The sequence below is a fragment of the Scomber japonicus genome, chromosome 19 (genome assembly GCF_027409825.1).
Source record: "Scomber japonicus isolate fScoJap1 chromosome 19, fScoJap1.pri, whole genome shotgun sequence".
Classification (NCBI taxonomy): domain Eukaryota; kingdom Metazoa; phylum Chordata; class Actinopteri; order Scombriformes; family Scombridae; genus Scomber; species Scomber japonicus.
Window position 1 is genome coordinate 11,659,455 of NC_070596.1, and position 114,638 is coordinate 11,774,092.

The window sequence follows — 114,638 nt, forward strand, 5'->3', positions numbered from 1 at the left end:
ACCTGTTATAAATATGCCTTTGGCCCAGCAGATCATTGCTTACGAAGTAGCATTGTGATGGTCGGGAACACTGCATCAGAACTAAATGAAAGTGTCATAGGTTAATAGGCCATAGGCTTTCTGTCATAGGCTTTCTCAACTTCAAATCATGGCTAGACTAAAGGTTTCAAAGGCCGCAGTGCATGGAACTCTAAAATGCTTTGCACAAACGGGATCAGTATCCAAAGCACGATCAGGCAGACCAAAAGTGACCACACCATCAGAACATCAATACATCAAGCTTGGTTCTCTAAAAGATAGAAAAGCAACTTTATCACAGATACAGAATTTTCTAAATAAAGACCACAAGTCTTCAATCAGCAAAAGTACTGTCATAAGAAGGCTCTTTTGTAGTGGTCTGAGAGGATGAGTAGCAGTTTCTAAAACACTTCTCAGGAGGAGAAACAAGGACAAATGCTTGGATTGGGCTAAGAAATACGAGCATATCATTGTGGATGAGTGGAAAAAAGTCCTATTTACTGATGAATTCAAGTTTGAGATTTATGGCAGTAACAAAACGGTAAGAAGACAAACAGGAGAGAGAATGATACTGCAGTGTATCAAAACCTCACTGAAACATGGTGGTGGTAATTTTCAAGTCTGGGGGTGTTTTGCCTGCTCTGGAGTTGGACATCTGCACCAAATGGACTGCATCCTTATTAAGGAGAAGTACCATGCCATTCTTCAGTGACATGCTAGACCCTCTGGTTTGATAATGACCCCAAACACACCTCAAAGCTTTGCAAAAACTATTCGAAGACCAAGGAGTCCTGACAGTCATGGATTTTCCTCCAGTCACCTGACCTCAACTCCACTCAGCATGTATGGGGGTACTTGAAGACTGAGTAAGATGAGCATCCTGTGACATCTGTCACATCATCTCATTGAAACTCTGTCAAATCTTGCTGGGATAACATGGGTCATCAAACTTACATCCGTGCCAGATCAAGTGCATGCTGTCATTAAAGCACAAGGGGTACATACCAAATACTAAGATGTTCTTTAGCTATATAGTGAAGTAGAGTATTCTAGCATCTTTCAGTTCATTGTTTTGCTTTACTGTAGTGTTTTGGTTCACTGTCATTGCTTGAATTAACAATGTTTCCAGCAGAAGCAGGCTGCTGTTCTAGCAAAAAAGTTCTAATAAAGCAACCGTACATATCTAGAACAAAAAAAACCAAACAGACAATGTTAGCAACTATAGCTGATGAACACACAGTTGCATTTTAAAATAGTTGATGTAGAGCAAAACAGAGCTAAAAAGAAAAATCAATGCATTTCAGATGGCCAGAAACAAAACTCCAAACAAATGCTTACGCTGCTATATATGTGCTGAATATGTAAAGGAACAAAAAAGCCTCTATTTGCTGAGAAATTAATCAAAACATTGTCAAATTCTGTTTATTTGTAACCTCCTTCAGACATAACACACATTAAATACAGGGGAATATCAAACGTTGTCACAAAGTAACACATTATTTTAGCTCTTTATCTGTGAAACTGTATTGAAAATAACATAAAATAAATGGAAAAAATGATTGTTTTTGAGAAATTAAAATGCAGGTATCTGTGAAAAAGGAAAGTAGGTGGCCAAGGTGGTTAAACACCCGTGTGTTGATGTTGAATAATGTTGTGACAGACAAAGAAGGAGCATCAAACACTGAAGGGGCGTTAAAGTGTTGGGTTGTAGAGGCGCTTTTTGGTTTTGCCTTTGGAGCAAAAACTCTGACTGGTGAAGAAAATGGAGCAGCTAGCCAAACAAAACACTAAATATCTTTCTTAAGAAGTAGGTAGAAACCAAATAAGAGCTGAACTGACAGTGAGCAATGGGATCTGACCAGAAGCACAATTCCCATGCAATGGCAGGAGTTGTTTCTGTAAATTAGTTTTGAAGTCTTTCTGCCCTCTAGCGGTCAGAATCATTTAATGCAGCTTTAAAACACATTGCATTCCTCAATCAACTTAAACACCCAGACAAGGTTGTAAGGTTTTAGAAATAGCTTCAGCTGTTCAAAGCATTTAAAATGTAGCAGAAATAAGATTTTGGATTTGAGGAAAACAACTGATATCAAGTTATTCATTTCATTAATTGGTGGTTTATATTTTCATTTTCTAACTTTATTAATTCAAATGTGAATAAAAGCTGAGAAATTGTACTTTTTAAAATGTATTACCATATACCTTTGGTAAAATTGTAATTGTAAATTGACATTTAAATATCTATGAGGCTGAAAGAAATCTGCAAAGATGTGATGAGTTTATCGGGATTTAAACAAAACTCTTTATGGAAACAAAAAATCTTTATGGAAACAGTTGCCCATTTAAGAACAAATAACAGAATGCATAAATTGTAAATGTTGCTGAACTTTGACGTTTATAATCATGTTACAGGGTGATAAAATGAAAAATAAATAGCTTTATTATGCTCATAGCAGATGAGACTCGTGAAAGTAATTGGCTCATCCTTCAGTGGATCCTTTATCACAGGTTCTACAACAGAACATATCGGTTTCAACAAGTTTAATCTGGGGATTCAAGCCAAAGGTTTGGGTAAAATGAGTCTGTGACAGGATCATTTTCATTTCATTCAGCTGTGTCATGGTGATTTCCAGCTGATCCATCCAGCTGCAGGTTCAGTTTCCACAGTGTGAGACCGAGAAGAACAAGAAACATTTGACATTTGATGAGAGGCCACATGTAGCTGTTAGTTGGTGGAATCCAAACTACTTCTGAGGTTTTCATGTGGTCATGTTGCGGCTGTGTGCAAAAATGTTTGTTTATTCACTATGTGTAATACTACAGTACTTCCTGTTTCAAGCTGTGTCCTTCATATAGCATAATCCTCTCCTGGTGGGAACATTTTTGTCAGTACCAATTCATGCCACAAACATTAAACACACCAAATAGCCAGACTTTTTCCCCTCCTAATTCCTAAAACATTTGCTTTTTGAAGCAACATTTATGGCAGTGTGTCTGTTCGAAATGCTGTATATTTAGTGTTTGTACAATCAATTTTTAAACACATCACTGCCGCTTCTTGCAGGATGATGGTGATGATTATGATGATGATGTCCATAAAGGGTTATTTTAACTGCACTGATGCAAAAGTGCACTACAAAACTCACATGACATCATAATCAGATGCCACCGATCTGAACACTGATTCTGTATTTCATCACAAATCGTGTAAGAGTAAAGTCATTGCATCCAGCAGTTTCAAAGTACTGCCCTTGAGTCATATTAAAGGGGATCATTTATGCTTTTCCTTATTTTCAGTCATATAATATTCCAATGTCAGATGTTCATATTAAAAGTGACCCAAGTGTGAAATAATGAAGTAAACATATGTAGATGTAATCCCTGTGAGCACAAAGCACTGGCTTCAGACTGTGCTGAACACCCAGGAGAAACAGGAGCTAAGACTGCTTGTTAAGAGACAGAGGCTGAACTGAGGGACTGCTTTAAGGGCCAGTATGCTAAGTTACTCTGTTGGAGTCCCGTCATAAACATACAGAGCTGAAAATGAACATAATAGGTTCCCTTAAAGACTCTTCATCAAACAGCTCTACATCAAAGTGAACTTTAATCTAATAGGGCCTTTGGATTTTAGAATGAGAGTGCGCCTGGAAACATGTTAGAAGTGAGTCTGTCCATGGACATACCTTCCCTATATGCTCATTTAGAGTTATATTTGCTCATTTAGAGTCAGATTTGACTTTGCCCAGCAATAGTCCGGTTACCCTCTGGATTTCCTTGCAGCATCTCAATATATAAAAAGTAATGATGAAGCTGAATCATGGAGTGAATATCCAGTTAAGACAACATCCTCATAACTGCACCAGTCAAGTCTGATCATAGCAGGCCGTCCACAGAGAAGTCTCAAAGACCCCCCACATCTGCAGATGTTACAGCTCTGCCATCAGTAAGGTGGCATTATCCTGCCTCTGTCTTTGCCAAGATGACATCATCACAGGCCTCGACTGCAAAGTCATCCTCATAGTGTTCCAAGAGAGTCCTGGGACTCCTGCTCATTGGCCAGTATCGTGCGTCCATTGTCGCTGTAACTCCGGTTTGGCAGGAAGGACAATCTGAAAGGGACAGAGAAAGAGTTCTTCAAGGAAGCACAGTCTTAAAGCAGGCAATTCCCGAACAAAAGTCTGCCTAAAACAATCAAAGTAAAAAGCAATTAAATGGCATTGAGTGTAAGAGAAAGTTTGGAGGGAAGGTTTAGGTCAAGACAGTCAAAGTTCTGACCAAGTTCTTCTGGCAGAAACAAGTAGAGAAGAGAGTTTCTGTTGCAGAGTCAGTGGGAACAGAAGTGTAAGAGGCATGGGAAATAAGATGAGAGCGACTGGGAACCATTGTCGACATTCTTCTCAAAGTAGGTGCCAAAGTCCTCTGCAAAGGGGGAGCAAGAGGAGGGAGACATAAGAAAAATATGATAGGATACAAGCTGCTTCATAATAGTTTAAAATGGTAAAAGGAGGGTATGGAATTTGATTAAAGTTTATTTAATATATCAATATAAAAATACATAAGGCATAGAATTAATGATTTAGTGTGTGTACTGTATATTTTCACTGGTCTGTTTACAACCAGCTGGATTGAGCGTAAGAAAACAACAACAAAATGTATTTATTTATAATGTGAATACATGTTTATCCATGATGATCTGGAAGAAGACACACAAACACAGACATTGTGACAAAAATGCAGTTATAAATATCATCTTTGAAATACAACAAGATGATACTGGCATGTTAGTTTTGTATTCCAATCAGAGCGGTCAAATTGGATTTTCTTTCATCAGTGGTCACACTGATTTCCAGTTCAACCCAGTTATCTCAAATCATTGATGTAACCATGAAAACAAAGTTTGAAAAACATGAAAATCCTGAAAGCTGTTCCTTATAGCCAGTTAGTTTAGCATACACACTCTGATGTTACTGTAAATACCCTCTAGTCTCTATAGGTCTACTTAAAGAGAAATGTCACACTAGTTGAAAATCTGGTCTTTGCTGACCTTCAGTTCACCTTGCTCTCTTTAAAAATCATGCCATTGAAATAATTTTAAATATGCTATAATCATATACTAATTATATTTACTGAATTTAAAATGAGAGAAAACTGTGATTTTTGTGTAAATCTTCATTGACCATGAATCACTGTATACTATTCTGCCCTTTGCAGGTAAAATGATGTTTCAATGTTGACCATCCTATTTGCTTTCTACAATTCACTGCATGATAGACTCTAGAAAAAAGAGTCAGTTGAGTATTTTGTGACATTTCAAATTTAATAAAATACATTGATTCAAATTCCTAATATTAGCAGAAATGACCATTTTGCTTGTGCTTTAAAACATGCTTAACATTTGAGTGTGCCACTGAAAGAATGGAGAGTAAGTACGCCTTTGGTTAAATTATGCATTAATCTTTACACTCAGTGTCAGAGTCAAAAACCCTGATCTAGCCTGAAGGAGCTCTGAAGGACACTTTTCTCTCTGTATGAAAACTAGACACCACTAGCAAGTAACATCCGGAAAACGTACTGGTAGAATCCTTCTGGTAAGTCCCAGAGATAAGGGAGCTGTTATCAGATCATTTACCACACACATACACATACACACAGAGGTCCATGTGGAGGCATCTCCAGGGTGGGTGAGGAGTCGACAAGGAAAAGATAAACACAAATGTTCTGTAACTTCTGCTCCTCTGTTTTGTGTGTTTTCTGTACTGGGAGTCTGTTTACTGTCCAAACAGTACTCTCTCTTTCTCTGTCTCTCTTTTCTGTCTGTATGTCTGTCACACAATCATGGACGAGTTTCCCAACAACTACCGGTGGAGGGATTAGTATTCATCCTGAAATATTGAGCTGGAAATTCAGTGAAACAGGCAACCGGATTACAAATAAACATGGAATGAAAGTCTGAGGTCTGAAATCTCCCCTTTAAAAACCCTAACCCTAACACTGTCTCTTACCAATTACATTTATATATCACTAATATGTAGTGGCAAATATTTTTTGGAGGAAATATAATTGCATCCTGGATGAGATTCACTGGCAACATTTTGTTCCAATGCCGGAAGTGTCATGAGAAGGAGCTTGGGGTGGGTGGTTGGGTGTAAAAATTAGAAACTGGTGTTAGTGGAAAAGGTCTCTGTCTAATGCTTCGAGTTAGAGTCAATTTAAGTTGCCCTCAATACTGGACCAGGACCATAATCTTTCCCTAGCAGTAACTAAGTGCTTTAAGTTCCCATAAACATAACCAAACAAACATTTATCAAGCTTGCCAGCATTTATCTTTTACTAAAACTGCATGTCACGTCACCAAACATTTTTCTACAGAAGTTAAGCTCAGTAACTTATGTTTAAGACAGTCTGGACTTCATTCTGCTTTTGATTTAACACCACTTACAGGTGGAGAGTAAATCGTATCTGAATCTAAAATGGACATCTCAGTTTTCAGATAAACAAATCTGGTACTCTGGTCGGGTTATTTATTATTTATTTATGGGGTTATTTAACAGGGGAAGAGCACATCAATAAACATTGCTGTAATTGTACCACAATCAGCCAAAAGACTGTATTTGATATGTGGTCCCTGGACAGATATTACATAGTCATGCTGAAATAGACTTTGAAATTAAAGCAGTGGCCGAAATATGAGAATATTAGTAGAACACAAGTATTTATAGTATATTCTCTGCAGAAGCATTTTTCTACTTGAGTAACATAGTAGAGAAATTTGATCAATAGCCAACAGCTTCCCTTTGGAGCCACAAGTCCCAAGTCAACAACAAACCTCTGCCAACAACAGCTGTCCCCACTGCCTCCAGGAGGAGTTTATTGAGTTTATTTTAATTGAATTGTCATGCAGAAATCCTTAAATAGCCCCTCTTTCAACAGGATTTTTTTCATCTATTGCTCTTTATGAGTTAAAACAAAACCCTGCTTATCCGTGAGATCTGACCCGAGATTGGTATTATGTGAAAAAACGACACGCAACGTCTTTGTGGGGATGAAGATCAACACTACATCCTTAAATTGTAGCAGCATTCAATTTATATTGCTTTGGATTCAGCTTCACTCTGCAGCTTAAGAATGATTTAAATTCAACATGTACAGTTTGACCAAAAGCACTAAAATATCGCTGATATAATAGAACAAATATGTTGTTTATGCTTTGTATCACTACAGATTAATTCTCTTCACTGATTCAGCTGAGATACAGCTCACTTTTCTGTACTTACATATATGGTATTGTACATACTGTAGGCAAAACAAGACCATATTATCCTTAAATCTTAACTGTGAGGTCAGAGCTGAGCAGAGATGTTTTGACGATATATCAGATGATGTATGACACTTAAACACATAAACATTAAATATATTAGTCCACTACACTGCATACATCTTCCCTCAGACATTCAGTGTGGCAGCTTTTAACCGCAGGCAGTGTGACTTCAATTTGGTGAGTCCCATCTGTAGCATTAAAAAAAAAAAAAAAAACTTGAAACAGCTATTTTTCCCCTCATAATTGAACATTCCCAGAGTTTAAAAAATGGGGAAAGGGAGTGTTGGAACTTTCCCACAAGTTAAATCAAATTTTATAACATCAGTTTCATAAAAAAAACGCCGGGCTAACACTGTTTAGTGGTTAACTCCCTCCAGAGATTTCCACTAATCTGTCTCGCCTTCTGCTTTTTCACTGTCCAGCTTGAGAAAAAAAAAAAAAAAAAAGCAAGAGGGAAATAAATAAGATTTTGATGATTTTGCATCAATCTGGGTGGTTTTGGGGCAGTGAAACCTTTTATGAAGCTGTATCCGCTGTCAAATAGCCCATGGTACTAATAAAAGCTTTTAGGAAATACCAAAGCATCCTGCATGATCAGAAGGAATTCACTAATTTGTATCATAGGAATCTTCAAATATGTAAATGTGTCTTTCTACTCTAATACTGTAGTATAAGCAGCAACTGAACCTGAAGTGAACTGCAGGGGTGAGGACAGCAGGGCTAATGCACACTGAAACAAACCCTGTTTGTTGCTGTATACATTACAAATGTTGGAGGGTTCTTCTTTGCTTGTGTATCTGCCTTTTAAGTTGTGTTATGCTGGCAGGACAGGTCTAAGAATGGTCATGTCTGTCTGTCTACCACTCTGGTCTAGACTGAAATATCTCAACTATTGGAGGAATAGCCATAAAACCCCCTGATTTACCATTAGGTCCCACCGGCAGTTCAACATTAACAACACCTTCTAGATGTATTTGCACACATTTTTTTATAGATATTAATGGTTCCCAAACAATGAATCTGTCTGACTTTGGTGATCTCCTCATTTTTCCTCAGCACGTAAAAAATGTGTCCAATACTTTGTCCAATACTTTGGTTTCTTCTAAACTTCTAAACCTTCTAAACTAATGGCATTCCTATCAGCCTCACCTGTTTTTGTTAATTGGCAAATGTCAGAATTTAAACAAAGACGATGAACAAGGTAAACCTGTTTAATATCAGCATTAGCATGGTCACTATGCCCATATAAGCACACTGATATGATTTAAAGGAGCAGTGTTTGTAGAATTTCGTAGCATCTATGGGGGAGGTTGCAGATTTCAACTAACTGGATACACCTACCTCCTTTCCAAGTGTGTAGGAGGACATATTGTGGTCGTGAAATGTGCAAAAGTCATTGTTTGGTTTGTCTTTATACAGTATAAAGAGCTCATTCTAAGGTAACAAAAACACAACAAAACTTATTTTCAGGTGATTATCATAACATAGCTACTTCAGTGTCAGTACTTCAGCTAATTCATTAGTGCTAAAAATAATTTAATCATTTCAAGCTTTATTTCATGGACTTAAATACCCTTAAAGAATCCTAATTTTACAAAGGAATCAAATCAAATTACTCTGAAGTCACAAATCCTTCAATTTGGCAACTTTGAAAGCTTGGGTTAGGGTTTCTAAGCTGATTTTTATTTGAATCCTATGAGGAAAATAACTGTCACTGTATTGACAGTAATGTTTTTTCCTCAGGATGTAAATAACTGGTCAGAAATGAAAGGGCTACGCCTTTAAAAATGAGCTGTAATTTGAATGTCATACAATAACTTTTAAATACATTTAAGTCGATTTTTTTTTTAATCCTCAAACTCAAGATCTTTAAACTCTGAGGGAACTTGTTGCTAAGTAGCAGCTCTCAAAACGCATGTTATAAACAGCTCAGCGCAGGTCATGTATTCAACTTAGAGTACTGCTCGTAACTGCATCTGGCGTCTGCAGGCTGCCAGCTTCTGTCAGCTAGTTTGATCTGTGGCTGAATTCCAGTCTGACAAATTAAAGCTGTAGATCAAAACACGCTTTAAAAGCCTACATGCTTAGGAAAATATCCTGAGAAAGCAGGAAATTTGACTTCCTTGATATGACTTTTAAAGGAATTTATTTCATTTGTGGCGGTGGTGACATGGGGACGTGGCGGTATGTGGTGGGGGGTGGGGAGTTATTGGCAGCAGGCATCGCACAAGCGACTTTTTAAAACTATATTTTTGGGGGTTTTGTTGTTGTTTTCATTGTTTTTTGTGTATACTGGCTGTTGGGTCTACACCTAGCTGTGTGGTGTCAACATTTTTTACTGCTTCAGGCTGTTGACTGTGTTCTAATGGTCTCATTTTCTGCCTGTAAACTTCCTAGGGTGGCCTGCTCACTGGTCTTCCTGTGACACATATAGACTCATAAAATAAAGAAAAAGAAAATAAAGAAAAAACAAGCAAAACAAAATATTGGCAACTAATTTACTGAGGCAAATTCACTTTATAAATATCTAAGAAACCTACCAAGTCCCATGAAGTCCTGACCCTGATGTGTCACTATATGACCATTTCCAGGTAGACAGTGTTATCACGATGATGATAAATGCACGTTTTAATTTGAATAGATTTTTCTTCAAAAAAGAAAAGTCACATTCAGTACCCATTGTCTGATTAAGACACAGTTCAAATGTATTTAAACACTGCAGAACAAGCACGTCAATGCAAAGACATATCACACGTGTACATATTGTACAGCTTTATCAGTCTTGGCCTTTTGTGCTTCCATGTCATTTGTGAGAGTAAAAATCTCAGGTACAACCCTCTTGTTGCTTTTAAAAGCTATAAAAAGTCTGCTTTTCTGCTACGTCTTCCTGTCTGCAAGAAATCAAAAAACCCCTCGTAACAGTTTTACAACTGGAAGCACATGTGAAACGGGATACATTTCCATTTTGAACGCCACTCCAACTGCAAAAATTCCCTGTCTCCTTCTCAGTCACAACACAAAACCACAGTCCCGTACAACAGACACCAAGTCACTTGCATGAAAACATCATCTGATCTGTGACGTGACCTCAAGCAAGATTGGCACGAGATAGACGAGAGGTTTGTTGTTCCTTTGATTTTGTGCTAATATCTTTTCGGGGACATTAAATAATCAAATTTCACTCTTATCTCCTCACTTTCAGAGCCTAAGTAGTGAGGTTGGAGTGCTGATGAGGAAGGAAGATAAGGCGTGTTTTTCCATAGGGCGGTGGCGTTAGCCTGAACACCACAAGTGAGCCTGTGACTGGCAGGTTGTAGTTTTAAATCCTGTGACAGATCCAAATCCAGTTGGACAGACGATATTGGAGGAGGTTTTACTCCTTTTTAAATCTGAGGTTTATGACTTAAGACTACTTTACTACTGTATGACCATTTACTAAAGCATAGAGCCCTACTGTGTTTAAGGAATTTCAGCCTGCACATACTGTATGGAGTCAGAGACAAATTATTTTGTTATTGATAATAGAATTATTATTATTTCTGATTTGTTCCTTAGTATGACATGTCAAAATAACCATATGTTGTTTTAACAAGAACTGCATACATCTCAGGGCAGGATATGTAAAAACTACGTTTTTTCTTTTCAGTTGAACTGCCAACTTTAACACAGGATGATAAATAGCTTTGGAGGAAGAAATCTCCATGGACGAAAACAAAAATGCAATTGGCGATCTCAGGTTAAAAAGGCCTCAGGTAATGATGGATTTCAGTAGATTTTTATAAGAAATTCATAAATGATCTTGCCTCAAGACTAATGATTGTCTACCAAGATGCTCTATAAACGGTCCAGCTATCTGAAAACATGAGGTGCTAATTACAACCGATATCTCTGATTAATGTAGATAAAAAAATTATTGCCAAAATCAGATTGGAAGAGATGGTCCTGCTCCTTATCCGTCAGGATCAGGTGGCATTTATGCGAGACAGGAGCTCTGCAGACAAACTTCACAGACTACTGTATTTTATGTGGAAGACAAGAAATTATGACATACCAAAAGTTCATCTAATACTTCTCATTAGATCCTGAGAAGGCATTTGATAGACTGGAATTCGCTTTTTGAAAAAGTTGGATTTAGACCAATATTTAGGAAGCGAGTGGAATTAATGTATGCTGATCCGACAGAAACAGTATCAACCAATGGGATGATGTAATTTTTCAATGAGGTTAAATTGTGATGTATGTCAAGGATTGACATATTTTTTCCATATTTCTTGAACCGTTGGCTTTAAGGAATAATACAAATGTACGTGGGTAACAGGTATTTCAGAAAGAGCACAAGTTTTGTCTTTATGCAGATGATGTTGTACTGATGGCTAGTGACCCTGAATCTGCAGTAACTGAAATGTGTTCAGTTATAAACTTGCTCTCTGAGATATCTGGATGTACAGATCATTATACAAACAGACCAGTTGGATCCTTTTTAAGACCTGGCAGTGGTGTTTGCCAGAGGATCTTGGAGAAATACACATAAATGCACATAAATAACAAAATCTGGTTTATATTTATCAAGCAGATCCTCCACATGGTACAAGAAGAGTTTTTTCTGTGGGGGACCAAAACTCTGACAAAATTGGAAAATAATGTAATTTGAATTTTGGGGATTTCTACAAATTAGACATTGCATTCTCTCAAATAAAGAACAAATTCTGCAACTGGAATTTAGCAATTTTCATGAGAGCATAAAAATAGAGAAGTCTATGAATATATTAGAAGTACACAAACAGACCCTGAATAAAGACATATTATGTCATTCATGTGATTGTAATAATGTAACTGTCATCTCAATGTTAACGTCTAGCTAAAACATTAATTAAAGAAATGTCAAAATAGTTGAAATTTTAAATAATGAATCTTGAGACTTTTACTTTGTCTTTTTCTCTGTCTTGCCACATGGGAGCAGAAATAGAACGACGAGTACAGACTGAAGCACAACTTGGACAGCTCCAACACTCAGGAGGATTTTGCTGGCTAATTGTCAGTGTGAATTCATTCTGATACCCTGGAATCTGGGCCAGTGTGGCTTTAGTGCTTCCAGTACAGCAAATATGTTGGACAGTTCATCGGGTGAGTGAGGGGTGCAACTTGGGACCCAAAATCCAAGCAGGACCTCAGCTGCTCACTTCAGATTACTCGGTCAGTGACTGTTTGCGCATGGCACCTGAACTGACATGCATGAATATAATGGTTTTATAATGAAAGGAGTGACCCTGAAAACATATGACATGAGAGCCTAAAAACTAAACAAAGGCTAAACCACAGAAACAGGAGGCAAAGTGTAACCTCTGTGCCTTGATATAAGAACTCTTCCTATGGTAAACAAAAAGACATTTTAACAAAATATCACCCTGCCGTGTATTAGTTTGATTTGTTTTTGTTTTGACATGTACGATTATGGATGTAATACAAGGAATTCAACCACATTAATAACACATTACATGCTTTTAGAGACAAAAACTCCCTCCTCTTTCAAATTAGTCTTGACCTGGTGGTAAATGAATAAGATATACAAATAGATAGATCTGCTGATTTTATCCAGCTCCATCTAATGTCTGAGGCATCTATTTCTTTCAAAAACAATTTACAATTTCATTTATCAGATGCTTTTATCCAGAGCAACGTATCTGAGAGTTGATATAATACGTACAAATAGAGAGCACCGAAGAAGGTTTTGTAAATTGAAAAGTTTTGTCTCTCTTATCGTGAGACCAAACAAATGAAAACACCACGGAGTGAAACATTGAGGGGCACAACAGACCATCACCTTTTAAACAGAGCATGATAATTAAAACAGATATATGACTAATAGACTGAGCATTCACACAGCACCCAAACACATATTCAAGCACAACCCAAAATAAACATACAGTAATGAAAAATCAGCCATGTAAACTTTGCCAGAGGCTAATTAAATAGAAATGAGAGAGAGAGAGAGAGAGAGAGAAAGTGACAGATGATTGATGAATATCCCGGGTTAGATTTCATTCCTCCAAATGTTCTAACACCAAAACACTTCCTGGGAGAACTGCGGCTTTCTCAAAAACTCTGATCAGACACATACTCACTGCAATTGGATTTAAAGTGGAAATAAAGGCTGTTCAAAAATTTAAGTGTGGTGCAAACAATGAGGACTGCACCACAAACTGCACACTTTCAACAGATCCTACAGGGAATGGGAATTGTGTCTGTACTGTAGCTAATCTACTGTAACATCACAATGTAGTGACAGATTGATATTCCCAAATCACAAGAAAATGCTGACCAAAAAAACAACAACATTACTACTACTAGTCATTTTATTTTAATCATACTTTATATGGCTATACAGTTCAGTGGGATGAGATCAGTGTGACTATTTTATGTGGCTCTGTTATGTGTCTATTGAATTTCTTACAGATCAGATATGATCATTCATTTCATTTCATTTTGTATTTGTTCTGCTCATGGACACAGCTCCAGACAAGGAAAAAAAACACTCACAATCTAACACAACTCAATTTATTCTTACTCAAAACATTAATAAACAAAAGAAATATATGGTTCTTTCCATTACAGGTACTGAACAACCAATACTTAGAGTAAAATGAGAAAAAACAAGCATCAAAAGCCTTACATTCACCATCAGAGAGAACTCCACAGTTTGACGCCAATAACTGAAATACATATGTCTACTTTCAAGTAATCCATTCATATTGATATATAAAATTGAATTTCCTTCTTTGGCCCTTGTATTAACTGTACAAACTCCTGTCATATACCAAACACTGGCTATAAGAAAAACAATCCCCTCCTTTCTAAAAACAGAGCTTGTTTTGTTAGAGAAGAATGAGAATGATTTCATCTGACCGTGTTTTGGACCTGATCTCCTTGTCCAATTGAAATTAAACCAGCTCACTTCCTGCTCAAAGATGACCTACCTGATAGTGAGATATTGTCTCTATTTTCAACCCTGTACTGTATGTGTGTGCATTTGCATATGTGAGGGCAGTAAAATGGAAAATGGTCTAATTTGTCACTCATTTGCATTTTCATCCATATATTCAGGTGTACCAGGTAAAATCTTGTCCAGTCATTAACTTCTAACTTTATCTGCTGGACAAAAGGCATGTCCCCAATTGGGAAAAAGCAGATTTGTTTTATGTCAGTTGTCAAGGTAATGGTAAAGGTTAAAGTAAGGCAAGTGGTGGTGATGGTTAGGGTAAGGGTAATTATCCAGGAAATGAATGTAATGTCATGTTTATATAATGTCCCCAAAAGTGACCATGGTCTGATATGCATGCTTATAACACATCAGCATTTCCTAATCTTTTCTTGAACTGACTTTAGTTGGCACTGCTTTTGGATACTTATTTTGACATGTGATGTATGCACCGTATGTTTAGGTAAAAGTGTAGACTTATCACATTTTACTCCACTGTGATGACCTATTTTCAAAGGTTTACCATCAATAGACTGGTTTTCTAATATAAAATCACCTTAAAAAGAAGATTTGCCGAGACTTAAAATATGCTTGATTTAGGCAGACCATCACAATAACAATTATTTGGGCTTATTTGGGCTTTGGATATGAAGCATTGTATTGCTCCTGGCATCTTGCATCAGTGTATGAATAAGTGTGTGTGTGTATGAATGGGTGAATGTTTGCATGTATTGGAAAGCACTATGATTAGTTGATAAGACTAGAAAGGCACTACTGTATGTTAATGCAGCACATTTGTTTGTGTATTTGGATACCTAGTTTTTATCAATTCTTGCATATGCTTCACAATTATGTGAAAGCAGAAGTAGACATTGACTGTAAAACTGGAAGTGTTGACAATATGACCAATAAATGAATTTATTTCGTTTTTCTAAAAGTATGTTTCCTGCACAAATGCAATAAAGGAGAAGGACTCATCTTACTAACAACAAACGTTTAGCAGCTGGAGCAATAACCACCATGGAGGAGCTGTGTATAATTACTTTACAGCAGTTTGATTTGAGAGGAAAAACATTAAAAAAAAGATTGAGCCAAGTAATGCACATTTGATCTTGATAGATGAAAATCAGCAGAAGCATGTATTAAGCTTCTCTCTCAGCTGTTCTGTAGACAAACAGGAGCAACTGCAGAATTGGCTCTGATCACAGCTAACTTACAGCAGCTCAGCACTGTTTGCAAGCAATCCTACAGTAGCCTACTGTAAACCATGTGCCTCATGTTAACTTACATAAGAATTATCCCAATGAGCTCCGTGCAGTAAGGAGATTTGATTTGATCAATGACCTGTGGGAAAATTTGGACCAATATGTTAAAACCTGTTTACTTTACCACATGGAAATAACAAAATGTTTCTCTAAATGTTCACTGCAAATGTTCATGTTTTGTACAATGTTTTGTGTTCATTTAATGGTGATATGAACAGAAAGCAATTGTTAGTTCAGAGAAAGGAAATCGATCTAAAACCCAATGGAAATGGTCAGCAATTAATGGACAAAACATGCAAAAACACTTGAACAGTGTTGTTTTGGATGTTTAATCCATGAAGCGTCTCCAGCTGTGATTCAATGAGCTTTTCCTATTGATTCTGAAAGCCAGTCACTATATCTATCTATACCCAAGAGTGACGATTGTTTTTATTTAATAAAACTTAATTAAAGGAAAATTAAGTGATCGACTTGTAGCCTAGCACAGAGTTTTATCTGGCTGTACCAGAAATATTGGACCAAGCTCCAAGGACTGTAGAACTCCTGGCTGATAACTGCTGTACACCTCAGACAAAAAACATGTATGTCTAAATATGTTTCTGTCAGTCAAACACACCCAGACTTGTCAGTCACCATAACTTAGGTATGAAAGATCCAGATTTAATCTTTTGGCAAACACTGTAACAGTCAGAAACTGTCTGCAGCCAAAATCCTTTAGCAACTTAAAAGCAGCAGAAGAAGAACATCAGCACTGATGGGTTATGTCAGATCTGACAGCGGAGGAAACGCCTAGTTTCGAGATGCCCGTCATCTTCCATTGTCCCAAATTATTATGCATCTACTACATGATGCCACTAATTTCATGGCTTCAAAATATATTCAAGTTTCTCGCAGTCAATGTTTCAGAAAGCCCCAAGGTTTCTGCTTCTTGAAAAGGTTCACAACTCTGTGGCCACATTAAGTACAAATCGCTCAAAATGAAATACTAATGGAGAGCACTGTCACTGTGGGGAATAAACAAAATCTTTGTTCTGTCAGATTTTCCGGCCATGCACCACAGCTTTTCCAGATGGGCTGCACTCTTCCTGATTTCAATTTTCTGCAATTTTCTCACCTCATAATTTCCCCGGATTTCTATCTGTGGGAGAAGAACCCAGAAAAATATCATGTGGAAAGTTTTGCAAGATGCCAGATAATTCAATATGCTCTCTATTACCTGAGAGGGAAAACTAAATGAAAACAAAATAAAGATATTGTTTATCAGACTTCAACATCGAGACATTCAAAGTTCCAAACCTGCAAAATGTTAGTTTAGAGAGGAGTGAGTTGTGTTTAAAACTATGAAAACTTTAAGCTGGTAGCCATAAAGTTCATGAAGCTCTGCATGAAGTTCAGCATCATCTTAAAGCACCATCATCTAGTCTTGGTTCTTTACATTTCAGATGTTGTAATAGTCTGTTTTTGTTTTTGCTTTACACTCATGGAAACTTTTTACCCCCCCACAAAAAAATCGCTTTTGGAATTCAAACCCATCAGATGAAATTTTGAGTGAAATCAGTCTGTGACCCATTTTAAGAAAAACCGTTTATCATTTTCTCCAACCTGCTTTTTGTTGCCAAGGAAGCAAAAAACAGTACTAAAATACTCAGGGGAAAAGTAAAAAAAAAACATTTTAAACCTCTGTTTGATTGGAGGGCTTACAGCACACACTAAATCATAGTAACATAGGAGACTGAAATCTGATGCATTTCAAAAAAGTATGTGACCACAGTGTGGAACAGCTCAGAGGCCAACAGCAGAGGGCTAAACTGAGCTGTCTGACTAAAAAAATATACCATCAACATTTACAGTGAATTAATTCTGATCCATTTCACAACCTGCTTCTCCGCTAGGAGATCCCTGCACATACTGTGAATTCTCCACCAAATAAAGGAAATAAAGGAAAAGGCCTGCAGGAACCCAGTATTATCATATATTGTCATGTCTTTGCTCGTGTGAAAATATACTGTCTGCTACTGAAACAAAGACTCATTCTCAGAAACCTCATCAACACCACAGTGCTGCTGTCATACTTTAAAACTAAAGTTTGATAGTGAAAAAACATGTTTACATTAATATAATTGGATCCACTTTTCTTCATCTTTTCATGCTACAATGACAGCCTGCTGTTTCTCTGTGTGGCAAAATATTCTTTTAGAATAAGTGTGAACAAAGCAGAGAGCAAAATCTATACAAAAAAAGAAAAAAAAGAAAAGTTACACATGTGGTTCAACAAATGACTTAAACAAACATTTGTAAGGCCTCAAATCACAGTGTAGAGCAGCACTCAACAGGTGAAGTCTGCAATAGCCATTCCTTCCTTGCCCTAATGGTGTCAGGTGAGCACTGTGTTGATTGTCATGCTGTACATTCATTAACTACCTGCCATAAATGAAAACTTTATTTATGGCAGGAAATCCTGGGAAAAGTGTCATATACAGTTTAACAGGAAATTCTCCACACAAAAAATGGGAACTGGGCATGTACACAGCAGTCACTTACAGCTGTTATCTTTGTTTGACAAATATCATTCTCATATTCTTTTGTTCATTATTTATAAGGTTTTTGTTGTATTGCTGTGCACCCATTAAACTGATTTTCTATCACTCATTTTCTAAATAGGTTCTCCCCCAAAATTAACCTAATGTACATTTTACAACCCATAAAACACTTGCTCCAACCAGCTACCAGGTGTTTCCTCATACACACATACACACACACACACACACACACACACACACACACACACACACACACACACACACACACAGAAACAGTTTATATCTCATCAAGCAATGAGAGGCAGTAAAGTCATATATAATGTTTGGCATGCAGGGAGAGGCTACTGAAGCTCTGACTGAGAACACAACGTCCAAACAATTTAACTCAACTGAACTAAACTGAGTCTGACAGAATTTAACTGAATTATGTCTTCATTGCCCCTTTGAGGCATATTTGTTCTACAGATGGACTTTAAAGTAAAAACACATGATCAGAACAATGGCAAAAAAAAGGAACGAACAAATCCTGAAAATGCATGAACCTCATCCTCAAATTTAATATGAACTCCGCACAATGCATATGCTTACTTAATTCTAAACTGAGCCTCGATACCTTTTTATATCAGACATGAAGCCATTCATTTTCTCCCTTTTCAGTAGACAGAGAAATGTAAAGTATGTGTTTCACCTGAAGCCAAAACAAGGTCAGCAGTTAAATATTGACCAGAGACTCCTGGCAACCATAACATCACTGAAGTTCAATTGTACTGTTGTAAAGCTGAACTTACTGTTTTGTGACAGTCCAGACACTCATCTCAAACACACCAGAGCTGCAAAGATCAATCCATTAATCAATAAGTTGCCGTCTATTATATTAATTGCAGACCCTCTGATAATCAATAGTTGTTTTGAGTCATTTTTGGAGAAAAAATGTCAAAATTCTCTTTTTCCACCTTCTTAAGTGTGAATATTTTCTGGTTTCATCGGTTTTCTGTGACAGTAAACTTTGGTTTATTTTTTACCGTATTCTGCACTAAGCAACTTATTTGTTAATCGACAGAACAATGAAAAGATTAATAATGAAAATAATTGTTAGTTGCAGCAAAAAGTAAAAGAAGCAACAGCAACAGGAATCACTCACATCCTTTGCAGAAAAAACCCCAAAAGCATAAGGGATTATGGATAGCAGCAGACCAGCATGTGATAGTGAACAGGCGAATCATCAGACTCATTTGTGTCAAACTTGGTAGGTCGACAGGTTCACACGCTGACCGGTAAATAAATCTATTTTTTTGTTTGTTTGTTTGTTGTTTTACAAATTACAAACTCAGCAAAGTGACTTTTTGCAGGTAAAATCACATCTTTACTCAACCTGACATATTTTTCCTGTTTGTGTTGTTGGTGACATCAGCTGGAAAGGATGTGCCAACTTTACTAATTAAAAGTGCGCTCACAGAATGATGGGAAACCATGATAGTGTAAGTCCTCAGAAGCCCCATCAAAAGTCCCATCAAAAGCCTGGCAAGAGATCTGATGCAAAGTTCATCGTAACTCTTCAACATGCTTAAACTAAGTTACTGTAGGATTTATTTTCCTGTCCAGTGTTGTTTTCACCAGTATATCTCTGTCAGGCTGACAGTCAGCTGAGATGAAGTCCTGTGGGAGATTTGGCCGTGGATCAGAGTCTTTTGACTTAATTATAAGTAGTGTGCTCATGACAGGGTGTTTTCACATCTTTTCTTATCAACTTACTGTTACTTATCTTGTTACTTATCACTTTTCTAACGTGTTTTGGGCAAGCTTACAACTGACATTCTGCCAATTAAAAATTTGACATTCATTGTAAACAAAAGAACATTTTATCTTGACATGTCATTAAGTTATCTTGCTCCAAAACAAAACATTAGCATGGGTGAGTAGCAGAGCAATGGACCAACAAACTGCCAGACTGATTTCTCCACCCCTTTTTTGTACTTACGAATATTTACAATTTCCTCTGTAATTCTATCATGCAATAAATTGAATGAGACTTCAAGAGTCACAATGGATTTATACCACTATAGTAAAACATAAATACAATGTCATTTGTTGATTTGACCTGAGGAGCTTTAAATATAAATCATCACCTCCAACCACCTCCCATAAAACTGGGAACATGTGGAAGTGTCATCTTGATTTCCACAGTAAAACAGAACAAGGGTGATGTGAAAAACCTTACCTGCAGAAAAAAAATACACTATGATTACAGGCAGCTTGAATATGAGAATATTGGAGTTAGGTTTAAGGTTAGGGTTAGTTTAGGGTTTATTAGAGCTGCCTTTTTGTACTTCAAAGCAGCTATAATAAATATTTTATAACTGATCAACTGAGCATTTTAGTGTTTTTCAGCTCATGGTTTTGGTTTTCAAGGAACGTTACTGTTTTGGTTCACTCTCACTGCCTCATCGGCCTTGTCTCCACGTGTAGCAGGCAGTTATTTTCAGTGAAAAAGCTTTGTTGAACTGACTACATCCTACCTGCTCAGTAGCTAACAGCAGTCAAGCATTTAGTGGCTAAAGAGTCAGATATTTCCCTCCAAAGTTGGTAGAGTGAATATTGGACTTACATTTATCAGGTCGACAGAAATGACACAAACAAATGAATGATTATATTGCTCCATAACAGCTGGATGTGTATATAAGCATGGAAGTTTGGCATATCAATTTATAAGGTTTCTAAATGAACAAAATATTTTCCACAGCGGCGTAATTTCCACTCAGGTCACTGATTTATTCACTAAAATCTCTTAAAAAACAGAGTCCTGTCACTATTCAGCCAACAACATCCACATTAGAGCGGCTATGAGTTGATTCAGTGTTACTATGCTTAACTGAGCTCTACCATGATTTAAAGCAGTAGCCAGTGATTTACAGACTTTTCTTGCCATGGGTTTCGCCTGATAGGCAACATACACACTGCATTATTTTCTTGGTAGACAATAACGGACTTATTACTTAAAGGTAATGCAGTAAAAGATTGCATTCTTTGTGGTGAAGATTGAAATTAAACATTATTATTTTGCTGTCTAAAGGATCACTGTTGATGTTTGAGATTTTATCTGAATGACATAATATGATTTATCATAAAGTATCAAGGCTTCATCTTGGATTTTTGGGTAATCGCATTATAATACGTTACTTAATATGGCTTTTTTGTTTATTATTATTATCATTATGCATAGCACGATAATCAATTCAATCATAATTTGATAATAATCTTAAACCAAACCTACTGTACTGTATGTCTTCACTTTACTGTATCTGCTAGCATGAACTGTGAATCTTATTTTAAATTGATAGCTGGCAAACATATAAATACAGTATAGCACAGGACGTGATATTGTCAATTATGTTTTAAACCTAATTATGTCTTGTTTACAGGCAGACTAAATGTGGAGCTGAGTCTGAGTTTCAAGTCAGTGAAATAACATTCAGACAAAAGTCGTCGGAGCCCAAAAATCATATTCAAAAACAAAAACAACAGTCTCAAAAAAGAGACTGTCTGGCACAGTTAGAGACAAATGAAAAGACTGAGGAAGAGATAAGTTTCAATTTACAATCGCAGATGATTTCAGAGCATTAGAACTATCCAAGATTGGGGAAGAAGAGACTCAACAGCAGCTGCTGTCCTTGACACAAAGTGGAGCAGGAAGGGCAGCATTCAAGACAGTCTGGGTTTTGGTATTTTGGTTATCCTGCTTATATTTTTTTATCATTCAGACGTCATTTTTTTAATGTTTTACTTTCCCATGTCTTTCTCTTCTTAGCCTTTTATTAAATAAAAATTTTAAAAAATAACATATTATTTCTCTTCCATTTATTTTCTCACTCTTTACTCTCCATTTCAGGCAAAATGTGAAAATCTTAAACTGACTGAAAGAGAGACAGAGAGAGAGAGAGAGAGAGAGAGAGAGAGAGAGAGAGAGAGAGAGAGAGAGAGAGAGAGAGAGAGAGAGAGGAGAGAGAGAGAGAGAGAGAGAGAGAGAGAGGCGAGAGAGAGAGAGAGAGAGAAGAGAGAGGGAGAGAGAGACAGAGAGACAGAGAGAGAGAGAGAGAGAGAGAGAGAGAGAGAGAGAGAGAGAGAGAGAGAGAGAGAGAGAGGGGGGGGGGGGGAGAGAGAGGAAGATGCAAGTAGCAGTTTAGAAATGGTCAGAGAATGAGGTGTTACTAATTATAGCAAGACAAACATTTTCAACTAAAAAAAAAAGGAAAGAAATGGTCAAATCTTAAAGACAAAAAGAGAGAGAGACAGCACGTGATGCAGAGAGGAACAGCTGGAGAAATTTTTGGTTTCAATCAAACAATAATAAGTCATGCAGGTTGCATAATAAATCACAGACTGGAGTGTTTACACTTCTCTGGTGTGTCTGTCTAAACCAAGGCTGTAGTTGACGAAACATGCCCCTTTCCACCAGTGACCTGCTTCTCATTCATACACTTACACACCTTCATACCTGCAGTGGGTGTTGAAGACTGTACAGCCACAAAAAAGCTAAAGTCTAGAGTTATGTTAAAATAACACAATAAATAAAGAATAAGACAGCAATACTTTGAAACATTTATACTTGACCTGCAGTTTGCTTATGAAGACTTGTGGCAACTCACATCACATGAGCTACAGTACAGTTGTAGCCAGTATATTAAAGGGGTAATCCACTGATTTTTGTATATTGTATTGTTGAGCTACCTGCAAGAGACTGATAACATCTTCTACTTAGACTCTGTTGTCCCTGGTGAACACACACACATCCTCCAAACTCCACATCCTCAGTTTGTACAGGAACCTCAGCGTTGTAGTCTTGAGATAACTGCCAATGACGTCATTATGGCATCATCACTAAGAATATTTTATTAAAGCTCTTCCAGAGCAGCAGACAATATTACGCAGCTGTTTTATAACACTGCCTTCCACTAGTAAATCAATCTTAATGTGTAATATCCAGTAAACTATTAAATCATTTGATGACGATGATTGATAATTTGTTGATTTATTAGCTTTCTGGTTTTTCCTATTTTATTATGTCAACAGTTTATTTTTTTTACTATCTAACATCGCATTTTTGTTCTCGTAGCTCATTCGTCCTCTTCCCAGCTGAATTCCTCTGCGTAGACCTAATCTCCCTACATGGAGAATGTTTCATCCTATCTTAATAATCAAAACACAGACACATTCAGGAAGGAAAAACAGAAAAGATTCATACACTGATTGAGCGAAGCCGCACAGCACTGAGCCAAGAGCCATCTTACTCGTCACCCTGATGACCTTCATTCCACAGAGATTTGAAATTCTACTGTTTTCAAATCACTAAACAGCTGTGCTTTGCTTTGGCATCGGCTGACAGAAAGTTTAATCATATAATAATCATATAAAAGTGATTGGACAGAGCTGATAGCAGTAGCCACTGCTTGGCTGTATTTGTGGAAGTCAACAGGACTTTTGTCTGTGTGGAGTTTAAGATGAACTCAGGATGGATCTGAACCTGACTAACTGTTACAGGACGACTTTGAGCCAAACCCAAACCCAAAACCAGACACCTGACACTTAAGAGGAAAAAACTTTCATAATAGCGCTTTGGCTTTCCTAAAATCTTTAACGATTCAGTATTTACATTTTTTTTTATCAGTAATTTGTGACCTTTGAGTTCTGAATAGTGCACATTAAGCCTGTATCATAAATTATATACATATTAAACCTTTCATTCTTTTTTCACTCACTCCCATACTTGACTTCAAGCTTCGCACATTCAGCCCACACTATTTTAGGTATTAATGCCAGCTGCTCTGAAGGAGGTATGATGGCAGAGCTGAGAGAAGCATAGAGAAACTAAACAGTGCCGGAGGAGAGGTGAGATTAAACGGATTGGGTTACTTCTGTCAAAAAAAGCAAACATGCTGCATTTACAGCCGAGACATTTAACCAACAGAATCAATCATTTGGAAGGTTTATTTTTGTTTTGAGTCACTATCAGCTTGAAGCACAGCTGCATTATATATCATAAACTTTAAATAGCAACATTTTGACAAAGTCGAAAGGTGTTTCATCTTAAAAGCATTAAAAGCACATAAAGAACATCTACTTTCTTATCTACTTTAAAATGAATGGTAATAAAACAAAAACCAAGTATTTAAATGTATTAGGGATTACTTTCAAATTGTAATCTTTGCACTGCTCTACTAAAAAAAGATTACTATAGCAAATGACTAAGTAATGTGTTGCATCTAGGTGCAATTAGGTGATCTGGCTTTTATACAATAATGAGTATCACATCTTTACAGTCAGGTGCGGTTCATCTAAACCGCGGCCATCCATTTAAATCAACTACAACTGAACATTAATACTTTAATAATGCTTCACTTAACTAGTATTTACTGTTATTTGCACATCCTCCATCCTCCTGCACATCCGTGGTTTATAAAAGGAAAACTGTCTGACCTTCCAGTGCCGTATCAGTAATATGAATGAACAAACAATGCTTGTGCAAATGTGACCAAAATAAAACTTGAGGACAATGTAAATATACTCTGCTATACAAACAATAGTAAAAAACAGGCTTATATACTGTAAAAGTTGGGTATTTTCTGACTGGAGTGACACAAGAGCCAGCAAAACTATATTTACTCAACAGCTTTAACCTGTTTCAGATGGTCTAGATGTCCCACTCACGACTAGTGGGCACAACACAAAGTCTTTGTTATGACTCTAATCACAAACAAGTGTCTACTATCAGCTGCTGGACCTCTGTGTGTATAGAGTGTGTGTGTGTGTGTGTGTCTGTGTGTGTGTGTGTGTTTGTGTGTTTGTTATAGGACCACTCAGGAAAAACAGCCTCAGGATCTTCATCTTGGAAAAAGATCACTAGTAACACTATGGAGCGATAATTTTGTGAGTGAATCCCCATTTAGTTTGTTCTCATGTTGCTACACAAAGCTGCACATTCATACACATGATTTCACACTATTTCATAACTTTGCAGTTGCTTTTTATAACATAATATCAATATTTCAATTCAATTTTTCACACAGTGAAAATCCTCCTCTGTCACGATAATGATTAAAAATGAACAACAAACTAGTATGAACTTGTAGCATGGCTTCTGTGTACTGAGATTAGAAAAGAAATTGCTAGCCACAGAATAAAGTAAAACAACTGTGTTATAAACTGAAGGCTGTTAACAGAGTTTGGAAGACAAAAAAAATATTCATGCTTCCATCCACCACCGAGGACAGCGAAGAAAAACAATCAAAGGCAGACTGGAAGTGGGGAAATCATTATTATAGACATATACCTTCAAAGATTTTCACAAAGTATGTGAAATTTAGTTAATGGCCTTAAACGTCCAAAAAACATAATTATGATCTCTTTTTGCTTAAAGTCTTTTTGGTATGAGCGCACACAAACACACACACAGTACACACAGAGACAAAGAAAAGACACTTTTTTGTCATCTAAAAACACCACACGACAGAGAAACCCACACACATCTTAGCTGTCCACCCACAGACTGTTCGTTAATGGCCAGACCTCACTGACAAAATAATTCAACAGGATTTCTCCTCCGGTCATTTCAGCAGCAAGTTTCCAGTATCCTGTCGGCTGTAATCTGATTGTCTGAGTCTGTTTTCTGTCCAAGACACATTTTAGGAGAGGACATCAGATTGGAGTTAACACTGTTTGCCTTACTGTTTCCTACACACACAGACAGAAAGCACAAAACCCAAATACACACTATACACACATTATACACATTACATCTAAAACTACTACGACTGGAGCAGTATCAGGTCAGCATGCTTCTTTTCTTCAAACCACTTGAATAGAAACACACACACAGGGGAGAGGCACACTGAAACACACACACACGCACACATGCAGAATGACGCACATTTAGCATAAAAGTGTGTATTTATATGCACTGTGCATCTGCATGTAATCACAAGATTTTTAGACAATATCAGAGGGTTCACTCACATGTCTGTGCTGTTACATGTTTTGTATGAATTAATATATCAGCTGTGTGCTGTATCTGTCTGTGTGTGCACGTGTGTATGTCTGTGGCGGTGAAGTGCTTGTGTTAAAGTTAAACAGTGCAGACGCACGCAGGTCGCCTCCTCCGTCATCCACTCCACTCAATGGAGCTGAGAGTACCGACGCAACTAAATCACCACCACTAATGTCAACATAAATAAGCACTGTCATTGTGGTTTTATACATTATCATTCAATTATAGATTGTAAAGAAAGAAAAAAACACATTTGAAAAAATCGAAGTTGATCATTATTTCAACACCTCAAATGCATCTAGGCTCACAAAAACATACTAGTCCATGTACAAATGACTTCAGATGACTCATATCTTTAATGGCAACATGAGGTTTACTTTCAAGCCAACATATGTTTAGTGAGAGCACGTTCTCAGGTTTTTACTGAGGGCTTTAAAAAGGCAATAAATACAAAGGCAATAAAGTTTAAAGTCAGGGACAAAAACACCTGAGAGCCGTCTAGTGTCAAAATGTATATCTACTTATGGTCAACTTAAGTCTCGTTAACAGAGACCCTTTAATCTCACTTTATGTGAAACAGTATCTGTGTCATATTACACTTTAGAATGAACAATCATTACTTGTCATTTCAAGTGTCCCATATACAGATGCAAACTAATACACTTTTGTCATTTTCACATGCAATCCGCCTGTTTTCCCGGACTACATGCAAATCCATGGATGAAAATGATAGGAAAGCATTATGAGGACACACAATGCTCCAAAACCAAATAACTGTCTACTAAATTAATGTAGTAAGCCTCGCAGACAATTTTCTGTTCCTGGGTAAATGTTCCATCTGCAGGACATTACAGCTGCTTTGACCATTCTGATTCATTTCTAAAGAAAGGCACACAATGTTAATCACTTCCACATTAGTGTAAATGATAAGTGTGGCCAGAACAGTGCCACATCTTTTGGGTGACTAATGCTTGAAATGTCTGCAAAAAAGGGTGCAAATAAAATGTTGTTAAAGTCTGGTATCCAACAGATGAACAACAGGACAAACAGGAATACAAATCTAGCATCATCCTCTTATTTGTTCAGCACAACAAAGATGGAAAAATGCGGAAAAAAATACTTTCCCATAGTCCAAGTACACAGTCCGTCCGTCTCTCTTTGCAGCAAGAGAAAAACAAACCTAGTTTCCTGCCTGAAGCCTTCATTTCTTCTTTAATGGACTTTTACCATTAAGGACAGGATGACAATAAACACATACACACGCTCTCAGATCCATCACCCTCTAACTCACACTTACTCATTCACTGACTATCAAAACAAAATTGCCATGCACTCTGCAAAATAAATGGTGTGATGTGAAAATGTGATGTGAAAGGTTGTGTCCATCAATGGTAATACATGTCTTATAGTTGTAATATTGCACTGTTTCTACTGGCCAACCATGAAAATTCACTTGTTGTCAAGTGTAATTGTCAAAGTTATCCCTTAGAGCTGGGACAAGAAAAGAGATGTTGAATTTGTCAGTCTCATTGACCTCAATGTACTGAATGAAATAGAGTGAAAATGTTTCGCAAAAACTATTATGAATGTGACTGTGCCTTTACTTTTTATTTACCTCAGGGCCATAGATGTCCCATTGCCCGATGCAGCTGAACACACTCTGGGGGTGTATCCATAGGAGCTTCCCTGCCGTACGTAACGCTCATCCCCACAGCAGAGTATCACCAGAAATGCCCTCCGAAACGCCCGGTTCAGGAAGGCATACAGGAAGGGGTTCAGCCCTGAGTTAATATACCCGAGCCACAGCCAGGCTGTCCACAGCTGCCATGGCACTGAGTAGTGGATGAAGGGGTCCACGATATTGGTGATGAAGAACGGTGCCCAACATAGGCAAAAACACCCCATTATAATCGCCAGTGTCTTTGCCGCCTTAGTCTCAACACGCATGCGGCTAGACCCTATGGGAGTGTGCTCCGAAGAGGAAGAGCCCATTGTTGTCCTAAGGCGGTAGTGCTCCGTTGGATCTGGGCAAGTGGAGGACCTCACAGTGATGATATGAGCTGCCCCACTGATGGGAGCTGAACCTGCACGTTGTAGTGTCTCTATTTGACGTACGTGGGTCATGGCAGTGACGTAGATTCGTTGGTAGGCCAGAACCATGAGGGCCAACGGGACATAGAAAGCCACCGCAGAGCAGATCAAGGCGTAGGGCCGGTTGACCAGAAACACACAGCTTGTGTCATTGGAGCCTCCAGTCATGGCTCGTCTCTCCTCTATCTGGAAAAGATCCAGACACAAAAGTAAGATGTGATGAACAAGCAGTAAATAATCAGTGACTTTAACTGGCCACTGCTGGTGACCAGTACAGTAGGAATTGCAGTAATTTCAGTGAGTTTTAAACAAAGATCCGAATTAGCAACTTTATTCAACTTAATTTTATCACGCTCTGAAGTGAGTTCTGTGCTGAAGGGAGCAGTTCAACACTTTGGGAAATACTCTTCTATGCTTGAATTCCAGGAGTTAGAGTCATGTACCTACATTAAATTTGAAACTGGAGTCAGATGGCGATTCACTTTGCTTAGCAAGACTGTAAGCTAGGTGAGACAGCTGGCCTGGCTCTTTCAAACTTTAAAAGTTGTTTTTGCATAGCTGTTATAATATAATATATAATATATCAAATATACTATAGAGGTGTTAATATGTTTATTTTTGAAACTGTGACAGAGCCAAGCTAGCTGTTTCCAGTATTTATGCTAAAGTAATTGCCTCCTGACTTCAGTTTCACTTTTTAAACATAATAAAAGTTCTTTATTTCCTTTTTTACCCAAAATACATTTAACCTACATTGCCAATTGGCCATATCTCTGTCCTCAATTGAAAATAACCAAAAAGTTAATTGTGATACCCATACATTTTAGCCCTTGGTGAGGTAGGTGGACTTTGGTACTAACAAAGTACACTCTGAGTTATCCATAGCAACAGGTAATTCTGTGTAATGTCTATAGAATCCTAACCTACAGTACAAGCATGATCAAGTACCTTTCATACTGTACATTGCATGCTTTAAGTACATTTCAAGGGTATGAGTGCACAGAGTTCAAATCACCATACAACCAGGAGTGGAAAGTCTTTCTCTTTCTTTTGTAAAAATGGAGCAGACAGCAGTTTAAACCAAACAGACATACTGTACCATATCATTCAACTCATGTCACAATTATTAAATGAGTTTTTGTGAGTTTGAGACAGCTGGAGTGTGAAGAAGTTTCAAACAGTTCCTTTTGGGGCATAATAGGAGTGCAATGGACATATTTGGAATATTTCCCCAATTTGAGAGAGACAAATGACCAAAGAAAATTAAAACATATACAAAACATGCAAAATGGCAAACTAAAACAGTGTGTTTAATTATGAAAATGTATTAATCTGACCTAAATGTGCAGACATCACTGCACACATCCAGACAATTTTGACCACAGGACATTAAGCCAGCTTTTAAAAACAAAAGAATGCTGTTTGGGTGATGTCTGACTGAAAGAAAGAGAAAAGAGCTGTGTATTTTATTAAGTCTGGCTGAATAAATTCATCTATCCCTGTCTGCCTCTGGGAGTCCTGCAGCTCATTTCAAGGCAGCTCTGAAATAACCTCACGCCACAACATATCTAAACCAGCAGAAAATGCTTGTTGAAGTGCTGCCGTTGCTGGCAGCAAAAGAGCCTCCACAGGGACTGAAATTGTTTTGTGATCACTGCATTACCGTGTCATTGTTCAAGAGATTGAAAATGTTATTAGAAAGAGAGAATATTAGCTTGGAAAGGTTTATGCTGCATTTGCCCTCACAGAAAGAACAGCTCTCTCTTTAGGCCTTTGAGGGAGGTATATGAACTCTTCAGTGTGATACTTTGTTAAAATATACTGTAGGCTATATTTGAGTTGATGCAGGATTGAAATACATTTTTTAATAAGAATTTGTCTCTGAGTTCATTATTGTGTCCTTGGTTTCTGATCTTTGTTGCTGAGGACTCACTATGTCCTCGATGCCGATGGCGTTCCAGCTTTGCATGATGGGTAGGAAGGAGATGAATGTGGGGATGACCCAGCAGCCACTGAGCATCGCTGCCACTCGGATCGGGGTCATCTTGTGCCTGTAGACCAGTGGCTGGCAGCAGATAGCATAATACCTGAAATAATACACACGTGCACACACACACTAAATATTTTTTGGAGTAATAACCATTTTTCTAAATACTGTAAATAAAGGAATCCAACACTGTCCTGCCCAAGCTGTTAATTCAGGATGATAAAAAAACAAAACTGAACAAAATTTCACTTTTATTGAAAGTATCCATTGTAATTGTATTGTATACCAGTGTGGACATTCCAATGTCTCTCACAACAACAAATTAAGAAAAATTGTGAAGACCTATGGGAAACTCATGGGGGAGCAGTAGGCTGACCTGTACCACTTGTACCTGACCAGGCTGACTTAGAAAGCAGAAAAGATTTACATGGATACATCCCATCCACTTAGACATAGATACCCCAAGATCAGAACTAAATGAGCACTTAGTCCAATGGAAATAACTAAATTAAACAAGATGCAGTAACCATGGAAAGTCTGGGGAAATACATAGACTAGGAGATGTAAAATACATAGATGCATAGGTTTCAGGTCGCAGATTTAGATTTAGCACATCTCTCACATCCTCATACATACACCTTACTAAACAAACCTGTCCAGCGCAATGCAGCAGAGGTGCAGTATAGATGCTGTAGTCAACAGGACATCCAGAGATGTACGAACCAAGCAGAAGATCTCTCCGTATCGCCACTGACCAGTTGTCAGCTCAATTGCAGCGAAAGGCATAACCACCAGCGCAACTAACAAGTCAGCAAAAGCCAGTGATACAATGAAGTAGTTGGTCTTCTTCTTCCTGGGAGAGGAGAGGAAACAACATTTGTCTAGTTGTCTAGTTTTGAATTTATAAAACTGACAAAAGATTGAAAATACCTTGAAAACTGTATACCTCAGAAAGAAAAGATCCAGAGTGCTTGGAAGTGGAACATGTGTGATCAAGGTGCTTTTAGATAGGGCACACAAAATGTCAAAAAAGAAGAAAGGCCCAGGGCACTCTTCTAACAAAAAGATCAAAAACCTTTATTTAGGTGGCTATTTCATAATGAAATTCTTAAAAATGCATGATAAATAGGGCTGGGTTACGCATAGTAGCACAACTAATGTAGCCCTCAGCACATAGTTTCCCTTTTTTGTAGATACAAGATCTTTGCAAATGGCTGAACCAGAAAGCCAATGAACTCACAGGTGACAAACGCAAAGTATAACCACTAGATGGCTCTACAAAATGTATAATACAAAGAAAAAATAATTGGTAAAAATAATGACAAGATAAGAAAAATAATAGATTGTACAGACGTTGTACAGACGACAAGACAAAAACAATATATATCCATCTACATCAGATTAGGCATCAGATGATGTGCATCGGAACAACTACAAAACTCTACAAAAAATAACTGAAATCCAGAGAGACCAGAAAAAGTTAGACTGTATCACAGACTCCTACTGAAAGTTTGGCACTACCAAATCGCCAATAACCAAAATCACCAAATGTCTTTCCATGCCCAAGTTCTCTTTTAAGTCTCATTTTATGCCACCAGCATCAAATGTCATTCTGAGTGCCTATAACAAAAAAGCTGGACTTTGACATTGAGAATTTGTTCTCAACACCTGATAAGACTGTTAGAGAGAATTTCACTAAATCCCCAAAAAGGTCTTTGATTGTCTAGGCAAGAATGAGTCATCTACCATAAAACCAGCTGACACAGGAGGAGCAGTGTTCGTAATGAATAAGGACAAATATGTTGAAGAAGTCTTACTGCAATTGGATAACCCAGAATGTTATCATAAACTGTCCTCAAACCCATTTTGCAGAGAAAGAGAGAGAGTGAGAGAATATGAGTGGATTACTAAACAGGAGCATAACTTCTTGTGGTGTGCACATTCTAGGGATACCCACTTTTTAAGGTCCATAACAATCTTGAATCTCTTCCAAAGAGGTCTACTATTGAATCCAATAGCCTGCCTCTCAGTTTGTGGACTTTCATATCACGCCTTTGGCTTAACAACTGCCTTCATACAATCAGGACACTACTCCTGTTGTAAAGGTCCTACATGAAATTCCTGCTAATTTTCTCTTAGTAACTTTGGATGTGGAGTCCTTATACATTAATATTGTCCATATTAATGGCATAAAAGCTCAGAAACACAAGACATTTTGCCTCCTTCTGAGTTCATTCCTCAGCTTACTTTTAAAAATAACATATTTATTTTTTGAGATACTGTTTACTCAGGATTGGGTTACAGCTATGGGGGCTTGTTTGTTCCAAATTATTTTAACCTTTTTTTAGGTTTAAGGGGAAAAGGATTAAATTCATCATAACAATTATAGTGACAAGAGAAAATGTTGGGGGTGGTACTGCACATGGATGACACATTATTGTTCTGGACTGGTTCTGAGGAGGAACTTCTAATGTTTTGTGACTGTTTTTAACACTAAAAACAGAAACATATAATTGTGTATTGGATATTATAAAAGCAAAACTTATTAGAGAATGGCCAGCATCACATAACAAGGAAGGAAGGCAAAAGACAAAAATACTGTGGTGAAAGTGGGTGATTTCCATTCTAATTGGCTTAAAGACAACATATCTTTGGGCCATTTCCAACATCTTCAATGTTCTTGTGACACAGATCAAGAGTTTGAAAAGAAAGCTATAATCTTGTCAGTCCGTTGTCAAACCGAGAGGGTATAAAACAAAAACTGTCCAGGATGTTTACAGAATACTTCAACCTAAATTTAGGCCTCTTTAAGAAAAAGCAAATGAAATCCTCAGGACAAGAGCAGCTTTACTCTGTCACAGGATACAGTTCTCTAGCAAATCCCATAAAAAGGATAATACACTTACACAGAATCTCATTAAAATGACCTTATTCTGTGGTAAGTTTTTCCTGATCCCTCCTTACATTATGGGACAGGTTAGTGTCAGCCATTTCCCTCAATATTGGAAAACATCGTTTCAAAAGCTACATTTGACAGTGCCTTCAATGGTTGATGAAGCTAGTACAGTATAAAGGACTGTATGCAAAAATAAGACTTATAAGGTATATAACATCAAAACATTTATCAGTTGTAACATTACATTTGTTGTGTATGGTTTACCTTGTACCTGTCTTAGGTTTACCTAGTGTTCATACACGTCACCTGTGAATTCATTGGCTTTCCGTTCAGGTATTTACAAACATCTTGTATCTACAGAAGGTGAAACTGTGTGCTGAGGGTTACATCCTACAGAAGGCCATTTGTGCCACTATGCATGGGTTGTAACATGTATTGTTGATAGTTTCACCACGAAACAGCCATCTGAATAAATGCTTTAAAACTTCTTACCAGAAGAATGCCCTGGACCTTTCTTCTTTTTTAAATGTATACCTTTAACTTTCTATCTGATGTTTGCTTGTTTGCAGGATTTGACAACAAAGTTGAGAGATATTCAATTCCTTTTTAAAACCTTTCAGGTATAGATAACCTGTTTTTGAATGGGGTCTCTGTAATATGAATATGTTGATATTTGCTTGGTGTATTCCAAAGTCATATGTGTTGTGTTCTGTTAATAGTTTTTCCTATACCGACTTCACATCATCTCCAGCAATACAGAAACATAGAACATAGAACAAAAACATCAACTGCAATGCAATTTCAAATGCTGGTTTAATTTAGACATAGCAGTACAGTCAAGTGAAATATTAAGTAAAACCCGATTTGCCAGATTTACTATATGTGACAGTCTGAGATAGTTTTACCTATTTTACATTTCTGCCTGACGCATTTTCTGTATGTTGTTTCCCAGACTGCCTGACATAAACATGTTGTTTTCCTGTAAATAACAGGGAGCAAATGATATAACTCTAGCCTTGGTCCTTTGTGTGGTATGCCTGTCACATCTGACTTTAACATCAACCATTTCCTTTACCTTTTAACATCAATTTCTTATATGGCAATTAATAGTTTCCATTTATTTTAGTACAATATCATAATCAGTTTGACAGACTTGAAGTTTGATTGAGATAGGTAATCCATGGCAGTTAACATGTAGTTGCCTTGATTTAAGTTTATGGTGGGTGTGTTTTGTACAAATTCTGACTTATTTCATGTTTAAGCCAGACCGGACTACTGTCACCAGTGTTGAAAAAGACAACAGGCTCACCGTAGATGTCGGTCCTTGCACAGTGCCACCATAACCAGCAGATTTCCAAACACTGTCATGATGATGATGATGGAGAGGAAGATGGTGAGAACAATTGTCTCTAGCAAGCTCAGTAATTCCTGCTGGTGCTGTTGCTCCTGTTTTTGATTGCCTGTGTTTATTACGTCATCCAACAAACTGCAAAAGAATAAAAAAAGAGACCCACAACTTTGTCACTTAGCATTCTGAAACTTTTATATGAGCATTTTCTGATCTTCCTCTTTATGCACGTATTGTTAGGTTCGGTGAGGCGTAGTTTCTCTCTATTGAGAGATGATGTCAGATGTGATGCCAGACTTTGTGGCAGTACTTACATGGGTTCAATTTTTTTAATGAGCTTTTCTATTTACTCATTTATTTTTGCATTTTAGCTTTTAATTGACAGGAAATAAGCAGAGAGAGCAAGTGAGATGCAAGGTCCCCAACTGAAATCAAACTACAAATGATTACGTGGTATTTATCTTAAACATAAGGCTACCTGTGCCCTGTATTCAAATAAATGTCAATTTAACCATATTTCTTCTGACCAGTCACAGCTTTTCCAATGAGATTACAGCTGACCAAGAAGCTCATAAACTCGTGTCTCTGGGTTTCTGAAGATTTGATCACAGTCTTAAAATTAGGTGTGCTTTACTTCAGCAAGAATTTAATTGTACTTTCTCATAAATCATATAAAGACATATCAGTGTTGAGCTAAGCTGTTGGCACAGAGTCTGCACAATGCTGTGTGGTGAGCTAAACCAAGGCTGCTTGTCACATGTGGTTGGCTTAAGACTTTTCTACTTAATCTGATTGTAGATTTGAATTTGTTTGCAAAACTACCCTCAAACTTTAATAGGCAATTAGTAGTAAATATTAATTTAAGTGAAACAAGACCAGTTACAAAGTTCATTGTTAATTCAAGGTCAGGATTACCGTGAATACATATTTGCTTTTTAAAGAGCAATAATGCTGAAATGAAGCCGGTTTTATAGAGCAGGGATTGGATTTTAGGATGAGCTTTATTGAAACAGAGGTCGTATTTATGACTTACAGTCGTGGTGATGCTGTGGCCATCACTGGTCATCTGCATTGAGGTCAGCAGAGGAGAGCCCTCATCACCCCATGTTCTTGCCCTGTTGAGACACAGACACACACACACACACACACACACACACACACACACACACACACACACACACACACACACACATACACACACACTGTGTTATTGCCATGTTTCTTGCAGTAAGTATTTCTGGAAATAGTAGCCAGCTTATGTGAGCAAACAGCTGGATTTCTACTTGTTTGTCCATCTTACAACTGCATTAAGGCACCAAAAACGTGATATTTGCTCCTAAAATAAGTTACTGGATCACAACTTGAAAGTGTATGATATTTATAAGGCAAATAGGCTGCAACAGGCAGCAGCTGTCTCTGCCAAATTCCATCAGGATGTTAGTTTGTCTTTGTAATGCAATACTAATACCATGCTTTAGTGAATACCACAAGGGAAATTCTCCTTTCTTATTCCCTTGTCCAGGGAGGTCAAAGGTCAAATATCACCGCCTGAACAGCACGTCTGGAGCTAGTCGAGATTCAGCATATCCTGGTTTTCCCTGTGAAAGGGCAGTCTGTCTGACCCCCGCAGCCCTTATTTAACCTCGTAAATAAGGGTAGCATATAGAGTTTGCCAACAACAGCCTGAGGTAACAAGAAAACAATTAGTTTACCAACAGATGAGGGGGGTTAAAGCACTGTCCAGACTATATGTTATTTTCTTCTATCAAATCAAAAAATTGTGATTCTGATCACTATAGAGCCTCTTATGTTTTGTGAAACTATTCCATGAATGACAAAATAGAGAAAACAAACACATTGTGTCCACAAGAATTTATATTATCAACATCTTCCATTGAATGTCTTGGTGGCAGGTTTGACATTGTATATTCTATTAAGAAAATGTTGGAGGTGTAATTTTTCAATGGTTCAACCTCATCCCTTCTTTTCTTTACTTGACCCCATCACTTCTGTCATTGTGGGTCTGAATAACAAGAAGTTAATTCCAGTCTTCAAAATGTCAATAATTTGAATGTCTAGTGTTACATTGATGTGTGTTTAAAAAAAAAAGAATTTCCTTTGTTATCCTGTTACCACTAAAATTCATATATAATATTGTGTGGTTGACAGGTCAAAATCAGTTTTAAAGGAAATGACAAAAAAGGTTTGAGGTCAGAGTCTTTTTATAGTTAGTATCTGTTCTTGAGGTACATGAGAGGGTCTTTTATCGGTACAGTTGGAGATGCCTTATCAGCTTTAAGCACCTATTAAAACATCTACAGCGTCTCTGCTTTTTTTATGACCGCTGTCTTGTCTTATCGCACTGCAAGGTCAATATCATCCCTGGCAAACTGTGACAACCGGCGATCCTGTCAACATCACTTACTTCCTGTAGACAGAACATCATTTACAGTATGTAATCCGATATTTCTCAATTCTCTGATCTGGTGTCATCAGTGCAGCCTTGACGCTTTTTTATTCTGTCCATGTTTCCTATTAAGCATAGTTTACTAGACTGAATCTTGTCATGAAGACAGTGAAGTTCAGACTGCCTCTATTCAGAATAAAGACAGTCAATGCATTGGTCTGTGAAACTGGCCTTGATGGGTTTACTGGTCCCCTAACCCTAACCCTCCCCCCTTGAGTCTGCACCAAAAATACTGAAAAATCAAACTAAAATCAAAACACAAGTGACAAGAGTGTGTTTGCTTTTCTATAAACGGCTCCGCTTCCTTGAAGGGAGAAGAGAAGAGAGATAACACAACCCAGAGAGATTACACCAAAGCCTCATTGTACTTGGCGGGCTGAAATGCTTACATGCCATCTGTACTTACAAGGGCCAGTAAGACACTATGTTCTTTTTCCGAACACATGAAGACCATGGGCAAGTTACAAAACGATGTGGCCCCTGGGCATAGATGCATTAAAGCTCCCTTGCCACCACCGTCGTTGGTGGTCAAGTTTCCCTAAAGTTATTTTATGATTTCTTAATCCAATGATTCCTAAATAGTGGTACGTGTACTCCAGGAAGTAATTCTGTAAAAAAAAATACCCACATTAAACATCGTCATGTTTAAGAGCAGCAGCTTAAGTCCTCAATCTGTTTGCCTACACAGGATGCATTCAGGAACAGTGTTGAGTGCAGGTCAACAATGTTTCAGCAGCGTTCAGAACCCAATACACAGTCACTGTAGTTACTGTTGTTAAAATAGACATCAAAACTAAAACAAACACTTTGGGTTGTGAAACATGAGCTAATGGTAAATGGTTATTCAAACCTGCTTCAGCTATCTGCTTCGGTCACACCAAGAGGTGCAAGTGCAAACTTCTGACAGCACTGCAGAAGTTTGCCAGACAAAAAAGGGTTTTAAACAAATTTGGTCTATACTAAGTATCATCCAACCTAGTCTAAAGTCAGAGGACAAGAGTTTATACTTGATCTAAATGGCCATATGATACACAATGAAAGGTACAAATGGGAATAATGGTGCACCATTTTGAGGGCATTCATGGTGTCACGCACATAATTGTGCACATGAAAAGTGACAGAATCAGTTTTTGCCAAACCCTGCCTACTTTCCAATAAAATGTGTACTGTGGCCATGATTGTCAGTTTCATATGCTATTAAGACAATCCAACAAGAGGGTGCCCTGACCCATTGCACCCCTGGGCCCGTACCTGCCAGGCCTGCTCTGTAAACCATCCATGACCAGGACACAAGAACACTAATTATACACACATAGTAAATAAAAATCAAATGTCAAGTTGCTGACACAATAATTCAGCTCAACAATGGTGCACAGATTGGATGGTGTTCATATTTCCATTCTCATTACAACATCCAATTTTCAATAACACACCAAAAAATTACTGATTGCTGTTTGCATCTTAAATGACCCGCAGAGGAAACTGTAATCAGCATGATCCTCTTGCTCTCTCTCTCTCTCACACACATACGCACACACACACACACACACACACAAAAGCAGAAATCATCATTGGACAACAAAACTAACACTACCCACTCCCCTACTCGCCACTCACTCGGTTACTAACACATCGGACTGAGAACGGAATGAGGAATGACAAAATATTTGCTCAATCTGAATTTGAACGATCAGAAAAAAAGAAAAGGGAAGGAAAGAAGGGGTGAGAACGGAGAGGAGCCATATTTCTGACAAGTTACTGCGGGATCTCCTGTGTGATGTGCGTCCAGGGAGGCGTGTTTTCACAGCTCACTGTGTCTATTTCACATGAGACTGACACGGAGCTGAACTGAACTGAGAGAACTCTGGAGAGCAGGGGAAAGGAGAGAATAGGCTGCTTTTTTGGCAGTTATTTATATTTCCTGCACAGCCTAAAGTACATTTGTTATCAGTACTTGTTAATACTGATCAAACTGTGTCTTCTGATTTGATTTAGTTTTTATCATAACCCATAGTCATTGTTATTGATTATGTTTAATGCCCTAAATTGAATAGATTACCCTAAATGAAAAAAAGTCAAAGAGAGAATCGGACACACAGGTTGAGTTTCTCTCATGCTGCTCTGAAAGAAGATATAATCTCATTGGATTTGTAAACCAAAAATCACTTTTGTTTCATGCTGCCTTTGTGGCACATGGAAGTGCAAAAACTGTGCTGCAGTCAACTTGCTGACCATGTCATTATAAACATTATATTTTATTAAGTCTTTCATAGCTGTCTCAATTTTTTGCCACATTTATAGCACCATAGCTCTATAGATACCAACATCATCTGTTAGTTGGTCAACCACTTTGGTCCAGAAACATCTCAACAACTATCAAATGGATTTTGTAGAGACATTCATGGCCTTCAGAGGGTGAATCCTACTGAGATTTTCTAGTCCTTCCAGAAGGTTGACATTTTAATTTTTTAGTGACATGTCTCATCAATTATTGGATGGGTTGGTACACATATTCATGGTGTCATGAGGAAATATCCTGGTGACTTTTCCTCTTATATCATGAGGCTGACATTTGTGGTCTTAAGTGAGATGTCTCAACCACTGTCTGCTGGATTGCTGTAAAATGTTTTACAAATATTGATGCCACTTTTCAGGATGAGTTCTTATCACTTTTGAGATCCCTTATCATTTCATCTTGTGCTATCATCAGGGCATAACTCAAATGTGCCCAATAGTTTGTTTTAAGACAAATACCTGCAAAGCTACTTGTAGTTTGTAGTAAAACATGCTAACACAGTAAACTGTGTTAAACATGCTAACCATTATGTCCAGTACCTACTAGCAATTTCACTGTAAGCACGCTGTAAGTCATGCAAAGGCTAACAGAAGAGATCAGTTCAAGTCACATACAATGTCGACAACTTCTTGTAGAATAAACCTAAACAGTATATTATATTACATAGATAGATAGACATGGACTGACTGATAACAGCTAAAACATAGACAGATGTAGGAGGACTGACTCATCTGATGTGAGCTGTAATTAGAAGAAGCTCACTCACCATCTGGGAAACTTCTTGATTTACTGGGCTGCACAACCTGCGTACCTGAGGGACACCTGAAAAACTGACTGATTCAAGACATCCTTGGGGAGTTTTAGTTTTTTCTTGATGCTGTCCCATCCAATCTAACAGTGGAAGATGCAGCTGCTGGGATCAGATTTGCCTTCCTTTCAAGAGCAATAATGCCACTCACTCTCTGTTGATAGTCATTGACAATAGGTGTTGTTAAAAGGTGGGGAAATTTTCTGTAATAACGTTTGTAATAACTGTCTTGAACTGCCTTCAGTACTCAATGTGAAGCTTTACCAACACAATTACTGTTACACTTCATGCCACACACACACACACACTAACCTGCACACTTGCAAGCAAAATGTAAAATTCTTGAAAAATTACAACAGATCTATTCAATATCCTATTTTTTTCCTTGATCATGTCTCCACACAAACACAGACTTACACGCATACACAGATATTCCACACTATATAAACAAAGATTTTACACCATGTGTTGTACTGAAATCCAAACATGTGCAATTTGCAATGTGCTGACTCTTCTTCACAGTGTGCTCAGGAGTGATGCTGAGATCATTTGTACTGTAACAAAGGTCTAAAAGTTGACAATCATATTAATTTCTTAAACAGTAGTGTGTTGTGATGAATGTATTGCAGTGAACGCAACAAATGCAGCAAACAAAATGCTCTTTAACTCTCTGCTCACTTGTTTTGTTGTCAGGTGGGAAGTAAATACTTCTCACATAATCTAACACCTCAGATTGTGAGAGGGCTGAACCGTGTGTGTGTGTTGGTGTGTGCGTGTACTTGCGCATATTTGTTGATTTGTATATGGAGGAGGAGACTCTGGTCCCGTTGCCAGGAGACTGAGAGGTATCATCCTCTCCAGACTAGCCTGTAAATTTTAAATGTTTGAATAAGGAAGGTTGACTCCTAAACAAACTACTGCCAGGACAGATGCTCTCACCTGAAGCTGTGAAGTAGCTGCTGATCAGTGTTGCTATGCGTTAAAAGGTCGTAGGGCTGAATATTTTGAAGAAATTAGCCATTTTTTACTGTTATTGTGTTGTGCAGTTGCTTTTTGTATTTTCCATGTACTTTCCATTACTACATAATATTCAAGTTTAGGTTTGACATCACAAATGCTGCTACATGAAATGATAACAGCCACAGTAGTTAGCCAATTATGGTAAAAACTGTTGAAAAACATTGGTATTTCTGATATCTGACTGACAATGCTGAATACTAGTGTGGTTAGCTGTCCACTGTAGCTGTTCACAGACAGGACAGGCCGACTCACAGCTCTGAATTCTGTAAGTCTCAATTCAGGTCTGTTCAATGTTGATGTGTTTAAAAGTTTGAATCGGAAAAGCTGACATACGTTCTAGCTGCCCGTCTGAAACAGACATCTAGATCATCTGTGTAGAATCGGCATTCTTTTTTGGTTTTTGAAATGAAAAAAAAAACACAGAAACCCCTTATTTCTTCAAACATCAAACTTATACAGAGTTATGTTCCTCAGTGAAACCATCTTTGGCTGAGCGTAAATAGCAAGTGCATTAACCAGACAAGATCTAATATTTTCTTTTTTGTTGTTTTGCAACTCAGAGTTAGCATTAATTAGCTACGGCTGAATAAAATGACCAGAGACAGTTGTCATAGCAGGTGAACAATTGGAAGCCTAAAATGTAACTTGCTACAAGAAGACACTGTTAATTAATTAAAATCAATACTGTTGTAAAAATTGGACTCTTTCAATTCTCAATCTTCAATATTGCTAATTATTCATTCAGTAAAAGAAAGCAGGTGATTTTCTATATTCTTTTCATTACCAACAAATTCCATAAAAGACCAAAAGACAACAATTAATCAAGCCTAGTACTGACAAGTATCGGCTCTGTAGTTAAAGCCTGATATATTCCACTGTGCTTCTGCTGTTGTCCAAAAACTATTAAAACACATCAATGAGCTACACTGTTGTATATTGGTTTACACAAGCAATGTAGTCAAATCCACATAAGCCATACTTAAACACTCACTAGCTCACTAAATCTGCAGCTGAATATAATCCCTAATAAATCCACTGTTTACTCACGTTTGTGTAATGTTGGCTAAAAACCAGTCTCAATCTGTTATAGGAGATGATTTCGCTTTTTGAGGAACTACAGTTATGACTTATTTTTAATATTTTGTCTTCCATAGGAAACAATGGTCTGTGGGATGAGAACTGAAGACAAGGTAGATAGTAAGTATTGATTTGGGTCTTTTTATGTAATTTGTTAACCATAAAGATAATACAGAATATCATCATTCGTATCACCAAGGAGACAATGTTAACTATCATTTAACTGTCCAACTTCACTTTCCTGAACCTGTACCCTTCTCCAACATTTTATGATTCTGATGTAGGTAAAGGCAAGGCAAGGCAGCTTTATTTATACAGCACATTTCATGCACAGGGGTAATCTAATGTGCTTAACATAACAACCCTAACTTTAAAAACACAATTAAAAAAACTCAATTACAGTAAAAATTGGAAACATACAATTTAAAAAAAGAACACAAGCATAATAAAAAAAATAAGTACAGAAATAAGAAAGAAGAAGAGGAAAGAAGAAACAAGAAAAAAAGAAGAGAAAGAAATTAAAAAGCTAGACTAAAATAGAGCATAAAATATGAGAGTGCAGCATAAAATATGTAATGATTTGCATTAAAATTATTAAAAGAACATACAGTACAAATGAAAGATTAGAATTTAAAGTGGTTTAAAAGAGCTCAATCATGAGCACATGAAGAGAGAAATGTGTTTAACCTGGATTTAAGGGTTAGGGTTAGGGTTAGGGTTAGGGTTTGGGGGCTGATTTCAGTTCTGTTGGTAGCTTGTTCCAGTTGTGTGCAGTTGTGTGCAGCATAACTGTAGCATAACTGTAGCCACTTTGCATATCTATTTTTCTGCCATTTTGTGCATACAAACTTGTCTCTCTGTTTCCTCTGCAATGACTCTTGCTGTACGATTGTTAAGCATCAGTGCATGGTGGCACTAAGTATTTTTCTTTTAAACCTTTCCCATCATAGAAAGTTAAAACCTGTGACTGTGCCCACATTTTTGGAGAGTATCTTTAAACAGTTGACAAATGTTAATGGCTGTATCGTGATGATGAGGACTCACTGGTTGTGGAGGTGGTGGAGGTGTTATTTACTCATATGTTAACACCTGCAATCAACATTTGCTTAATTTCTTTTTTTGAAATGAATGCTCTTTGAGGCTCATACAGAAGCCCTAATGTGTTTATGGACACTACAGTGGGGCAGAGTTATGCTTCGATTACATGGAAAGATAAAAAAAGTGTTTATAGCTATAGCTATAAAAGGCAGGGTGAAAATCTGGCTATCGCTGAGAAGCTAAAACTGTAATGATTGTTTAAAGATGGGGACAGCGATAGACATCTTTAGACAGTCTCTCTATCAAGAAATTCAACACACGCGAAGTGACAGCAATAGTTATTCCAAGAATGAAAAAAGAGAGCTTTTACTTCAAACCCGGCTCATTTTTCTCACTTCCTCACACCTTGTTAGTTAAGTCACATGCTTTTAGAAATGAAGACCATAACATCACACACAGTTTCACCAGTTCAGAGCCTCTTCTTGCTCAATTAACATGGAGCCACTGGGACACATGCTGCAGAACTCAAAGAGTACAAAACAGAAAGCAGAACCTCTGTTAGTTTAACTCAGCAATAATCTGCCAACAGAAAAAAAAACATCATTGAGATTTGGACACATACATATACACAAACACACACAACTGACAGCAGCAGCAGGAAACAGAGGAATTGAAGAAATGACAATTTTTGTTTTTGTCAAGAACAAATTGGTTTGGGACGCCAATCAAAACCATGAAATATATCACCACCGGCAGCAGCAGCAGCAGCAGGCATCACACCAACACACAACACACGCACATACTTTCTATGGGTTGGAAAGGTCTCTACAGTAGATGGATGTAACACTAAACTCTCGACTGCAACCAGCACACATTAAATTCTTAAATCTGTGGTGGAAAGAACATTAAGAGCGTACTGTATGCCACAAAATCCCCCTCTGGAAAAACATATTTAAGTGGTGATCTCTCAGATTCTTGTTTTGTCTCCATCTTTTCTGCCCAACACTTGTTTTCTTTAATGTAATGCCCAGGGATCACCTGTCAATCAAATAATAGTCATCGACCTTTTTATTCCGATTAAGTTTGAGTTTATAACACTGTCAGCAACCCTGGTCCAGTGTTTGGTACGTAAGTAGAAAAATGTATCAACTTGCTCTCTTACAAAATCACTTACAATACTTTATGAATTGCTCTACAGCAAGAGTAGTTAGGTACATCAGGGTCCATGTTACATTACATTTGCTACAAAAAAGTAACATCCAGTCTGTCAGAGGTGTCAAACTCCAATCCTCTAGGTGAAAAATAAAACAAGACACTGACTGTGGTTTAACAAGTAGCCATCCTAAGTTCTGGAGGTATTTATTGGACATCAACAGCTAGTTTAGTCCCATCTTCACAGTGTTGCTGCAATGTTTATACACCCTTAAACACACTCAGGAGATTCCTGAGCTTACCGGTGGCCAAAGTTAGCAAGCCAGTTAAAAAGACACACCACACTTTTGGTAGAGGTTCACTAATTGCCCACACCTCCATATTACTCTGAATGGAAAGAGAGACCAAAACTGATATCAATCCTTCATCAAGTAAGGCAGTGACCAAGTCGACACATACAGTACTTTTATTACAGTAAGTAACTGAGCACTACTGCAATTCAAATTGTAATCCCTCTCACTTCACGTCACAGAAAAGAATTGTGTTTACTATAATGTGTTATTATAGTCTGGCTAGACCTGACCACAAGTGAGGTAGGGTCTAGCGAGGAGCCGTTCATTTTCTCGTATTTGAGGCGGCATCAACAAATGTCGATCAAATGCTTCTGTTCAGATCCTTTTTATGAAGTAAAATCATGCAGCACAAGTTTTTGTTCTATTTTCAAAGTGAACTAGCCTTCCAATTTAATTAGCATACAATCTACTGCTGCTTTGAACGGTTGCTGCACCTCCATGGCCGCCATGCTGGATGTAAACAGAGTCGCTCTTGAGCCCGCCTACCTGTTCTGTGATTGGTTCCCTATCTCAGGCGAAAATTTTGTCTTGGTGGCCATGGTAACTTTCTGAGCGAAGTGGAATGTCGCTGGAAAGAGAGCATGGGTTTACCCAGGCTAGTGTTATTATAAAGGAGCAACCAGGGCACAGGTGGAAAAACTCTTCTAAACTGAAGAATTACTGTTATATACAGGTATACAGGTTGTGAAACTGCACATTTATCAGATGAGAAAAAGATGGAATACCTGGTTCTGTGGTGACAAAACTTCAAATTCACAACCTTACTGTATGTGGACAACTGGGCCATCAGCCTAGAATAGGTATATGAGATCCTGTTGGACAAAGTCTACTGGGAATTAAGTCATTATCTCAAACCAGGGTCTAAAGTTAGGTAGAAAATAGATTAAAGATCAAATACACACCCACTAGCTGGCATTGTATCTTTCTGAGTTTGCACATAATCTCTGTAGATGTGGCATGTGATGTGCAAACAGGACGGTTAATCTGGTGGGGGGTTTTTTTATAAACTACCAGCCTGTGTAATAAGCAGCTGAACAACCAGGCAGCATCTGGAGACACTTTAGCCAAGTTTAGAGACCATATTTGGCAGCTAAAATAAAGAAAGAGATTGATGAAATTTTGGACCTCACAGTGTGGCTGAAGACCAGATTCAGTTTTCCCAAGTTACAGTATTGAAACTCAATTTCCTTTTGAGTTTTCACAATGGTGATGTGTTTTAGAAATATTTCAAGCTAAATCCTGACTGTCAGAAAAGTATTATAAAATCCTCCTCCCTTGTTTGTTTTAAATTACTGAATTTGAATAAGGTCACTGTCTTACTTAATTACTGTCTTAATCAAATAAGTGAAATTTGAAGGCTGATAACGCTGGTATGATTGAACACACTATATATTCAATCATAGTCTGAAGATGTGAAGGTGAAAGATGCTTTAGTTGTTCTTTATTTTCTGTCTCTATTGTTGTACATGATATGTACAGTACATGCTGTACTCTGGTCCTGGCTTGTTTGAATTTTAATGGTGTCTTGTAAGCTCATATGTATGCATGACACAGTAATAAAAAATGTACTCATACATACTATAATTAATCATTAATAGCTTTAGACATTGGAAGGAAACTCCTGAATTTTGACATTTAGAAAGAGGTGTCAATGACACCAGGAAGAGTCGTTGCAACAATTCCAAATAAAGAATACACAATATTTTCAAAAAACTGTGAGTTTAAATTTCATATCTAAAAATAATCTGCATACGCACTATGTAGCAATATGAATCTGCTTCTCAACAAGGTTAGACAAAACCTTAAAAATATCTTCAAATCAACCCTGTCACTGACAATTACTATCAAAAGCCTCTCATTTTCTCCCTCAGTGTGGGGGCGCTGACTTTTCCATGTGCTCACAGGGACGCACTAAATCACACACTAGCCTGCTAGCGTGACTGGAGCAAGATGCAACTCTCAGCGGATGGAGCGTGTCTTCTGAATAAAGCTGTGTGGGTGAGGGTAATGGGTTGTGAGTGGGTAATTGAGCGTGCTGGGCCCATCACAATGAGGGTGCCAGCTCACTGGATGGAGGGGGGTAAAAGGAGAATGACTGTAGAATGTAGTGTATAACACAAACATGAGCACATGCACACGAAGCCATAGATGTACAAGCGGAGGCAGATTGTGGAAATAAAGCCTCTACTGAGCCATTGGACATCGTGTGACCCCATCGGTTTAGTTAGGACTGATCAGTTTTCCACTTTCTCATAGCACCACTGTCGACATCAATATCTCCTTATCCACATGGTCTGCTGGGAAATTGGGCGCAACCAATAAAGAAGGAAAAATTAACAACAAATAGTTTCCTCCCATAAAGATTTTTTAAAAACCCAATTGTTAAAAAAGGTTTCGTAAAGGTCATTTAACAGATAGACAATGTTTAACTTGATGCTTTGCATGACCACCTTTTCAACATACTGAGTAAAGTAAGTCTCTTTATTTAAATAAAATTTGTATCTACAGTGTAGGGCCACATGACATTCTTATTTTACTGTGATAATATTTAACTGAAAATTCTAATCTGAAAGTTTTTCCCCCCACCAGTGACGAGATTGAAGTGCAACATGCTGTGTCTGTAACTTCACCTTAACTCACAGAAGAAACTGTCACATTTAAGTCATGCACTTGACTGGAATAGATTGGTCAGAATTGCTTTTTTTATCTTCCTGTTAACCCATAAGCCTGTAATATAGATAAACATACAGAGTGAACAGCTAATTCATTGTGGTGAGAGTAAGGGTTTCACTTCTACACAAAGAGACAGCTGATTATTATCTTTTTCAGAACGGAACTGAGCTTTGTGTTTGTTCATTTGTAAGCAATGCTCACTGCTTCAATACATTTAGGCATTAAAGACGACTGAGCCCACAGATCCCAATTTAAGGGAAACCCTGCATGTGCTCAAACACAAGGATGTCAGAAAATGTCAAACAAGCATCAATTAATTGGAGACTGATGGCTAAACATCAACAGACAAGGAAGTAACGCAGTCATTTCAGTGAGCAGATGGGTTAAGTAAATGCTACCACTATTTCAGCTTCAGAAGGTGAGCAATTTGAGCATACTCGAGCCTCATTGGCTGTCTGCAAAGTAATTCATAAAAATGTCTACTCCTTAATGATGCAAGTGCACTGCTTATTATCAGTTTGCTTGGAAACCTGTGCTGATTAAGTTTTCCTCGCTCTCCAGCTGCAACTAATGGTTATTCACAGCATTGATTAATCCCTGCTGCAGTTTTCATATTCATCTAACTGTTTATTTGCTATAACAGATTAATAATCAGGAAACATGTGCATCACAGTTTCCTAGACCATAAGGCCATGTCTTGGAATAGCTTGTTTTGTTCCACTAAATGTCTAAGAAAATACCTTGGAGAGTATAAAACAGAGAGAAGTGGCACATCTTTGTGAAGCTTTATGCATGACTTTGATATTAATTGATAAAATTGCAGAAGTATTTCCATCACTGTCCTTTGATACCAACAGAAATCCCAGGGTCCTCCTTTCTACGTCTAGACCTGTGGAAGTTTGCTGAGTTCTCTGAGATGCTTGTTCAGATGTAAGCGTTGTTACATTTATCTGATAGAGTGGAATCAGAACCAGTCCCATGTTAGGTTAATATGGCGCTGATCTCCCTCTGTATATAAAAACAGCTGTAAATGGCTTTTTATATGAAATATGAATGACAACTAGGCGGACTGTGTGCGGACAAATCATCAGGAGGAACAACAAGTACACTGAGCGAAAGGACCAAATAAAAGTGTTCATATCCTTGTGGATGGCACTGAGTAGAAGTTGCACTATTGCCTATTTGTTAACTTATCTTTGTTGAGAACCAAGAGTCAAAAAGTATAGACAAATGTAGTGCCATGGGTGAGGAAGGGTGACATTGATAATGAATAAAGCCTGGTTAGCCCTGGGAATCAGGCTAATGAGTTGATGTTGGTACAGACTGCCTAAAATTAGCCTCAAGACAGTGGCTCTCTCCAGTGGCTGTCTACAGGGAGAGGCTAATAAGGACAGCACAGTAGGATACCGAGGACAAGAACATAACTGTTTCTAGAAAAGGCAGAGAACAGAAAGGATCCACAAAATCACTTTTCTCTGTAACTAATAAACTGTATTACCTTCATTTGCCAGGGGCAGGTTACTTGAGTACACTCGCTGTGTCTAAACACCAGTTTGTGTCACCTGCCTGATTCATTTACAGATGCCTGTATGTGGAAACTGTCCAGGGCTATCAGTCTGCTTATGGCTGGAGGCCAGTGTTGGAATTATACTTTGCTCAGAGTTTCAATTTTTAGATGAGGCAGGAGTGTTTATTTCTCATACGGGTAGCTCCTGGTTTGAAAAGTGAAGCCAATGCGGAAGTACCTTAAACCTGCATTGTTTTAAATGGCCAGCAGGGGGCAACTCCAACGGTTGCAAAAAGACTTTCAATTGTATGAAAGTCTATAAGAAAATTATACTACTTCTCACTTGATTCTTAACCTCAGTAAACACACAAATATTTAATATTTAATATAATGTACTTCTGGCTCTAAACATCTCAGAAGGCAACAGTCATAAGTAAACTCAAAACTTTAAAATGGCAGTTCATAAACACTTGATGACATCACAGTGACTATGTCCATATTTTTTTTTGCAGTCTATGTTATTTCTTCAAGAATTATAGGAATCAATTCAATCATTTGATTCTGATTCAAATTCTATTACAGTTAACTGTCTAATAATGGTAACTCAACATGACTGCTTGCTTTCATAAATTGCCTTTGATTTATTTTGTCTTCTTTCTAGATGCTGCCAAAGGTTACACAACTGGGACTATTCATTCCTGGGAAACAATTTAAGGGAAGATGAATGATGAGACTGATTGTTGCTTGTTCTATTGGGGCAAACCTTGTGTGTTTAAGGGATTACACAGTGTGGATTCCATGTAATATGTTTTGTATATGTGGATGTGCCAAAAGATGTTGGCAGGCTAAATGCTGGTTTGGACAAGATTTCCTGAGAATAGGAGCCACGTCAAGGGAAAGCAATCAAAGTGATTCATTACCAGAGAGGGTATTTAAACAATGGCCTTTTAAATGACACCCTGCATCCATTCTTTTAAAATTCTGCATCTCACATGATAGCCCAGAGATGCACCAGTCCAACTAAAGTCATCTCTTTAACTTAATACTTCAGCAAAGACTCTAGGCAAACAATCAGAACAGAAGGAGTGGGCTTTCATGGTTGTCTTGTTAAGCTGCCATTTCATTTTTTTATTATATTTGATTACATCACAGAAATGGAAAACGTTTCCAGTGAGATCCTGAATAAGACCTAAAATCCGCCATCCACATCTGCCAATTCTAAAGCTAAATACCTATTTTATCCAAACTTGCCCCGGACTTCATGAAAACAATATGCTGGTCCCATGAAATCTCACAATATTACTACTAATACGCAATTTATATGGTCCACTGACAAGCAGAAATACATTTCCCGCTATGAGAAGGTACGTAAGCAACATTGTTCTATCAATAGCACTTTAGAAAGCAGAATGGAAAAAATAAACAGAGAAAACAGAGGAAATCAATGTAAAAAGTATCTTCAGATTAAGAGGTGAGAATATTATGTCTAATCTATGCTTCAATTTTGTAAAAATGCACAGGTCATGCTGTCTTCCCAAAAAAAAATGGTAGTTGTTTCACTGAAACGTTTACATTCAAGTGTAAGATCAGAAGATACTTATGATGTTCTGGAAGGCAATTACAAAACACATATTTGGTTATTTAATTAGAGGGGATTTGGTTTTTTTGCATTGTGAATCTGCACTGGTGCATCAGCCTGTCTGCGTGTCTCTGCTCACTGCTGCAGGATCATGTGACATGTGTATGTGTGAATTGGAACCAATGTCATCTAGAAAGATTAGGATAACTTTAAGCAGCTGCACTCTTTTGTCACACAAGTTGGTGTCAGGCAGGCTTAGAGAAAGTCACCAAAGGTTTAGATTAGAAATTTCAAATAAAATTTAAACACACATAATTTCCTTACTTTCCAGAAAACTATTTGAATGTCAACCTCCTATATCTGGTTGTGATTCCACTGAGCCCTTTTCTTATGAGCTCTGTCTCTATATAAAACCAGTCCTTCTTAAACATCTTTTTTCACAACCCTTTCACGAAATTAGGACTTTATTTTCATTACATTTACTTTTCCACAACACATATCTGTCCTTCTCTTCTTTTCATCTTTCTCTTCATCTCTTTCTCTTTCTCTTACTTGCACAAACACATGAACACATAGTGTAAACAGCTCTGATACACAGTACAATCAACTGTGTATCAGTCTGTGTATCGTTATGCATAGTTATCCATTGTTTGCAATCAATTAAATGATTAATCATCTGAACAGCAGCCAAAATACTGCAGCAGTGTCTGCCAGCAGCAGGTGCTGCCTTCCCTGCTGAAGTGTATCGGCTACATCAATAAATAGTGTTTGCTTCTGTTTGCATACAATAATAAGTGTGTGTGTGTGTGTGTGTGTGTGTGGTGGTGGAGGGAGGGGGGGTTCTAATAGACAAACTATACATATGCAATAAAGCAACAAGGAAGGAGAAATTGCAGCACATCTGCAATGAAATGTCTGTGTTCAGGGTAATTGAACAACAGCAAACCTTTCCATATGTCTTGACAGCCTTATAACAAATATTGACATAGGAATGCTTTTCTGTGAACTTCTCAGCAAACCAAAAACCAGGACTAACGGAGAAGATGCTCTTATCCTCTATTCCAACTCACAAAGCAGCTTTTTCCCATATGTCCCATCCATGCTCTCAGACAGACACACCTCAAATGATAGAAGTCAAGCCATAAAACAAGTGATAAGACTTTGCTGAGCCAAAGGAGGTTCAACTAAAGTTTGAGCGCTTAGTCTGGGGCCAAGTTTCTCTGAATGTGTACTGAACAAAAAAGCCCATTAAGTTATTCTCCAGCATCAACCAACTTTTTCCCTCTAAAAGCTAACCTTAATGTGTATAAAACTTACTAACTAGAATATACCTGCACTCTATATTCCTAACCATAAAAAGTCTCTGTAGCTGTACACTGACATATTTTATGATTGAAAAAACAAAACAAAACAAATAGTAGCACTACAGCTGGTTAAACCATGAACAAGGGACAGCAGATAATGTGTTATCATAAATCTTCATAAATAAATCATATCATAAATCAAAAACAAAAGTAAAAACACAGTGTATAGAGTAGGCTAATAACTGATGTGCAGTAATACAAAACATATACAGCCTACATAGTACCTTAAACAGTTGTAGTTAAGACATATGAATGATTCAAGTAGTGAAGGATCACATTAAGATTATGAACAACTAAAATCAAGCGTGTTACATCAGCAGCCTGATTAAGAAATTAAGCGCTTGATGGAGATCACATGGACAGAAGTGTTGTTCTAAGATTCACTCAATCAATTAAACATGAATCTAAAAAGACTAAAGGCTCTATACTGTAACAGCCCACGAGTCGGAAAATCCTCATTCAAACGTGTTTCTCCTTACTTCCACCTCTGTCAAACTTTTATAAAACATAACTCGCTCACCTGCGCCGGGCTCTTCGCCTCCGGTGCTCGGACCCACACGCTACAGTGGGGACTAGAGGCTCTCATATTCCGGTTTAAATGGAGTGGGGGGGATAAAGACCTACAGCGTGCCTAAAGAGTCCGATGTGCATGAGCTGCAGATGACTGACACTGAGCGACAGTCTGCCTCGTGCCATCCAGAGGGGGGAGTGAGTGAGAGAGAGAGAGAGAAAAGAAGAGAGAGAGAGAGAGAGCGAGAGAGAGAGAGAGAGAGAGAGAGAGAGGTAAATAACCTACTATATTAACACACACGAAGATATATACATACATACACATACATTTACACATTGTGTAACATTGTTAATATTGTGTTATTCAGTTGTGTATAATCAAACATTTGCTCAGTTCATACTATGAAGCTTTGGAAAAATTGTTCTTGTAACTTTCGTGCCAATAAAGCATTTGAATTGAATTGAATTGAATTGAACTATAGGCGGGGGTGGTGGACGTAAGGTCTGGGTTACAGAAAGCGGTGTAACTAATAGCAACAACACAAAAATTAAAAGAAGAATGCAATCTAATAGAGTGAGAGAGAGAGAGAGAGAGAGAGAGAGAGAGAGAGAGAGCGGTGCATAGTGGAGCAGCTGGATATTTTTTGGTTTCAATCAAACAATAATAAAACATACATGTCTTATAATAAATCACAGACTGGAGTGTTTACGCTTCTCTGAGAGAGACAGATGGAGTTAGAGAGAGACGGGGGGGCGGGGGGGTCAAACATACAGAGAGAGGGGTAATCAATGCTGCCATCGTGTGGCCTTTTATAATGAGATAGAGCTGATAATTCAAAGCAAGGGCAAGGGCCTAGTAAACGTAAGTAAGTCAATTTCTACAACAAAACAATACTGACACTGACATTAAATTGATAGTAATACATTTTTGGGATTTAAAATTGTTTTTTTAATAATATTTATTATTAAATAATGGTTGTTAGTAATGTATTAGCGACCTTCCATGATATGATTGTACTGCTTTCATGGGAGCTCAGACATCTCTTTATGGAAGTTCTGCTCCCACATATAACTGTAACCCTACATATGTTCATCTCAAGTTTTGAAACTTTGACCATGTGTAAAAATTACAGAAAATCACAAAAAGCAAGACATGTTTCTTTTAAAACATATAAGACATTTATAAATGTGTGTTAAGATATACTTGAAACAGAGGTCACATATCATCAACTTCATCCCTTTTAGTAATATGTCAAATGTTTCACAAGCTGCAAATGTTTCTTTAGTGTAAACATTCCAATCAGGTGGCAGGTTGTCCTGTGATACATTATGGCGTAACCTTTTTATGTTTACTTTTGAATATGTCATTAAAACTGCAGCCATAATGTTTTCACTTTACAATGCTGCAAAATATTATATTTGTTAACTTTCAATAATAGTAGTCGAAATTCGAAACTGTGATGATCGCTGTCCAGGGTGCTGATTCTGGACCAGTGCCAAAACTTTGCCATCATTTGCCTCATCTGTTAAACTCACTATATACTGTATATCTTCTCGTTTCACATCCTGGTTGGTGAGACTTAGAGACGCCAAACACCAACCAACCTCAGTTCCGCTCATGGCTGCCCTCTCTGGCAGTATCTTTTCTGGCTTTGTGTTCTCTTAGAACATCTAGCCAATTTTCAGATACAGTACACAAATTCTCCACACCAGACTCTACAACTAAAAAAACAAAAACAAATATATACCTAATTAAAATAATAATTCCGCAAAAAATTACAAATTAACTTTGTAATTATATAAAAGAGCTTACTAATAGCCTACCGAAGGAGTCTACACTATCTGGAAGCGTATTTCACGTATTTACTGCATAAAGTGTGAAGACATTTAGAAGCAGTGGGTACTAATTTAGAGTACCTTCACAATAATTTAAATGTTTATATTAGATTAATGCCCATCACAAGCAAAAAAGTTTAGCCTTAGAAGCATTATTCCATGATACCAATTTTGCTTTTAAGTCACATACAACAAAAATCACAATTACTGTTCTCGCACCAGAATAAAATAAAGCTGTAAATACACAGGGGTGATACTTTATTGGAAGGATGTTGATTTTACAAAAAGGGAAATAGAAATCTGAAGTCCAGTTCACTACATGTGAACAATAATTAGTCCATTTATCAGAGTCCAGGCGGTGATGCCGGTCAGAGAGGAAAGAGTCCGAGTGATGCAGATGAACTCAGAACGTCACCACTTTAGTCTGCTTGGGTTTGGCTTTCTTCACTGGAACATGCACCTCCTCATGGTCTGCACTCATATTGTTGGACAACCAGCCCACAGTCAAAGAGTTTGCTGGAAGGACAAATGTGAGGGAAATGGTAAAGATAAGACACAACAGCAGCCGCACTGAAAATAATTGCTAGTTGCAGCCTTACAAAGACAGTAGTTTGAGGACCAAAGAGGAAAAGGAGACTCACTTGAAGCCTGGTGCTCTGGACAGTCCTTCTGAAAATGTTCCACTGAGCCACAAACACGACAACAGCCTCCTGTAGACACAAACAATCAATCAAACCACTATGAAGTGAATTATTAAGCAAACTGTGGTGAATATCTGCCTGAGCGTACCTTTTGCATACATTCCCTTAGGATTATCAGGGCAGGAGCGTGACAAGTGTCCAGTCTGACCACAGATGAAGCACTTAGCATACGGGAATTCACCTAACAAAGAGAGAACATTTAGCATGATACAGCATACATCAGGATTAAAATCAAATCTCTGACAAAGAGTTGTCCTCACCAAGTGCAGGGTCGACTTTAGCTCTGCATTTCTGGATTTCATGTTCAGTGGAGCCGCAGCGGTAGCAGATGCCTCGGCCCATCTCCTCATCTCTGTCCGCCTCTGGACAGTCAGCCAAACCGTGACCCGGTTTCCTGCAGTTAAAACACAGCTAGAGAGAAGACAACAAGAAGGTCAGGATTCCACTGAACACTCTTCTAAGTATCAGCACAGATAAGTGTAATATAACAAGTTAAAATATTAAAATCCTTTACTCTTCGTACCAAAATTAGGATCAAACGTTCATCTGGATATTTGTAACATGTTGTGAAATCACCCACCATGTTGCTTTTCTTATCGTTCTGCCTCTTTATCCGTCTGTCCTCTCTCCTCTGGTCTTTCCAAAGAGCAGTGTGCACCTCCTGCCTAATCTGCTCCTCTTCCTCCCTCCCTCCTTTATTGAATCTAGGTAGTGGCCGTCCACTCTGTTGTAGATACTCCATGAAACCATTCACGTCCTCATTATCGTAGTCCTTTTTCTTACGGTTAGGTTTTTTCACAGCAGAGCCACCGGGCTGAGTCCCTCTCAGATGATCTCTTTGAGCTCCGTATTTAAAATCTGAGCCTCCCTGATGACCTCCTCCTCCTCCTCTTCCTCTTCCTCTTCCTCCTCCTTTCAGCTGATTCCACGGAGTGGCCTCTGCTGGTTTGTGTTTGTGGACATTATTGGCTCTTGCCCACCTCGTCATGACTGCGCAGTCCGGCTAAAAAAACACAACACCTTGAAATTAAGTGACATTATGACCTACACCTTGGGGCAACTGCATGTCAGAACAAGCGTGTACAAAAAACAAAAAGATTTGTTGATACAATTTCTTGAAAATTCTGTAGGATGCCTTGCGAGGTGTTTGAAAATAATTGGTTGATTTCACGTTTTTTAATTTGAAATCACGTTTTGAATGTGAAATCTTAACCTATAGTAATTTAAATTGTCAGATGAATGTAGTGAAGTAAAAAGTACAAAGTATTCCTCTAAAATGCAGCGGATCAGCAGTAAAAAGTAGCATTACACAGATCATACCAGTAAAGTTAGAGTACTTAAAAATTGAGCTTATTAGTACTTGAGTGACTTTCCATCACTGTAGAACACATGTTAGGGCTCTGCTATTAAAGCACATTTGTTACACAGATGTTAACGGTGTCTAACACTTTGTTGTTCAGTCATTTTTTGCAACAACAAATAAACTCTTGTGTTTCAAAATTGTGCGTAGAGGTTATAATACACACACAACAAGCTTGTAACAACGTAACTGAGCTGTTGTATGTTGTTATTAAATGTTTTACTGACACGTGACACCGTTTGGGTCAGAAAATTAGCTGCGAGCTAATGTTAGCTCACATCACACATTACTTTAGTTTTTAGGATGTAACAGTAGTGAACGTGAAGAGAGAGCCAACATGAAATACTCATTTGTCTGGTCAACGCGTTTCTAGACTTTGTCCCTACATTAAATGTGGTTAAAATTGTGTTTAAAACGTTACCTTGAGAAATGTGTTTGTATTTTTGCCGGAAGTGTTGAGCTCTTCTTCTTCTACTCCTTCCTTGGACTTCACGGCAGCTCGCGTCCTAAATGTCGCAGTACTGCCATCTTCTGGAGTTCGTTGGCTCCTACAGCGTCCAGATTTTCTGGTGATCATAGAGACCGTGTGGATGATTCCCTATCAGTGTGCTGCATAGGCTACTCTGCTGTTCTTAATCTTGATATTTATGTTTGGCCATACTCATGACATGAACACAGAGTTGAGGTCCAACTGGGTGACACACTAGCTCAGAGCTTTGCTGAGGTTCTGGACATTAAAGGACCAAGAACAGTGTGTTAGCCCTCAATGCCTGACAAGCCTGTTGTCTAAAGAGGTTGTAGAGAGCATCAGTTATGCCCTCTCAGCTTAAAAGAAGGGCTGAGCCTGGAATAAATAAATGTCACCTCCCCTGCCACAGTCCAAATTAAATGCTTAAATATACCTCTGAAATGCTGAAAAAGTTTTCCACCAAGATTAAAATCCACACTTCAATTTCAGAATCCACAAAGAAGCAGGGAATATCTTTGAAAGGAATGGGCAGCATTATAAGGACCTTCTTTGTGAAGCTTCTCACCAGTGTGTCATTACATCACATTATAGCACAACTAAAGGGCAAATTCTGCCACAAGGCTGAAGCTGAAAGAAGCCTGTCGATGCAGTCTCTTGTCAGTGGTTTTGAGTTTGTGTTTGTGGCAGAGGGTGGGAATGAACAGAGAGACAAAGGAGGTTTAAAGAAAGAGCTCTGCATATTTCTCAGATATAAAACTATTTCTGGGAATGACATTGTGGTGGTCACTAAGGAACTCACTAAAATGATTGACTGCCATCAAATATGGGACCATAATGCCAGAGATCATCCCAGAAGCCATCAGGCGGAAGGCAGCAGCTGTTCCTCAGCTTGATTCTGTCATATATAAGGACATACAGGGGAAAGTCTACTGAGTAGATGCGCCTTTTTACGCAATCACAGCACTGAGTCTGTGTGGGTAGGTCTCAATCAGGTTTACAGTACACATCTGGACACTGCAATTTTCTTCTCAAGGTCTGTCAGATGGCAAGAGGATCAGACGTGAAGAGCATTTTTCAAGTCCAGTCACAAATTCTCTATTGGATTGAGGTCTGGCTCTGTCTTGGGCAATCCAGAACATTCACCTTGTTGTCTTTAACTATTTCTGTGTAGCTTTCACTGTATGCTTCAGGTCATTGTCTTGCTGAGAATAAATCTTCTCCCATGTTGTAGTTCTCTTGCAGACTGAATCAGATTGTCCTTCAGGACCTTTACAAGCCTTCCAGGTCCTGCGGCCGTTAAACGTCTCCACAGCATGATACTGCCACCACCATGCTTCACGGTGGGGATGGTGTGTTTATGGTGATATGTATAGCATCTAGTCTGAAAAAACTCTCCATTTTGGTCTCATCAGATCAAAAACTCTAGTCAAGATTTAATATGAGTTTTCTTCAACAGTGGCTTTGTCATTGCCACTCTCAACAGTTGTTGTATGCTGAGTCTCTCCCACCTTGGCTACTGAGGCTTTTTATCTCTCTTCAGACTACTCACAGGTGTCTTTGTGGCCTCCTAAAAGTGTACAGTTTTTTAGAGCTCCCCCAGAACATCTCAAGGGAGGCTTTCATGGGAGCTTCTGTCCCTTTCAGGGAAGCCGAGCTCCCCCGTAATTCGAACCATGGCTGGACCTTTATTGAATTAGGTCAGTCATTTTAAAGGGGGCTAATATTTATGCAATCACTCATTTTACATTATATATTAAGTATTTTGATTAAATTTATAAAAGCAATAAAAGGGGAAAACATCAAAGGGGTGAATACTTTTTATAGACACTGCATATTCTCAACATTTGGAACATTGCTTGTTTAAGGCTTGAAAAGACTAACCGTGTTCTTTCCGTGTTCTCCTAATTAGTCAACCCTGGATATTTTTTGTATTTTTATGATTCTCAGTTTTTGGATTTTATGTAAGCATAACATAGCCCATTCATTCCGAATCAGCTTTATTAACCAATGCAAGCATACAAAGAATGTGTCTTGGCATTTGCTCCCAAAAATGCAAAACAAGAGCGTAAAATAGATCAAATTAAGGTAACAATAATAATAATACAATAATAATCATATTAAATATTGTAAAGGAAATGCTGTATATCACAATAGCCTATGCATTATTTTTTTGTTTTAATTTAGGCATTTTAAATCTTCCATAGAGTCCCCCGTTACTATTGGTTGAAGTTAACAATAGACTGAAAGCCAAAGCCTGTACACAGTCAGGGATACGATAAGGAGGCGACTCATATATGATAGTAACCGCAGAATATAGCTGTTGTAGTTCAGTATCAGAAATAGGAGCAGTAATAGTACTACATTAGTAATAACAGTCAGAACAGATGAACGGTAACGCATCAGGTAGTCCTGAATTACTGACAGCACCTGAACGCGTCAGTCTGCGGTGCAGCTGGGTCGGTACTTTCGGTCTCAGAAAAAACCGTGACAACAATGAGATAGCAGTAATTTCATTCACAGGTTGCCTCTGCACAGCCAATTGTGATAAAAGGGATTAACAGGCGATCACAGCGGGATTTACCGTGAAGCTGAACCGGGTCTTAATGACGTTTAGTAGCAACATTGTTTGAGCAAAGAGCCGTGCCAACAATACGCCTTTCAACTCATTCTGGAAAGACAATTGAGTCCCTATCCTCAATGTCTAAACTACCGGGACATGCAGGTGTGTCGCTGCTCGGGGACAAGTCTCTGGAGTTTTACCGGGACCCGGTGAGCTTCTACCGGCAGAGAATCGAGAAACACGGGAGCAGAGTGTTTCAGAGCCGTCTGCTGAACAGACCGACCGCCTTCATCTGCTCCGTGCTGGGCATGAGAGAGCTGCTGTGTGGTATGTTGTCTAGTTGCTCGGCAATGAGTATGTGTGTGCGTGTGCAACACAGGTGCATAAGGTGGCTTAATTCACGCAGGCGCTGATGTCAGGCATGGAGCAGTTTTACACTCATAGGATAATGAACTCAATATATTAGGTTTTCATTATGCTCCAAACTGTTTCAGGGGAGGCTCAGTGCAAGTGAAAAATATAAGTTATTACATTGATTATCAAAAGGAGATCACATCAAATGTATCTGATTTGGTTAAAGAGACAGTTGAAAGATAAATAAGCTTTGGGGAATTTGACTTTCCCCTCTACTTTCCCAAAGTCATAAATCAATGCCTTTAGACCTTATTCATTAGTGTAGTCTGAAGTGTGTCAAACAGCAATATGGCCTCCTAGGCTCAAATGTTGACTGTCTATGGGATCAAAAAAAAATCATGATTAGTAGGCATCCAGGCACTGAGTAAAACTAAGCAAGTAAACCAAGGTTGGGGAGGGGAGGCTCACACTCTTGAAAACCCCTGAAATACACAGTACGCATCTCCTCCTGCTGGCTAACTTTTCAGGCTCTCAGATCTTTTCCTGCTTTAATCCCTGTCTAAGTAATGAGGGAAACTTTATTCGTTTTTGGTCACTTTGAATGCTATGCCAGTTTACAGGGAAATGATAGTGTCTGGCGTTTATATTGAGTTACAGTGACCTTTCTCATGCCTCCAGACAGTGAGTCAGATTTTTTCCAAGGCCAAAGAGCAAAGGGATTTTTTTTCTCTCTATATGGAGTGAAATTCACCCCGAGATTAGTCTGAACCATCATGGGAGAGACTCGTGATGCTGCTGGAGGGGGGTGGGGGGTGGGGGGACATGTTACTAAGATTTTATTGTTGTCTTATTGTAGTCTACGGCACTACAAAACAATGTATTATCAAGTAGGCCTTCAACATAACATACAACTAGTAACTATGACATGTAATAAATATAAGAGAGGCTACAGAAGAACTAGAAGTGGTTTAATAGAAGTTGCAGGAGTAATACTGTAGGAGGGAAATAGGTGATCAGTCAGATAATGCATTTAACCAAAACATTAAGAAGTTGCTATAAACCTTATTTAAAGTGCTTTTAGAGTACAATATAACATATTATAAGTTATTATATGCTGATATTGTATCTGACTTTTGTTACCAAAACTGAAACAATACATTTGAGGAGTATGAACATCACTTTTTTCACTGATAGAATATGACAAGCTCTTCAGTGCATCATCAACTTTTCCTAAATACAGTACAGCGTAAAGTCTGTTTAGAAACATCTCTGGATTCAATGTTATTAATAGTGAACAGGAAAATCTTATGTCGAGGTTAAGCTCTGCTCTGCATAACTGAAAAGGTGTATTGCACTTAAAATTACACATACACAGAGACATTATCACAAACAAATAATAAACTAATGGAGATGAAGAATCTTATTTTTCTAGCAGATGGCAGACTTTGAGAAATATGCTTCTAAAGCAGTCTTTGTCTGAACTCCTAGCAGTCCACGTCTTTGGCGCACACCCACCCACCTGAAGGCAGAATCAAACCCTTAACGTTGTATGGAGATTATGAGTTTCATTGTGTAATGAATGTGTGTGAACAATATGTGTATATATGTTTGTATGTGATGTAATAATCTGTGATTTGTTTCAGAGAAGTCCAACTTGTTTGTGAAAGATCCAACTGATTTGATGACCAACGTGTACGGTGACACAGTTGTAACCACTAATGGTAAACATGTGCACACACACTCACAAAACAACCCCACAATTAGAACAAAAACAGAGTGCTTTGGTGGCTTTATACCTGCTGTCAAAACCTAGCTCAAGCTGCTCAAACCCGCTACCAGCACAAGCTGGATTTTCCAGTTGGTCATCACTTTTTATAAAAACATAAATACAATAAATGACCTAAGTTAGATAAGCGATGACCAACTCACTTTACTATATATTCTGCCCTTATGTAATATGAGATTGTAACTGTTCAAATATGTTTTATGTCAACTCCATACCAATATAACCAATATAAATGTGTGTGTTTCAGGTGAAGAGGCATGTCTTCTCCGTCTGTCTCTCACCAGCCTGTTTACAGGACATTGTTTAGAATCATGGAGTGATTATATCACCAGGTAGGGAAAGTGAAATTATTACAATCATTTTTATTTTGTTGATATTTGTTGATATTTATGGTTTTTATGAAACTTCACGGACAAGGTGGGTTTCATGCCATTTAAGGAGCCTGTTAGCTTTTTTAGTCTGCTTGTGTATTTAGACACTGGACACCAGACATGATGGCACCAAACATGCTCGCAAGGACATTGATGATGCAACTGCAAGGACTTTTATTGCAGCAACAGTTCGTCTGTGTCCATATGTGTCCATCTGTGTCAAAGGTTTCTTGAGCAAGAATCTGGACGTGTCCATTTTATTGCTGCTGTGCATCATTAGAAAGTGATATATGCTTATCTGTGAGTGCTGCCATTTGTTATTTTTATGATTTTTCTGGGCCGGCACCCATTACTCTCTTAAGACTGCGTGTTGAGCTTACCAGATCTCTCGTTTAAGGACACAATTATAAACAACACTTCTTCTTCTTCTTTTGCAGTCACTGTAAAATAAAAACCTGACAAGTAATAACCTGGAAAATGCAAAAAATGAATAATTGTTTGTATTTGATGGCTGCATCTTGTTTGAGATTTTGTAAGTGTGTCTATCTCTTATTATCTACAGTGTATGTGAGCGCTGTCTGAAGGACCTCTCTCTCAGGTAACATTCAACATAAACCTCCAGCATTCAAAGTTAATTTACCTTTTACATTTATGCAACAGATGATACATCCAAACCCACATACAAATCAGAATTAAAAAATGTTCACAGGAGGTAAAACTAAAACTAAATACACTTTTGGGATAAGAAAAAGTAATGATAAAACATGACATGAAAGGAAGGTTGGAGACATGGAGAGGATGTGTTTGACTATGTGTGTATACCAGTGTTTTATCGTTTTCCTTCAGGTTTTGTAAATGATTAATTATACAGGTCAGGTCAGACACACATAGCTCTTGACCTTAGAAACATACACTCATACATTTCTTCAATTCAAGGTATTTGATATTCTTTTCATGACTGACTCAATGTTTTGGGGTTATAAATGAACATATTTGATGCATTATCTGTGTGTGTGTGTGTGTGTGTGTGTGTGTGTGTGTGTGTGTGTGTGTGTGTGTGTTTGTGTGTGTGTGTGTGTGTGTGTGTGTGTGTGTGTGTGTGTGTATGTGTATGTAGTGGCCAGCCAGAGTGTGTGTACACAGTGTTTAAGCAGCTGGGGACGGAGTTGGTGTTGGGCCTTTATCTGAACGTGCGACCTGAAGAGCAGCCTGAGCTTTTCCAGGAAATCACTCAACTTTGCACCCAGCACTGGCATGGTAGGAACACACACACACACGATATTCTAACAAATACACAAGCAAGTATGGGCTAATGTGTGTGTCATCGACGTATTTTGCAATTCAGTTTGGTTGTGTGGCAATACAGGATTGCGCAAGCTTCCTCTTCCTCTTTTATTACAGTTCAAAAGATATTTCTTTGTGTTTGTCTTTAACCACCTGAACATTTCCTGCACAGGTCTGATCTCTGCTCCACTGAATGTGAAGGTTCCTATGTGGTCGTCAGGTTTCTCCACTGCTATGGAGGCCAGAGACAAACTGATGGAAATCATCAAAGACAAACTGGAAAATGACACACAGGGGTGAGGCTTGATGTGTCTGTCACAAACACACACACACACACACACACACACAGGAACACCCTCTCTGTCGTCATTCTTATGTCCTACTCTGGTATGCACACAAACTGTTTTCATTTTGCCAGTACTTTCAAAGACATTCTCAGTAGAACAAGCAGGAACACATCAGGATTTTAAATAAAGATTGCTCTTGCTTATTGAAAGGCCACTTTTAGGCCTAAAGCTCACGTAGCATCTTAATCTCACTCTTGCTGTCTAACTGGCCCTGTGTAGTTTTGTCGGCTCTCTTCGGGCTTTGCCACTGCCTGACTCCAGTTCCGCCTCCCAGCATCTCCTGCTGTTCATCTCGGCCCTGATCCCCAAAGCTCTGGCATCTCTGCTCACCTCATTCACGCTGGCACTCAGTGGAAACGAGCAGGTACACAGACAAAACTGCACAAACAACGGGAATGAGCTGAAAATCATATGAAAAGAGATCCTATGAAAACAGTATAATGATGTCAGTTTTTATGTTTCATTACTACTCAGATTGTAAGATGTTGAGAAACTGAATACCTGAATATCTAAAAGTAAATGAAGTATACAATTTAATGAACATATACTACATCATTATAACTCAAACTCTGTGTAAGTACAGTACTGCATGAAGTTTTCTTTTATTCCTGAGTATTGAAAATAGGCCTGTTCGATAGCCATGACCATGTCTAGCTCTTTCTGCTTCAAATAGAATGGACTAACCAAAAACCCTCTCTGCCTCCATGTTCAGGAGGAGACCCGACGGCGAGCTTTGACGGACCCTGTGTACATGCAGGGAGTGCTGCTGGAGGTTCAGAGACTCTGGCCTCCTTTCATTGGTGGACGTAGAATAGCTGATCAGGTAGGATTGCTTACATTGCATTCTGCTAATTTGCCTTTTGCACCAACTATTGTATGAATTACGTTTTTTTTTCTGTCTTCTGTGCTGAATTTGGGAGATCCAGTGTCATTTTTGCTACTCTCTCCAAAGCAACATAGATTAGTTCATAACGACAGGTTTTTAAGATCACAGGAAGCCTGCACTCTCACACCTTCAAGTGTGAGAGAGTTGAGGGTCCAGATCTTGCTGTCCAGTGATTTGTATAGTGATTTTTGTGACTTGAATCCGGACAACTATGAATGCAATCCTGTAGTTTGCCAGGTAGTCTAGATAGTACATTCAGTACTCCAGGACATCAACGCAAAAGTTGAATTATTTACCAGTGCCTGGATTTTTAGTATTACGAGCAAGATGATAGCAAATGGAGGGTAAGTATGACCCATTTTGAATTGCCACACAATTGTCATCCATTACTATAAGAAATATGGATAACACATCCTATCTGTTACTTAGTGGAGGGTCTAGTTTATGCTAATGTTTTCATTTGGATGTTTGAACTCCTTACTGTAAATGTGGTTGTTGTAAATAAACTACAACTACAATGAATTATAACCAGGTTTTAACTATTTTAGGGCATCAAACAATCATTAGTGTGCAAACACATCTAAATATTTTGAGTGATGTATGTTTGAAAGGTTTGTGCTGGTTAATATTGTACCTTTCAGTTATTGTAGTATTCATTAAGTGATTCAAGCTGCTGCTTGTGTGTAACACTTATTTCCTCTAGATGGCGACATGTATACATAAAAGTCTCTTGCACTATCAGGAGCTCCTTCCAGTGTGTAGTCCACTGTACCAAGAGTTACAAGGGTTGGATAAAATAACAGGAACACCTTATAATAATTTATTTCTTTACTAAATAGCATTGTGTGTCAGCTTTAATTTAGATCTATAAGCATTTGTATTTGTTTTGTTATTCTCGTCAACATGAGACATTAGACATCACAAAAGGCTGGACTGTTCTCATTACCAAATATGATAAGTCTCTTTGCATTGGTATTTACTGCAGGTGTAATTTCATATTATTAGGTGTTTCTGGTATTTTGTACACCTCTTATTTATTATAGATTGTTCCATTTAACCTTTATTGTTGCATTAATCTCTACGATATACATACAGTTGGCATTAAAATAATTGCTTTGTAAGTGACGGGTTTTTACATCCACACCAGTATAATTTAACCTGCACATAATCCTGTCTCGTAATTGGTCAGCTGCTTACTTTGTGGGCGGGTTTTTCCACAGCGGCTCCCGCACTACCTCTCTTTGATCTTTGTGACCTCATCAACCAGGCTTACGCAACAACCCAATCAGAGGCATTGATCCATCTCTGTGATTGATTGCTGCTCTGCTCCCCCCGGAAGGAAGGGAGCGGGGGGTGGGGGGAGGTGGGGTGGCAGGATTTAGGCGGTGGGGGGTGATGTGTGCTGGTGACGCTGAGAAGCCGAGTGGAAAGTAATTTGTCACTTCTAGGAAATGCACCAGTACACTTTGATGCCTGGTGGCCTCTGTGGGACGTGGGTTCATGACGTGGAGATTTAGTGAATTTTAGAGAAGAAAAATATGAGAACAGAAGCCATAAAGTTCATTGAGGTCAGGATGTAAAACGAAACAAAAATTCAAGATGGATTTGTTATTTTCGGGGGTGGAAAGAGTACTAGAATATCTACAGGGACTAAAGTAGACATAGCATTATTTGTGGTGAAAAGTACTCAAGCAGAAGTGACAAAGGTAACTCTGTTAATGATTACTTACAGTTGATTAATTACATATTGTATTGCCACTGTAAAAGTGCCAATGTGGCACCACACTGGCATTGAGTGTAACCGCATCAGAACGAAAACAAAATTGATCCTGAAGTCTGTCATGACATACTTTTAAATCCGGTATACATAGTTAATAGTTAAATCCCTTCATAACACTTTAAAGTTCATGCAGGAAAAAAGAAAAGCAACTAGAAATTGTGTGAATAGTGACAGTCCTTCCCCTGGCAATACCTTTTCTGTAACCTTAAACACACCACCAATAAATAGAAAAGCAGCAGGGGAGAGCTGGACGTGAAGTGAAAAGAGTCAATGAGATGTTTATGTGTGCAAGAAGCTGTGTAAGAGAGAGAGATTATTAGTATTCACTATGAGGTGGAAAAAGTAAAAGCTCCATGAGGTGGAACTAAGATATGCAGTAGTTTTTACAACATGATAGTGTGTGTGTGTGTGTGTGTGTGTGTGTGTGTGTGTGTGTGTGTGTGTGTGTGTGTGTGTGTGTGTTTGTGAGAGAGAGCATGGGAGGGAATGAGCTCAGTCAGGGCCGAGACATCTCTCAGCAGGAACGAGGAAAAAGAAAGAGATTTGTAAAAGATTTTCCACTCCAGCAGAGAGAGGCAGAGAGAAAAATGAGAAAGAGGGTAGAAGAAAAAGAAACAGCGATTATGTTCTCTGGCAGTCCATTAGTGCAGCTACTAATGGATGCAGTGAAAAGGTGAATTAAAAGGGCAACAATTGGGTAAGTGGTCTTTTTGCCCCAAGGTGGCTCTTTCACCAGAGCCGAGTGAAAAACCAGCTCAGGAAATTTTGTTGAAAATGGAAATACAATTTTCATCAGAGCCAAACATCAGTGTTAAAAAGTCTTCCATTCATTGTGGTTTAATGGGGTATTAATAGCAGGCTCTTTCAGCGCCAGTTCACTCTCAGGTGCTGCAGGTGCTGTGCAGTATTATTTAACAATCTGCTTTAAAATTGCAAACCTCAAGGTTTAACAGTTTTTTTTAAATACAAATGTGTTGTTGGCAAGTTGAACCCAATCAGCGGTTGTTCATGTTCATCCAATCAGATGCAAGAGATGTCTGCATAGGACGTCATGGTGATTTTATGACGTTTCTGTAAACAACACAGTCTAAGTTCTAATATTTAGATTATTATATAACTTTACTTTACTTTACTTTATACAACATCTACAGTAACAAAAGTTTACAATACTGTCTTTTGCTAGCCTTTTATATTCAGTCAAATGAATCCTTTAAAGCCCCAAAAACATATTAAGTCCTGAAATACTAAGAAAAGACACAGATAAAGATGATTTGAAGTCAGTTAATTTAAATGAGTATATAATGAGATGTTCCTGTTCTTTGTGTTTGTGTAGGACTCCACCCTCGCAGGCTTTCATGTCCCAAAGGGTCACGGTGTGATGTATATCAGCCATTCTGTCCACCGTGACCCGGAGGTGTTCCAGCAGCCGGATAGCTTCTTGCCGGAGAGATGGAGCGGAAGGTGAGGATCTTAGATTTGTTTTAAAGATATTCTGTATAGAGGGGGTTGGACTTAGGGTTATATTACGCAAAGAAAATGAATGTAAAGCAGGAAATGCACAAATTGTCAACAAAAAGTCAGGTTGACTTTATGATGCGTATAAAGAGCCCTGTAGACTACCTTAGGAAGGAGTCTCTGTCTGAATGTCTTGAACCATTCACCCAAGCAACTCCACACCTGGCAGGTACATTACTGGGGAACAAAGGGAGTGCCATGGTGAATTTGGACATGTTAAACAATTCATTTTAATGAATGTAAACTCTGAATCAACAAGTGATCAGCTGTTCTGCTCTGCAGTAGCAGGGCGGGGCTTTTAGTATAAATACGTTGCAAACTGCTTCTATGCTTCTATGGTTTAGTCTCACTGGTAAAGCCTTTGTCTAGATTGAAACCATTTAATTAATTACATCCATATAATTTTAATTGATACGCTTCTCAGTTTATATGTGGTTTTAGAGAAATAATAAACTATCAGCCCATTCCAAACAGGCACATTTTGAACAGGCTCTGCATTAGTAAGAACAAAACACATAAAAAGAGAGCCATTCAAAATCAATGAGCCAAGTATAGAATAAAATGTAACAAAAAGCTCAGTAAGATAAACAGTGACGGTGTATTTACATGTGTATGTACCTGTACAGGATATGCATTTCTTTGTCAGTGTGGTCATGTATTCATGCAGAGGCTTTAGGGAATGCTTTTGCATATAAACATGATTTCTAACAGTGAGTAAACCCTCTGACCCAGGCAGAATAAAACATTAATCCAGGCCCTGTGTGAGTTAAAGTTTTATCAACCTGTGGTCAGCTGGTCTTAAATGTGGGAATGGAGGTTTTCACAAAGCTCATATTTGTTATAGGATTGTATTTGACTGGATTTTATTTGTCTGGTCATTCAGTGGAGACACAACTTGCCAAAAACTGTGTCTGAAAACCTCAGTGATACGTTTTTTGCATCAGTCTTCCAAAATAAAGAAGCATGGATTTTTTTTTCTAAAACTGCCTTTTTTTCAAAAATAGTCAAGACTCTCACAGAGAAGAGGCAGATGGACCAATTTTGCACCCACATGAGCACAAAATAGACCAGAATGCATTTCAAGAAATTATGATTTTTGAGCAAGTGGTTCAAATCTCACTTCTTCATAAAAGTTGGTAAACATTTTTGCTTTTGTACTCTCAACCATGATGTCTTCACACACATGTTGAGCCCACAGCTGAATGGAAGACATTAATACAATAGGCAATTATGAATCACGAAATGGTTTGAAATAAATAGGAAGCATTGCTGTCACATTAGCTTTAGTATCCAAGTGTGTTTTTTCCCTCGTTTGTTCTCTCTGGAAATTGAACTTGTGACAGAGAAACAGCTGCAGTGTCTGTTCACACACCAGACCTGCCGCTGGCATCACACATTAACACACAAATACAAGGGCCATTAGGAGTAAGAGGACGGAAGCTCTCAGTACTGTGGCACATTTAAGATTGAGAAAACACGTCATAGAAAGCCATTTCACATAAAAAACAAAAACAAATCTAGCTTTTTTCATCAATATTTATTACAGTATGTAGGGTTAGCTTAAAAGCACTGCATAGCATTAAAAAAAGAAATGGAATTAAGCCTGAGAGGAGAGAAAGCAGAGAAAAAGCATAAACAAATGGATGATGGATGAACTCTTAGTGATGCTTATGGACGGATGGCAAGCCAGGTAATGAACTGATTTCTGTAAGATGGATCATTTCTGTAGAAGTCGGTGAGGAAATGAGAGAGGAAGGGAATTACCAGACCTTGCCAAAGAGTTTTGGTTACAACATTTTCCACTAAAAGCCTTTCTCAATATCCACTTTTCCATTTCTCCATTTCTTATTACAAGCATAAGAAATATACTGAAGTTTGTCTTTGAATTAAATTAGAGGCACTTAAACAACTAATTCAGAAAATGTTCAGTTGTTCTGATGTTTAAATTTAGCCGACTTACAATTGAAGTATTTATTAAATGGAGATTTACACATCACTAAATCACAACATAAACCCATGTAAATTAGTTCCTATGTAGAGATTAGTTGTTACTGAATATTTCCACATTGCCTAACTACTGTAACTGGACATCAATATTTTTTCCTACAGTGGCGAAGTGGTGACCCCGCCCTACTCTGCCCCTGATTGGCCAGCACTCATTGCTTTTATTGGTTGTGTTGGTTAGCTTTAAGCACAAGGAGTGAGATTGGTTAGGGTTAGGGTAAGAATATCAGAGTAAGCCAATCAGAGACTTTGCCATCCTTGGGGGGGGGGGGGCTAACAGGGATAGGCTAACAAACAACACTGCTCAGGTTAGTAAATTCAGATATTTACATCATTCTAAATTGCATGAACACTACGACTCTGAAACACATATTTCTCCGAGTTTGCACCTATGAATAAACTAAGGCACACCTACATTTTTAATTTGGCTGAGTAAGCAGTTTGGCCCCATTGAAACAATTATTTTTGGAAGTTATGTTATAGCCTGTGATGCTACAGTGACTTCCTTTTTTCCCCCAGCCAATCTGAAAAAATTAATGATGATTTAAAAATAGCCTTTTACCACTTGTGATGAAAATGATGAGATGTTCTGATGAAGTGCTTACATTATAATAGCACGCTAATCAGAATATATTATAATATGTAATAGTTGCTAGATTGATAGTACGTCAGCATAAATCATCACAGATCATCCTTCAGTCATTCATTCATTTTGTCATATTAAATCTTCCGTACACAGCCATCAGTAATCCAGCATGTCTGGGGTCTAGACTGCAGCTGTCTTTATGATTCTGTATTGGAAAATGCTGGTAAGCACTGCACATACATACACCTACATCGTTACCATAGGAACCAATGCAGATAGATTAACAACGCAGAGAACCAAAATCTGACCCAATCTCTTTTCAGTGCAGACAGATTGCTATAAATATCAGATGTGAGGAAAATAAATGGGATTTTCCTCCCTCCTCAACACAACTAGAGATACACAAAGAGATCCCCCACTTGCATCCGTCTCTCGCTCTCTGTCTGCTGCCTGCTGTTGGCAAAATGAAATCTGATCGGGTTCCTTCACTAATTCACTCTCTCAGTCAACCGTTATCCTATTCATTCATTCTTTTTTTCCATTCACCTGTTTATTCTCATTCATACGCATTCATTCAGGCGACACAGCAGAGGGGGGGTGGGGGATCTATGAATGTATGTATGTAGGTAGGCGTTGCCATGGAAACTGGTCACCTGATACTGTCTTTACCAATAGGGATTCCCCTTTTTTTTTCGTGTGTGTGTGGGGGAGGGGGGGGGGGGGGCTGTTACCCCTCCCATGATGCCCTGTGAATTGGGATGGGATACAGAAAAATGAGTCAGAGAAGATCCTATCCTGCTTCTCTGTGTGTCTGTGTGCATGTGTGTGACAAAAATAGGCAGATTCCTATAAAAAGCAATGTTGTCTTTTAGTTCAGGGTTTCCCTTTATCAGTTAAATATAACCACCATCATAAAGTCATTTTCAGTGGAACTGTAACAGCATCAGATGAAGCAATTTCACAGGAAAAGCAATTTGTGAAGGTTAAGACTATTACTTAAATTTTACTCACAGACACACAGTGCCAAAGTATAATTTGTCTGGGTATAATAATGTATTATTTTAGTTTTTTTATTTTATTATAATTACATTTTGCTGCAGCATAAGCTCTCACTTGGTTTACATTTATAAAATGTCACTTCCACAGATGTATTTCTGATGATCTGGTTATGCGGAACGTAATCTTTACTTGGTAATGGGTGACATTTAGAATTTACTGAAGTGTGTGTAAAAGCAACAGACCCCTCAGCTGAAGAGGAAAAAAAAATCTATGAATGAATAGATAGGTAGCTGCTGCCATGGTAACTGGCCACCTCACACCCGTTTTTACCAATGGGGATTCCCTGTGTGTTTTTTTTTTGTGTGTGTGTGTGTGTGTGTGTGTGTGTGTGTGTGTGTGTGTACTCCCTGCTCTGTGGGATGGGATGGGGTTAAAGAATGAGTCAGAGGAGGCTTTATTTTAGTCAGTATGATGTAAAATCTAGCAAACGTGTCATAAAAATATAGAAAAAGATCATAGAAAATGTTGAATGTATACTCGTAAATGTATTCAGGCCGTAACTGATGATGACATTATATAGTTTTCTTAGTCCCATCAAAGACCAAAAACAAATTTGTCAGTGCAGCCAAACCTGCAAATAGCTCTTCCCTCTGTGCCATAAATTTATTGTTTTTCAAAAGCTATTAAAAAAACATCCTCAGTTGCTTTGGCCTGTTCCTTCATCACAATGAACACGGTCAATCCCACATAAACTGTTCTGCTGCCATAAATACTCCCAACCAAGCCACATCCACAGCTGAAAATAGTACCCAATAAAAACACAATTCACTGTGGGTTGATTAACATTTGCTTAAACGTACAGTCCTCAAATGTTTAAGGACGTTATTTAACCTTTTTTTAAAAAAAAATCACCTACATGATAATTTTTTTTAACTTCCTCAAACTTCCTTTCAAAGAAACATTCTATTTAATAGGAACTAATAGGCATAAGACTGAGTGTCACACAGGCCGGGGAGAGAATTATTATAGTGTTGAGAGACGAATATGTTCATTTTGTTTCAGTTGCTAATGGGTTATACGTTTATTGTGCTTATCATGGATTAACCTATTTATAGTTAAGGGACAAAAGTTCATGTTTTTATATTCTGACAGTCTCACTCAGACTAATGAATTTCCCTCATGATTGAAAAGTTAGCCATCTGTCTACTGCTTTCTATCTGTCTGTGTATTCTTCCAACCTTCCATTTATCTTCCGGTCTATTTCTCTCCCCTCCTACCTGCTTCTGTCTCCGCTTGTCCATCTGTCAAGTCTTCCTGGGGGACTATTTTCCTGTCTGCCTTGATAGTTTCCCTGCTCCTTCTCATGCCACCTGCCTGGTTAATTTAATGACTGCAGTCCTGTTACATAACAGGCCCACCTACAATAATTACAGCATAACCACATCATCGTTCGTTTGCGTTTCTATGCGATGGTTGCGTATACTGTCCGCTGTCTGTGTCCCAGTATATATCATCAGCCTGTGTGTGTGTGTGTGTGTGTGTGCTTTTCCAGTTGGAAGCAAATAGTAGAGCTGGCAAGTTAACATCCTGTCAGCCGAACGCCCACACAGGCTCTGCTGGCCGTAGATAAATGAATCGGAAACGGAAACACTACCAAACACAGATAAAAATCTAAGCTACTGCAGCAGGTTGTGTTGCTAGTCTTAGATAAATTTGACAGCAGGGAGTTTCCCCTTATTGTATAAAAAAATACTGACATGCATCTGTTATGCATATGAAGTGGATATTATTAGCACATTTCAAGCATGTGTATTTTAAATTAACTTGTGCCTGTTTCAAGAAACCAGCCACTGTATGTTTCATCAGAAATCACACAAGTCAACAAAACTCCCTAAAGATCAATTGAGTGTTGATGGTGGATGAGCAACACTTTATATTACAGGTCTGTTATTTCTTAATAATTCCCTTATATATAATCAGGTGCTTGTTTAATCAGTCTGACTGGGTTTATAGTTAATGAACTAATTACACTCTATTTTACCAATAACTAAAGGAAAAAAGTTTATTTATGGATATATGATATGATACCATACAATTTCAGGTATTAACAGACGATATGAACACATATGTCATGTGATGCTCAGATATAGCCAGACGATCAGACTAAATTCCCTTTTCCTTTTTCTGTGCTTTTTCATGAATGTAGAGATATTACATCCACCATTATTTAAAACAAAAATTACTTTTCATTAGGTTTTTTTTAAAGAACACATATAAACAAAAGTTTTACATATGTGCCAACTGGACACTAAACTGAACACTAAGTAAAATAAACAACAATAAGGCAGGATCTACACTATGTATGCCGTATGCTATGTATACGTATAAACCCACACACCACACACATGCGCATATCCACATATGTACACTGTTATATTACCCATAGTAATATATTAAAAAAGTTATATTGGAAGAAATGCCCTTAAAGTATATTACTGTTATACAAAATCAGGCCTTATAGTTTACACATGGATAAGGTATTATGACCAGTTTTCATCAAAGGCATCAGTTTGGGTTCTTTGTTTAGTTCCTCAATCCTGCCTTCACTGCTCAAATGTTTCGTTAATGGGGGGAAACAGTCACCATCGAGCTGTTCATCAGAACTTCTTTTATATGAATCATTGAATGACTCATAAGTCTAAAACCAGTACGGCTCAAAGCATTCAAGAAATTATCAAGTCAATGTTTGGACATGTAATGTTGAGCTTTCATTACATTTTACAGAGGAAAAATGTCTCACTTCTCATCCACTTAACATACTTGATAAAGCCTCCTGGTGGACTGCTTGGTAAGACTTCCGCTCTCTATGTCTCAGTATTACAGGACTGCATTACACGCTACATGTCTTACTGTTTCAGGATGGGCCTAATTGTACATTACATTAAACCAAAGGTTTTCAAAGTGGGAGGCGGAACTCCCCAGGGGGGCTCCAAACAGTTTCAGGGGAGGCTCAAAAAATATTATTTATTACATTAGGTATCAAAAAGAGATCACATAGAATAGACTAACTGTGTGTGATTTGGTTAAAGAGATAGTTCAGAGATACAGTAGTTTTGGGGCATTTTATGGTTTTTCCTACTTTCCTACAGTCAGAAAATAATAGATGCCTTCAGACAATAAATTCCTTTTTTATGTATTTGATGTAGTCTAAAGTATGTCAAACAGCAATATTGGGTTATCTAAGCTCAATTGTTGAGTGTCTATGGGATCAAATAAAATAATCATGACCCATAGGCATCCAGGAACTGAGCATGTAAACTAAGGGGGGGGGGGGGGGCACATTATCAGACTTTGAAAACCCCCACATTAAATCATTAGACTGATGCAGCGGAGAACACTAATATTCTCACTTTCTCTGTCTCTGACTCTCACATATACAAATCCACTCACACACACACTAGACTCAGACTACACCCACCACTAATGCTTCCTGTTTCCCTTTAATCAGAGCTCAGGTTTCAGGAAGACAGGATGCATTAGTGGTGAGAGGGGGGAGATGGTCTGCATCAGCAGGTTGTTGACAAACCTGCCAGCTGGAATCACCCAGCATCTGTTTACAGCAGGGTCCAAAAGTCTAAGACCAATGGTGAATGATGAATGGGAAAGTGTATTTAAAAGTTAATCCTGAAAGTTACAGCAGATGTCGGAGAGAGAGTCAGTCCGTTAACGTGTCATATTGCAACACAGATTGAGTCATGTCCGGATTGTGTTGTTGGGCAACTTGAGACTGGCTAGTGAGTGGCCTAGTGAGCGGACTTATAGTCAAGATCATTTTGCCAAACTGTTGAAATAAAAACTTTCAAGGAAGAAATTTAAGCTACGGGTCTTTTTTAGCCAACAGTGCCACTGAGGTTAGTAATGTTAGTTGTTGGGTCCACCACTTTGGTCCAGACTTAAACATCTCAAGTTTAATTAGACATATCTTTTGCCTGGTTCAGCAGCCTAAAGTACCGCTACGGTTTAGAACTCGTAAAGGAGCTGGTGTGGCTGTAGACTTTTGAGGCAAAGTATATAAAAGTATGTATGTAAATTGCATTAAAAAATAACAAATTGTCTATTAACAATATGTAAAACAGGGAATAATTGAAGCTTATGGGAGCCAGGATAATATAGATATATAAATCAAATAAATAATATATAAATTGTAGTTAGATTTTTAATGTATTGAAACAGTCAAAGCTAAGCACTGTGGTTCTTTCTGATCTGAATCTGCATTCATGTCTAAAGAATGTATGCATTGTATGAACATGGTTTACTATATGATCAGTGATGACAGGCCACCATTGGATGAGCGACATGATGTCTGCTGATCATCTGACCATCACATGATCTCACATCTGATAATCATCCTGTGGATAACAACGTCTTCTTTGACGGCTTTGTCAGACGTAAAAAACAGAGACATAAACTGGTCATTATTCTGCTGAGTGACCAAATATGAATGGAATTCCAATCTGACTTGAGTGATTGTAGAAAATCATTTAAAAATGGCTAAAATAGTGGCTTGGTGCTTTTTTGTTGTTTATTTTAACTTTGCAAGCTTTTTCAGTATTGATTTGTGTTTCCCTGTTCATTTGCATCTTTCTTTGCACACATTTAGCATCTTTGTGTAACCACACAGTTATGTGTTTACATTTACAGGAATGCAGGCCAGGAGCACTTCCTCTGTTCCTTTGGCAGTGGGCCCCGGAACTGCATTGGAGTGAAACTTACAGATGCCTTTCTTAAGGTGATACACACTTTCATTATTTCCATTTCTCAAGCTGTCCATAATATTGTCCGTACTGTATGAGTGAAGGAGGTGAAACGATGACTTAAGGAACACCTCTTTGACTTCAACCTCTGTTGTGACTTTTGGGTGAGTTTCAGTGTTCTTTAGGAAGAGAAACAGACACAATGAAGAAGTTGAAATCATGAGATGTTGATACATTTGTGTTGAGCAGCCTTAACCATGCATTTTTTGTTTAAACTTATGGGTCATGTTTAGAGGAGGTAAAAAATAACAGTAGCACTGCTGTGAGATAGAGACAACCACTAGGGTAATCCTTATTTGTTCACAGTTATCAGACCAATAGAATTCACCTTGTTTAAAAATGCTAGGCACAGTACAGTACTTTAATTTAGATGAATGCAGCACAGTTATTGATGTTGAAATACTTAAACCTGATTTCAGCATGAAAACATGAAACCATGGACCACATGAGCTATAAGCATCTGTGTCTGTTTTTTAATTATGTCTGGTCCTCTGCATCAATCATATTTCAATATTTTAAAGAAATAGTACTCCTTCAACAATTTGATGACATTCTGACATGCTATGGTTAGCTGTGAAACTGGAAACTTAAAATAGGGTGATTTAAGGATGAGATCAGAGATAATATACACTGTATATATTCTGTTTTTAATTGCAAGTGAATGCGTTTGTTAATGTGAGAAGAGTGGGAACTTTCAATTTGAGAGAACGCCGGTAGACAAGTGACCCACTACTTTAACTGTTGAGAACTGACATTATTTAACATGTAAACAAAGAACAAAGGCAGTTTGATTAATTCAAAGTTTTCAAGCTTTAAAAACCCACTTAATGGAGCAAGAGAGGAACCAACAGTGACAGAGAAGGAGGTGAACCATCCCCCAGCCATTCAGTAAATAGAGCACTGCTCATGGGAATGATGAAACGCTTGGCTGTGTGTGTGTGTGCGCGTGTGTGGCATTCAGCAATGTTATCAGACGGATAGCCCGATATCCCCCAGGTACAGACTGTCTTGTTTAAACCACCTGCCAGTCCCAACGGCAGCACTCACCATAGTCACCAGTACATACGGTATATACTCAGGAGACACACACACACACACACACACACACACACACACACACACACACACACACACACACACATACATAGCCTGTGGAGAGAACCAGAACAAGACAAGTGTGTTACAGGTGTGACAACAGCAAGGAGAGAGATTTTCTTCCCATGTGGGGGAAACAGGTGTGTGTGTGTGTGTGCGTGCGTGCGTGTGTGTGTGTGTGTAAAAATGTTTGTGTATGTATTAGCCTTGACACTGGGGAGTGAGAGGGTGACACCGGCTTAAAAACAACTAATTTATTATGTTACAACCTATGAAGTGACATCTTTCAACTTTATTTTATTATACTCTTCTTGTTATATAATTTGTTGTTCACTGCCCCGCCACCCTTAGCTGCTGTTGCTAAGCTTTCCTGCCAAGCTGTTGTGTTCTCATAAGGCACATATGCAGCTTACAATGATAACAGCTCTCAAATTTGAGATTATTACAGACATTTTTTTCAAGAACATATGTGTTAGATGTCATAACTGATTCAACCAAGATGCCTTTTCATCAGCCAAACACATGGACTGTAGAAATAGAAAACATATATGTTGTATTTTGAACCACAGTCTTGTATTCATGACCTCATTCATGTCAGGTCAACTGCTTTTCACTCTTCAGTGAATATGGCCACAAAGGCCAGATGAGAGCAGAAGGAAAGAAGCAGATTGCACCAGTCCACATGAGTTGAGTCAGACGTTAACTAACACTCCCTGGGAGATTACCGTCACTAAGGCCGGATCTACCGTTTGTCCTCTTACAAAAAAACAGCAACACGTGCGAACAGATAATATAGATTTGGGATGTTGCAAGTGACAACGAGGGATGACTATGTCCTATACACACAAGGAGGCAAATATACACACACACACACACACACACATTCACACACGCAGGCACATACACACATACACACACATACATTCATGAGTCATTATAAATGTTGGGCCTGATTGAATGGCGCTCAGGTGAATTGTTCCCAGCGGTTTAATGATCTGCTCTCCTCTCATTCAGCTCTCCTCATTGTTCAGCAGGACAAGTATATCTCATTTGAAATTGGATTACGTATTCTAGATAAGCAAAGGCTGTTTGTGTTTTTTATTACTTAAGAAAGTCGCTTGAATGGGATAATGTGGGCAGGCCATTGCTCTTTACTCTCCAAATGGATAATGGGTAGTCATCTTCTCATGGGTTAGACTGTAGAAATGAGAGAAGAGACTGGTGGATTTCAATTATCAGGCTAGCATTCACCAAACTACTACTGAAAAGATAATGTAAATAATAAAGTAAATACCTCATGGAAACTGTCATGTAAATGTATCACAGAAACATGCCACAAGGGTTGGTGGTATTTACATTAAAGTGAGAATATCTTTTGAAACTTGAAAGAAGTAATTATACTTACTTCCTCTTTTTTGTTTTTCTGAGTAATTTATTTTCTTGTTCTGTGTTTCTGAGTAATTTATTTTCTTGTTCTGTTTTTGCATAGTGGCAGGAAGTAGAGACGCATATTTAGTCTATAGATATGACCTGTTGCTTATGGTAACTAATGTTGGCAAATAAATATTGCTGTATAACTGACACTACTGAGTCAGTCCTGTCTTTATGACTCTAAGGCTCTTGCAGTGCTGTTACATTGTGTTTGAAGACTCATCATTATTTATTTAGTTTCCACTTGTGACCATAGATTGTTGGAAAAGGCTTACATTGTCTCGCTTTAAATGGAATTTAACAATAGTGATCAGCTGGTGAGCACTTTGATCTGTAGTTTTCCAAAGAAATATGAGAGAATACCAAATAACCTGTGCCTTTTAATTCCTGTAAACATATAAAAAACACAGCAAAAGTATCAATACTGTATTTCAAATGGAACTGTCAAACTTAAAGGAACAGTACGTTTTATTGCACTTTTTATAATTAGCTATTATAACATTTTAGTCATGAGAGTAATTGCTGAGATGTATGACTGCAGAGACACCAATAAAAATGCACCCAACGGGGCAACAAGCGCACATGTAATTTCACTAACAATCCCTCATTGCACCACAGCACAGTTATAGCTGGCATGTTAAGTCAGTGTTGAACCAGGAAGTCCATAAACTGGCAGATGTTTACAGTGGACAGTTTGGGTTGTAATTTGGGTTTCACCTGTTTTCTCCTGCTGTCTTTGAGTTGCATCTGATTGCAGCAGCAGGATTTTTCTTGTCTGCAGTATACTGTAAAGAGCTGAAATATCTTCCCTTTGGCTTTAACTGCAGAAAGCAAAGCATTCAATGTATTTCTATTGTCTCATTGAGCAGCATATACAATACCTGACCCAACTCTGCTTGTGATCATATACAAGAAATACCCACAGTATGCATCATCTTGTTTAGGTTTATTTTGCACCAATGATGCACTCGTTGAACCTCATCTCTCACTATAACCTGCTCTGCTGTGCCTGAAACACCAGACCATCTGCTTATTTAAAGTATGTCTGATGGGCTCTAAGCAGGCTGACCACTTGCACATTCCACCACACACACATACACACACACACATACACAAGCACCCAGGAGGGCGTGACCAGAGTGAAAAGTAGACCGCAGGGATCTAGGTCAGAGATGTGACTCATCGCCTCCTTGCTTCATCCTCCCCCCCTTCCTCCCTCCACCACCCTCATCATCCTTCCCCCATTCCCTCACTTCGTTCATCCCATCTTCTTTCCTCGTTCATTCATACTGCTCCTCCCCCTCCATCAGAATAATCTTCATTCATAAAGTGGAGGGAGGCGGGGCAACCGTGTGTTACTGGGGGATGCCATAGGTCGGTTCCATGGCTGGGTATCAGCCAATGAGGAAAGCTGGCTGTGATGTCACCAGCCATGAAGCTCTGAGAATACTTGGTATGTAGAACAGAGCAGAAAATTAGGTTTTTCCTGTATTATAATGCCATAGTTCAACCTTTCTATGAAACTGACTGGTCATGGAATGAGTGTAATTGAGGAATTTTTGATGAAAAATGAAAATTTGATATAGTGAAAAAGGTCTACTTGAGCTTTGCCAGATGGTCAGATGAGAACTGATGTAAAGAAAGCTTTTTTGGAAAAGCTCCATATGATTCAATTGAAAATGGATTATTAACTTTTATAATTTTTCTTTCCAAAAGTAGGAGTTGTGCATGATGAGTCATTACTGCAGTCAGCCAAGTCCGAACAACCTAATGTTCCCTTTCAGCTTGGCTGCTAAAAGGAGTCTTGCTGCTATTTCCAAACCTATGAAACAGCATACAAACAAACAAAAAGTGTTATGGAGGCTGGATCTTTGCAAGTCCGAGGCTTATTCAGCGTTGGTGGAAGCTCTAGCTCTGCCAAGTAACATTTTATTTTTGCTTAGGAAATCGTCATCTAAGCCCCCGCTGCTCTTAACTCTAAATATCATCTGCCAGGCACGAAAATGAAGTTCTGTTTATGTCTGAAACTGAAGTAACAACAAAAAGCCAGAAAACCGTTTTTTCTTGTGTTTTGCTGTCAGGAGGCGTGCATGTACCTGTTAAAGCACTACGACTGGTGTTTGGAGCCTCCATCGCAGGACCTTGAGTTCAAATGGCTGCCTGTGTCTCGCCCCGCCAACCCCCCCACCGTCTCCTTCACCCAACTGGATCCAACTAGATACGACAAGATCGACACTAGATAGGATGCACAGTGTGTGTAGTGATGTACCAATTTTTTAATTTTTAATTTTTATAAATAAAACCATTCGACCATTATAAACTACGGATGGGAAGGTTCACCTTTTGGCATCGGTGGACCAGCATAAACATTCACGATGCAATTGACCTAATTAAAAAAAAGTGCGCACCAGATACACTCTTTGCACCTTTTGACTGGAGCTGCTCACGGAGCATATGCATCTAAACTGGAGAACTACAACTGGAGCACTACAAAGCCTGTTTGTAAAAGGTATAAATGGTTTGTATTCTAGCTGTAATGATCTGTTCGAAATGTAGGCTGCAGTCTACGCATCAGACAACTTGAAGTGTATTTCCGTGTGGTGCAGCAGAGGGCGCTCTAAATCTTAGACTAGCTTGACTCACTGCTTGCTGTATTGACGTTTGGAAATTAAGCTAATGTTAATGTAATGTTGTTTTATTAGAATGGAGGACAAATAGAGAGCATCCTAAGCAGACAATCACAACACAAAACATCTGAAGGTGTGTGGGTTTGGGTTCCACACTTTGGACGCCAAAGTCACAAGGATGAAGCTGTTTGGAAGTGGAATGCGCATTCAAATTAAGTCGAATAATTTACGGGTCATTTCGATTTTGTTCGAACTTAATTTTTTTTAAAGTGACAGCCCTAGTGGTTTTTTAGGATCAAAAAGAAACAGCATAAAAGAGGTGCCACTGAGCTGCCGTATTTAACAAACAAATATGTAAAGTAAAAACGGCACTTTTCAGTTAATTTAGTATTTGCTGTATATAAAATAAAACTCTGTACATTATTGAGTTGCATTGCATAATTTTTTTTGCTTTGCGTCAAATTACATTCAGATTGTGTCCAGTCATATCAGTCGTTGCTTGAATGTATTGAATTGTTTGCAATGTCTCCAAAATGACGGCTCTGGATCAAATGTGCCTGTCTAGAATGTGCAGGAAAAGCTGGAGCACACAGAGGGAAGCCAGCAAACTGCGAGGCTTTCCCCTGCTGCGTATGATACAGTAATCATTGTGGGGAAAGCCGAGGAGTGTGCTGGTTTCACTCTGTGTGTTCCTCTGCCAGATACTCTGCTGCTCTCCTTGACAAATCTACAGTGGAAGACAAAATGAATGAGTCATGATAAGTCCTCCATTGTCAAATCTGACACTACTAGATGGCAATTTTTGGTCCTTTTTTAAAGTCATTTATTATATGGTAGTTATAAAAAGATTCACCGCATTGAATTAAATCACTTTACTTAACCTTACTCATACATCACATGTTCTACATTGAATTGAAATGTACCTTAATTACCTTCAACTAACCACCCAAAACTGTAGCTTTTATGTTGAAGAAGTAGCATTATTCTCACGCTGTCCTATCAATATTTAACCTATTAAATCGTAAGGAAACACACGTGCACACAGGAATACAGAGGTAAACCCTCAGATTCCATCACTGCCTCCAAACCTGTCCCCCCCCCCCCACCACCACCTAGCAACCACCACTGCTTAGCAACAGTTCGTCAAACCGACACTGACTTGCTTCCTCTTAGTATGCAAGTCTCACACAAATACATGCACACACACACTAACCTGGTTATTTTTGAAAGCATTCAGTCGGCAGTGATACACACACACCATCTGAATCACACGTAAATGATGCCAGAAGGCGCTCCAGAGCACACGGCTAAATTTGAAATAACCCCAGTGACCTGAATGATAAAGCACATGAATCATAGACAGAGTATTCAGATGAAGCGTCAGGTACTTTGATATTAGTCAGTTTTAATTGTCTTTTTGTTCATATTCAAGTGAATTCTTTGTGTTACCGTAAATATTATGTATATTTTTGCACTGATCTTTATGTGTAATGGTTTGATGAATGAGGCAGTGTCTAATTTCATGTAATGTTAATCAGATATACATGTTTTGAGATAATAAGACATATACTCTCAATTATCATGTTACCTTGTTATTTTTATGAGTCTGTGTGCTGTGTTTTATGCATGTACGAGTAGCTTTCTCTTGTCAAATTTACAGGTGGAATGTTTTAATTTTAAATGCCATTATGTTGTTATGGTCTGGCCTTGTTCTCAGTTTGGAGTTTAGGATTTCTTTTATCTAAAATATCAAATGTTGTCTAATTTCTTTAATCCACAAAAGATCTAGGCTACTTGCCAGTCAAAATATAAGCAGATAACAGCATAAATGTGTTTGAACATTAAAAATCTAATATTTTGAAAACACATTGAAGAAGAGAATAAAATCAGTCCAACTAAAATTTAGCTGAATTATAGCAAAAAAAAGAATATAACAAAACAAATCAAAGGATAGGTTCAAAAACAACACTCAAATGTACAAATGAACATTAAATGTTTTTCTTGCTGTAATCATTCCTCCAATAAGAGATCCCTTAATAATGCATTTTCAATCTAAGTGATGGAGAACAAAATCCATACTCCTTTTATTATAAACATGTATTCAAAAGTTTATTTGATGCTAATATGGGACTTTAGTCATCCAAATCAATTAAGTCAATATCTTTTTAGTGCCAAATTCCATCTTTTTGTTACCAACCCTCCACTGTCTGTTGAGACACAAAGAGGGATTTTTATACTGTGTAAGAAATCCACATTATTTGACTAGCTCAGCCTGCTGAAGCTGCATATTATCTTCAGATAAACCTTTGAATATACTTTTTGCCCAAAGTGAGAAATGTGGATTTTGTCCTCCATTTGTAAGGGATCTAACGGTCAGTAGTAAAACTTGTATCAGTGCTCATATGGACACCTTACATGCTTTAAGACTGAGTAAAACAATTGTGACCCTATTCTTTACAGTGCATCAATAGTCATGCTTATAACTGTATTTTATATATTAATTATACATATTTTAGCAAGTATTTTTTTACCAAAGAGATATGTAACCAGTTTAATCTGAACTGGAACCTCTTCAGCTACAGTGTGAATGAAGCCTGACTTGTGTAGTATGTATGCAATGTGAGCTATGCTGTTAATGCTGTCTGCAGTCTACATAATCAGCTACATATGCGTATGTCTCAGAAAGATGCTTTTGTCCTGTGGTGAGCTACTCAACAATCCTACTGTGTTGTCTCTGCTGCTCTGCATGTTCGCACACACACACACCCACACACACACACATACGACTATACTCTTTCCTATACACACAAAATTATGCTGCAGACATGAATATTTCTCACTTGTCTCATTTTCACTCAGTTGTCTGGGTTTCTCTGTTTTTCTCTCTCTCTCGCACACACACATGCACACACACACAGTTGCAGACATACATCACACTGCATCCTGCAGAAAATGGGGTTCTTGTGAACAGAGTGGTATGACTCACTGCTGTCCCTGCACTTCATCCATTAGCTGATGCTCCAACTCGCAACAATTTACGACAGGCGAGAGCAACTTAGTCTGAGCCCTCTTGCACACAAGGACACGGTTTTGTTTTATTTATTTTTGTATTTCAATTTTTTCATGTCGTTTTCTTCTAAGAACTATTTGATTGTTCCCTTTACTCCCTCTAATCCTGTTTAAACAAGTTAGGAGACACTTGCAGACTACACATTGGAATTACAGTACCCTACTAACATTATTTTTCTCTGTTGCGGCTTATTGTCTGGAAATCACATATTTGAAAGCAATTTAACTTCCAATGCACTGAATTCCTTTGTGGCAGCTGCTGCTTTGAGTCTGTAAAGTGGAAAATACACAGCAAATCGAAACTTTCTCGATTTTGGTAATGAATAGGTGAATATCACGTCAACTGTTTTGTTTTTTGTCAGTGCAACTTCCTTCCCGTATGTGATCAGGTAGTTTTGGGAAGCTCTTATATGTAAACACATGAGTCAACTGCAGAAAAGCATTGCAGAAGACAAACAATAAGCAAACATGGCAATCCTGAAAGGAATCATGTACATTTTACTTTTAAAAACAGTCTGCATTACCAGACAAAAAAGACAAAAACATTTACATTTACCCCAAAATTTGGTAACAAAATATTCATGGTGATGAATGACTCATTTAAACTGCACACGGCACATTTAAACTGTACATAAACCAAGGGAATGCACTGTAAAGCTGAAAATACCATAAGCCCAAAACTTTTAAAACCATGCGGCATATGGTCTTTCAACTACTGATATTCTATTACTGCACATTTAATAGATTAAAAAATAGTAGTAGTATGTGGTTATTTCAGTAGTTTGCAGGTCGAGTCAGGTTTGAGTGGTTGATTAACTTCTGTTTTTTGTGGGTTGGGCGGTGCAGATTGACTCAATGGCCAGTGACCACAGCGCAACAGGAGCCTCTTTGAGTGTGTTCATATGTGGGTTAGCGCCCATTAGGCCAACTCAACGTTAGAGATCTTTTATGTAATTATGAGCGCTGTTAGTGAGGAAAAATACCACTTGAATAGTCGCATAGGGAAGGGGGAGCATACACAAACAGGATGATAAGTGCAGTTCAGTTAATGGCCACCGGTGTCACTAATGAGATTGATTTTCTGATTCTTACAAATACAACCTTTTTTATGTGGCATTTTTGTTGCATTCCAAGCATCTGTGTACGTTATTGTAGTCCACCCCTCACATTTTAAAACAATTGAAAATTGAGCTGACCACGTGCCCTCAAACAATGGCTGGATGAATTTGCTCTTGTGAATGTAGTCTTAATGAATTTGACGAATGTGCTGAGCAGAGGTGGCGAAAGTATGTTTTTTTCTTTCACATGCGTGGATAAGTGCAGCTCATTTAGAAGTAAGTGGAAGCTCAAGTGTTTATTATGCGTACAGGATCCTTCATTCAATAGAGTTCATAGTGTTTGTCACACATGTAATTGGAGCATGCAGAGGTTATAAAAGGCATTAGATAAAATCTCTTCATGATTCATTCAATTTGAACTAAAATTTGAAAGGTTGAAAATCTGATCAACTTTTCACATTTGGACTTTTTTTTGGGAAAAAGGACTCTCAGTTTGTCTGCCAGATGATGACAGGTCAATAGATAAAAAAAACAAGGGGAGAAATAAACAGTACACTACAGGTGGGGTCATTTTCAAACCAGGTTATGGGGAAAAGGAAATCATGTCAGACACGCACACACACACACTGACGCACATGTTTAACAGGAGGTAGGACAGTGTATCCAGATGGCAGAACAAAGCCTGAGGTCAGTTTTAATGAGCAGAGCTAATTACCACATGACTGTCCTATCTGTCCACTCCCAGTGGAACTGTTGGCCTTTAATAGGGTATACAACAGGAAGTAAGGGCAGGAAAACCCCATCCCTTACCACACACACACACACACACACACACACACACACACACAAACACTGTAAACAAATGTGTGTTACGTACCCAGCACACTTTCACAAAGACACTAGACTGATTTTGGTCCTTGATTTCAAACAAAGATGGGCTTCTCAATCTGTGATCATTGATTTTCTGTAATAAAACGTATATAGTAACTTGTATGAACTGTAACCAGCTAGCTGATTTATCTAAACTCCAGAAGTTGGCTGTATACACTGACTCCAGCTGATTAGTTTTGAAACAATGTAAAATGGTGTTAAATATGTAATTTCTTGACTATACATACATGATATAAGGACAAAGCTCAGTGTTGTCCCCAGATGATGATTTATGTAAAAGACATGTAAACAAGGGGGAAGCATTGTTCTTGTATTACAGGGCAGAGCTTGAAAACTAATGCAACACACAGTTTGTACATATTCAACACAAAGATTCTTAAGTAGTAAAATGTGTGGTGATGGAATTACTGTTGTTACTTTGGAGAAAATAATCCACAAAACTGTACAACCACAAACTTTATGTTTCCTTTGGATCAGCTAGTATCTCGGTTCCATTGTTTTGACGTCTACAAGTGTTGTCTATCTTGTAATGGAATCCCTGCAACAAATTTCCAGCCCTCTCACAAATGCACAGAGAGAGACACACACACAAACAAACACACCCCTTGCTGCTTACTACTGTGTTTATCTGTGCTCAGACAGGCAGGAAGGAAAAGCCATTAGTCACTGAGGTGCCATCAAGCACTGTTTAATTGTCTCATTTATCTTCCCTCTGCTACTGAACCACGTGCTGCTGCTGCTGCTCAGATTCACCGGGTTGCCCTCAGGAGCCGAGCACTCTGCCAAATATAAGTAGCCTGTGTTATAATGTGTGGCTGTCAAGGGTCCTGTGTCTTCTGAGTGTCTCTGATAGAAGCTGAGAAGTGGTCATCTAGGTACTGGCTATTCTGTAACATCAGTTGAGTTTCAAGTCCATAGATTATTAATGAGCTTTCAGGATATGTGGACACAGCTCAAAATCTATATCTATATATAGTTGAGAGCACTGGAATCAAAAAGTGAAAGCCTTCATGTGAGAATTTTGCTTTGTAATTTGTAACTGAGCTATTAGGATCATGATATTAATTTTCAGTTTGCTAAATCTCACTATTTTTGAATGGAGTTCTTCACCCAACAAGCTTGTCCACTGTCACTTTTTCTCTACAAACATTATCGTGTTTCCAGTGCAGGCTGGGCAGGTGCCGGGTCTTACTGTCAACAGTGTGGTTGTAAGCTTCAGTCCAGTTGCTGTGCCTTTTTTTTTTCAAATCATTTTGGGGATCTTAGCAAATTCATCCACCCTTTTATCAATTTGATCAAAGGAAAGTGATGTTACAAGTCATGTTTTCAACCATCTTACACAGGCTTTATTAGATAATGTAAATTTCCCACCCGTGAGTATGACATATGGCCACTGTGTGAATATTGTCCGTAGAAGAAAAGGCCCCTTGATTTAGAGGAAAATGTATCATAAAAATCAGTAGGTTACATCCTCTGGAGGATCTGAATATCTGTATTCAATTTCGTGATAATAGTTTGTGATATATTAGTCTAGATCAGAATGCTCCACTCAACAGACATTGCCATATCTCGAGCCATGTGGTCGAATGTGGTCTAAAAAAAAAAAATAAGTCATACTTTTCTTAATGTACGTTTATCAGAGCCATCTTTAAAAGATGAAACATATGTATGGATGTGTGAGTTCATAAACTCTTGGTAAAAAAAATGATTTACACCAATCTGCCCCTTCATTTATTTTATAGAACTGTAAAACTTAAAAGAATTTACCATTTTCCATTGAAAATACTGTGAATGTTGCCACAACTTTCTTACAAAGTGAGTCAATGATGAACAACTGTAAAATACTCTAAATTAAATCAGTGATTCATGCTCAACTTGTCTCTCATTTGTGAAACTCTCATGTTGCTTATTTAGAATAGATTGCACAAATACTATTCCTATAAAACATAATACCTGAATTAAATGCGTAAATGACAAACAATTAAAATAAATCTGCATAAATGATATAAATGAACTGCTACTAGTCCTGTTAGATGTCTTTGCACAGAGATTATCTTGTCCCTGGTGTTCCTGATGCTGAAATAACTCAACCACATACTACGCATGAAGACTATTTTGGGACTAGCTGTCATCCTCTTGTGACTCTTATTATAATTTCAGAATTAAAATCAAGTGTTGTTCCATGATGTTGCAATTGTAATCTGAGAGGGAGAGTGGGAGAAATGGAGAGGAAACAGGGGAGTCGTTGAGTGTTTGGGAGTACAGTAGAGCGAGAGCATCCCTCTCCAAACTCCCTCTGTCACTGACATACTCACTCTGTCTTTTAAACACTCTCAGCCACTCTTCCTCCTCTGTCTTTCATATCACTCTTCGCCATCTCTCCATCTTTCTTCTCTTTGGGTATGCAGTCATTCAGTAATTTCAACATCATGGAACAACACTTGAACTGTGTTCAGTTGCCAGGGTAATAGTTCACTCTCCGGTGATGAGAGGGTGGAATAGGAGCGAAACGACGGGGGAAGAAGGATGGAAGGAATGAGGGGAGGGGAGAGGTCAGAGGAGAGGATAGGAAATAAGGTGTGTAGGGGAGGAGAAGAGACAGGTATTTAAATTAAAAGTTCAGCCAGAGAGCAAATCTGAAGGCCAACATTTGACAGCAGTCTGTAACTACAGCCAACTTTTGTGCTCTGGTGACATGGACATGCTGCAGACAACAACAGGACTGGTTTGGTAATGTTATCTGAAATCTACTGTGCCCTGCTGTGACCCCCTTTTATTAGACATTTTGGTCTTCCCAAGGAAACATTGGGCTTAAGGCTGAGTGCCAAAGACCGGGTAGAAAAGTCACATTGTTGGTTTTTGTAAACAGATTAAGGAAGGGTTTTGTTTGTGATTAAATAAAACTATAAAACTAGTTTAGGGTTAAGGTTAGGGCTACAATATACACACACAAAAGTACATATCCCCTTCCTTTCCAATGCATTTCAATATCAATTTCTTCTGTTAAATGTATTATTTAAGCCAACATTAGATATAGGCACAGTATATGAGACACTTATTTTCGTTGATGCAAAAATTTAAATGTAATCCTGTCTGTCTGCCTAGCAACAATTTCACTGGGGTATATTGCCAAAAAGTATCATAAATCAGGCACACTTACCACCTGCAGACACACGTGAGCAAGCAGCCGAACCAGGGCGCCATCTAGACACATTCTTACCCTAAATCTGTGCCGTTTGATCGGTGCTGCAAAGTTCTGTGAAAAGTATGTTTATCCTCAGCTGTTAGGAAAGCTGGCTTCTCCACACGCTCAGATATAGAGACAACAATAGCTGGCCTGTTTCTTTTACAGCTTTAGCCGTGCTCACACAGTTTGAATTAAAAGGTCAGGCCACCTTACCAATAGTCCTCCTTTCACTCCTGACCATAACTCACACATAGTGAACTCAGCTGCTCATTCGAGTAAGTAAACAAGCAAAGTAGTAGTCAGCATATTTCAGGGGAATAAAAAATAGAGATGATTGCATGATTTTACATGCAGTATACATCGTTTTGAATATACAGCAATGTATTGTGTGAATGCAGAAAAGGTACAGAATCTCAGAGTTTGGGGGGAGACCTTGAACTGAGTTTTCAGATGGGCAATGCAGCAGCTTGCATTGGCAGAGCCACAGTGAGCAGAGCAGAGATGCCTTAAATAAACCCTGTTGGCAAGGTTGCATTGAAGATGTCATTGAAGTTACATCACATGTGACTGCAACAGCCAACTTGAATTGTCTGCTTGAACTAGCTTGCAGAGTGTCAGCTGTTGTTGAGACTGTCAGAGGTGTTGATTCAGCTTGATGGTTCATTTTTGAGCTTGTAATATTGTCAAGCAAATATTCTTTTATGTGTCTTGTGCTTCAATGCCAGACCCCTGTAATCTGAGTGCAGGTGGTGGAGTGGAAGACCTGCTGTTTGTTAAGTAATATGGAAAAAGTCCATGACATATTGGATTGGGGCTAATTGCTGTAAGGGTCCTAAATGTGGCTTCATAGTTCAAATCTCTCCTGAATATGTTATAACAAACCTTTTCTCAGTTCTATTTGGGCCTTGTTCTAATGTGGTTGTCTCAATTCAGTGCTACATCCTTGCATCTTCCATGCTATGTCTTTTACTCACAACGTGTCCCAGTGGGAATGTAGGAGGAGATGTTTGTCTTTGCACAGTTAGAGAAGATAACTGTATTTGGAACAACACACAGACATCAATGCAAACACGTCATGTTTCTTCCAAACTGAGGAATGGGTTTGGTGTTTGGCTGGCTCAGATCGAATGAGTAGGAGTTGTACTGCGAGTTCCTGCAAACTTTCCAGCGTTCTATCCTCCTCCTGGGGTTTAGATGCTTTCAGGATTTGACGATGAAATAAAGTATTAAAAGGCTGCCCACAGTAGTGTCTTTTTGAATGTGATAAACAAGGTGATCTTCCAGTACAATGAAGATGTGTAATATTCCCAGCATGGCCCCAAAATATTATCAACTGTTTCCTGGCAACCATGTTTCTATGCCATTAAAGCACAATGCTGAGGCGAATGTATGATGGGCTTTAGGCATAATTCATGGGAAACATTTTGAAGGAGGAGGCATTTCCCCTGCAGCAAGCATGGGAACTGGTTAGTGGGACATATCTGATATGGATGATAGAGTCATCTTTAAAGAGTAAAATCACTCAAACTATCTTGGTTCCCAGAATTGGGACCATTCTCGAAATTATGTAACTTCCTGTATCTAACAGTCCACCTCCTGTAAAAATTGTCCAACCGTTGCTCTTTACCAAGAGTTGGCTATTTATAGGCTTCTTGTTAAAGCAAAGGGCATGGACAGTATTGCTTGCAGCATAAACAGTCAATGAGTATCCATGGCAAAGTCAATTTGGATAATGCAGTAAGCTTTAAAAGAGCAAAATATCATGTCATATCAGCCACAACACAATGAGATTAGCTGAGAGGTCCAGTAAATGTGACTTGACCCTAACATCTGAAGAGTAGTGATATTTAGTGGTCTGCTTGGAAGGTATTATGGCAGAGAAGAGGACTGTTCAATTAGATTAAACAGAACAAGACTGTGATATTCAGACAATGTGATGCTTTTGTAACATGTGACAGCAGAGAGCAATTTGACCTTTATGCCTTTATTTAATGTGGTGTAATTTAGAACATGAATGACAGTGTCTCAGGAAGCCATGACAGTGTGACATTGAACCAGCACACACAATACCAGAGGCCACGTGAATAACACAACAACTGCACTGATTGAGTGGATTTTCCATTTACACAGAAGATAAAATACCAATCAAAGGGAACATTTGTTAAGGTAACGTTGATTCATTTTCTCATTCTTATCATTTGTCAACATTTTATTTTATTAATATACCTTTTATTTTATCCATAGTTGCATCACACCTTATAAAGTCAATTTAGATTTGAGTGCTGCAAACTAATCATTGATTACATTTTTGACATGTACCTGCTGACGATGGTACAGGCTTATATGACAAATAAAGAGCTATAAAGAGCTAAACAGCCATGTGTAATGGTCGCAAGTCATAAAAGCTGTTCTAGTACCTTACTGTAACGCAATTAATGAAAAGGCTTTTTTTTTGCTTCACTGACAGATGTAAAGACTGGTGGAGAAGGCAGTGAATTAATATGAAAACGGCTACTCCAGGGTATGTCTTTAACCATTTATAGCTAATTGGGGAGAGGAATGATTGTTTTGCACATGCAGCCAGGTGCTCAGTGACTGAGATGTATAAAACAGAACTATTTGCACACACGGATTTACAAATCTGATGACTACCATCGTACTGTAATGACAAAATGTCTTTTCAATCATGTGAGTAACTGATCAGAGCAGGTGAGTTCATAGTGGAATCAACATGGTTACAGAAATGGAGTCAGTAGGATCCTTACATCATCCATCCATATGGTCACATTTTATGAATCAGCTTATATATTTATTAAGTTATACTACATTTACACAGATACACTATATACACATACTGTATGTATACTAAAGAAAGGAAAAGAAAATGGCCTGGAACACTGACTTAAAAATAAAATGTCTGCATCAGAGTCATAAGTGTGCAGCTCTCGCCTCCGTCTTCTTCTCAGTTTAATCATTTAGTGGATTCAAACTTGTAATCTTCCACCCACAAGCCCAAGTCCTTAACTTCACCATGCTCCCTAGGAAATTCTTTTATGCAGAAATCTTGTGAGCATCTCATCTCCACTTACTGTACTGAAAGCCTGTAGACTCATTCTCTGTATCATTTTGACTATTGTTTCAGTAACAACACTCACACTCTTTGGTCTCTCTCAGTTATGATGACATTTTTACTCACCAGTTTGTTTGTAGAGATAGATGAGTGTTGCAACAATTGCAGAAAAGTGATCAGACTACTCCCCATGCTAACTATATTATGGCAATAACCTGTCCTGGCCAAATCTAGTTTGCAAAAGAGGTTTTAATCTCAATGTGACTTCCTGGTTAAATAAAGGTTAAATAAAACAATAAAAATGTTGAGGTAAAACAAGGCTAACTACTAAAACCTAAACCTAAAAGGTCTATTCCCTTTAGTTCACTTAAAGTGCTTGGAGGAAGTTTTGCAATGAGTCAATATTTTTGGGCTGCGTAGGTAAATCTGGCCATCAATGACATTTTTATCAGTTTTTGAAGTATCTAAGAGACATTGGTTTGTCACAATATAGTTGAAGTTCTTTAGAATATTCCATCTTTAAACTTCATGACTGGGGTCTGTGTGGATGAGTAAATCATGATAACGAGTAGCTGTCACTTACTAGCATTTCAAGCAGTTTACACGCTCACGCCACACCTGTCATTTGTCACACTGAGAAGTGATAGATCCCACTGCACAGAAATGAATATATTATATACAAAAATTAACAACGAGGCAGCTGTCCAGAGTTAGCAACCTACCAGCCAATCAGAAAATAGTATTTCTTGTTCCTGGGTAAATTCGGAAAATAAGTCTGCTGTTTGCTATACATCTACAACAGTAAAAAAATTAAATTACACAAGGAATCCAGTTGAAAGGAGGCATAAAAATCAACACAAATTCAGATTCAGATTCAAGTTGTTCCATGAGGCTTCACAAGGTTTAAGTGAAAGCATCTACATCTCAGAGTTTCTGATGTGCATAACCAACAAAATCATATAATAATCTTGACTTGTTTGTTTCTATTTTTACAGTTTAGCATGGCATGAGAACAGGAAGCAAGCTGGAAGAGAGAGTTTGTCAAAGGAAGATATTGTGACAACACACAGTACATTATATGATTGAGTAATGTTGTACTGTGGCAGATTGGTATAAAGCCCCGAGTTTCACTTAGAGCCTCCAGCCAATACAGAATGGGGGCAAGGAGGGACATGTTTCAGTTGTCTGTTGTGTAACTCTAGTCTTGTTCAACTCTAGTCAATTGAGCAATACACAATACACATGCTCTCACAGAGGAAATTCAATCACTTAAATGTGACCGTGTCATTTTAACAAGGACACTCCGCTTCCTCTCTTTCCTCCCCCATTCATCTCCTGTTTTCCCTTCCTTCCCCCTCCTCCCTTTGCACTCCCCATCACTGTTCAGCTTCCCTTCAAGTTGTTTTCTTCGAAAATAAAGAGAAAAATGTAGGCAACACAGGTCAACATGAGTTCAAAACTATGTACTATATGTGTGTGTATCCTTCTGCACATGGGTGTGCACGCATGTTTGTGTGTCTGTACCTGTCGTCACCAGTCATGTTTGCCCCACTCGTTGTCTTAGTAACCACATTTTCTGACTCTGTCACAGATTCTTAAACAAAAACATGAGGGACTGATGACGTCAGCATGTGTGTTAGTTTGGATGCACCTCTGACACATAAAATGACTGAGAATGTGGTGTCACATTATGAGTGTGTGTGTATCCGTATATGACTGTTTGGGTGCACCTATATTAGTATTTCACATCCGGATTCACAAGTTAAATGAACGTTTTACCACAGAAAGTTGTTTGTGCACAGATGTGAAAATGGTTTTGAGCTGCAGTTTCCTGTCTTTAATCCCTCTGTCTTTTTCACTTAGACTACCACATGTCAGACAAACAGACATACAAACAGAAGTTCTGCTTTAATCCAGTCTGCCTCTGACCTGATAATCCTCCACACATTCATAGTCATCCATTCATAAACACACTGACAGGAAATGAGCCACTGATTAAAAAAGAATAATGTCGAAACAACTTTCAAAAGAAATAGAAACAGAGACACCAGGTTAATAATAGGTCAGTAGTACTTGATACCAAACATGTATCCAAATATATTTTTTCTTTCTTCTTTCGCCACATTTGCATACAGACATATTTCACCATAAATATGGGGAAACACATGTATACAGCACATGCATGGGCACACTCACCTCCACAATGTGAACTCTAGACATCAATAGCTCATTAACAACAGCTTTAGCAACAGTTTTATCTAAGACCAGGACTCAAAAGTATTAACTGTTCTACAAAACAGGATTTGAAGAGAGAAGATGCCACAAATATGTATTTTGCATAAACTAGCTCTAGCATGTTCCCGATTGGCTATTGCATCAGCAGGTTGCTTGTAAACTACAGTAATCCACCGAATAGCCCTGCAAGTAGTCACTACATCACCAATCTGCTAGAGCTACATATTTCCTGAAGATGCACTGATAAATTCTGCTGCACCAGTGTCTGGTGCGGCAATATACAACTTTAATATTAACAGTAAATGAATTCAAAACTCATGTCATCTGTTCCATGTCATCACATCATCCAAATATGACAAGTGCTTGTACCTTCATCATTCTCTTTGGCATTCCTGCTGTCTGCAAACCCCTTAGCACCAGCCTGTGGACATAACCCAGACTGCCAAATATAAAAACAAGCAGTCTGGACTCATGCCTGATCTGTGAGGCAGTATTTATGACAGGAAGGTACCATGACAGGAAGGTAAGGAAGCTTCCTCTAGGCTACGATCATGAACTCCTGTTCTCATTAACAAAAACGATATTTGTATTAGCTGCGTATAGTTTGAAAAACCCAGTTTGAACATTGTAGGCAGTTTGAATGTTGTAACAGGAATGTTTAGCTGCATACATGCCCTTGGGTTACAAATGTTTGAGTAAAATATGAATAGCTTTGAATATGATCTCACAGTTTCATCCAGTGCTGCTTTGACTATTCAAAACACAGAGATATTTGAATGAGGAATACTTGTTTTGTGTGCGTGTGTGTGTGTGAGAGAGAAAGAGATAGAGACAGAAAGGGGAAAAAAGGTGATTTTCACTGTGACACATACAGACATGACTTTTACTTTCGATTTCTTAGCCACAATGTTGGTTGAACATGTCATGCCGCTGTAAAAACAATCCCCCATGACAAGCAAAGACCTGCTTTATGTACATTTTCAGTAGGACTTTACTGTGAGTCTGTTGAAAACCCATTAGAAACATTTATTACGTGTTGGGTTTTTCTCATCGTTTCAAAAATGTTTTAAGACTGGGATGAATTTGCTTATTATACATTCACACCAAGCATGATCTTTAAGTCTGATACCTTGACAATATCATAACATAAACACTTGGTATTTCATAGGAATCAAAAAATCAAATCAAATTAAATTAAATCAACTTTCCTACTTAAATAAAAGTTAATGATGATGTGGTGTCAAGTCGTATGATGTTTGCACTCAAGGGCATGGAGGAAGTAAGCAACGCAATGACCAAATAAGGACCACTGAGGGCAACAAAGCTATTAAGTGTGTGTCTGGAGCCTTAAGGTTTAGGTTAGCATGTGAGGGCCAGACAAGAAGGGATTCAGTATAATGACCTTGCACGTGTGTGTGTGTGTGTGTGTGTGTGTGTGTGTGTGTGTGTATGTGCATTTGGGAAGTGGATCCATTGATATGGGGATAAGCAGCTGGTGACCCGTTAGCTTTATTACTCATTAACCTACACAGTCTCTACAAACAGCTCTGGACAAACACGACATCGACCCCAAAACTCTTGTGTTTCAGTGTTAGAAATTCAAAGCTTTATCACATGAACCAGGACCTACTAGCTACTCAGTCCTTAAACAGAAGCTCTCTAGGTATCTTCCAATTCCTGAGAGTTATTTCATTAAAAGTCATTAATAGGTTTGCTTAAAGAGCTCAAAAAACCTTTTCTCACATACTCCAAGCAGTATAAAGTCATACATACTGTATGGTCATAGAATTATTTGAGTAGCTGGGACATTTTGTCTCCAAACACATTTCCATTGTGCTCCTTTGAATTGAGGTGCCAGAGCTGTCTTAAAAACTTGGCACATAGAAACTTATCTACAGAGCTTTTGTTGAACCAACTATATATATTATATATATAAGACACCTGTTGCAGATTTTTCATTCACTTTTCAAATGAATCAACACTGATAATACCATGACACCATGACCAAATAATCAGTGCTTTATTACTCTTTTTACTTCATCAGAAGAGGTTGGAAGATTAACCTGTTTTTCAGCCATGAGTAGCATCAACATGCCTGTGAGAGAAAAATATGGATCTGCTCCACACAGACTTAACAACCCCCACCACATCACTCGCTCACTTCCGCTGCACAACTCGCCTCCCGCCCACCCACTCCCTCATCCTGTCTATTTCTCCCTCATCCTCACCTGTTTATTTTGCTCTCATCAATGCCCTCATCTGTACCTCTTCGTTTATCTCTCATATATACAGTACATTCCTCTACTTCCTGTCTCTCTCTCTCTCTTTCTGTTGATACACAAACACATGACAAATGTCACAAACTCATTCATGAAAACATAGCGGCACTCAGTCAAGGCTTAATCACTGGATTATGAGATTAGAAAATGGGACAGATTTAGAGCGTGTGCATACACATCCATCACACACATACTTGCACAAGTCTGTGTGTGTGTTGTTTTTTTATGTGTGTGTTTTAACTTTATTTGTACTCCATGACTGCAGGGTTCCCATTATATTACAGTTATGAAAACAGGCTGACAGTTTATTGCACTTTTAATGAAGTTATTATAACTAAGGTACAGGAACAAGACCACACCTCACTCTATCTTTCTAATTGAATCACCTGTGCATACCTTCATAAGCATGTCCAACAGCTTTCTCTTCCCATTTGTCGCAGTTGTCATGACCCTCCCCACCAAACCCCATTGTTTTCCAATATCCTCTTTGAATGGGCAGCATGTTGACTCAGTGGTTAGCACTGTTTCCTCGCATCAAGAAGACCCAGGGTTTGAATTCCTGCTGTTCCAGGGACTTTCTGATGATGATGATGATGATGAAACAGCCCCCCCCTTAATCCCCATGCAATCAACCCCAATCATCCCATCATACAAGACCTCGAACAACCTTCAGCTTCCATGTACCCCCCCAGTGACTGACCCCCAGTCATCCCTCTCCTCAACCCTGAATCATCCTACTGTTCATGACCCTCATCCAATTCTGGTGTGGCATGGTCTCTTAGTCTCTCAACTAGTGTAGGATTAGAAGGAATACATCCATTTGCTTTCTTTCATAGGATTACATACTGTCAAGGTTAGCTGTTTTCCTCTCTTTCCAACATTTAAGCTAAGATAAAATAACTATCCTCAGCTGCTAGCCTCATATGTAACTCTCTTTTACTCGTAATTCCTTTAAAGAAATCCATTGGTAGTCAGCTCTGCCACTCACACACTGAGATGCAGACCTGGTCATCATTGGTGTCTTACTTAGAGGATCAGACCATCAACCCTGTGATGGATGACCCATCCTCTCTCGTTGCTGTCGTCATCTTGTGTGTGTGTACTTGACTTGTTGTCATCTGTCACCTTGATATTTTGCTGTTTTCTTGTGTTTGTGTGTTGCTTGCATATATCACATGGTATGCTGCTGCTAATGGCAATGATGTCCTGTATAGTCCATGTTATCTATTTAATTAACAGTGACATTCCATTTTCTATTATTGTTTTGCAGACATGTCCTTTTTCAGTAACATATTTTTGTTTCTGTCCAGGGACAGGAATAATTTACATCAGTGTTTATTTCTGTAACAAACATTACAGTAATAAACTGCACTGCCCCTCTCAGAGAAATAATTAAATTACAATAGACAACATTAGAGACAGAAATCATGATGAGGGTATCAGACTGAGAAATGAGAGAGAAGAAAATGGAGTAAAAAGGAGAGGAAGAGAAAGAGAGATGTTTACTACACTGACGTGTATAAAGTGCATAAATATCTTCTCTCTCTCTTTCTGTCTCTCTCTTAACCGCTGTATTGACGGATGACGGCATGCAGGCGAGGGATGTGAGGGGATGAATGGATGGACAGGGGAGAGAAGAGGGAGGGAGGGATGACATCAGTGCAAGAGTCTCTTCCAGGCCTATCCCCTCGCAGCTCCCTGCTTGCTGTCTCCGCCCTCCCACACCTCTCCCTTGTTGCTATGGCAGCAGCACCATCCCGCCTGTGCGAGGCATTGTTTGGGGTTTGGTAGTAATGAGGCCTGGTGTATGTGTGTGTGTGTGTGTGTAAAAGAGGCTACAATCCAGCACAGATCCCTCACTTTCCCTCCTCTACCTCTTTGTGATCCTTCATGTCGTCCTCCTCTTGCATCCTATCTTCCTTTGTTCCTCATCCAGTCTTCCTCCGTCTTCTTGCCTGTCGCTGTCTCGTCTTCCGTCTCACCTTCCCTAACCTCTCTGGTCCTTTCATTCATGATTCATTTTTTTTGCTGCATTGCTGCTCTCAGTGATGCACACTTTATGTTCAGAGACAGGAGATACTGTACATGCACGCACATTTTTTTGCACAGTGTGTCCAAATTGAGATTTTTCTGTAAGGATTCACTTTTTACACATAATGATTTAACAACAAGGATTAAGGAAAAACTGAACAAATAGTCCATACAGTACAGGACACCAGGGGTAACTGAATGGTTTGATTATTAATGATGCAAATGATATGAATCATGTGCCAGGGTCTTTGCAGTCACCAGACCTCAACTCAAACCAGAGAGATTTTACACTCATGACTTACACTCCAGACCAGCATCATCAGTTTTATAACCAGAATATCAAATTCTTAAACATAGCACTTTTGCCTAATAACCTTGACCCTGCTGCCATATCTCTCAAATTTTAGCTCATTCTTTCTCCTAGTTTTTATACAAATCAGACAGAAAACATGACATTCCTTTTGTATTAATACTAAGAATTTCTCATGAGATCAAGCCTGTTGGAAAAAAGCAGCTTCTGATACTGATCCTCTGCTTTCAATTGTCATTTCAACAGTGCTGTCAGAACATGGTTGTATTACATGAATTACATCTTGGAGTATTCATTAAAAATAAACCAGACATATGTTTCATAGATGGAGGCCTATGGTGTAAGCAAATGAAAGAGCCCCCCACACAAGCACATGTAACATAAGCCCATTCATAATAGATGTATCTGAGGATGATACAGTCTGAATATGATCCATTTTGTCGTCTGTTTATCTCTTTCAGCTGGTGTGTCTGCCTGTTATGCTTTCAGTCTGTTTATGTCAGTATGTCTGCGTTTTCCCTCCTCTCATCTGCCGCCGTGCTGCTCTTTCCTCTCGTAACCATGGAAATGAGATCAACATGCAAATACCTGAGCACACTCACTAAGGCTGTGTGATAGAAGATGCAAATTGTGTTTCCGCTTGTAGGATTACACACACCCACCCACCCACACACACACACACACACACACACACACACACACACAAATACATGCACGCACAAACACACGCACACAGACACACAAATGCACATGCGGACGTATACACACGCACACATAACGTACGTGTGCACACATACGTAAGCACACCCACCTGCAGCCCAATGCATTACACCACAAGCAGACTTAAACTATCTATAGGAAGTAGTATACTTCTAATACAAGTGAATATTAACCCTAATCCTACCAAATGGGGTACCTGCAGACCCCAAAAAGTATACTTTTTGACATATCTCACAAGTTTTATTCTATCATTCATCTATCATTCCATTTTCATGACTTTGCCAATTAATTTGTTCCTAACCTACTTCATATTGTTTTCTGTTTCTGTTTTAGCCTAATTAGTGCTTTTTAAAAATACTAATGTACTGGGATCCTGAGGGACCCCAGTCAAAAGTATCTAATTCCGCCTATGCAGTTTTAATAGATGAAACTATTTATTAAGTTCATGTTTGTTATGGGTCCTAATTTCAAGTATCACCAAATTACCATATTTCTACACACTATTCAAAATTAACGGTAGTTTTTGTATTTATAATCAGCAGAACATTAACATTCATTTTCAGTGAATGGTTTAGCTGGTTTTGGTCTCCACCAACCCTGAGAAAAATGTCTGGCACTGAAGCTGCTATAGATGCTTTTGCACCAGCAAGTTTAACCTACTTTCTGTTTGCTTTTCGGTTCTGGGCTATTGCTTTATGAGACTTTCTTAAGATTAAACATGCAAAGTTTAATGAAGTGGGGAAAGTCAATTTTCAGTAAATGTGTGGGTTTCAAACCAAAGACAATACACTAAAAGAAGCTAAAAAGCACCACAGAGATGCAAGTTCTCAGGATCAAAGGACCTAGACAAAAGCCAAATATTAAATTGCACATAAAATATATATATACATATACCTATGTTTCTGCACAAACACAAGTTTTTTATTTATTATACAGCCCAGAAACTTGGATTTGTTTCACAAGACTATAAGTACATCCTTGATGGATTAGGAAAAGATCAATATTACAACCCACTGAGGATAGAATATGTCACTGTGATTTAGCACACATGAACTCAATATAACTAGCGATGTTTATTATTATTATCATTATTATCGTTATCATTATTATTATTATTATTTTACTATCCCTGAATTTAAATCTGAAATAACTTTTTTTTTAAAAAAACAACTTTATTTCATCATAACAAAACCTCTAATGATCAACCAAATGCGGTCATGAGCTGGTTAAGGCATGAGTGCCAAACTCCACTGCACGCCTTATAGAGTCCAATCTCCATCCCCATCGACTCTCGTTTCATTGATGTTTGCCTTTTTTTTATGAATGAACGGCAGAAGAGGGAAGGGGACGAGAAACTGGACGCGTTGTGATAGGCTGCTATCGGTTGACGTCACCTCCGCCGTGACGCGATGCACCCATTCATTAAAAAAAGGGAGAGAAAAAAAAAGAGAAACAATTCAGAGGAGAAACACTCGAGAGAGCGAGAGCGAGAGAGGGAGAACGAGGTGGCCGGACTGTGCGTAAAAGTAGAGAGACAACATGCGTGGATAGAAGAGAGGTGCAAAGGGAATCCGTGCGCCTTATCCAGGTTTAGAGGAAGGTGGAGGCACAGAAAAGAGACACAGCGATCCAGGAGATTATAGTGACGGTGAAGCCTACACACGCACACTGAAACGATTCGCGATGGAGGAGCTGTGCGAGATGGAGTGCCCGCTGCTGAAACGGCTCCTGAAGGAGGACAGTGCCAAGTGCCTACTGCTGGACTGTCGATCGTTTCTCGCCTTCAGTGCGGGACACATCCGAGGTGCCGTCAACGCCCGCTGCAACACAATCGTCCGCCGCAGGGCTAAGGGCTCCGTGCTGAGCCTGGAGCAGGTACTGGCCGGGGACGAGGAGGTCCGGAGCCGCCTCCGCTCCGGGATGTACTCCGCCGTGGTGTTGTACGACGAGAGGACGCCCGACGCCGACACAGTGAAGGAGGACAGCACTATCACCCTGGTGCTCAACGCGCTATGCAGGGACTCCGCCGATACGGACATATACCTGCTCAAAGGTACATATGTGGTTAGTTATTACGCTCAGACTTTATATGGGTCAGCTTCATAAATGATTGTCAAATACACGTGCAAGTAGCCTCAATATGGTTATTAAATGTCAGGAATCAGCTTCCGAATGGGTCCATTGAAGCTTTTGATTGTAATATCATAAATAAATGCTCGTTTTCCCTAAATTCAACCTTAAAATTAGGCAATAAAAAGGTATGAAAATGACGACATTACATATACAAGTGCAGCAGATTCACATAATAATGTAATAATTGTGTATAATATAATTATATAATAATACAATTAAATAAATGTATTTAAATGTAGGTAAATGTATTATGGTGTTAATTTTATTCTTGGATTCAGCCTTTATATGGGGCAATACCAACCTACAATACTATTATTGCATTTGTTAATATTATAGGCAAGCCCTTTAAATTCTAATAACTAAGGAATTTATTTTTGAATAAGCTTTTATATTAGCAAAAATGGTGAAAACTGCAAACCTGCAAGGATATAATGAATATATTTTTGTCTAATTGTGGCATGTATGCACAGACCACCAATCTATTTTTTTGCTTTTTATATTTTTCAGCACAATCAATAATATCTCCTCCATAAACATTGCTAGTATTGTTTCATCAGCTGCTCATTAGCCCATAAACCAGAGATTGAAATATCCTGCACTGGTGTATTTTCCTTTCTTTCTTTTTTTTCCAATACACTCACTCACTCACAGCTACACACATTCACACACAGACCAATGGCCGTGAGCTGAGTGAATGAGGTAATGCTGATGCGTAGAAGCTACATCAAACCGGAGGGACTTACAGGACACACATCATTTCAGAAAGAGGCCGCTGTGGGTAAATCATTGAAGGAAAGCGGTCAAATCTAAAAATCAACGCTCAAATTTACTCTCCACACTACATTTAGACTGCAGGAAATTTGAAAGGCAAAGCTGCTGCAAGCTGTGGCGCATTCATCTTTTTTTTGTGTGAGTGTGTGCGTTTTATGTATGTGTGTGTGCACCCTAATGACGCAGACGCCTTGAAGCACAGGAGTGTATGCATGTAGCTTATAAACATGACATTTCCCAGTTAATCTGATTTGATCCCTGAGGTGCAGAGAGCAGCGGTCAGCCTGCAGATGTATAAAAAAACACAAAGGGATGATGAAATTGTTTCAAATCCACACCAGCAGACCCAGAATAGAGTAAGTCAGGGATCCGTTTAACAGACTTAATGTCAGACTAATTGAATGCAGAGGAGAAAATCCTGGTGCACCATGCTCACATGTAAATATGGGCTTCTTTTGTCCTTAATCAGGCATTTCGATTGTGTTTTATGCACAAACAAAAAGGGTGTAAAAGTCTGTTGCTGCAGCTCATATTTTACTATGTTTATTTCTAAAACACTGCTTAATAAATGAAGATATGCTATACTTTCTTTAGAGGAAAGGACTGAATATATAATGCATCATATTTAATCGTGACGTCTCTCTTTTTTCAGGTGGATATGACAGGTTTTTCACAGAGTACCCAGAGTTTTGTTTGAAGACCAAATCCTTACCGTCCCTCGCCAGCCAGTCCAGCATCGACTCTGCCTGCTCGTCTTGTGGAACGCCACACCATGACCAGGTACAAAACACACACACACAAGTACAAATACACACAATACACACACGCACAGACGACAACAAACCTGCAGGAACCTCCCACACCAGCAAACTTACACCTAAAATAACATAATTGACGTTCATCAGTGTCAAATTCAATTAAAACCTGTTTCAGCCTCTTATCTAAAAAAAGTCGACCTCAGTTCACACGTTGACATGCGAGAGCTCCTGTGTGCAAACACAGCAGCAGCTGGGGGTTATTTGCCTTGCTCAAGGGCAACTCAACTGCTGTTCACTTCCCCATCTTCATTCAACTGTTTTTCACAACCAGTCAACCAGTCAACGTGGAGCCACAAACTGGTTTCTTGAGGCTCTAGGCCATTCCTGAGAAAATACACTTATTATTTATAAATGGGTTATTCTCCTGATAATACGTGTAGCTTGGAGGTCATACATAGCTCACCATTGATTCACCTCTGCATCACTTCCTGTGACCTGGTTAACCTTGTTTTGTTGGTCAGTGATCTGCTGTTGTTTCAGCCTGCAGATTTTATGCAACGCTCACAGTCACATGTGGTTCGGGTTTAATTCCCCTGGAACGCATGAGAAGAGAGATGCAGACAATCTGGCCTCTGTGTGTTTTCTAAGAAAAAATGCGAGTCATGGACACACTGTCAGGTGGATTTTTTGTTTGACAAATAGGCCAAATTTGACGGAGTAGCCCAGCTTCCTGTTGTAGCACAGAAATAATGGACAGGGTAAAATAGCGAGCCGGGTATCTCGTTTGCTTTTTCCCTCTCGCCCTCCACCCCCCTCCTCCCCCCTCCTCCCCCTCTTCCTCACATTACATCTCTTAGCAGTATTGATCATTTCCTGACACTGTGTCAGTACCGAGGTCGTCAGCGGCAGTGACATAAACAGACAGAGTCCTTGTCAATAAGACTCACTGTCGGTATAGACCACCAACCGGTTGACCCCTTGGGGGAAAAACTACTTCCACTCTGACATCAGAATACATTTTGAAATACTGTTCTTTTAAAAACAAAAATGATCCAATATTGGATTGTTTCATGTAAACATCAGTTTGCAGTTTGCACAGATACTAGCGGAATCCAACCCAGCAATTTACATTAATGTGATAAAAGCTCATGAAGAAAGCTCTTGACATTTAAATGATGACAGTCATGGATATTTCTTTTTAACAAAACACAACAAAACTATAAAGGTCAAACACATTTGAAACTCGATGTTTCCTTTCTGCAAAAAGTATAAAAATAACCCTTCACGTCCTCAGTCGATGTTATGTGAGAAAGTATGTTATTTATGCACTGCACATAACGCAGCAGAACATTGCAGTTTTTCTAACTCCGTAGCACACATCACACAGCAGTTATTGACATGGACTAGCTTTCTGGGGAAATGTTACTGTTCAGAATATTTTCCTCAGGAGAATGTTTTTTTCCTCATACTCATAAAATGGATCGTATAATTACAAGGCACAAGAGAGTGGTGAATGTCCTCACTGGTGCATAAAAAACATGCTGATATTTCCATTTAATTCCATGGGCGGCACATGGAGACACTGGTCAGTCGAGCAGACACTTGGATCCCAACAGTAAGGCTGTTGGGTAATTGTGTTTCCATATGGGGGAAATAAATAACTAACTAAACGGCCCGTATCGAAGGAGCCTGCATTAATCATACAGATAATAAGCTACTCTTGTCTAGTGATAAGTGTGGCTAATGTGATTAACAAAATATTTAAGCGAGGTCACGCTTATGCTGAAGTCATCTGGTGTCTGCCCACTGCTGCACAATGAGACAGAGAATTCTTTGTCTTATCATACAAGCTGTTTTCATTCAAATGAATTCTGTCCGGCGTGGTTCTCCTAGCTGATCTGGTTTGGTTGGGTCAAGGGATGTTTCTAATGTGGACTCAATCACTGCTGATTGAATGAATGAGTTACTACTTGGACGTATGAATGAATGGTCTCCTCACTGCTGATTAAAACGGAAATAATTAATTAATCACCATCTTCCCATTTTTCTTTTTTTCCCAGGGTGGACCAGTTGAGATCCTGCCATTCCTCTACCTTGGCAGCGCCCTCCATGCCTCAAAAAAGGAGGTTTTGGACACCATAGGAATCTCTGCCTTGCTGAATGTGTCGTCCGATTGCCCCAACCACTTTGAGGGGGTGTACCAGTACAAATGCATCCCTGTGGAGGACAACCACAAAGAAGACATCAGCTGCTGGTTCCTGGAGGCGATTGAGTTCATAGGTCAGTAAGAAAGTGTGGGATATGTGTGTGTGTGTGTGTGTGTGTGTGTGTGTGTGGGATGTCAGCAATATGAATGCATTCCCATGGTGGATAGACACGAATAAAACGAGCTTGCTTCAGGCTATGGCATGTTTTGTGCTTCTTGTGGTTCGATCGAGGTCAAGTAATTTTTAGATAAAATCAAAAGAGTTAATCTTGGTTAAGTTTGTTAGTGGGATGTTGTTGTGTAAGTGTGTACATGTGGAGTGCCTTTTTTTAAAAATAGTTGTTTGGCTAAATATTGTCGATAAGCCTACAATATGAAACCACACAAGGAAATATGATAATATTTCAAAATTGACCAAACCATAAATATCTTGGTGTTGTGTGCCAAGATCTCATTGCTGTTGTTTGTCACCTCTGAGAGATCACATGTAAATCAAGCACTGATTCCTTCTGTTTCCTCTGGATTGATGCAGTTTGTTAGCAATGGGGGCTCATCACTGCTGCTAAGCCTGAAGAGTAAAACACATGAACGGAAGGACTTTCATGTCTGTGCATGTAGACATTCATTCAGAGAAATTTGTGGCAGATTGCTATTTTTATGTGGCCTTTTATCACACATCTCAGCAGAGGTAGAAAACTAAAGAAATAACCCACCAAAATCAAATGAATCCATCATAGAAAAAAAATTACGGAAGAGTTTGGAATGAGAAAATATTCCAGTCAATCAATTGTCCGTGAGGTGATTACATGTGTGTGTGTGTGTGTGTGGTTTTCTTACGGTGGATGTATGTTCGTGAGCGTGTACTCTGCTGTGTGTGTGTGTGTAGGTGCTGGTATGCGTCATAGTTAGCTGCTGTGGGACCAGATTCTGACTCATCCACTGTTACCGGGTGAACAGACGCTATGGTGGAGTTACCTGAAATATTTGTGTGTGGATGTATAGGTGTGTGTGCGTGTGTGTAAGAAAGAGATTGCGAGAGAAAAATGACATACATCTGAAAAGCAGAGCGAGACATAAAGAATGAGAGATGGGGGGACCGCTCTGTGTATTTTAGACGTCTTCATTCTCGTGTGCCACTCAGATCATGGAAGTGAAGTAGATGGAAAACTAGATTAAATTCATCAACATGAAAAAAAAACCCAATAAATATAGTCGTTCCATTATCTTCTTATTGTATGCTTCTAATTTCCTGCAGGACTCCACACATGCTCCAGGACATTAACATGAGCATCCCACTAATCATGCACGCTGAGGTTGTAGGGGGAAAATTGAGTTACTGTAAACGCTTTAATCAAGCTATTACCTAAATCTGGTTATTCACAGTAATGGAGTCGTAGCATGCGTCTAAACCTACTGAAAGAGGGAGAGACATAAATAGGACAAGGGAGGAAGTGTGAAAGAGAGGCTGATGACTCAAATGTTTGCACTTTCGTGTTTCGGTTAAATGTGATTTGCTACGTTCTGAGGTTACTGGTTTGACTGCACAGAGAGAGGGGAGAAGCTATGAAAGTGTGCAGGAGAGGAAGTGTGCATCTGGCGCGCAGAGCTTTTATATTTTTGGTGACAGTTTGTTTTTACTTTGAATGTATTTATTTGTTAGTTAGAGTTCATGGTGTCACTGAGCCGCAGCTGTAAATCTTCTTCTTTGAACAAGAACATGTAAAGAAAGAGCTAAACATGAGCTTTCATCATTTTTTTTGTGGAGGGGTGGAGGCTTTGCAAGCATAGAGGAAAAGCTGGGTATTGGCTTCCAAGTACTGTGTCCTTTTGCCTGAAAACTGACATTTACAGTCTCTGTTATGGGCTACTAGAGTTCAAATAGCATCTTTGTCATCTATAAAAAAAAACTGAATGGAAGAGAAAAGCTCAGCCTCAAATGAACTGCTACATGTATGCCTGGAGCCCTTTGCTTATAGATAAAATGAACAGGACAACATTGATTTTACTTCACTTTCATTATCCAGGAAGTTTAGTGAAGTTAGTGTTAGGGTTAGACATAAAGCAATAAATGGGAAATTGTGGCAATGTTTGTGCAAAAACAAGAAGTATGTGTGTATAGAATTCATATAGGCCTAATTCACAGAAACCGCTGACCTCTGACCCCTCTCTCTCCTCAGACTCAATACGGGACTCTAGTGGGCGAGTGCTGGTCCACTGTCAAGCTGGCATCTCCCGCTCCGCCACCATTTGCCTGGCCTACCTGATGAAGAGGAAGCGGGTGCGTCTGGATGAAGCTTTCGAGTTTGTGCGCCGGCGCCGCAGCATCATCTCCCCCAACTTCAGCTTCATGGGCCAGCTGCTGCAGTTTGAGTCGCAGCTCCTCGCCACCTCATGCGCCGCCGAGGCAGCCGCGACGGCGAGCCCGCTGCTCGGACCCAAGTCCTCGTCCACTACCACCTCGACGACGGCGACGCCCACCTCTCCTTTCATTTTCAACTTCCCGGTTTCTGTGGTGAACTCGGCCTACCTTCACCACAATCCGATCACGACCTCCCCCGGCTGCTGATGGACAGCCAATCACAGACTTCCTTCTCGCTGACAAAGTGACTGAGCACAGACTGGACTGCCATTGGCTGGAAGAGCTGTCAGTCTTGCTGACCGCTGCAGTATGTACATGCTTCCATGGCGGGAAGGTGAGAAGCGTCACGGTGCCTGATTTAAAACTCAAAGACTGAAAATAAACTAAACTTTTTAAGTTCAGAAACCAGCCAACGCTCCTTCCATTTTAACACTTTTATTCAAATTGACCAAAAATGAACTGGCTTTTAAAACTTGCTTCAGTGAGCGAGCTCGGACCGAGTGTTGGACTGACTTTTACTGAAGATACACCCTCTTCCTCAAAAAACAACAACAACAACAACAACATGCACAGAGGCACACTGACACAGAGAGGCATGAGCAACAGCGAACACTCTCTCCCTCTCTCTGCCTCATGCACACACACACACACACACACACACATTCATGACTACCAACTGAATAAGCTCAGTATGAAGACAGGGTCTGTTGCTATGGAGACGACAGGTCTTTAGGAGAGGAGATGGACACAGGAAGGAAGGAGGAATTTTAAGCACCCGCTCTTTCCCTTTTGGCTGTCCTCCTGTTGCCAGACAAAAGAGATGGATGGAAGAAAGAGGGGAGGAGAGGGTGATAGAAAGCAGGAGCCTCTTCAGTGACAGGTGCTCTGCCGGCAATCTGACCGGAGTTTCCTGTCTTTCATACGTCCTCTTCCCCTCTCTGCACCCCCCCCTCCCCAACACACCTTCCTCTCCTCTCATCATCCTTTTCATCCTTTTATGTTCCTCTCCTCCTCCTCCTCTCATCTCTGCCTCTCATCTTCACCCCTGTATACCCCCCTCTCTCTCCTCGGATCCTCATCCCCTCACTGAAGAGGCTAAATAAAAAAAATGAGATGCCAAATAAAGACCAGGGCCCCTAGCAAGTGTGCTGGGAAACCCCTCTGCAGGCCCCTGATACACACTCTAGGAAACTATGTCATGTCTCCCTCTGCTACATCACAAAAATACTTTTTATTTTGATGAAAGGGCTGAGAGAAAAAAAAGCAAACATAAGAGGATGAAGTCCTCACAACAGTTAAAACTTGCTGATTCAATCAGGGGGTTTTTTTGCTAAAAGGTTGCGCACATGTTGCTTTGTTGGACATTTTGTGGCGATATTGTCTTCTCCTGGATTTTCATTTTAGTTCAGAGAGCACAGTGACCCTGGAAGACAGCCACTTAAAGGACCATGCTGACATTGTTGTACATTTAAACCCATTGTTAATAATGTAGGCTTGGTTATTTTCCAAAACATTTAACTTTGACGACATTGGTTTCAGTTCTTCTGAAAACATTGGCTCCTATTGGTTGCTTTGGAAAATGGTCTCTATTTTTTCTTTTTTTGGTGAATGGGTTAAAATGTGCATCACAAGCATATGGTCCTTTAAGGAGTTTGTGCCTTGATCATATAGGTGTCCCATGGATTTACAATAGTGGCGACACAGGATTTGCCAGTGGAGCAACTATTGTTGTTGTATTCTTAGCTGAAAAGCAGATTGTCTGACAAAAAAACACACACATAATGTACATGAGTAGGTGTACGTCCATATTAAGTCTCAGACTCATAGTGGATTTGACCCCTGATATTGGAACTGTTCAGATTGACAAAAAAAATATTTAAAGCATATTTTTAAAACCACAAAGACAAACTTCCTTAACAGTGAATAGAAATATGAATGTTAAAGTGAAATAATCAAAACATATTTTAAATATGTTGCAAATAATTCTCAGCTCACTTAAAATCAATATCCTGACATTATAATATCTGAGCAAATTGGAGGATCTTCAGCAGCAATATTTTTCCCATCCTCCCCTTCTGTGCTGGATTTTTAAAGATCCAAACATGGTTACTTTTACACTCTGCTAACAAAACAGTTTCTTGTTCTTCATTAGGGCTATCCGGTTTTAAAAAAAAGAGGAAATATCTGCCATTGATTTCACTTTTTAAATTAGTTCTGAAAACCTACTGAGTGATGGAGAAAAAACAAGAAAGCTTTGAGCCTTGAGGCTATAATCCAATAACAGGAAGTTGTCCTTAACATTGAGTTTTCTCAGCGTGTCCTGATGTACACACACATACAATACAACAACCATCACCCTTCTCTGCTTTGAAGATTGTCCACAGCCCCCTCCGTAGCATGTTGAGGTCATGAAATACTGTACTCACAATCCATTCAAGAACAACAATGGTGGCTCTGTAGGACGTTCTGACATCAGTTCTTCATAATATCACAATTTGAGACAATGTTTGTATTGCTTCTGCTTTTGACCAGTCTAAGCTCTACACTCTGTGCTAGACGTCCAAAGGCACAAAGTCCAACATGGTCGCTTTTATACCCAAGTCCTGACATACGCACAAAATACACACACAGACACACACACATACACACAGGGGTTCAAAGAAAACAAACCTTTTTCCGTTTTTGAAGATTGTCGGCACCTATCTCTGTAGCACTTTGAAGTGATGCAATACTGTATTTATAATTTATGATTGATTTGCACATCATGGTGATGATAGACTGACTAGACTTTGCATAAAGACATTTTGTGCTCATAGAAAGAGAGAAATAGAGAGAGAAGAGAGAGAGCCAATCAGTGAAAAACGCAATACTTTGTACACATCTGTGTGGTCCATGTCTATCTGTCTGTCTGTCTCTCTTTGTTAGTCCATCCGTCCTGTCTCTCTGTCTGGTCAATGCTGTTTACCCATCATGGCAATATCAATCCTCCACTTGGACATTTCTATAAAAAAGAAAAACAACTTTCCCTCAATTTTCTTGTGGAATGAATGATCTGTGCATTTATTTATTACTGAATAAACAATGTTCTTAATTATTTTGTATGTGCTTTCTTTATATGATGAAAAAATGTACAGTATCCATACACAGTTTGATTAAAGGCTATCATTATATGATAATTAAGACACCAAATAATATAATCTCGCCAATATATCTGGGGAATGTACAGAAGTACTGTAGAAATATATCCGGTCTAGTAATTGTGTGTTCGAGGTGGAAAAAACATCACACAATGACTCATGTAAACACAGATTAATGAGATAACGGAGTCAAAACAAGTAAAAGGGGATTTTTACTGAGATTCCCCTCTAAAAATGATACCACTTTGCAAATAATTCATTACTTTGCCTAAAAAAGTGGATAAATAAAGTTATCCAAAGTAATCCTAGAAAGTTGAAGTCCGACACATGGTAGTATGTCATACTTATTATTCAGGGGGGGTTCAAATAATAAACTTTTGAATGAAGAAATCAGTGAAAAATGTGTTAAAATACAGAATCCAGCATTTTAAGCAAATTCAATTAACAAAAAATGTTTTTTTATAAGATAAAATTAAAATCCACTTGAGAGAATAACCATTTTCCTCCTATCTCTACATTCAAGTTCTGGCGACTCTGTAATTCTGCTTTGATTGATATTAAAACAACAAATCCTCTATAACAGAAATCCTTTAAAATGTAAATTTAAAAGGTAATCTATGTACAGCATGTGCAATCTTAAAAATACCAAAAAAATCATCCTGGTATTTTCAGAGGAAGAAAGTGTTACGTTGCACTGCCATCTAGTGGTGAGAACATTTAATGGTCCTCATTCAGCCTGTTTCAGATGGTGGTCTCTTTATACTCTCATATAGAGCAAAAGCAGTATTTTTATTGTTTGTCACACATATATGGTAATATATTTTTGCAAGGCATCTTGTTTCTCCCCTGAATCACATGAGTTAAAATCAAGTTTACCTTTCTTATTTGGTCTTCGCAAACGAGTGAAACAGCGCCCCTCTGGATTGTAGCAGCTGGTCAATGTAAGTGAGTCTGTGTGGTGAAAGGCAGTATTGCACCAGAGAATACAATTAAACAATTGATCCGTAGTCACTGTGGACAAAACTGTTTGAAATCAACTATTTTGGGGAATTGTGAAGTTATAGTCAACACCAGCCTCACATGGCAATGTCATTCTGCCCTAAATGACATAAGGTTTTGGCAGTTTTGATATCAACTTTAAATACAAGCTTTTGACCACTTTGCTTACATGAAGAAAAGAACCGTGAAGTTGTAATATCAGGACCCAAAAACTGAAGCAGCTATTAATGATATTATTTACACTTGTCCTTCAGTGACATGCCAAAATGTCTCTCATAAAAAAGGCCTATTATAAGTAAAATACCACAAAGTGGAAAGGGAATTTAACTTTATTTTGTCAATAATAATTAATTTTTAATGATTTTTTAAAAATGTTTTATACACATAAATATAAACTTACATTCCTATGGGTTGATGAAATATTATTTTGATTATTGGCTGTCCAGGACTTCCATAGTTTTTACATTGCTAATCACCTACACATCTAATTACACCTTATTTACTTGTATAACATTTGCTTCACACTTTGCTTATCCCCAATATTTCTTTAATATCACATCACTAGTAAAATGAGCATCATTCCAGGTGAAATGAACTGGCCTCTCTGGCAGAACAGCTGGCGGCTCCAGTCTGGCTCCTGTGGTTTAAATATGCCAGCATTTAGATGGATAAGAAAAAAAGGTCTCTTTATCTATGAAAGCATTGATGATTCTGCTTGTCTCCCCATCATCCTGATTTACCACCCAGATGAGCATTTAGGTTGATGAATCGCAGTGCTACTTTCTGTTCTTGGATTGGCTGAGGTGCCAAACGATCTCACCCTTATGGCCATCCGTCTCCAAACGAAAACAGGAAATCAATTGAACAGTACAGGAAACAGGATGTATTGGAGTTTTAAAGCTCTGAAGTGCCTCCCTAATCTCAGATGAGAGAAAACATGTCATGAGTTTCTTTAAATGTTGAGCTGAAACCTCTTCTGTCTGCCAGATCTCTCTCTGTGTGGATTATGGTGGGCATTAAATGGAGTTGCTGATTAACATCGGTTCATCCTGATGTCTCATTAAAGTACATTAATCAAAACTGGCTGCAGTGGGAGGTCAGAAAATAAATAAAAGTAATTAAAATCGAATCAGTGAGCTGGTTCTGACAGTTTATTAGGAACATGCAATCAAAAGCAATGCAATCTAATGCAACAACCCTGTAGTAAATCCCACCTTAATGGTTTCAATGTTCAGGTTTTGCTTCAACTGTTTTAAAGAGGTGACATTTAAACTTTATGGTAATTGTGGAGAATGTAGTTTATGATAAACTATGAGAAAATTGTGAAAAAAGATGATTAAAAACTGATGTTTAACCAAAACTAAAGAGGTGTTTTAGTAACTTAGACCTTCAGCTCAAGTAAAACAAAAAGACAGTTTGTTAAGTTCTTTTTATTTTTCTTCTGTACAAGAGTGAAGGAGTTTATTTGTTCCGCGTGTTAGCTGGTCAGCAGCTCTATACAACCGTCTGTACAACAGGACATCAAACACAACTGATGAGGAAATGTGTTAATCCAAATGGTTTTTGGTAGAAGGCAAGTCAGATGGTGAGATTGACTGAACACACACACACACACACTCACACACACCGCTCCAAACTATTTACATCAAGATGGCTGACTGGCCCTTGAGACAGTTAAGTAGAGACAGACCAGCTAAAACATGATTCAAACAGTTATTACATAAAAAAAGTCTTTGAAAAGTCTTTCAAAGAAAAAAAAGAACAAACAAGAAAAATAAACTCAAAATTATCCATAAAAGACCCGTTAACAGGTCCATCTGGAGTTAGTTTATTTACAGTCTCGTTTAAAACAAAGCCCACAGCTCTCTTCTCATAAATCATACAGTACTGCTCACCTTAATGAGGTCAACTCCATAAAATCCACCTGCTCTGTTTGTTCAGAGAGGGCCAGCAGTGATGCTGAAACTTCATCTGAAACCTCTGTTCTAGCGATTAGTTTATCTGATCGGAGATGATGTAAAAGGTGTTAAAAACAAGAAAATGTCTGGTAACTTATATTCTGTTCCATATGTTGCCTGTAGTGACATTAATCACTTTAAAACTGTAATCCAGGCTTTATAAATTGAGATCTGAGCATTTTGTGAAATGGAAAAGCCATAATTTGGTTATGATGTGTTGCTTTTACGAGAAACCCTAGTTTCCCATTTGATCTTCAAGGCAGATAACATTAGTGTCATAATTTCAGACTTGTCTAAAAAAAACATTTACACATTTTTACATAAGACTGTGTCCCCCCTCT

At 38.5% G+C, this 114,638-nt stretch overlaps 4 protein-coding genes across 5 annotated transcripts; 2 read left to right on the forward strand and 2 right to left on the reverse strand.

The window, feature by feature from the left end:
• Nucleotides 1-3,998: 3,998 nt before the first annotated feature.
• Nucleotides 3,999-52,489, reverse strand: si:dkey-247m21.3 (5-hydroxytryptamine receptor 4). Its single transcript, XM_053340274.1, has 7 exons — nt 52,332-52,489; nt 35,511-35,592; nt 34,439-34,615; nt 30,886-31,086; nt 30,180-30,333; nt 27,771-28,432; nt 3,999-4,127 (listed from the first exon to the last, which is right to left on the reverse strand). The coding sequence occupies exons 2-7, from the start codon at nt 35,531-35,533 to the stop codon at nt 4,034-4,036; spliced, it is 1,311 nt and encodes a 436-aa protein (XP_053196249.1). The 5' UTR covers nt 35,534-35,592; nt 52,332-52,489; the 3' UTR covers nt 3,999-4,033.
• A 1,898-nt stretch (nt 52,490-54,387) lies between these two features.
• zcchc9 (zinc finger, CCHC domain containing 9) lies at nt 54,388-60,042 on the reverse strand. The gene is made up of 7 exons (XM_053339765.1): nt 59,910-60,042; nt 56,640-56,784; nt 55,439-55,861; nt 55,119-55,269; nt 54,947-55,039; nt 54,799-54,867; nt 54,388-54,673 (listed from the first exon to the last, which is right to left on the reverse strand). Exons 3-7 carry the CDS (start codon nt 55,844-55,846, stop codon nt 54,561-54,563), a joined length of 834 nt encoding a protein of 277 aa, XP_053195740.1. The 5' UTR covers nt 55,847-55,861; nt 56,640-56,784; nt 59,910-60,042; the 3' UTR covers nt 54,388-54,560.
• On the forward strand, nt 58,944-82,720 carry LOC128380072 (putative cytochrome P450 120). Of its 2 annotated transcripts, none has more exons than XM_053339762.1 (11): nt 58,944-59,574; nt 61,245-61,322; nt 61,635-61,719; nt 62,321-62,356; nt 62,876-63,015; nt 63,215-63,338; nt 63,609-63,753; nt 64,102-64,212; nt 67,389-67,516; nt 75,861-75,948; nt 80,581-82,720. In XM_053339762.1, exons 1-11 carry the CDS (start codon nt 59,385-59,387, stop codon nt 80,740-80,742), a joined length of 1,287 nt encoding a protein of 428 aa, XP_053195737.1. In that variant the 5' UTR covers nt 58,944-59,384; the 3' UTR covers nt 80,743-82,720. The 2 variants fall into 2 exon arrangements, with proteins under 2 accessions (XP_053195737.1, XP_053195739.1); XM_053339764.1 differs by having other exon boundaries at nt 59,501-59,574; nt 61,250-61,322.
• An 18,444-nt stretch (nt 82,721-101,164) lies between these two features.
• Nucleotides 101,165-111,291, forward strand: dusp4 (dual specificity phosphatase 4). Its single transcript, XM_053339930.1, has 4 exons — nt 101,165-102,029; nt 103,533-103,660; nt 105,699-105,918; nt 108,022-111,291. Exons 1-4 carry the CDS (start codon nt 101,660-101,662, stop codon nt 108,408-108,410), a joined length of 1,107 nt encoding a protein of 368 aa, XP_053195905.1. The 5' UTR covers nt 101,165-101,659; the 3' UTR covers nt 108,411-111,291.
• Nucleotides 111,292-114,638: the final 3,347 nt, after the last annotated feature.

Excerpts from the sequence above, each read along its gene's own strand:
- si:dkey-247m21.3 (XM_053340274.1), bottom strand. The coding sequence starts at position 35,533 with ATGGCCACAGCATCACCACGACT. Across the intron at positions 31,087-34,438 it reads TGCAAGGACCGACATCTACG|GAAGAAGAAGACCAACTACT; the intron begins GTGAGCCTGTTG and ends CTCCTCTCCCAG. Across the intron at positions 28,433-30,179 it reads CCATCGGCATCGAGGACATA|ATAGAGGAGAGACGAGCCAT; the intron begins GTGAGTCCTCAG and ends GATCTTTTCCAG.
- zcchc9 (XM_053339765.1), bottom strand. The coding sequence starts at position 55,846 with ATGACGAGGTGGGCAAGAGCCAATAATGTCCACAAACACAAACCAGCA. Across the intron at positions 55,040-55,118 it reads TAAAGTCGACCCTGCACTTG|GTGAATTCCCGTATGCTAAG; the intron begins GTGAGGACAACT and ends TCTCTTTGTTAG. Across the intron at positions 54,674-54,798 it reads TCCAGAGCACCAGGCTTCAA|CAAACTCTTTGACTGTGGGC; the intron begins GTGAGTCTCCTT and ends TTGTCCTTCCAG.
- LOC128380072 (XM_053339762.1), top strand. The coding sequence starts at position 59,385 with ATGTCTAAACTACCGGGACATGCAGGTGTGTCGCTGCTCGGGGACAAG. Across the intron at positions 63,754-64,101 it reads CACTCAGTGGAAACGAGCAG|GAGGAGACCCGACGGCGAGC; the intron begins GTACACAGACAA and ends CTCCATGTTCAG. Across the intron at positions 75,949-80,580 it reads TTACAGATGCCTTTCTTAAG|GAGGCGTGCATGTACCTGTT; the intron begins GTGATACACACT and ends TTTTGCTGTCAG.
- dusp4 (XM_053339930.1), top strand. The coding sequence starts at position 101,660 with ATGGAGGAGCTGTGCGAGATGGAGTGCCCGCTGCTGAAACGGCTCCTG. Across the intron at positions 102,030-103,532 it reads GGACATATACCTGCTCAAAG|GTGGATATGACAGGTTTTTC; the intron begins GTACATATGTGG and ends CTCTTTTTTCAG. Across the intron at positions 105,919-108,021 it reads GGAGGCGATTGAGTTCATAG|ACTCAATACGGGACTCTAGT; the intron begins GTCAGTAAGAAA and ends CTCTCTCCTCAG.